Source organism: Vidua macroura, chromosome 10 (assembly GCF_024509145.1).
Source record: "Vidua macroura isolate BioBank_ID:100142 chromosome 10, ASM2450914v1, whole genome shotgun sequence".
NCBI lineage: Eukaryota > Metazoa > Chordata > Aves > Passeriformes > Viduidae > Vidua > Vidua macroura.
Genome location: NC_071580.1, coordinates 17,911,569 through 18,055,747, shown reverse-complemented (window position 1 = coordinate 18,055,747; position 144,179 = coordinate 17,911,569). Strand labels below are relative to the sequence as shown.

The following is a 144,179-nucleotide window of genomic DNA, read 5'->3' as shown; positions in this document are numbered from 1 at the left end:
GGACATAAGATTAGTATGTCAAGAGAATTTGTTCCTATTTTTAAATAAAATGAAGGTTTAATAATAGCTTTGCAGCAAATCATTTTCTCACAGATAAAACCAGGTGAAACCTAGATTTTTTTTTTTTTTTTTTTTTCCTGGGCTGTCACATTCATTTTTGGAAACAATCTGTTCAAAACTAGAGGACAAACCTAGACAACAAAGAGCTGAAGCTCAGAAACATCCCTGCCTGGATTACCTTTAAGCTGTCAGAGGTGCCCTTTCAGCACATAAACCCCCACAGAAGCTCACACAAACACACATTGCAGCCACTACAGTCAGAATGCTGAGCACACCCCTAGACCCTCCCTGCCCCAGCCAGCTCACCAGGAGCTGCACCCACCCAGCCCAGGTGTACCTGCCCCCCCAGGAGCTGCTGCTGTTGAGATTTCCCAGCCCTGCAGCCTTATTTCACTGACCATGGCCAGACTGCTGCTGTCACTCTTCTGCTCTGCTCCTCCAGCTCAGACCAGCAGTGAAGGTCCCAGTTTGAGCTCAAAAGGCTCCTGGATGCCCAAGGGAGGGGTGGAAGTCTCAGGCTACCTTGGTCTGGAGAATTAAGGCTTATTGGTACATTCAGGACATATAAAAACCTGTGAAGGTTAAAAAGGGAAAAAAAAAAAAAAACACAAGTAAACCAAATCCAGCCAAACAAACAACAATGTGACAGATATCACTTGCAGTCTTTCCAAAGAAGGTATTCCAAAATTCCAACCTCTAGTCCAGGGAAGATAGAAAACAGCAAAAAGACACTGTGTGGGAACCAGGAATTTACTATTCCTTTTGGAAAAAAAGAATTCTCATTTCCAACGACAGTCAGGTGAGACATGCTAGCACAATGCTTCTGACTCAGCAACAGGCAGACAACCTGACACATCCAAAGGATGTGCAATTATGCATTTCTCTGCAAAACTGGAGTTCTATTTACAGCCTACAGGTCACATCAAAGCAGACACTACTTCTTCCCAAAGTGGGAGGTGTGTGAAGGCCACCCCTTGCTGGCTGGACATAGACCTCCAAGAGATCTATCACATGGAAGAATCAAATGAAATTTAGGTTGACAGCTATGTTTTGTGGGATGAAAGCAATTCTGAAGGACAAGAATTGGTCACACCAAGATCTGGCATTTGGGATTAGTAAATGAAGAGAGATCATTTGAATAAACTACCAGATGGGAACCACACTTGTCGTGAAGGTCCCCTTAATTAGCTCCAGCTTGAGACTAATCTGGAAAAATGGGTTTGGACACAGCAGCAACCTGACCAACAAGAATCAATAGCAGAGACTCAGATAACAGCCCAGGAAACAGCTAAATTAATGTGATGCAGGATTATAAGGGTGTCTGATGTCATAAAATTATAATGGAGAAATTATTGACCTTGTATAATTTCTGCCTGAAGTGGTCATAAAATTCTTATCGTTTGTCACAGCACAGGAGCAAAATTAAAACAATGTGAGAATACAAGCTGTCTGAGAAGATTTGTGTTACTATGAAAGTGCATTGCCTTGCTATTAAAGACATCTACCTCCCACTGTAAATATTTTTACAGAATCATATTCTCCTTTATCAAGATACAAACTAGGAATGTGTCTTACCTCATTTTCAATATCCTTACACTGATGTCAATATTTTAACGTCAATGGAAATAGTTCTAATTCATTGCTTAACCACAAGAAAACCTGATGCTTTAACTCTCCAGGAATATTTAAACATTTCCAGCAGGGGCAAACAGGCAAGTTGTTTCCAGCATCACATGAACAAATAACCAATTTTATGTTCTTCTTCCAGCAGCCACAACTTACCCCCAAAAGACTGATGGACAAATTTCTTACACACTACCTGAAATTCTCTTGAGAGAACCACGTTTTTCAATCCTAACATCACATCACTGTGTTTCAAAGAGAACATTGTTTATAGAACACTCTTTTTCTGTTGGAAAAAAAAAAAAAAAACGCTCAAGAACCTGAAACCCCACCTTCTGCCTGAAATATTCCCCCAATATTTATAGTCCCTCCTGCATAATAGGTTTTCTATAAGAGACCCACGTTATGCACAAAAACCCCTACACTAATTGGTTTTTATTATCTTAATAATCTTAACATTTCCTCATCTAATAATGGTTAATTTTATGTGCTCCTGTAATGTACTCCTAAATTACTAGTTTATAAAACAAACAAACAAAAAAAACCAGTGCTGATTTCAGGTTTCCACACGTTGCATTAATTACCTGAAAATGTCTCCAGGACTTCCTAGGGCAGATTTTCACAATATCCTTATTATACCTGTACAGACATTTTAAACTTACTGTAGCTACTCTGAGTTCATCATGCTTGTAATTTACACAAACCTTGTAATTAATATTAGGAAGCAGAGTAAATCTGGAAGTGAAAATATTAGACTGCCTCCTGCTTTTAGCTCACAGGTCTTCCATGTGAACAGATGTTCTGAGAAGTGGTGCTACAAAGAGATGCAGACCTGCTCTAGCTTGAATCAGGAGAAGGAAATAAGTAAGCCCAATAATTTTCTTCTTTGTGCACAGGTTACCTTCAGGTTCTTGTTTGCTGGTTCGGCCAGATTTACTTGTGAGCTCAGCAGTGAGCAAAAATAAAGGAAAAATAAATAAATAAGATGGAAGAATAAAACAATCTTAAAAATGCCTTCCTGTCAGAGCAGAAAGATTATTGTAATCATTAGCAAGAAAGCATGCAAAGAAAATAGTAAACCACCACCCAAAAGGTATAACTAGAAAATTCAGATATTATAAATGAGTTCTTTCCTCTCTGTCCCACCACTAGGGAGACAGAAGAAGGCCAGAAACCTAATCTTGAGTTTTCTAAATAAAAGCACACAGAAAATTACATAGCTCAATCTAGTCTGGACATGGACAATATCTATTAGGAAGCAGAATATAATGGGCAGGGTAATTATAATATATCACAGTGCAGCAGGGGGCTGAGGCTCTTCCACAGCCCATTTCTCTAGTGGTGCCAGAGTCCGGTGTTCTCTGACCAGGTTCTTTTAGATATTCCATACCTAGAGGGTGGAATTTTTCATATCAAATTCACTTAATTCACTTATTTAAGGATAGCTGATGTTGCAGAGGATTTCTTATTCAGCACACTGGTCTGGTTAATACAGGGAGACATTCTTTTAAAGAAATTAGGGTATTTAGCCAAAACAGAGCCCACCCTCTGGACTCTGTGCTGAGGTAAACTCAGCTTATTGCAGCAGCTGGGGTTAGTCATGTCCTGTATTATTCCTGAGGCTCACATCACCCTGGCCACTCTCCTCTGAGCTTTCTTTCATTTCCAGGGTGTACCAGCAGTCCCACCAGGACACACACACACTACCACTGCCTTCTGGGCAAGTCAAAAAGGAGGCTGGACAGCTTTCACCCTCTCTCTCTCATAAAGGAACTAAATTCTCTTGCTTGAAAAGCCACCTGTATCTGCTTCACCAAAGACAGATCCACAATCTCCAACACTACTGAGAGTTTATCACCCATTACAGTGAATAGTTCCTACAATCAAAGCTCAGTGTGTGCCCACTGCAGACCCAGAAAGATGCTCCTGGACATCAGGTGTCCTTCAGTCACACTGTGGCTTGGGTCAGAAATATTTTTTCACAACCGTGAAGAATCCACCTTGGTAAAGTAACTTTTTCAGGGCTGTGACTTTCAGACTTTTTAAGGCTATGGCTAACAGTTAGGGTCCTAATCTAGCTGTGTTAGCTACAAAAATGTGGATCTGAGAGCAGCAGAAGTACAGACTGCTGAATGAACAGGTTATGCTCCACCAGAGAATGCAACCTGCAGTGACCAAAGTTTTTGTGCACACCTGACAGTCACGAGCAAAAACCTTCCAGCTGAAAGCACCTCTGTGCAACAGCAGAAATCTGCAGGGGCTGTCTCCACCACACCTTTCCCAATGTCTCTCCTGCTTGCCTCCAGTTGCCCCCAGAGGCTGCTGAGAACCACTCACTCTGTTCCAAGGTGAAAACACATTGATGAAGGCAGGCGAGGCTGCCAGATACCGCCAGCATTCCAACGGGGAATGCGATTCATGGCCCCGGCAGTATTAATGCAGGTGCTCTCTGAGGAGTGCTCCTGCAGACAACAGGTCTGCTCAAATGAGTAAGATACTCAGCTGCAAATTTCAACAAACATCTATTTACACTTGAAAGTCAGTAACAGAAGAGTTAAGAGAAAGCTCTGTAAACAATTTCTTTTGTAACTCAAACTAAAACACACAGCAGGTTGGGTTTACCAATGTCAAGGGCAGGGTCTGCCCTGTAGCAGCTCCAAGTCAGGTGGGAATGCTCTAATTGTCCTCACCCAAGTCTTGAGCAGTGCCAGGCTCTATGAAAGGCTTCTTTTTGTCATTAGCAGTCTCTTGGACTATGACCCCAGAAAAATCCTGACAAAGCTTAAATTGTACCACTTACAAGGTAGAATGCAAGACGTAGCTCCTTGTTTTCCCTAATTTTATTAGCTAGGACAATGTCATAGTCTCTTGGTTTAATGATCTCCCAGAAGAAGACTGATTGAGGAAACTGTACGGGTCTGCATAAAGGAAAATTATGTTTCTTCTTCTTAGAATATCTGCAGGGATCATAGGAAGAAAGAAAAAAAAAAGAAAAAAAATAAAGACAAAATATGTCAATTTAGAGCAGAATGAAATAAATGCATGCACATTAACATGGCCTGAACACAAATATTCTTGATCAGCAGCATACAAAGACTTGAGCACAGGGATGCTGTATTGCTAAAAATAAATACTGAAATTAAGTTCATTTCTATTTCTAGTATATTCCAATTCTTCAACGAACCACTTGTTTGAGGTTCTTTAACCCAGAATGAAAGAAAAATAAAATAATGAAGAAATTACTGAATCACAGGAGCCTTAGAAAGCAGCAACTGCATACTGGTGAGTCTGTGCCAGCCAAGGCACATAAATACTAACAGTTGTTCTTTTCCCATCCGTTGGATTGGTTTCCACATGCTGGATTTCCTTCTAATTCCCACCCTCCTTCATATTTCTTTATGCTATTATTATTCTCTTGACTGTTGAGGACTTTCCAACTTCTTTGAAAAAGTCACCTTTTTGTCTCTCCTCCCTTTGTTTTGGTCTCACTTTAATTCTTCCTACCTTTGTGACTTGCATGTACTTGGATTAATTCCTGTTTTTCAGAAAATTTGATTCCATAATCACTCTTTTCTGTGGAAAAGCTCCCTAGAGTTTATCAGCCATGACATTGCACCAAACCAGTTATCTGTAATTTAATAGGAGAAACTGAGTTCTGCTTTTTATATGGTTGGATTATTTGGGTACTGTCCTGTTGTTTTGTTCAGTTTTTTTAATTACAGCCTCACGAGGACACAGCAGCTTATTAAATGCTACCGAATGACATGGAAAACCTGTTAAAACATTCATACTGTCTACTAAATCATATAAAGCTGCTTATAGCACCTCCTTTCCTATAATATCTGAGCATCTTATGATCAATGGCTGTGCTTGCAGCATGGCATAGAGCAAGCAAACATCCCTGTTTACAGCTGCAGAGATACAGCTCTCTGTGTATTAAAGAGGATGCAGCTGCTCTTAGGAATGCAGGGCAGGCTCTTTGTTGCTCTGGGCTTTGTGGCAGTAGATCAGTGACCCTAATTCCGGGTCTGTGCCCCCCTGGCAGTCAGCCTCCTTTCTCCTGGGGCTCCCAAGGCACTGGCACAGCCCCCTGGAGAGCAGCACACAGGGAATGCTGCCCAGGAAAGCTGCCTCCCTGAGCAGCCCTCACCTGGTCTGCAGGGGAGAAAAGGCTACAGGAACCTGCTGGCTCTATTCTGTTCCCAGCTGTAACTTCTGATAAACATCTCATTTCAACTGCATTTGTCATCACAGAAACGGAACCACGAAGAGCATTTCCTGCAGATTTTGGTTGAGTTGAGAAAAGAAGGATGTCATGAGACCTGATTCTGAGAAGGGCTACATCACGGTATCTTCTTATGAGAAAACAGTGATTGCACAGGATCTTTATGAATGCCCAGCTATAAGAAGGATTCACACCCCTGAGACAATGATGGAACCCCGACATATTTGTGCAGGAAAATGTTGGCTCATACTCCATAAGGAATGAGGCTTTACTGATGTCAGTAGTCAAATAATTGCATGATTGCAATTGCTGTCTGCACAAACAAAGCCTAAAAAATATTAATTCAGAATAATTCAAAATTAAAATTTTAGCTCATGAGAATCTGACAAAATAAAGAGTTTTGTTTAGGGTCAAAGTATTTTGTGTCAAGCTGAAAAGAAATTTTCTTTTTTTTTAAGACATTTAAGAGAACACACTTTCTTGTTCACATCTAAATTCATAACAAAAGTGGCATTTCAAAATTGCCTGAAACCATTTGCCTATTTTGACCTCAACTTGGTAACTATTCTCCTTGAACTCCTTTTATCAGCAAAATCCCACTGGTCTTTATTTTTCATACAGCTCTATTTCATAGCATTTGAAAAACATCAGTTCTGAAAAGTGCATTCACTTGCACCTCACTGGTCATTTTATCCTATAGACTGAGACAAAAAATATTCCCAGAACAAAGTATGTGAGGGAAAAAACTTCCCAGTTCGACCTTCTCAATTACCAAACAGGAAAACAGAATGATCTCTTCGGATGAGCTTTTCAGTGTGCATTCTTCATCTAGCGCCACCAGTGAGGTTTTTGATCACACAGGCGGATGTTAAAGCCTGCAAAATCTCTCATCTTTATCTCCTGCCTTGTTTTTCTTCCCTCTGTTCACAATAGCAGCCTCCCCAGCGTGGGATAATTCCTCATAAAGATCTGTCCTGCTCTCTGTGTCCTGGGTTGTTTCTCTCTTTTTTCGCACCACAAGCATCCCTTGAGTGGAATAATGTCCTGTAAAAGCTTAATAGTGCCTGGGCTACATGTTGTCTGTTTGTGTTTTAAATGCCTTCCCTAGTGTGGTAAAATACCCAGTAAAAATCTGTCCTGACTTTATGTTCTGCGTTGTTGTTTTCTGAAGCCAGTGAATTCTGCCACTGAGCAGTGTCAGATCCTTGTAAATGTCGGTGTCACACAAACAGCTACTAATACCATGAAAACAGATTATATCCTGAAATGTTTCTCCTTAATTTCCAGGACAAGAATAGCTGGTATTCTGCATAAACTAGAATCACCATATTAGTGATAAGTACCTGAACTGGTAGGGGACTGGGAGACAGGTGCACAAATACTTTGGGGAAACACTTTGTAACAGTGTACATAGCCAAAGCTCATACCTACTCTCATCTCAGTTTCTGAAAATGATGATAAGCAAAAATTAAACACCCAGTTGTGCTTACTCCACCCAGGGAGCAGGGGACAAAAGCAGAGGGTTTGATCTGTGATTTCCATTGCTATCTCCCCCAGCCTGCTGTTCAGGGCACAGAAGCACTGAGTGCTAGGTCCATACACAGATGGCTCTCCCTAATCCAGAGCAGCAGGAAGCCTGGAAAAGGTAGATAATGCAAAAGCATGAACAACATCGGTGCTGCATTCTGCAGAACATGGTACTGAGACCCCAGACAAGCTCAGGTCCACCAAAGCTGCTTAGCCCCTGCTCAGCCAGTTCTCCTATCGTGTCCATTCTGCTTTGCCTTGCCCCGTTCTCCCTATCAGCACTATGCATGCTTATTTTCCTTTTAGCTAAAAACCTTTCATCACCCACAAGCATAAAAAACAAGTCCCAGCAACACTGGAGCTTGATGATCATTTTCAGTTACATGTTACTGCTTTATATATTTTCTGTGGCAAATCAGCATTTACTCAGAAGTAATTTTCTGGTCTAAACTAACAAGCAATGAGTGTGACAAATACTGCTGTTAGTGATTGTGCGTTTTAAGGTAATTTTAGAGTGCATGAGCTCTGTGGGAATTGCCAACCACATTTTGCTTTTCACATATATATAACTTCAAGTCTCAGTGATAAAGTCCCATTAAAGATATCCTACCCTCTTGACTGGGGTTTTTATCTTTGCTAATGGATTGCTAGTGGTTCTGATGCAATGTGGATGTCTTTGGATGGATTTAATTGGGTAGAAACCTTTGAAATATGCCACAGGCTAATTCACTTTGAGGGTTAAAACAATGAATCTGTGCAGAAAATAATGTTTCAGTGAGTAAAAAGATGAATTAATGGCAATACTGGAATACCATCTCTACAGCAACCAGAATGGCTGAATTAATGACATCCTGGGTTTTTTTATGGCTTGAGAATTACAGCTGTGATGACACCATAAGCAGCTCAGCCTCCTCTTTATTGTACCTTTGTAGACACGGTAATCCTTTGGCCCCTGGAGAATTTGTTCTCTCATGATGATCAGGCAAGGTTATTCCATTTCCATGATCATCTCCTCCCTTAACCCTTTCCCTCCTTCCTGTCTGTCTCTCAGGTTCACACACAGGTCATCCACCAAAGTTATACCTGGACACATGCAAATCAGGAGATTGGAATCAGGGCTAAAAAGCTCTCATGCTTGCGAAAAAAAAAAAAAAAAAAAAAAAAAAAAAAAAAAAAAAAAAAAAAAACTTCTAAGAAATGCTAAGAAATGAGGGACTGAACTCTCCTGTCATGAGCTTGGTAAAAAGCTGGAATGGCTCTCTTTTTAACCAAGTGAAGAATATCAGAATTACATTGGAGTAACAGTGGTAAGACAGCACCATGTGTTTTTATTTCTTTAATCTACTGACATTGTTCAACAGAGGCCTCCTTGTGTGTATCTGACACTGGGATATTTATCTTAATGTTCTTTTTTCTGCAGCAAGAATTTCAGGGAAAAAATCCTTCAGCTACAACATTATCTTCAGTTTCCTAAGTGCTTCCTTGATTGATACAAGTGCCATCTTATATCACAGAACCAGGGAGACATTTCTACCAATATGTCTAGTTCTTGAAAGTGCAGGATGAGGCTGTTGAAGACTATAGACATCTGCTAATGTTATCTGCCACTTCAGTGAGGAACTTTAGATTGTTTGTTCTATGAATATTGGTTCAAATGCTGCAAAAAACCCAAAAAAAAAAGCTCAGGAATCTAAAAGGATAAGATTACTTCGAGGGATCAAATGGGTAAAAGTTTTTTTTACCATACTTTTTAAATCTATTTTTTTCAGTCTGTTGGAGAAGGCAAGGGCTTTGCAAGGGGGTAACAGGACATGAGATTCTAAGCTAGTTTGGTTCTGGGGGGTATTCTTCCAATTAGAAAAGGAAATCCATAATGTACTCAGAAATTTGTGCAACTACTTTTGACCAGCACAGAATCACAATCTAAGCTGAACAGAGCTGTAGACAGAATCACCATTCAGCTTCCAGTCCCTGAAAGAAGCTAACAAGAAAGGAAGAAAAAGACATGAAAAAAGCATCAGAGGCAATGGTGAAAGGAAATGAAAATAGAGGCACCTTCACCTTTAAAGCTAAATTACTTTCTACTACATTCAAACCCTTTCTACTACACACATAATGATGACTTGGCTGTGGATATTTCTATTTCATACACATTTCCTGTAAATGAGAATTAGGCCATTTCAATCATAATCTGCTCACATAACAACTACTCAGGCAAAAGAGCTATTAAAATCAATGGGAGATTTTGGACCACTTAGAGAATGCAGAACAAAATCTATTATTGTTAGCATTTTCCTAAACTTATGTTGTTACCAGTACTGAAAGGAGTCTTTTACTGTGCAGGGTTTCACAGGAGATAATCTCACCTGTAAAGGGCTGCTGTGTTTGGAACAGAGCAAAATGAGAGGCAAAAGAAATAAATACCCAGATCTCTCAGGGTGGGAGCACTGGCTTGGTCTGGCTGCAGGGTTTTTCAGGTACATTTGTGCTGTCACCATCCTCTCTGCACCTGGATCCTCCTCTGCTTTAGGCTGGGTTTGCCTTCTTCAGAGTGGAAACAGTATTTGTCTACACTACAAACAGGCATGGGCTTGGATATACCCGAGGCAGCACGTACAGGAAGGGAAGATCTAGTGCTAATAACAACAGAAAGAGAGCCATAGAGAAATGCAGCATCTAGAAATTAGTAATTCACTTCAGATTAGAACTAAAATGCATTTTTTTTTTTAATAGAGAAGGTAATTAAGTCATTGCAAGACATTACCAGAGGCATGGTTTTGTTTCTCAGTCACTCAGGTCTTTGAACAGTTAAATTTGTTTCCAGGGCTTAGCCCCACGTACAAATCTTTTCAGATGCAATATCACTCAGACTGAAGTGGCAATCTTGATGCCAAAATTGCTAGTTCTGGTATCCTGACTTACATGTCACATTACTGGGTACACATTAAAGAAAATTTTCTCTTACTTCAGAAACTAGGAATTTCCTAATTAATTCCTGAGTGAAGTTCCAGAAACCAAGTAAATCAGCGTTGTGAATTGACAGTGCCTGACATTTTGTATAACTGTTTGAATTCAGGGTGTTTACACTGAAAAGCACCTTAGTAAATCCTCTCAGCAGTTACCTACACCCATACAAGGAAATATCTCATTTACCTTTGCAAATAGATATATGCAAGATTGAAAATCACATTAGAATTGAGAGCAACAAGGCTCAATAGAGAGAATATGAGAATTGTCACTCATTTGAGGCAGGGGAAAAAACCACCATCCCCTGCTATTATAAATCCTGCCTGTGTCAAAGCAATGAAATTATATACCCCGAGCAGAAATGTGAGTTGCTGTGGATGTGCCCCAGGTCAGCACTCGATGAACAGCTCATTGTCAGCACTGTGAGTGGGGCAGGAGCCGGTAATCTGCAGAGATTCCAGGTGAGGGGCAGCCCTGGCACCTCCAGCTAACAAGGTGTGTGCTGGCTTCAGCTCCCAGCCCCTCACAAAAAAAATGAATACCCCACATTCATTTTCCAGCCCTCGTAAATTGGACCCTCAAAACCAGGTTTTCTTTGAGGTTTAAAAGTTGAGTTATTGGTACTCCTTGGGGGAACAGGCTACTAAGCTTCTGCATCAGAGCAATCCAGAGTGTTTTGCATGCTGTTTTCAGAGCAGCCAGTTTGTCTAATGAATGAGATGTGACATGAGTTCCTGGGGCTCGGGAGAAAGCCCAGGGAGGATTTCTCCATCTCTCTGAAGCCTTAACCCTGCCCAGGCTATTGCACATCAGTGTGTAACAAACACCCAGACCCACCAATCCATCACCAAATCTTCTGCAAAGCATTAGGAGCCAAAAGCAAGGGAAAGGGCAGGATGACTCAATTTTGAATTCCAAGAATTTTTAAAGAAAATAAAGGTTTACACTCAAAGTTTTTGCCAGCACAACAGTGTCTGCTGGGGTTCCAAGTGTCTGTGCTGAGAAAAGCCCCATGCAAACACAATGTAAGATGTCCCCAGGGCTATGGCTTGTTTCAATTTCAGAACTATACACAAAATAAACTGGCAAATGCATTTTTTTACTGGTATAAAGAAAGACCAGACTATGTCTGTTTGCCTGTGCAGGCATGTCAGTATTGCTAAAAAACATTGAAGGTGCTTGAAACTATTTTCAAATACCACACTGTGAACCTTTGCCACAGCCAGATCATTGCAGGGACTGAATGAGGACTCAGATTAAAGAAAAAAAATAGGCTCTCTGTTGCAAACTGCTAATGCTTTGTCACTTATTTGCATACATAAACGTAGAGCAGAACATGTGGGTGCCACCCTAATATAAATGTTTCTTACAAGCTATAATAACATCATGATTTCCATATGTAATGCCCCATGCATAAGTACTGAAGAGTTTCTCCACAAATTCCCAGGCCTGCCCCTGCCAGCCAAGCCGGGCTCTTTCCTTCTCATGCAAATTCTGTACAGAAAGGGTGTGAGCAGAGCAGGGAGCTGCAGGAGAAAGATTCCCCAGGCCAAACTGGAGCTTCGAGAACATCTGTGACAAGCCTGGCTTTATGCCTGCAAAGTCATCCTCTTTGCTATTCAGCTGGAGGCACGCACTCTGCCAGAGAATGCAGGACCTGCTGTTGGGTCTCTCTCCGGAGCTATTACAATTGACAAGGATGAAGAGTCCCGAGAATTCACGGATAACTCAAATGAGGGAAGTCATCAGATGTAGGAAAAGGCTTATTTTTCTACTAGAACAGAGAGAAAGCAGGCTGTAAAAAAATCAGAGCAGTGTAAGCTTTTTGAAGAGAAAGGAGGGAGCCAAAGCTGGCATTGCTGCTGCCTCAGGTATTGAACTTCTCTCTAATTACCAGAGAAATTGTTGTAATCAAATGCCATCAGTCACATTCATGCATTAGATATTTCTAGAGGAGCGAGATGCCTCCCTTTCTGGACAGTATAAAAATCTTTATGATAACAGAAATCTCTAAGATCTCTCCCAAACAGCAGATGGACGACTAAAAACTAAGAAAATAATTTATTAAAACAAAGCCCATCAAAAGCAGAGTGTTCAGAGCCAAGAGTGATCAGCACTTTAAAAAACCATAAGCAACATTGACTGCATGTGCTCAGAAAGTTTCCAGTGCCTCAGATTCACTCAAGGTTCATGTTAGAGATTTTACTGTGGCTAATAGTTTTAGGATTTAGCAAGCTGCATTCTGGTATGGAGCTGAAAAAGAAACAAATCACATCACTGTGTGAACTACTCTGGAACCAAATCCTTTGAGTATTGACCATCATTTGAACTCACTCACCACATAGTTCTTCAGCATGTAGCCTTTGTTACTAAAGTCACAGTTAAATACTGTTCCTATTTGTCATTTACACTTCATAGATACAGAGGAGTATAGATAAAAATCTTTTAGTACTGTATGGCACCCAACCACCCTTCACTGGCAGTAATTAAATCCTTCTGTAAAAGTGCTACAAATATTTCCCAAAAGCAGGAACAGATGTTTTTTTGCAACCAAGCATGGACGAAAATCTAACAAGCTCCATAAACCAAAGGCATGGGCACTTCAGAGAAACCCTCTTCTATGATTTTGCTACCATGCTGTCTCAATTTGCCAGCAATATTACAGAGATAAAACACGACCATTTTCTAGTATTATTATTCTTGTCTTTTAGTAACACAATAAGTGTCAAGGGAACTGTGGATTAAAAAAAATAATAATCATAATAATGAGGCACAACACTTACAAATTTACAGTTCTATTTCCAAACCATAATAAATTAGCACAATCCCTGAGACTTAGTTACGATTCACAAATCACATCCTCATGTGGCTTTTATAAACTATGATTGTCTAATTAATATTGCTACTTATAAACATCTCCTGGTTAGTCAGTACCCTTTTTTTGTAGGTATTGAAATTCAATTACAGCACACGAGTTGCTCTAAGCAGGGCACAAGCTGTGCAACAACCTATTTGAGGGGGGACATTTTGCATTTTCCTGGATTGGGCCTGCTGCAAAGACAATCTTAACCTTTTCTTCAAAATGCCTCACTAAGCCACCCTGAAGAACTGCTTTGCAATGAAGTAAACTTCCTCTCCAGTTCCAGAGCGTGTATATCCACACAGGTGTCATGATAGGCTGTCAGTGGGGTCAGATGAAGAGAGCTGTTTGATCTGCAAGGATGTAAATTGATGGCAGAGATGATGTGCTCTATCAAGAGTCACGGCAGCACCTGGAGAGCAAGATCCTCAATGGAGCTGGCTTTAATCCAGTGAAATGCAGTTTAAACAAAAAGAGAGAATACAGAGACTGGATTTGTAAGAATGCTCAGCCCCCCACCCCTAACTGGAGCAATATTTTTAAAGAACAGCTCAGATCAAAGATAGGCACCTGTAAAAACAAAGGGTTCTGCCTGGTGTCAAGAATTTATGAAAACTGGGCCACTTGGACTAAGTGTCTTAACAGCAGCTAAACTGCCTCCAAAACCTGACACATAAATTACCCAGAAAATATAGTGCCTGCATAGGTCCTTTACTGAAAAGCATGATGACACCAGCTACCACTTATTTAAACTAGTGCATTTCATTATGTCAGGGCAATTGCCACCCTGGTACATATCTTATTAGTGCTTATTTATTATCAGTGTTAAGGAGGTTAACTGCGCTGTTATTTCCTCTGCTACTGGGCTTTATTGCATGTCTGAGGCACAGAGTTCTCACTAAGCTCAGGCAGCAAAAGGAAATAACAGAGGCTGTGGCTTAAAAACAAATATCCTCTAAAGACTATAGCAATCAGGTAGGGAAAAACAAAGCTAATTTCTTCTGAGGAGCATCAAGAGAGGAAACCTAGAGCACCCACTCTGACGGGACCTAGATGAATAACCTATAAAGGTCATTTATCTGAGAAATTGAATCTTTTTTCTGTGATTTTCACTTGCTTGGCAAATTGCCAGTATTCTTTGATTTAACATTATGGGTTGATTTCTGTCAGCTTCCATGGAAAGTCATTTCTCATTGTACAAGCAACATTAATTAGTTGCTGCCTGGTCAGAAAAGTTACCTTGTACTAGTGCTGATCTGTCATTGCATGACCTCAAAAGCACTTTCACTACTGGTACTCATAGGTAACTGGAACATACAACGTGTTTAAAAGCTTTCCCATCACACCTTCAAACAATTGCCAATGTGATTACAAGGAAAAGTGTTATCAATAGGAGGCCATCTTTCAAAAGAAAATCAGACAGAAAAAAAGTGTTGCACTAGTGTTAGCATTTTTGCATTATCCATCCACTTACAGGAACTCTGGTACAAGAAATCAGCATAGCAATTAAGTTACCTGCACACAAGTACAGATGCATTAAATAGACCAAAAACATTTGGAAAAGATGGAGAAGAACTACAATATTAATCAAGCAGCAAACTAACAGCTGCAATTTTCTTTGCATTTCCAAACAGTTAATGACAACAGTTAATGCTACATTTTAAATTCCTTTATATATTGTTGAAATTAGATTAAATCACATAGATTTTTTGCAAAAATACAGTCTTGAACAGATAACAGAGTCTCATCCTTTCAGAAAATAAACCACAAGTTCATGACACAAAATGACGCTTTACCCTCTCACACTCTGAAGCAATTCACCTAAGCAGGCCCATGTACACACAAAACCAAGAAATCCCTTCCCCAGGAGCTAGAGTTCCCTCAGTGTGTGAGAGAAGTCAAACATGGTATTTTTAAAGGAGAGAAAAACCCCAGTTCTAAACAGGAAAAAGCTTTGCTGGGTGTTATGAGACAGAGACCTTACGGATTTCTGGGTTTACTGAGACATGTGACACTGAAATGGGGAATAGCCACCTCAGCTGCTGCTTGTGGCTCCTGGCTACACAGACAATTGCCTTTACAGGGAGACTGGGAAGCCCAAGGTGCAGAACAGCCAGCAGCTGATACAATGACTACCTCAGCTGTTGATTTTCACCTAACCCAACATTTGGGAATATATTATTGGATTTACTACTACACACTCAGAAAATACTTTTTAGCTTCACCTCTCTCAGCTTGATTCCCTCAAATACATGGAAACATATATCCATGGATACATTTTGTATGCAGGTCAGTAAAACAGCTCTTCACTTTCAACAGTGCTCTCACCAAATCCTGGGAGGAATAAAAACAGGAGAAGGTCTCCCCAGGCTGAGGGAGAGGTACCCACTGCTGGGACAGACCCAGTGGAGGGGAGGCAGCTCCAGAGGTGTCAGGTGTCCTCCATGGCAGCCCATGGACCCACTTAGCAAAAAGAGCTGAAACAAGGGAAGGAAAGCACCCCCTTCACCTTCAGGCAGCACCCTAGCACTTTGCTGAACCATTTGACCCCAAGCACTGAGTGTTGGCCATTACATCTCTGGGTTCAGACATAGGAGCACACATTTGTACTCCAAGAAGGGTTTTGTTCCTTTTCCTCTCTAAAGCCCCTGTTGCTCTTTGCTTCCCCTTGCGTTTATGCAGCTCTCAGCAGGGCACTGCATTTGTGCCTTCTGCTCATCCCCCATCCAGGTGCCTCCTTTCTCTGCCCTTTTCCTGGTGGATTCAATGTTCCATCGACAGCCAGGTCACCACCTGTGCTGAAGACACCACTACTGCTTTTCTCTTTCATCTGCATAAGCCAGAGGAGATAGAGACAAAAAAATATTGCACAGATCATTTGGGCAATCCCTCCAGGAGAGATAAGATTGCTCTCGATTGCAGGTTTATCGGCTCTTTAATTAATACCTATAGGATCAATTTTCCAGAATCCCCCACAGCCTCACTTGGGATGTTATTTGAAAGGCTAAAGGCAGTTCAGAATATTTTTCTTAATATTCAAATTACTTTTTTCCTTTTTATGTTCATACTACTGCTCCTAATGATATTGTGGCTTCTATGGTGTGACTGAATCCTTGTTTTCCTTCTATATACATCAATTACATTATTTTGCATTAATTTGCTACTTAGCTGCTATCCTGCTAAGCATGTAATTTTACCAGAACACCTTATGTTTACCTCTATGCAGCAGTCCTTCCAGACCAATTTATTTCCCTGCAATCAGTATTTTTCGGGCCACTGATATCTTTGCAAGACATCCCAAACACAAGTACGTGAGGATGCATACAGAGTAATCGAGGCACCGGGATATCGCTGTGAAAAACTGAGAGCTGCTAGTCGAGGAAAAACCCACAGCATTAAAACCCCAAGGAGTTAAAACAAGACCCAGTCTCTGGTTTATTTGCTCCAGGACGTGTTCCAATCAATGCAGCCCCAAACTGTGCTAGCCTTTCTTCCGGTTATATCACGTTGCAGATCAAAGCTAATTTTATGGAAGCAATCAATCCCAAGTCTTTTTACTACATCATTTCTTGCTATATCCCTGCCAATTTGGAGCATGCTATAGAAAGGTTTTGTTCTCATTTATCTTAGTTTGCATTTTCCCATAGTAGATTACATTTTATTTTCAGCTCGAGAGTTACATCTACCTTTGGAAATAACAGCTTTATCTTGATAAATCAGATTTTGACCATAGACAAGAGTGAAATGGCTGAATTACACAAAACCACTCAAGAAATAAAGAAATCTCATAATAATATGAGACAAACACAAAGATGCTCCATGGATATGAGTATCTGTGATATCTTTGCTTTCTACAATTACTATGGAAATTGAGTTTTATAAGATTTTCTCTCAATGCTCGGGAAAGCAAATCTTAGCTTTCTATATGTGATAATTCCCACAGGAACGTGATTAGGAGGGTTATGTTCATCTAGTTAAGAAGCAAAAAACACTCTGTGGCAAACTGTGCCACAGACCCTTGCAGAGCAGTTGGGAGTCAATACCTTTGAATTCAGGACTGATTTTGAAGTGAACAAACAACTTAATAGAGACTGCTAGGGATGGCAATAGTTAACTAAAGTGTGAGCAAAATTAATGAAACATTTAATCAAATCATTATAAAAAATGAATGACATTTAAAAATCATCAGAGGCTATATATAAACACTGAAAAGCAAGAAAGTACATAGGAAATACACTTTTCCTGTAGTTTTACATATTTGATTTTGTGGGAGGTTTAGTTGGGTTGCACAGAGTCAAACAACAATCAAGTGAGAAGACTTGTGAGGTATGACAGGATAAGACTGGGGAATAATTATTTGATCTACTTGATTTGGATGAGAAGAACAAGGTGAAACAGATGAGGGGAAAACCCTGCTGAGAATTCTGGACAGCCCCACAGGGAGATTTCTAACCACAGGGGATGCCCAGACTGGTGCCCTCATGCCAAGGAGCACAGAGATGCTCAGCAGCTTGTGTCAGATTCCTGGCACTGCAGGAATCTTGCCACTCTCTCCCTTTGACTTTGACTCCTGCCTGGGATATAGGAGCAGGGCTGGACCCACCCTGTGTGAAGGAGCTCAAACTTATGTCACAGCACATGGGACAGCCACAACACACAGAACATCACCACGTAATTTCTGAAAGCTTCAACCCATACACAATAACACCATACCTCATCAGAAGGCTTCAGGTGTCTGCCCATACAGAGTAACTCCACTCCAGAAGGCTGCAATGCAGGCATCTGCTCCTCTTGTTCTTTAGCCCAGCCTTTTATCCCCTCATGTTCATGCAGTGCCCCTGTGTGCCCTCTGCTCCCTTTGGTGGTTGGTCAGTGCCCCTGGGCACTCCCTGGCTCATTGCTGTCAGTGCTGTTCACTGCTTCTCACAGCTGGGCCCACTGGGGATGGGGCCGATTACCACAGATTGTGTGCCTACAAATTTATATCTAAATACATGGCCCAGGGTCCCAGTATTTTTCTTTTCAGAGTGCCTATGCTCTGTTCACCTCAACAAGCAGGTGGACTTCATTGGTTGCTTGCTGCAGACAGCTGCTATGCAGCAGCTGAAATCCTCTTTCATACCATAAAACACCCCCACAAAAACCCCCTAACCAATCTGGAATAATGGAAATGGAAAAACAAATCTGGAAGCAAATTGTTCTGCTGTATTCAAGGCTTCTTTTTCAGCAGAAGCAGCCCAGCTGTATCCCAACTCCCAGCCTATGAACAGTGTGATCATGTTACCATTTTTCTCCTTCCCTGTTCAAAATGGACACTGGATACAGTGAAGGTATCTCTCAAGCCACTATGGATACTGTGTGCTGTAATGGAATACTATTCCCGTAGCATCTCAAAGGGAACATGAGATATCCCTTGCTTGCCATTCTTAGGTGACCACTGTTAAATAATGTATGGACAAATGGGTGGGTTACCACACAACAGGGAAAATATCTTTTTCTATGACTTCCAGTGTTACCTCAGTGAAATTCGCATAGACTTTGTTTATTCAAGTGCCTTTAGAAGGTGTCTGAACTCTCCTATCTAGAAAAGAATGCCCTGGTGTCCTCTGGAATAGAAGCTCCCAAACTGGGGTAATCTGGTCTTTAATGGACTTGTGCCTATGTTCAGGATGTACCCTGCAGGTTCGTGTCCTGCCAGCCTCACAGGAGCACTTTGCATTGCCATACTGGTGATTCCAGGTTTGATTTTCATTTCCCCTTCCCCATGTTAGATGAAGGTGCCAAATCTGCTTAGAGATAAGAATCAAAACCACATTCTCAGCTCATTCAGCCTTCAAAGACAAGTGTACCCCACTGTGAGGCCAAATTGGCAGGGGCTGTAGGAAAAGGCCTGGCAGGATGAGAAACACCCTGCTCATAACAATCCAGGCTCTGCCTGTTGCTGTAGCACAAAGAACAGCCCAGGAAAACTGAAGCAGCTCGCTCTCATTTCATGCCGTGCCTTGCTCTGTGCAATACAGAGCTGAGGAAATCATTGTTTGGGAGACCAGCTGATAGCACACAGATTAATCACATGGGTGTGCAAGAAAATAAATAGGTGCATAAATACTTCAGCTATGCTGTGCATTTCCCAATGCGGACTTCCCTCACTTTAATGCTGACAAGCTCCTGATTTTTTTTATTTTTAATTATGAACTGAAATCCCTTTTGCTATCAGTTATAAATATAACAAACAGTCTGCTGTTTAACTTCAAATTCCATATCACTCATGCAAGTTGTAACTTCAGTCAGCTTAGTATCTCTGAAATGAAATATTTGCCGGCAGGAAAATGAAAGGTTATATTAAATAAACACATAGTGATATGACTTGTTAGGGAAAATTCCAGCCAGATGACTAGTGTTAATCTTGTAATACCATTAAACAAATCTACAGGAAGAGCTTCTCAGCCTATTCCAAACAGTAAAAATGCAGAAGGAAAGATGTCCTTGCCATTAAAGAACAGGTTTGTAGTCCTGAAGATCTGACTTCAGTTCCTGACTTTGTCACATACTGTCTGGGTGACCTTTAACAAAATAAGTACCTCTCAGTGAGTCTCAATTCCTACTTTGCAAACTGGGAATAATGAAACATTCCCTTTTTTCTAAATAGATGAGGGTTTCTTTGGTAGACAATCTGTAACTGACATGTTTAATAACACAAGGGGAGCCTCAAAGAAATTCTGAGATCTTCTAACATCTTATCAGAACTAACCTATAAAAATAGTAAGAAAATTATCACTGTTTCCATCTGGGGTGGAGGGGTTGTTAATTGTGAAATTAGCTGCTAAATGACCCTTTTATCATTTGCTGCATCCCCAAATGTCAGTGTCCCAGACAGACCCATCCATTCAGCTGCTGAGGTATTTGCTTCTGCTCTGCTCTGAGAACCAGCCTTCCTTCTCCTTTCCCTGCCCTCCCCTCAGGTCTTTTACCTCTGTCTCCTTCACTCTGTTCTCAAGATTGTCAAGGCTACAAGAGATTCACCTTTGAGAACCTCTGACGCACTCAAGTCATGAAAAGAGGATGTCTGCCTTCTGCAGAGAAGCAGATAATCTATCATTTTTCTTAGGACAGCAGTTTTATAAGAACTTGCTTTAACACACCTTGTCAGCTACTGGGATCAACAAATCTGTGTGAGGGAAATTCTGTTACCAAAAATATCTTAGAAATTCTGACTGGCATCCTTTTTTTTTTTTTTTTTTTTTTTTTTTTTTTTTTTTTTTTAAGGAGGAGGAACAGAAAACCTAGCCAAACCCTTTGCTTACTTGACAGACATGCTGAAAGAAAGAAAAAATGTCTCCAAAAATGAAGTTCTGTTGAAAGGCAGTACAACACCTCACAGCTACAGCGAGTGGCAATAGGCAGTGAGCAGGAAAACAAGCTTGTCTTGAATTCATGAATTGACAAACTGGTTTCTTATAATAATTATGAATCATCATAAACTTTAAACTTCTAACTCATTATATGTTATTAACTGCTTATTCAGCTCTTCTCTTTCTTGTCTTTTGTCTCTTGGGAGAAATGGGAAGGTGTTTCAGAGTTTCCTTGGAATCTCTGCCTTATGGTTGATTACTCCAGTGCTATTCCCAGGAGCATCTAGTTACCATCTCAGGGCTATTACTCTAATTTAGAAGAGTATTAACAATTCTGGTAATCTGTCTATGCTGAAAAAAAAATATGTCCAGATAGCAACTGCACACACTGATAAGGAAGTTTCTATAGCAGAAATCTGCTTTCATATCTATTATTCTAGTCTCAGCTTTTGAGGGCAGGGCAAACCATGGCTTTGTTATAGTCTTGAAATAGGAAATGTAATATTTACTAAGCAAAGGTAAGCCTTCCTTGGACTACATATTGTTAATCATCAAACCTCACCCTTACTCCAGAGAACCAATGTCACAGAGCAGTTTAGGTTCTGGTTTAGTGACAGCAAGGCATGATCAGATCAGGAGGCCTCCCAGGCCCTCCAGCATCCATGATCTAAGCCCCACCAAAGTCAGTAAAGTGTACAAACACAAGAAACAAAAGCTATTATTTTTACTACAAGTGAATGTATTTTCTTTAGAGGATAACTACTTATAAGCTGAAGGTTAGAGAATAACTGCTTACAAGCTGAAGTTGGAGTCTGTAATTTTTGCATTTTAAAAAAACTTGTCACAACAGGTATGTTCACAAAAGAACATTTCCTGCCAGTGAAGTCAGGCAAGTAAAGAAATACTTTTCAGTAATTTCAGAGAAGACAAGCTAGTCCTGAGATCCTGATGTTACATAAGTTTAAGCATCTAACTCCAAAAGGGTTGAAATTTGAGTGAGGTTCCTAAAAAACATAGAGGCACCCAATGGAAAGGGTTCACACATCTAGAGAAAGATGTTTCTGATGAGAGAAACCAGTCAGGCTTTCACTACCAATATTGTCTTGTCATGTGTCAATAGCATTAATTGTTCTTGGTGGGAACCTGGTTGGAAGTCCCTTGGAGGATCTGGAAAGTTCATCAGCTTGATTTCTTTGGATCCTGATTGAAAGAATACAACCCTTGCAAACTGAGTATTTTTTAAAAGTTATAAAACCTGATTACAGGTGTTTGACTTGCGCTGTTAAAATGAGCAGCAGCATAAAGTGCTCAGTCCACCACCAAAAAAAACAAACAAACAAAAAACAAACAAACAAACAAAAACAAACAGAAAAAAAAACAAACCACCCACAAAACCTCTTCAGCTCCTGTAGGCCATTTTGCAAAGTAGCACACGAAAATGTAAAGATTTATTTGGAGTAGAGAATATAAACTTTTAAACTACAATTGGGGAAGTGTTGTCTGGGCCAATGGCATGAGCATGGCCACCTACCTACAGATCAAGGAATTAAAAGGTGTTTTAAAGGCCCCATGACAGGCACTTTCTATTATATCAAGATGAAGATCAATCTCTTTCATATTGTATTCATTAGTCTGTTCAAAATGTCCATAACAGCAAAAAGATTAGCTTCAAGAAAGCTTTAGTTTGAAAGTGCTAACACAATTAGTCAAACACTTTCATTTCAAGCCCTGTAAGTATTTATCTGAATCTAGATGTATCCCTGAGACAAGGTAGCTCCACTGCTATGCAACGACATGTGAAAGCCAGGTGAAACAGAGAGGACACAAAGCCCCTTTATCTCATTATCAGCATGTGCTTCAGCTGTATCCTCTCACAGCCTTGCCCACCTGTACCAACACTTCTGTAAGTGATTCCTAAAAGTCCTCCTGGGCTATGGCTTCCCCTTCCTTTTAAATATAGATGTAAACTAATGGAAGGGCTGCACATTTCTGAACCAAACTCAGGGAACATATTACTTGCCTATTCAGTGATTTGAAAGCTTTTATTCTTTTCCATAACAGCCTTTATTTTGTTGTGTGTATTTTTTTTTTAATTTAAACAACATGGGCTTTTTCCACACTCTGTTAAAAGAGGAAGGGGGAAAAGAGCTAATTATATCTGAAGTGTAACCATGGCCCTATTAAATAGGTAGCAGTTATGGGCTATTGATCGCAGTTCACAGGAAAAGCTTGTCATGTAGTGTCAAGAGGTTAATGTAATTACAAGAGTGGGCAGCAGGATCAGCTGTGTCCTCCAATAGGCGAATAACTAAAAGCTGCTTTAGAGACACATAATATTGTCAAAGCATAAATAATTCATCCCAGCATTCGAGAAGAAATTACTGCTCTGTTCCAGCATATTATTCAGCCATTAAAATCCTGCCCTTGTAAAGTCTTTTGATGTAGTCATATTTTCAGTTCTAAGAGCAGTTTTGGAGCATTCAGCTTTTATTAAGCCTTATATTGTGCAGTTTTCAAAGTAGTAAAAAGGATATGAAATAGACTTACAATTTGTTTAATAACTGCATTGCGATTCAGATAAGAGGGGACAGAGCTGTGTGGATTTATGGAGTGCCTGTGCAGCACGAAGAGGAAGCTGTGGTGTGATGTGATGGAATTTTTAACCCCCCTTAAGCTGGACAGAACTATAGGGCTTCAGCTGTTTACCAGCACTGATAGCTGCAGCAGTGTCCCAGAGTTTGGTGGCCCATTTCTCAAGAGCCAGCTCAGGAGGAGCCATGAGAAGGATCTGTGTGCCAGGCTATTCTTGACTCCAGCTCTTTGCTGGTCCTTGTTAAAGTCTTGGCAATTGGATGGTGAATGGCTTCCAGTCCACATCTGCATTCTGAACTTTTTGCTGGACTCAAGCTGCCCAGGTTGACTGTCAGGGTTATGGTGCTGATCTGTGCTGAATTACAAGACTATCCTAAGTAATGGCTTCTCCACCAGGTTCTAGGCAGCCCCCAAGCACAGGGGTAGCTGCTAGAACAACAGAAGAGACAGAGGAAGGGCAGGGTGTCACAAGGGCCTCTGCTCTCCTCAACTCTGCTGTCCTCATACAAAGTTAATCTGATGCCTGGAAAGTTCTGGTATGCAGGCAAACCCCCCAAAGTGCCCTTCACTAATAACTCCCAAATGAAATTCCTAGATACAATTTGCAAGTAAAACACCATTGGGGTCTCAGCCCATCTATTCACAAACTTAGGCTTGCTGTGACCATGCATGCAAAAGAAAAAAAAAAAAAGTGGAATCTGAATATATAATTCTGATCTCTCTGATTATTTTTTATTTTCCATTCAAACAGAAAATACAATTGCTTGTTTGAGAACAGGCTAAACAGCTAAGAGCTTTAAGGCAAAGGGATGTGACTTGGCAGAGAATACAGGCCATCATTTCAAGCTGGCCAAAAGGAAAGTTGCCCTTTCCACACCCTCAACCTAGCTCTCCCCACCATAATTATTTATCCTGCTCTCCTTGAGCTCAATACTCCTCCTATTCTTTCCCTGCCCACAAAGGTGTCTAGAGCTGGGAAGCTACAGCTGGAGGCAGGAGCCTTACCCTCACCTCTGCTAACAGAACTTCTGCAAGAATGCTGCCAATATCAGGAAGTCTACAGTGAGCTCTCGGGTAATGATGGCTGTGCACCACTGCTCACTTCTCATCAAACACAACAGCAGCCTGTATTTGCTACACAATTACAGAAAACAATCATGGGATAAAATATTGCAGCTCTCAGACACTACAGGGATCGGCAGCAATCTGACCAAGAAAGGAACTGAAAATCTGGCTACAAAGTCAGTACAGGAACAAGGGGAAAATAAAACAGAAACTAAAGGTAATGCTGAGAAGACCACAACTGCGTGGAGTAAAAGCTGAAAAACAATTTCAGGGGAAAGGTTCACCAGAAAAGAAAAAATACAAAGAAAACACCAGGAGGACACAAAAATTATCTCTTATCTTTTGCCTTATGAAAGCCCTTAAACCACCACTATTCTGGCATAGCAGTTACTATTCTGGCTTATTTTCAACACATAAAAACCAAGTGAATTCTTGCCAAAAACTTATATTCTAATTTTAATTCTACTTTTGACCAGAATATCCCCAAACAGTAGATATTTTGCCAATGCCACATTAAGAGACCACATTTCTATGATGAAGGGGAGTTTGCTTTTTACCCAGTCATTTCTTTGCAACAACAGAAAAAGAAACAAATTTTCAGGAAAAAGACTCAGATCAAGCAAGTTAGTCCTCCCCAGGAATATCCTCATCTTTGAGCCATGTGTAAAGTGCTTTTCTGTGCCTGTTTCCCATGCAGTCGTGTGCGGATGTGTGCTGGGCTCCGAGGGGAGTTTGTCTTGGCTTTGTGTGGATCTGTATGGTGTTGACAGTGGGATTTTGATGTTCCTTGCACTGTTTAAGCCAGAGCCTGAGGAACAGAGCCAAGTTTAATCCTAAGGGACGTTGAATTTAGTATCTTAAATTCATCATACATGAGTAAGAGAATTAGGAATGTGTCAATATTCTGTATACACAGGTTGCAACTCCACGTTAATTAGGAGGCTAAGCTTGAAACTGCCAAACCAAGTCTGAATAGCAACCTAAAAGCAGCTTTCTGATGGTTCAATAGACACAAGGCATGGGAAAAACCCCCACAAAATATGCAAAATAGGAGCTCTATGCTGTTTTTCTGTCCCTTAGGGTTTGTGTGGCCTGTGGCACCTCTGAAATCTCAACAGTGGTGCTTAGGGACAGCCAAAGGCCAATCCCACGCTGACTCCATCAGACAGAGATTTTGTCCAGCCAAGGACTGTACTTTTTGTCATTCCTGTCATTAAATCTCATCATCTCCCATCACCTGGCCTGGTTTGCACTTCACAGTAGCATTCGTATTCCTTGAATTTACCCTCTGATAAGCCAGGATCAACAACTGCTTCCCATGCACACCACGTAGTGAAAATGAGATCTGTGCCTGTGCTCCTGTGTCTGTGAGCAGGAGCTCAGCTGTCTGCCATGGCCCTGTGAAAACACAGCATTCATTGCTGGAGGTTGGACACAGACCCAAACTCGTCCTAGGAAATGAGCCAAGAGCTGAAGTTTTCACCTGGCTTGGATTTGAAAATTTTGCAGTTCAGCAGTTTTGAATGGTAGCTGTGAAAAAACATCAACTACTAAGATGAGACAAAGGCTTGTTTGGAAGGTTTTTGACAATTTTTCCAGAGAGCTAGTTCCACATTTCTGGTTCCTAAAGCAGTCTGACCCCCACTCCTCCCCCAGGGAAGAGCTGGCTGAGCCCAGTTCTTTTGCTGTTAAGAGATTCACTGGGTAACTGAATAAAATAACACACAGGTTACAATCTTTCTTCTTTTGAAGACTGATAAAACTCCCAGTGGGGCTGGGATTTAACTTGAGGATTACAACTGCTGTGAATCAATCCTCTACCAACTTTAGAGGAGTTTGACCAATTAACACCAGCCAAGGGCTCAATCCTTTCATTCTACCCATATCCATTATTGTTTTCCCCAGCCAGACTCTGTCTTTCTTTTTCATCACAATTTCCCCTCTATCTCCTACCTTTCCTCATTTGCCAGTTCTGATACTTGACTTGCAGAGCCCTCTGAACCCTTAAAAATACTTGTTCTCTAAAAAGCAAGAGAAAGAAAAATGTTTGGATTTTTGCTTTGTCAGGAATCTGCTTTACTTGTGTCCAATTAAAACAAATATAAAAAATAATCTCCTCATCTTCAGTGAGGAAGGAGCTTGGGCTTTTAAAATATACAAATCAAGTGAAATAACAGCACAGACTGCCAGCCCCAGATCAGATGTGCAGGGGGGGACATATGCAATGCATTACAAACATGCACTCCTCAGGCTGCATCCAGGGATGTCTTGGATCCATTGTCTTATTCTGAACTCCTTAACACACAACAAACTTTATGTTCTTAGATTATCTTTCCTTTTGGCACTTAGTAAACATAGTTATATGATTTTAATTCATCAGAGAAAAGCAAATACTGTTCATTTGTGCCTCCATTTCTCGTTGTGACAGCTCTAAAAATGAGCAAATTTTCCACTTTGAAAGAGTTTGTAACTTTTTTTTCCATGTTTTTGTGTTAGAAGTTTTTCCTCTGCCTTTTTTCTCCTCCTCTTTCTTGGCCTCCTTTTTGTTTCTCAGCCTGGCTGCAGCTCTGCCCCAGCTGCCTCCTCATTTCAGACCAACTTTTCACAGCCTGGAGACCAGACTGAAGCAGAGACAACCTCCTCACTCATCAGGGCTGCTCAGATTTATACCTGCTTACAATGCTGGGACTGAACTAAAGTGCTGTAAGACAAACTGCACTAACTCTGTGCTATTTCATGCCAGGAAAACTCCAGCTGACTTCTTAAGTCTTCTTTAATGCTGCTTCGCACTCCTAAAAAATCCAGGCCTTAGAATATAAACAGGGTTTTTCAGTTTTGTGTGTTTTTCTTTTAAATTACAGTTTCTCGCTGAGAAAGTTTGATTGATTCAGGCAACATGAAGAAAAAATTCTATGCAACCCAGTTGATCAGTCACACACTGAATTTCAAATAGCAATGCATCAAAGAGGACAGTTCATGGGCTGAATGCTTGGCTGTGCTCTTCAGCAAATCCATTAAAACAATACCATTTAGTTCACAAAAAGATACATAAACAGCAAGAGCAGCACCATCGATATCAGATATCATCTACAAACGAGCACACAGCTGAAAGGCAGCTGCTTTAGCTGGGTTCCACTTGAACCAAAGCCCCAGGACACAGCACTGATGCCAAAGAGGAGAGAACAAGCTGCAAAATGAAACAAATGAAGCAAGGCAGCTCCAATCCCACCAGTCTGATATTGCCCTTGGTAAATACTGCACTGCAAGTTGTTGCATCTACAGGATGAATGCAGTTCATGCAGTTACCTATGGGAGAGGCACGGGGAATTTTCTGCACAGATTCAGACTTTACAATGAACACAATTTGTTCACGACCAAGACCTTCAGTTGCTCAATTTAAGATTCCATATGCTGTTCCTGCTGGTAATGAGATATTAAAGATTATGAGATAAACCAAGATTATGGCACTCTGATTCAAAAAGGCAAGCTTATAAGTCCATGGAAATCCCTTTTTTAATACAAGCAGAAAGGGCTTAGCATTAGCACAAATTTGTTCAACAATCAATAAAATTAGACCCAATAAGGAAAAGGATGAGTGAACAAAAGATTTCTATTCCAGCAAGAAAATAAGAGTTAGAATTACAAAAATCATCTGGTGGCTTTTCTTGTGCTGGGGAGCTGTTTGGGTTATGTGAACACTTGGAAGTGCCTGGGCAGCCCTGTGTGCATTGACAACACCACATAATGCTCCTGAGTCACACACAGGGGGCAAATTCCTCCTCAGGACATGAACCACACACAGCAGAACTTGCCTGGCTTTGACAAATGCTTTGTTGGAGAGCAAAGGGAGGAAGCATTCCAGTGCCCAGCAGCACATTGTCCTTATTTCTCGGTAATTTAAGGAGAGCTGCTTTCCTTTTTTTCCTGAAATGTATCTGTATCTGCAGTAGGTGCTGCAGATGCCCTCTGCACATGTCATCACGACAATCACAAACCTCTGCAGTCCTGAGACTGCTGTGGTGGGGCCAGCCAGGAACTCACAGTGCTTTGGGAAAAGGGAAACTCCTCACCAGTGGAGATTCAAGAGTGAGGGATGAAGGAGGTTTAATGATGGAAAAGAAAAAAACTAGACATAAATGGGAGCTGAAGAACAGGAAATATGATTAATTTTGGATGAATGAAGGAAGGAAGCAATCAGAAAAACCAATAAACCAGGACTTCATCAGACAAAGCTTGACTTGAGGTTGTCTGCATGGAGGGACTGGAGACACAGGCACTGGTGAAGAAACTCAGCATTGGCACTGCTGGTAACAGTGTGGGGAGTAATTAACAGTTAATGCAATGAAATGCAGGTTTCTGGAGAGAGGAGAATGTCAGGTAAAACCTGCCAAGTGCATCTACTGCCTCTGCTGCAGCCCTGCCCAGGCTCTGGCTTTGTCTGTTGCTCTATCTGGTGTCTTTGATCAAGGCAACACAAACCAGAGCTCAGGCCCAGAACTGGCTCTGTCTGCTTCCAGAACATAAACAGATCCTGCTCAGCTTTTCTTCCTCCACTGCGAGAAACAAAAGCTTATTTCAGTTGGCTCAGGGTTTGACAACAATTAACTTTGCAAGGAGGGAATGGAGACCATGTAATTTTTCAACAAACTGCAAAACTGTAAGCCAAGAAAAAATTTGCCCCCACTTTCATTTAAAACACACACACAAGCCCTGCATCATTTTGCAGGTGTTTCTGATTTAAGCCACACTTGTTTGTTGCTTGCTGCTTTCCTCAAGCAAATGCCAGACTAAAGGCTTGCTGTGATACAAAACATACCTACCACAAAAGCACCAGGACTGCTGCTCCCCAACATCTGAGCTCAGGAACATCGTCCCTTGGGATGTCCCAGACACACAGGGCTCGGGTGCATCCCTGGCTGAGCCTGGCAGCACAGTGAGGCCAGCAGGGACTTGAGTCAGTTCCATATTCACATGGAAACAGCATTTGCATGTCCTGATACCATAACAACTCCCAGACCTGCTACCCAGCCCAAAAAGGGAAAAAATACCTTTTATGCTCAGGGAACTGCTCCTTGTGAATTCTTTCTCCCCTTCCAAGCAGCTGCTGGCTGGGGAACCAAGAGCAGGGGAGCAGTGTAATTGTGGCTTGCAATTAAAAGATGCCCAGCAGCTGTGATACACCTTGGATAATTTCCACAGCTGGCAAAGGTTAGATACACATTGACCACTGCTGATTTTATACACCTTGAAAAGGACATGTTGAAGAAAACCTGTTGTATTATCCACAGATGGAAACAAAAATAATGCAGCTGAAAGTCAGGGTAGAAAAAAGATGCAATGTCAGTAGTGTATTTGTCTTTTTCCTTAACCAAACTACCCCTATTCACAAGTAAAAATTGGCCCCAGAGACAGAATTTTGCCAACTGAATTTATTTCATTTTAATACATCAACAGTCTCACCTCAACTCTCAAGCCAAGCTCAGGAACAGATTGATGTGACTTGATTGTTTTATGACAAGTAGATATTATTTTTTTATTAAAATACTCCCAAGGAATTTTTTCCTGTTATTAGTAAAATGAGGTTGACCCAGGAATAAGTCTGTGCTCCATAGGGGAGGTGATTGCTCCAGGCACTCTGATTGTTAGACTCCGGGCTAGAATTCCCAGGTTCAAAAGCATTTTTAAAAAAGTTCTCAATCAACCCACAAGAGCCTTGGTCCCAACCCATCAGCAGACAGGTCTGAGAGCTGAGGGTGATGACTGAGCCCTGTTCAATGAGGGCTGGTACCTTTACTTGGATCTGAGTCACCTTCTGACAGGTTGCTCTGTATCATACCAAAGGCATCACTGTGTATTATGCACATTCATTGCCAGCTGGAGTTGTCTTACTGTGTTGAAAATAAAAGAATAATGGCATTAATGATTTGCCCTAGAACACATTGCTGGGAAAGTCATACTTCAGGACTTGACAGGCTCCTTTTCAGTTGTGCAAGTAAAAGTAGCTGTCAGTAAGGTAAAATACCGGGAAAAATCTGACATTGGTGTAGCAAAGCCTGCCTGAACTGTGTCCTAAGGGCAGCCCTGGGACAGATAAGCCCATGCAGCCTGAGCTCACACCCTCCAGAGCAGTGTGTCCACTCGCTGCAGGGTCCAGCGTGTCCTCAGCAGGGTTCTGCCACAGGGACACAGAGGAGCTGAGCAACAGTGCTCAGAGCTGCAGCACCACAGCCAGCCAGAACAAAGCTCTTTTCATGCACATGGGTGTGTAAAAGGCAATTTCATTTACACACAGACAGATGCAGGTAGATTTTGTGCTATTTTGTTGAGGTGAAAGGAACCTCTTTTTGAAAATTTCATTGCTAGATGCTACTAGGCATCTACTAGGAGCTTTTAACTGGGAAAAACTCCTCAAACCTTTTTTGAAAGGATCCATAAACCTATGCCTTCCACCATTTAACTTGTTACTAAGCAAGAGGAAAAACCCACCCATTATTCCAGCAGAGCTCTTGCACACCCATCTGTATATTTGGCTTATAACACACAGTACTGTTGAAGTCAAACAGGTTTAACACATCACCTACAAGCTATTCCGAGAACTGAAACACTGGTGTGGATTTCCTTGGGTTTCAGAATAGCTCCTTCAATGAAATGCCACAGTCAATCAATTAAGAAAGCTAAAAGTAATCAGTCACCCACAGTTGATTGGATTTAGTACTTGGTGAATGCTTTTTTGTTCTTGGATCAACTACACCCACTTTCAAAGCTGATTAAAAATTGTTGATGATGTCTTCCACCTGTTCAGGGTGATAAACTGGCTCTAAAACCAACAATTTCCAAATCTCTGCGTAAGTCAAAAGTGGCTCCTAACAGGGTGCAGCCTGGTCTGAAGACAAAAGCAGGTGAAATGTGAAGCAGCATCTGTGGAAGAAAAGCTTACAGACATCACTTTTTGAATCCACTAAAGAGAGCAGTGTCCCTGGGCACAGGAAAAGTGGAGTTGCTGCCTGCAAATGCTCAGCAGCTGCCACTGCTTGGGCTCTCCTGCCTGCCTTCCCCAGGGCCACCCTGCAGGTGCACAGTGTGGGACAGCATCAGCCTGGGTGAATCTCCAACTCTTGAGCCAGCCCTGCCCTGCTGGTGCTACTGAGAACTCAACAGGTAGCTCATTCAGGGCTGCTGATCCTGGCTCTGCCATTCCCAGGGCTCCTGCAGGCTCATAGATGTCCTGCCTCTTCAGCAGCCACAGTGGAACACTGGGACAGTCTGCAAAAATGACAAGAATGGTCTCTGAGGATGTCGTGCTGCAATCCAAACCATTTGGGCAAATAAAACCCCTCTGCCATCGAACCTGAAAACAGAAGCTGACAAAGCCAGGAGCTGAAGGGCTCCACGGAAACCCTCCTGTCTGTTGTTGGATACCATTATTTTGTATTGTTCAACAAGTACTTCAAATATTTGTATGAGTAATGGCCACATAAAAAAAAGCAACAGACAAAAAAACCAACCTAAATGTGCTATCACTGCTTGAGTCACTGCCAAACCACACTTGAAAATATATTTTCTGGTGAAATATACAAACAAAATTACCTAAGTTTCATGTGGCACGTAGATAAGGACTAGATCTTTAAGATGATGCAAGTCAGGGCACTCCCAGTGAAATCAGTTCATACCACCTGCAGGCTCAGATCAACTCATTTATCCTTATTTCCTTAATTGTCAGTGTCACCTTTCCTAGACCATTCATTTATGCTGCTTCAATCAACCCAGCAGCCTCTTTAATTGTGGAAGAATATCAACAGTCAATTTTAGCACTTTTTTTTTTAGAAGCACTTTTCTCAAACAGAATTTTAACAATTTTCAAAAAAAGGTGGAAGTAAATGGTCTTTTATACTTGTCACCCATTGTGAATCTGCTGGCTGGGTGAAGTCTCGGACACAGGTGAATGTGCTCAGCAGATGAACCAGGCTCTCCCTGGGGACTCCTGTGCTGAATTCTTACATGTTGAGTTTGCAGGTGATTCCACTGGCACGTGGCAATGAGAGGGCACAGGCCTCCACAGCATTCTGAAGACTTGAGGCCAGAATCCTTAAAGGGCTTTTGGATTTAAACCTGCTGAAAACTGGCACCTCCAATGCCCACTCCCCTCCTGCTATCTGCATTTCCAGAGCATGAAAGATTTGTCCAACCTCAGCTGCTGAACTGCCCAAACACTGATGATGCTCCTGAGTGAAGGATCTCATCCCAGCCCTCCAGGGAGCTCAGAGACATCTCCTGGGGTCCCTGTGACACCTTGGACCCTGCTCAGGCCCTGTCAGACCTCGGTGGCTGGAGGGGAGGAGGCAGGACACTGCTTCACCATCCCAGTGACATTGTCATGGTGAGCAAGGGCTGACACAGAGCAGGGGAGGCAGAAGGAAGAGGCAGCTCTCTCCAAGGCTGGCTCAGGGCATGGATTGCAGCAGGCTCCAGGGCAGCACAGCAAGTCCCCCCACACAGCTCTCCAGCCCCTCTGAGCTCACGGGGCTTCTTGCTGTAATGGTTGGCTTCTGAAAAGTCCCTCCCCAAGATTATTAGAGTGGAGTTCAGGTAATTTCATCAGCAGGATGCTTAGTGCAAGGCTGAAAACCCAAGTGGGAAGTGGGAGTTCATTACCTGAGCTGCTGCACCCCTTTGCCAAGCAGCATCATTAAAAATTGGCAGTAGGCACCTACCTGCACCTATAAATGCTTATTGACCCTGGGGGAGGCTGGTTACCTCATCAGAAATGGGAGGAGAGCTGGGTTCCTCATGATGGCTTTGTTCTGCTGACCAGTGGGTTTTTTTCATTTTAAAAATAGTCTTCAAAAAATGAATGTCTCAAAATGCCTCAGCCCATTTAATTAATTACAAGATTTTATAAAAGGGAGTAATGAGTAAGTTCAAGCGAACTATAAAAACAAGGATTTATATCATCTCTTGATGGTCTGGTTAAAGGCTAGTAATCCACAGCAGTTTACTGGGATGTAATTGACCCATACATACAGACATGTATATCTATGAAAGTAAGTTAACATAGCATATTCCTGTGGCTACTCTCTCCATTCAGCCATGGAGAATACATTTGACTAAACTGATTGGAATGAAATGCTTTAGGTTTTAATTTTACTTTTAAAAGTCTACATGTTCATATAACTTTCTCAGAGGCTCCTATAAACAAAGAATTATGTTCAGGGCCACTGCCAGAAATAAGGTATGTCAGGGGTCTGTAACCCATTCAATAGAGGATCAGTCAATGGCCCAAGGGTACTTCCCTGCAAGGGAAAGGGTAAAATAACTGAGGTCAAGGCCTCAAACCCAGCTCTAGTTTTAATCATGTTGCTGATTTAGAGCATAACAAGCTGGGTTTTTTTGGTGTGGTTGTTTTTTTTTGTTTGTTTGTTTGGGTTTTTTTTTGTTTTTTTTTTTTTTTTGCTTTGCAATTGTCAAAAAACATTTTGTTTTTCCTGACACGTCTACAGTGGCCCCCACATCTGTTTTTTGCACCACTTCTTGCTCAGCTCAAGAACAGGGACATTCACCATGAATGAAATGCAAATATATAGGCTTTATGTGGAAATAGATTCACTTGCCTCATGATGCTGTATAAATATGTGGAAAGAAGGAGGGGTAGGGAGAAAAAAAAAAATGTATTTTTTGGCCAGGAAATCTTTCAGTAAAATCCATATACTTGGAAGTAAATTAAACCATTGGAGTAAAAAGTTTCTAGAGGATGATTTCTTAGATTTGGGAGCTAAAAGGGGAAGAGAGCAGAGAATCAGCAGAAGGAGGGGAAGGACCCAAGTGTTCAACCCTCAAAGGACACTTTGAAACAGTTGTTTCTTAAAAAAAAGATGTAAAGGTTCTTCTTTCATTTCACAATGAAGCGAAACAATTTTTAGAACATCTTTGTGCATGTGAAATGAAATCTGTTTCTCCAGCCATGACACATTCTCCCTTAGTACCCGACTGGCTGGATCCGGGCACCTCAGAACCACCCAGCTGGCTGCCCTCCTCACCCAGCTACAGAAGGTGAACTTGCTTTTAAAACACAACCACCCAGTGCTAGCAGCAGGGCTTTTGGCCACCAGCACTGCACAGTACTGTTCTGCTGATATCACTGGAGTCTTTCCCAATCTGGTTCAAAATCTTTTTCAAATAGCTCAAAATCTTAAAGAAAATTCTACAAGAGCCACCGTTGTTTCTTTGCTTCCCACAAATGGCGTACATGTGTAATTTGGGTAATTAAAGTTCTGTGCATCCCAAACTAAGCAGCAGCCCTGCTGTAGAGGTGATGGCTGAGGCCACTGCACCCTTGGCTCCCACGCCCATGAGCCATCACACAGCAACATCCTTTCCACAGCATCCATGCTCTCAGGTCCTGGCGTGGAGGCCTCCTCAGGGAAACTGTCCCTCTCCATTTTCTGCTGCTCCTGACACCTTTCCACGAGTCTTCACCACGAGCCCACTGGCACAGGCAAAGGCAGCCCCTGAGCAGAGCAGTGTGGGCAGAAACTCAGCAGCAAGGCCATGGCTGCAAGGAGAGGCGACAGCCTGGCCAAAGGACACGGTGGTAAATGAGGGAGCTCTGCCAAGGACATCTGACCTCAGGCAAGGTCCAGCTGGGGAGCAGGGGAGGGACACTATCCCTAGCCAATCCCAGACATGAATATGAAAAATTATGGCCCTGTAGGTTTTTCTCAGGCACAGTGCCCATGGATAGCACCTGGTCTCCAAGGAAGGATCACTGATATTATTACCGAGCACCCTTCCCACATCACAGACACCACGGCTCAGGACAGCAGCAAGGAAATCTGAAATCTGCTGAAGAGAATAAATCCCTTTGGGGCAAACACCAGGACTGTTACTCTGAATTCTCTACCTGTATCTGTTGTGGATACACTCTAGATTAAAAACAACATGCAATAATTAGAAATAGTCAATTTCAGGTTTGTACAGCAACTACTTTATTATTTTCAAATGCAAATGTTTGCATTGTTTGCTATTTTACAATTTTACAAACTAGGTATAAAAGACCATAAATAAATGACATAAGTTATGTGTACCTAAAATTCACGGAGGGAGAAAAAAATTACAAATTAAAACAAAATAGAAAAATCTATATATCTAACCCAGAGATCGTTCAAATGCACGAACCAAGAAATGCTGTTAGAATTTTTCAGTATGAACTAAATTATAATATGCCTCATACATTCTAATTTACACAGTCCTTGCATATTCCAACATACTTGCAGTGATACAAAAAAATAAATGCACTCTCTTTTTATTTGTCTGATTAGTATTTCAGATTTTTTTTTTTCTGGTTATGAAAATGTCACATAAAAGAAAAATACTGCTTTTTAAGTCCCGTTTACTGGTTACTTACCAGCTTTTTTTTTTTTTTTTTTTTGTATTTTATACATATATATTTTTAATACATAAGATCCATCACAAAATTAGCACAGCAAGAAACCCGGACAAACATCAACCATTGGTGTGTGAGCAGGACAATTGAACACACTCGTCGTGGGGGACAAGCCGGCAGTGGCCTGTCCCCGAGGGCAGCAGTGTCTGGAGCAGCCTGTGGTGGCCCAGCCTGTGGCCACCTATGGCACAGCTGGCACGTCCTGGTGCCCTGCCATGCCCAGCTCCCCTCGCTTCCCTGCCAGCCCTGCTGCTTCTCCTCCTTCAGAGCAGGTGGAATTACCACAAAGGGGGGGAAACAGGGAACAGGAGCAACCTCGGGACACCAGGTCACAGCTCTGGGCAGGGCTGCACGTCCAGACTGCCCCACTTGTGCCCGAGAACCCCTGGGCCACGTGGGCAGCACGGCCACCTGCCCCCTGCCAGTTGCTCGTGGCCCTGTGTCCCCTGGGTGCAGGCACTCAGCTCCACTCCAGCTGCCCCATGCTACACCAGGGTGGATTCTCCAAACACAGCAAGCTCTCCTAGGTAGTGTCAGCATGCTGCAGCACTGCTCCCTGGGCCACGGAGCAAAGAGTGTCTTCTACTGCTCTTCTACTGCTCTTCAGCTGTACAAGGAACAGGACACACTGCACAACTCTTGCTAACTGTTAGCTTTACAGGTCTTGTTGCATTTTTGTTCCTTATCTGTGCTGGGAACCAGGGAAGTATTCTGATTATTACGTTGCACACAGAGCAAGGAGCTTCTGTGAATGGAAGAACTGCATATATTTGCTAGCATTCAACAAGTCTTTAAAATCCTATTTTTGTAGATAAAAAAGGCTACGTAAGAATTCAGTTCAGGATTACCAGTGGGTAGAGATGCAGGTGTTGCCTCCAGCACCCTGCCACTGAGAAACTGGTTGTTCTTGGTCATGAGCAGGGCACTAGTACAAATAAACACTTAACAAGAACCTTTAGCACCCTTTAGATCCTGCATTCATTACTCCAAAACTAACTTGAAATTGCCCCTGTTTCAGGCTGCAGAACTACTCAACAACGTTAGTGTGGCAGCTAAAAAATACACTTACAGATACAGAAATTGCAACACTTTCTTAATGTGTGTGTTCTCGCTATCATTTCAGACACGAGCTATCAGCCTGGTCTCACAGGACAGAGGTGTTTGGGGCACATTCACAGGCAGTTCTACACACGAGGTGACTTGCACGCCAACACACGCACACAAGCACACGTACGCACCTTTCGGAGGAGATAATAATCCATTCAAGGAAAAAAATATATTTATATCACTGCAATGGCACCTTTAGTGTAAATGTCACTTCAGCAATGTACACAGGCAGCTCACAGGAACTGGGTTCTTTGCTGTGGCACCTGGCCTGGCGTCCATGGTAAGATGTGTAGTGCTCTGTCACCTTCATTCATCCGGGATGCAGTGGTGACAGCCAGGGGAATGAGGAGAGACAACAACAAAATATATAAATAAAACCAAAGGTAAGCAGAGAAAGCAGAGGAGGAGGAAAAACAAAATCCAGAAGTCTGCAGGGCTTTGACACAGTACATTCCTCAAGTGACAACTGGGTGCTGAGTCTTAACGAGTTAGTTATCGCTCAGTGGAAAAAAACAACGGAGTGGGTGGCCCAGGAAAAAAAAAAAGAGACAGTAAAAGTCACACTCTCTTCGGGGACCGATGACTGTTCAGCACGTGTTTTCCAGAATCAGTGCTATGGAAGACGCAACTGTGGGTCCAGAAGGCTTCATGTTTAGTCTGTGTTCCTCCATGGTCAAATGTGATCAACAGGACGGGCTACGAGGCTGTGAAAGCAAAATCCACCTGCCTGCACAAAAAGAGAAACCAAATTAAATGTATTAAACCACATGCACCAAGACAGACAACCCAGACCTGCCCAAATGGCAGCGATCAAAGGGTGGGAACCCTTTGCCTTCCCTGTCCTTCTTCCTTCTATTTCAGAATCTTGCTTCCATGGCATACCTTACATACACATATGTAATCAACCAATCTATCTATCTGTACTTACTTGGGCCACCTTTTTTTCCCTCAGTCTGCTCTCTTCAAGCTAAAATCACTTTCCAGTGGATGCCCCTCATTGGCCATATTTTATCTCACAGGAAACACAACCACGAGTGGCAGTGCTGAAAACCCAGCATCTGGGCTGCCTTCACAGTTTTCATTCTATAGGGACACAGTTTTCCATTTTGTGTGGAAAATATTGCACTGTTTTGAATTACCACTACTACACTCCAAGACAGCAATTTAACAAACTGGCCAGAAAATTGGGTGTATTTTGGTTTTAGATAAAAAAGATGAACTCAACAGAATGCAACAGATTTACAGCAAGGAAACTTCAAGTATCTCTGCACTTGAGAGGCAGAAGAATTTTTCCTGCCGAAAGTACAAATGTCAGGTCTTTAAAATGAGTAACTACTTCTTATGTTGCCTAGCAAAGTGACATTAAAACATGCTGGTTTAAGTAGATTTTTTAAGGAAATCTTAAATTTCTTGAAATGGAAAAGCTTTTATAAGTAATACTGCAGAACAGTTTATACTGAGCTGTCATGACTTGACAGGATCCAAATTTAGCATCTCATATTCAGAACAAGTTGTTCTCTCAGAGAGTTGGAAGTGAGGGAAAGTCAGTGGTTAAAATCAGCAACTTATTGTTAAAAGTGACAAAAAAAGTGATGTGAGTGACAATACAGTATGTGTGATTTGTCCAACTGAGTGAACTGTTTTGGATTTAGAATAAACTCAATTATTAAGAAAGTTTGACCTATAAAGCCACTAAATCATTTCTGAATTTGCTGTCAGGTGTGGAGTAGGACCAAAATATTATAGACTAAAGAACCAGTCTTAGTGCCATTAAACGATAAATCTCACCTTTCTGACATTGTGCCTGGCACAGCTGAAATGCAATGTCAGTTCTAAAGGACATGTCATGAAAATCCTCCTCCTGCTCAGTACAGAGTAAGTGGCCCATCTTTTTTCTAAGGTCATCTCATCACTTTGGTCCTCAAAAGGACTTTAAAGGAATCTAACTTACATACTCTGTTCAAAAAGAGTAATAAAAGCTGCATGACAAATAAATTCAAGCCTCAGTTTGTTCAGAGCTTTACTGGATAAAGCTTTATCCTGTGTGACCTGCTGAGGACAACCACATTGCCATGGCAGTCTCCTCAACCTAGCAAGCCACTCAACTTCCATCTATTCCCTAGAGGAGGCAGCTTTTCCATGCTCCCTCTCCTTGGCCATAACTGCAGAGGGGTGCCAGGCCCCAGCTGTGCAGTCTGCACCTGGCTTTCACACACCCACAGCTGCCCTGATAATCCCAGATACTCACCCTACAGGGCCGGTTTTCAAAGTGGATTTTGGTTCCCACAACTGATCCAAAAGGATCACGGTGCACGAGCTGTTACCCTGCCTGACACCCATATTGCACAAAACCTGCAAGGCTGCATGCTCTATCCCATTTTTTTCTGCTCCCCTTCCCATAAAACCACTGACACCACAACTGAAACGCATCTTTCTAAAACCCAAATACTGCTTTTACTGCTGTTCATGAGAATGCAGGAAAAGTCTTTGGTTCTTCTTGGTGCATTTATGACTATTTGTACTTTGCACTGTGGCATCCGTTCATGTTGAGTTTCCCCATCCACAACATAAGGGCATCCCTACTGCTCTCAGTGTGAAATGAGGTCAAGCTCTGAGCACCGAGCTGAGCCCTAAGACGCTCCTACACCTTGTCTGCACACCCTACAGGCAACAGCTTGGGAGCAATTTGAGATAGTGCAATTTTCACTGCCATCAAATAGAGCAAACAATGGGAAAGGCTCAGCAATTAGTCTGGGAAACCAGCACAGATTCTTACAAACCAGTTAGAACCCTAAATCATACCACAGCAGTTTTTATTTTCCCCCAACAGTGATGAAATCCTGGCACAGCTTACAAAATAAAGCACCGTGAATATGTTGGACACAGTACTTCCACTGACCTTCCATGACATGGCAAAGGGAGTAAGTTTCTTGAAAGAGAAAAGAAGTCTGAAAGCTCCACAGCCACGATTGCAACAGCTGACTACTGGCAAGATGGTCACAAAAGTCTTTCAGTGGTAGGCTTCAGCATGGCACAACAGCCAAGAACCTCCCCAGAAGTCCAGTTTTGTCCAGTAATCCACAGGGTGGGTCACTTCACGTCTCAAGCCCATAAACGGGTAGATCACTAACTGGCAGGCACTGATTAGCCACATGATATTCTCACTGAGGTTTCTGCAAGGTGTTAGTGATGCATCAAGTCTGCAAAGAATATCCTAGGGCAGATTCTTCATTCCAGTGAAAGATACACAACGGTGGTTTCACCCACAAATAAAACACTATGGTTGTAATCCTACAGGTCACAGGGAGAAGAAAAGTAATGCTGTTGTTTTTCAAGCACAGTATCTGGCAGCAAACATAGCATCAAAACTTGAATGTGACTTTATATTTATATAGATACATGTATTTTACATATCATTGATCAACAGAGAAGTATGTTCCAAGAAACCATTTGTTCCAGGTCTGGTTTCAAATGACGGCTTGTCATTTCTGGAGGCCCCTCCCAACACACACGCTCGGGTTCCGCAATCTGTACATCAAGCAATGCTGCAGATCTTTATTTCGACGGGCGAGGAGACGAAGTAAAAAAAGTGCAGTTCTTCAATTAAAGTGCATGGATGAGGTAAACTAATTTCAAGAGTTTTGAGTTTATTCAGTGCTGGCTCAGACGGGAACCATCCTGCCGTGCATCTGTTGCATTTGGGTGCGCATCGCTTGGACGCTGCTCAGGATCTTGTTCTGGTGCGCCAGGGCCGTGATCCCGATCCTGGCCAGGTCCCTGTGGAAGGCAAGAGGAGAACAAGGGGCTGAGAATGGTGGCTCAGATGCTGGTGCAGAGAAGAATATTAGGAGTCAACCGCAAGCAGCATTAGCAAAAGCAGATGTACAGAAATGTTTAATTAAATAAGTGGAGGCATTGTGGAGGCATTTTAAAGTTATCCTCCATCCAAATGAAAGGCATTCCATTCCTTTAATGACTGTAATGATATGCAGCACAAAGCAAGAGAGGCTGATTAAATCCAGATTTACCAGTTTTTTTGTTATATCGCTGAGTACTTACTCCTGGTTCATATGCACCACAGCCTCTAGGGTGGTATAGCCAGCAGCTGTGAAGTTATCCTTGTATCGCTCCATTTTCATGGCTTGGAGCCAGTCACTGACAGAAACAACCGCCGAGAACTCAGGGGAGCTGGGATCCAGCAGGGCTGTGCTAGGTCTGGATGCCAAACAGTGAAAGGACAGAGAAATGGTGTCAGCTGGATCAAAAACCACAAACCCGAGTTTGGTCTCTGCAGCAATTAACCTCAATGATGAGGGAAAGCAAGGGCAAGAGGCTGTGCCCAAAGAAACTGGTGGTTCTGCACATCAACTCAGATCAATGCAAGAAACTGAACAAGATGCAAAGTAATGGGCCAATTTTTCCTAAGAATGAATTTGACCGGAGGTTCTATTTTTGGTTTGAGATCTAATTTGAACCACAGTACAGCTTATGATTTACATCTCAGATACAAGCAACTTCATAGAAAATGCTTTTACTCTCCAAAACAAAGAAAATGGCAATGCTAGAAGGCATTTGGCCTGCTGGGTCTGTGTCTCATGGGCAGCAGTGCCAGACCTTGCCAACCCTGCGTGCGTCAGACTTCAGCTCAGCAGTTACAGAAACACTGCTGAAGTATGTGCAAAGAACTGGGAGCTCACACCCTGCCAGACTGGTTTGGAGGGTTAAACTCTGGGCAGGTTCAGATAACTCCTGCTTCTAGCTAGGTCTGCTCAGTGCATTCAATCAAACTCAGGACAGCAGGGAGTTAATCCCCTCTTTAATCAATCCATTCCTGACCGAGTGTGTGCCAGGAGTGGCGGGAATCACACGAGCTTTGATCTTTGTTTGCGCTGTGGAATGTGCTTCTCATTTTGTCTTGCACAGTTTTGCCAATAATTATTTCTACAACATTTTCTTCTCTTATTAATATTGCATTTACTATTTCATGTATATCATAAGTCACAGTTTCATTAAAGCACTATAAATTACTGTTATCTATCTAATCAAAACAATTATCATTTAGCAATTCATTTGAAAATGCACATCATCAAAGACTAGGTGTGCAATAGCATGGTTAGGTCTTGCCTGAGGCATGGAGTACATGCTGGCAATAATTGGTTAAACTCTTTCACTGCATTATCTAACACAAGACCAATGATGATAACCTATTTATATATAATTATGCTTTAAGCATAAAGTCATATATTAATAATGTTATATGCATATTTGCAATTCCTATGCTGAAGAAAATAAAAATATTTATAAACAGCCATGAACGTGAAATGACCTTTCATAGGCTGTTAACTTACACACACACACAGAGAATGACCTTGAACAGGTTATTAACTATTGGAAAACCTCTATATTTTCAAAGAGCACCCGTAAATTGAAAAGAAAGCAAAATGGAGGAGTTCATACTGTGATTCTTCTACCAAATGATCACAGCAGATCATACTGTGATTCTCACCACGTAAATTATTTAAGCCTCGAGGGAGGATACATTTTTGCCAGGCTCCCAGTGCAATTAGGGCAATCTGGAAGAGGTGGCAATAGCGGCCTCACAGGGTTAATGATCCCTCTTCTGGTGACATACATTGTAAGCAAGACTCACAAAGGGACATACAAGCTTAAAAAAGGATGTTGTTCTGTTGGAGGCTGAGACAGAATCTCTGTTACTCCCCCACTGATTCAAGAAACTTAATTTTGCATTGTCTAATGCATATTTTTGTACCTTTTCTCCTACTAAAAAACATTGTTCTATTATCTTCCTTGTTTCTTTTAAACTTTTTTCCCATATTTGCTGTAAGCAAATCTACCTGACAAAGCAGAGACGTTTGGAAAAAATGGACCTGGTAGAGATCAGTAAAGCTCCTATTACTTCAGCAGGGTTTCACCAGCTTACACAAACTGTTGATCTGTCCCAACAAAGCTATTTTGGTTTTATCCTACAACTCTGGGAGTTTTCCTTCCTGCTGCACTTGTCTTGCACGTACCAAGTACACCATGCTTAGCAAACAAAACAAATGTAATGCGGGATCGGTGGAGACATGAAACTGGCTTTCCACAAAATTAAATTCAAATTCACATAAAAATTAATCCACACCTTCCCAATGCCCGCGAGGCGTTGGCTGTAATGCTGTAACGCTCATTTGCAAATCCTACACAAATCTAGGGTTTATAAAACTTGATGATGTGCTTTTCCTGCAGAAAACCACATCACTCCTGTTAGCTGCACTGATTGAGGTGACCCTACCCACTCAAGCCCTTTCACCAGGGGGAGAAGGGAAAAGAAGCAGCAAACTGCCTTTCAACAGAGCTTGCCTGCGTCAGGACCTGCTTCAGGCTGTGCTGGAAACTCAGCATTGGTGTGATCCAGCAGCAGCTCTGCTCACTCCCCTTTCCTCCTGGCAGGGCTGGCAAGCCTGGGTGCCCCAGGGGCCACACGGAGCCAGCAGAGCCCTGTGCTCACCCACGCAGAGCAGCGGCTGCTGTGCAGGCTGGCCCTGGGAGCTGCGTGCCACCTGCACCCCCTGTGCCACCTGCACTCCCTGTGCCACCTCCCCTGCACTCCCTGGTACGTCGCAGAGCACGGCTGACCTGGAGCTCTCGCTGCCTGTCCTCTTCAGGCTGTTGGGGTTGCGGATGAGCTTGTCCAGCATGTTGACGATCTGCCCAAATTTGGGCCGGTCGCTGCGCTCCTTCTGCCAGCAGTCCAGCATCAGCTGGTGGAGGGCGATGGGGCAGTCCATGGGCGGGGGCAGCCGGTACCCTTCCTCGATGGCTTTGATCACCTGCAAACGGCACAATTAGGAAGACATTGGAGAACATCAGACACGGCTCAGTCCACCAGCTGAGTACCGTTTACCCTAGGGCCATCCAGACTACGGTGACAAATCCCCAGTTAAGTGATACACCACGGAAAATTGCACTCGGACTCAGACAGCTGGTGGTCTCAGAACTGTCATTTCTCCTCAACAACTCAAAACTAAAAGTGTAGCCAGAGCAGACATCAGATGCAGCAGGGCAATTTGTCACAAAAAAAGCACATAGAATACAGGGATGACAGAAGAGCCCTGGTTAGAAATAAGCAACTAGCCTCATTGGACAGAGGGCTGGAGAAGCAACAGCTCTACAGCAACTCTTTACTATCAGTCAGTTTCGGGTACAGTATGTTGAGACTGTATTTTCCCCATCATTTTTAAGATACAGCAGATCTCTCCCTCCCCCTGTCCTCCCAGGCTAGCTCATCTCTGTCAGTAAGAGAGGCCTTGCAGAGAACCTGTTCTCTCACTGCTGTATGCTCTGAGCCAAGAAATGCAGAGATAGGAACCCTTTTGTGCAGCTTTACAGAAGTCCAACACATCTTAAGTATGTATTTCATATTTAACAGAACCCAGAGAAACTCAGACTGAAATCACTTCAAACCCTCTAAAAAGCACTCCAGAGGCTCTAATGGCTTCTTAGCTCTCTCAGGAGAATGGGACACAACCAGAACTCAATTCTGACATGACAGGGACATGACCCAGGAGCCTTCAGATCTGAATTAATCAATATGATACCGCTGGCAGGACTCACAATGAGACTAGACACCAGGAGTGCTCAGAGACTGAGTTGCACTGAATTCTCTCCTTCTGGACTTGTCCAATTAGTGGCTAAAATCCACTGGGAGGACAAGGTGAGGGATATGCTTGCATTATTAACAGCTATTCAGTGACCACAAATAAAGTGGCTCTCACTCCTCCAGAAAGTATGAAGAGCCTTTTGATTTCTCTTGGTTCAACAGACACTGAGTATAATTTGAAGTCCACTTCTGCTTTGTTGTGAGAAGCACTGCTCTTGCCATCATTAAGGAAGAAAAAAAAGTATGTCTATGCTATGGACTGTAAAGAGTGTGCACAGACAGTAATATTGGCTTTCCCTGTCTTGTTCAAGCCAGCTTTTCAACGTGGTTTAGCAGTGCACAGTCGTAGTGAACACCAGCCTAACATAAAGAGCTCTAATAAAAGCAGCTGTTTGTTGCAGTGAGCACCACTGCGCTGTGCAGACATGCCTGATATAACCGAGACACATCTGGTGTTTTATTTTCTTGCTAAGTCTTGATGACTTCCTGTTAGCAAAAGGAAGGCAAGATTGGGTGCCAGAAGAGACATTTCACATTAGAAGGAAATTAAAATTATATCCCCCATTTAGATTAAATGCCATCCACATCTAGACACTCTTTGAAAACGTTCAGATCTACAGAAGAAAGCAGATGACTTGTAAAATGCCTTAACCACTCCCATGACTGTATATTCAGATTACAATTTTCTTCTTCCCTTACTTGCTTGTAAATCCCCTGGGAAAAGAATTACGGATAATCTAAGACTCATTTTCATTGGGATTTTTTTTTTTTTTCATTTAATAAAAATTCTATTAGCAAAAGCTCTTATTAGCATTATTATTAAATACTCTTCTGGAACAGCAGCCATTGTGCACAGTCCCTCTTGGAACACACTGAAGTACTCCAGATGGTACGGTTAAACAGGACATGCATAATTTAAGAATGGTCATTTACAAAAGCTGCTTTTTAATGCCCTCAGGGGGCATCTATGCCATTGTCACAAGGATGCTCTGACTGATGATCAGAATTGGATTTTCTATGCATTGATTTAGATATCCTTCAAAAAGTAAAATCACCTGGAAGAGTTATAAGCACATTGGAGCTTCAAGAATTAACTACCAATAGGAAGCCCAATCAAATTCAAGTGTTTTTCTCTTGAAGACATTCAGTAAACTCAAGGTATAATATGAACATTCAAATCTTCCTTCTCTTGACAGTATTACGATTTGACAGTTTAAATATATTAGTTTCTCTTTCCTCCATTTTTCTTTAGTTGCTATGTTTTTTACATTTGAAAGACCAAACCAAATAAACCCCATGCACAAAGTATAAACCCTAACTTGAGAATCCCCTATTCTGTGAGCTTAGACAAAGCTTGAAGTACTCAAGGAACTTTAGTTCCAGAGAGGTTCCCTGAGAAAACAGGAGCCTACCATCCACGACATCCTTTTAAAAGCCTGGAATAAACATAGCTATATAGCAATTGCCACAGAAACACATCAGCAGACATCTAAGGACAAAGATGAAGCCATGGGGAGGGGAAAGGCAGGGGAAGCCCAGAAGGACACTCACATCTTGATTGGACATGTCCCAGTAAGGTCTTTCCCCGTAGGACATCACCTCCCACATGACGATGCCGTAGCTCCAGACGTCGCTGGCCGAGGTGAACTTGCGGTAGGCGATGGCCTCGGGAGCTGTCCACCTGATGGGGATCTTGCCACCCTGCCACCAAGGAAAGGAACCACAGGCTGGTGAGGCACTGATGCAGTGGTGTGTATGGTGACACTGTTCTACATATTCAAAGTACAACAAGGTTTTTTGTGTACAGCTCCAGATCCCTTCTGAAAATCTCATCCACTTTCTCTCCTGCTTGCCATAAAGCTGTCAGATCCAACCAGGAGGCAATGCTGCCCATCTGTTTGCTTTAGTCACGAGAAGGAGAACCAGTAAATTGCTAAATGTATTTTTATCAGCCCTCCAAGAGATCTCTGCTTAGGGCTATGCTGAAGCCTGAGAACAAGCCAGGGGTTTTACAAACTATATATTAGAGATTTCGTTGACAAAACAAATAAGTACATGCTGTTAATTACTATTTCCTTGCTTGCCTGTCTGACCTGTTCGGCCTGTTTCAGAAAAATGGGATTATAAACATTTTGCTTTTCAAAAAGGTAAAATAAAGAGAGGATAAACTGGGAAGAATTATGAATACACTGGTGTTTCCCATGGGCAATAGCCCAACTCCTGCCAGAGATGTGAGAAGGCAAGCAAACCTCTGGGCTCTCAGACCCTGGAGGAGGAGTTCAACACCAAACCAGGGTACAAGGCTGCTTTTGATACCTGTTGGAGAAATCTGCCTCTTCTTACAATACTTTTTTTTTTTAACAAATAAAAACACTTGGCCATCTGATTTGGGCCACTGAGGTCCCACACTGTTTAAAAAGGAACTCACTCCATCCTGTTTATCTGATTTTGCCTTAGCTGAGTGATCCCAGGCCAGAGATTTCTCCTTTTGTTTATGCTAATATGCAAGGTGTTTTTAATTGAGCTTTTGGTTTCCTGCAGTTCCATCTGGGGAATGACTTAAGCTGAACAAAAGTTTTTGGATTTTTTTTTCATTTGCTTTTATGCTTCTTTGATTAAGTTTATTTTGGTAGTTTTTTTCCCAGACATCTCCTAGATAGCTTTTATCCATAACTGAGTGCAGTGTGTGCATACTTAATAGTATATTGTTCTACTATATCTCTCAAGTGTTTAATATGGACTGGTTCCAAAGCCAAGGGAAATCAAAAGGGGTCCTTCCCCTGGCTGCTTCAGCCTTCGCATCAGGCCCTTTGTGAATCAGGTTGTGGCAATATGTGCCTTGGTGACTACAAGATGCTCTCTCACTTATATTGAGTTACTAACAGGAACAGAACACATAATTTTCTTAAAATTGTTGCTTTAAAAACTGCATTCTCTTGCAGCCTCTCTGGTTATGCAAAAGCTTTATTCCTCCTTTCAGACACAGATGCACTGACATTGTTTATACATGGTTGTCACTCTGAAAATTGTCAATAAGCTCTTTATATTTAGCTGCTTGAGCACAGTGGAGTTAATCCAAATATCCCTGATCCTTCATTACTGATACCAAATGAAGACAATGACTGCAAAGCAAATGTCATTGACTCTCTCTAGTTTACTCCTGAGAGTCAACAATACCATATCTTCACTTGCTGAATTCAAAGAGAAGCTTTTCAGCCATTTCTGTTTTGCCCTTGTGTGCTTGTCTAAACTCTGATTTCCCTGAATACAGCTTTTCAGACCTCTGCTTCTGCTTCTTCCACTTGCCACCCTTATGAGTGAGAGATATCAAGGCTGGCCAGCATTTAATACTATAGGAGTCTATCATTCCCTGTAATGAGCTGTGAATCCATTAAAGGATGAGTGTTGGGATTAAACAGTAAGATCTGAGTGCTGCAAACAAACTCAGCACTAGGGAGAACAGATGGAGAATGGCAGATATTTTAAAATGAAGAAAATAAGCAATTAAAAAAGGAGACTTAATAAACCGGCATTTTTCTCTTTACATGTATGTTGATATCAGAGGTATTGGTACAAAGGTTGGTAATGGCTGGGATGTTGTTTTGTGGCCAGAATACTTGCATTAGCCCTATTCCATGTGCAGCATATTAAAGTAGCTTTAGCAAAATTACCTAACAGTGGGATGCTGAAATATAGATAAAATGGGAAAGAAACAAAAAATGGAAATGCTGGCCTAACACTTTCCCCAGTCCAAATCATTTAGGTCAAATTTATGATTGGCTTTGTGATGGGCAAAAGTGGATGCATCTTTTTTATTTTTCTGTGGTGTGTCTACACGTGCTATATCAAACATGAGTATGAGCAGCCATGTGGAAACCATGTTTGTAGGTATCAGAAGGAACTGAAATCCAGGCTCTAATTTCTGGCATCAGATTCCTGTCACGTGCTGTATCATGATGAAGGAACAAGAGGAATACATGGGTCACATCCTCAGAAAAGAAATACTGCCGTGGCCACTGCTGTAGCAGCAACAGCATATCAATTTATAGGAGCTATGGAGCCTGGGCCAATGTTTACTTTTAGGTTGTGATTTAGGTTTTCACTTGTGACGGAGACTATTTTAAAACAAACCACTGACACCTCCCACGCAGTCAGACAAAACCAACATGCAGGCACGACAACATGGCCATTTTCCTTCCCTCCTTACCCGTGTGGTGTAAGCTGCCTCAGGGTCGTCCTCCAGCACCCGGGACATGCCAAAGTCAGACACTTTGCAGACCAGGTTGCTGTTGACCAGAATGTTGCGAGCAGCGAGATCCCGGTGCACGTAGCTCATGTCAGACAGGTACTTCATCCCTGAGCCAATGCCACGGAGCATCCCCACCAACTGGATGACTGTGAATCTGCCATCGTTCTTCTGCATATGGGGAAAAGAGCAAAATCACAGAGCATTAAGCTAAAAGCTACATTATTGCCACTGCTGAAATTGGCAAAGAGCAGAGCTGTGGATTCCCATCTTCTCGCAAATAAAATGCAATGTTATTTCCTCACTCTCCTCACCAGTGTCTATAATTCACCAGTAAAGCAAAAACCCAGAGGTTCTGTCACAGCTTTCAGTGATGCAGTATCCTGTTTGCAATGAATCTGGTTTTAATGAGTCTACAGCACTGCAATGCTTTCAAAAACAGAGCAAGTCAGAACTGTTCACATTAAACACATTAAACATTATTTAAGATCCTACTGTTTTAAAAATTAATTTATTTTATAGTCTTCCACTTTATATTTATTCTGGTTTTCGATAGAAGCAACACCAGAAAACAGAATTTCCCAAGTACAAACATAATTTCTTTAAAACTGTGCAAAGAGAAGGAAAAGGAAAGAAAAAGAAAAAGAAAAAGAAAAAGAAAAAGAAAAAGAAAAAGAAAAAGAAAAAGAAAAAGAAAAAGAAAAAGAAAAAGAAAAAGAAAAAGAAAAAGAAAAAGAAAAAGAAAAAGAAAAAGAAAAAGAAAAAGATGTTTCCCAGTATAAAATCTCCTTAGCTTTTGAAGAAATCACCTACCCTGAGGAAGGCATCCAAGGAGCCATTCTCCATGTACTCAGTTATGATCATTACTGGTTTACCTAGAGTGTGCAGAAAGAAAAACACAATTCCTTGATGAACACCAATGTTAATGGGATAAAAATGGCTTGCACATGATTTTACTGCCAAGACACCTGGCTTACACAATCTAATTTAATTTGAAATGCACCAAGCTTATGCCTCAGCTGTGGGGAGCAAGAGATGAAATATTACAGGACAGAAACATTTAATGGGCCCATTTGGAAGGTTAACCCTTGGGTTGACTCATTGACAAGGTCTTTAACTAAAGTGGCTCCTGTTCTCTAAGGAATATGTGAATTGATAATTGAGAACTAAGAAACAAAGATCTGTGCAAACCTGACAAAAATCTTGACTATAATAAATTGCTTGCAGAGCAGAAAATTATATTCGTGAATGCTTTGGTCTTTCTGTCTTTTTTGAAAGATCAGTGCTTTAGGCAAGTTGAAAGCTGCCAGGCGCTACAAGGTATTCCAAGACAACTGGATTCAAGAATGAAAAATGCAGGCTGTTCCTTTCAACCTTCTCTATTCTGAGTTTTTATTCTGTGTTTCCCTCATTATTTATAAATGAGCCAAAGCCATTTGCCTCGTGAAGTCAGCCAGGGGCAAAATGATTCAGTGCCCTGTGTCACACATGGGGCACAGAGCTCAGCAGCACCCAGCTCCCCATGCTGCACCAGGGGCCAAGCTGGGCAACCTGAGTAGAAATGCCATGTTACTGACAGGGGGATGCTTTCTAGGCACTCTCCTGCCTAAAACAACAGCAAATACACAAATAATGCTTGGTGTTGCCTTTAAGAGTTTCATAAAGATTATACATGCTAAAACTGAGAACACATAGGCGCATACAAGGAACACTAATTATTTCACTGAGTTAAATCCTACTGCATATTTGACATACAGGTATTTGTAGAAATAGGTCTGGTAAGATCTCAAAAGAGCGATGGCAGAAGTACAGAAGTAACTCATCAAAGGTCGAATGGCAAAAGCCCAAGCCCCAAGATGAGCACTGTTAAGATGAGCACCTGACAATCAGTGCTGTCTGGCATGTCAAACCTTCCTCTCTCTTATGCTTTACCTACAGGAACTATAGTTTTCTTCCTAAATAAAAGATGGTGTCCCAGAGAAACTCAGCTTTTACTTCCTGGAGCAGGTCTGAATAAGGGAACATTGTAGGGAAAGAAGGCTTCAAAGACCAGGTCACCCAGACTGTAAATAGCTCAATTGCATATTGGCATGGGAGGTACCAGAACTACTTAATTTTTCCTTGGTTCTGTCACCAGCAAGGATCTGCTCCAGAACAACCACCTCTAAAAATTACCCTACCATGAAATGTTACAGTATTTAAAGTTCCCCTAATAGTTTCTACCTCAGTGCATCTTTCACCAAGATTCTTTTCTCTTCATTTGTCAGGGATTTCTGGTTCTGAAGTAACCTTTTTAATTAGAAAACCATATGCAATAGGGACTGACTGTAGGAACATTTTACATTTCACTTAGTCCAACATCTATGTGCGATACGTAACTTATTTCACTCATCATTACTTATTTCACTTTTCCGGTCCCAACCTATCCTTTACAGGCCTTTTACTACTCCTGCTTTTACTTCCCTTCCCTGCTGGTATCCAAATTATTACTGGTTTGGTCCCATGCAAGCTAGCATGCCTGTGAAATGCCATTACGGAATGTTGCAGAGAAGCAATGGTATTGCATAAAGCAAACTGCTCTGGAAGAAGGGCTGAGTGACCTTGGCTGAGCATATCCTTAAGTAAAAGGATGTGCTAAAACATCATCCTCCCTCTAATACACCTTTGAAAGCATTCTTTGGTAGAAAGAGGAAAAACTTCAACCAGATCTGCATATGGCACTGTTTCATTTATGCTTTGCAACTGCAACAGCCACCCTTGCACTGAACAAATACAGCTAAATGAGTATTAATTAACCTTCTTCAATCAAAAGATACTATGTCAACGTAGAAGGGAAAAAAGGAAGACTCTTTCAGTGCATTAACATGTAATTTCATTACTCAGGCACTTCTTTAGCAGGGGAGGGGGGATAGAAAGAGGAGGGAGAAGTTACCATCAGCGAGTCAATTATTAAAGTACTTGACTAGCAGCCAATAATTTATTCATGGTTTTTTGCTGCCTCTCTCAACCCCCATCTATACCACTATTTATCTCACATTTTAATTTTCAGTTTATTAAATGCATCCATTTATCACAGCATTCAGAAAACCTATGGAGAAATGGAGATAAATGTGCTGTTAAGTAGCCCTGTTTCCCCAGGAGTGCAGCCTGCAGTAACAGAGCCGTGAGCATCACTTACTGGGAGCCGGGAACGGGGCACTGCCAGGTCACGCTGCCACCTCCTCGGTGAAAATTCCCAATCATTTCAATTCACTGACAACTGCATTATGCAAATACCTACAGTCATTTATAAGTGCTGGAGCTGTAGCAGCTCAGGGGCTTCCAGCCTCAGTGGGATTTCAACACAAAGATTCCCCTGTTGTCTTTCTTTTACTGAGGTGCTGAAAGAATCACTGTCTGAGGCCAACACCGTGCCTGATCACAGCCCTCCTTCCCCTTTGTTATTACAATCATGGAGAGAGACACTCAGACCTTCCAAATTTAAACAGAGTACTGTATTTTAATTTTAGTTTTGAAGGAGGCTCTCAGTAAAGGATGGCCAAAATTAGTCCCAACTGCTCTTTGCCTTTAAAAGCAAACTGCCACACACTGTATGAGCCATTTTCAACTGTTGAGAGAAGGTAGACCAGGAGACAGCAACAGAAATGAGCAGGGGTAATATTTCCAGAAACAAAAGTGGCAAAGTAAGTATCAGCTCTCACTGACATTCAAGAGGGACAGAGTTTTACAGTGGAACTGATGGTTTTGATAACCTTTTATGAGAGGTACTTTGTTCTTCTAGTGATATTTTACTTTTCAACTTTTCATCCATCTCAAATTTTAATTGCTCCCACTATTAATACCCTGCCATTCATGTTCCTCATGCTGCAGAAGGTGAGCTTCACAAAGTCCACTCTGACTGCAGCTCACAAGATCATTGCCTGCTTTCTATGCTACCCTGAGATGAGCCCCAACACCCAAAGAGTCTTTTAGGATTAGCAATCAGAGCCAGGCTTTGCCACCATGCTACCCAGGGCAGCCGGAGCAGAGACAATACCTACACCATGGCAGTGGCACCTTGTCAGGTGAGACCCAAGCACTGGTGGTCTCACAGATGCATTTTCAGCTCTAGCCTACAGACAGCACCCAGCAAGCACTGTCACTCTCGAAAGCAGAATCAGACTTAAAAAACCCCAAACAAAGCAAAAAGATCATCCAGGTAAATTCTGCAGAGTGAAATTAGCACACCTGTAAACCAGAGAAAACAAATAAGCAAGTTTTACACTAAAATAGCTTGCTTCATTTCAAAGGCTTGCTCCTTCTATCTGTGCTTTGTACTTTAAACATATGACTGTGTAGTTTTGTTTTGGTATTTTTCCCCCATCATTTTGAATTCTTCGCTCACCATCTGCTTTTGCCTATCCTGTAACAATCATCTCAGTCTAGCAAAGATGTGAAAGATGCCTGCTTGGCATAGCAAGAAGGGATAAAAAAAAAAAGCCAACCCCTGCAGTATTAATTCCCTCTACAAAATCTTGTACAAGCTGCCTACAGATAGAATATCAGTTGAAACCGTAAACCCATTTATAGCTGACAACAAGATTAATGACTTGTCCTGCACTGATTTCCTCCTATTAGCTATCAGTGGATCTGTTCCATCTGTCATTTTACAGGAAAGAGGGTAAGAAGGAGAAAAAAAAAAAAAAAGCCAACACACACCACACAGACTTAATTTCTCAGTGACTTCTAAATTGGACTTGTCATGAAAATGACCTACTTACATTTAGTAACTACACCTTCCAAGTGGATGATATTGGGGTGGTCAAATTGTCCCATGATACTGGCCTCACTCAGAAAGTCTCTCCTTTGTTTATCAGTGTAACCAGCTTTTAGAGTCTTGATAGCAACACAGATCTCTCTTTTTCCTGGCACTTTGAGACGTCCACTGCACACTTCACCAAACTCTCCTTAAAGAAAAAGGCACAAGAATCCATGGTCACGAGCCTGAAGCATGCACTTGTGTTGTCAAACTGTTATGTCAGTACATTTGGGAGAACTGTCATACAAAAATCATAGGATCACACATTCCCTAAAAGCAAACTGAAAAGTGTATTTACAGAAAAAAATGCAAAAGTTCTGGCACTTACCCACACCAATAACTTTTTCAATCTTTATGCAAGAGGCATCGATTTCTTTGGCAAATTCCCTCACAGCTTGGTTTGGATCCTCATATGTAAAAGGATCCACATATGTTCTAACACCTGCAAGGCAGAAATGTTTTATTTGAAGTCACTGATCTACATGCTGCTGAACACAGAACATATGAGACTGAAGCCTTAATGATATACAACAGCAAAGAGAGTGTACAATAAAAATGTACTGTAAGCCAGGAATGAGTGATAAGGAAAGAAGGACTTAAGTATTTTTTCCCCCCCAGTGCAATATTTTAAAGTGTAAACATTTAATATTTCCCAATATTGATGTAAGGAATCAGGCTTTTGCCAATTAATGAGCTTCACAAATCACTGCCATCACTAGCATAACCTGTCACGGACCTGTGAGAGTAAAACACATCCCTTTGTCCTGTGGGAGCCAGGTCCTGGGTTTGGCACATGGAAGTAACAGTAGGATTAAGTGCTGGAAAAAAGGCAGCAAAGTTCACATTCCCTTTCTTGCAGGATTGCCTCTGGCCCATTCAGCAACTGCTTTAGCAGAATGTTGTGGGGAAAAATCCTGCCTAGAAATCAAGTGGCTAAGAACAGCTATCTTTCAATGGCAAAAAACAATGGAAACACTTGATAAACCCTTCTTCTCTCTGTACTCTTAAAACATTTTACCCAGACACTTCTATTTTCCCTGTTACTGGAGTAAATTAATTTCAAAGCAGGATGTTTGCAAGAGAGGAAAACAGAAACCTGTTCACCTCAAGAGGAATGTAATCCCTTGTTTCCCGAGCACCAGAACATGAGCCATGTTTTACAACCCAAACCAAAACCCCCAAGCACCAGGGCCTTTTACCTTGGTTCAAGTGTTTCTCCTCATCTGCCTCTTGCTTTGCCTTGCTGTACTTACTGCGCCTGTCAGAACAAAACACAGCGTGTGAGTGCAAAATAAAGATCTCGCTCTGGAACAAGCTCAGTTGTCCTGACCTGCAGAGACTTGAGCTGCTGGCACCTGCCACAGCCATGACACAACACACAGCCAGGGCGGGAGGATCCTCACACTCTCCTACGTGTTATTGGCATCAACAGAGCATCAAAGGAAACACAAATCTATTTGTATCTCAGCATTTAAGAATGAAAAAAAAAGTTTGTGCTTTGGCTGCTTTTCCTTCAAACTTACTTTTGCAATTGAGGGGCCAAATTGCTTTTTCACCATACCACACAGGGATTGAAATGCTACAACAGAGATGTTTTGGTAGATTGACTTTCAAACATCATTAGGCAAATGCCAACATCAATACACTTATTTAACAGCAAATTTAAAACTGGAAACAAGTCTCTTAACACAGAAATCAGCATCTCAGCAGAAAAAAAAGAAAAATCACCAACCCTGACCATCAAAAATTAAGATCCCAAGGATGTTGCTTATTCTTGCTTAATTGAAGGGGCTGAAGAACTCCTGATGGCAGAACTCCTCTACTAACTCTCTGAGGTGGAGGCAATAACATGGAGTATGTTAATTCTATAGATTACTACTTCTACACCTACACCTGTGATATTGTAAGCTAGTTATGTATTTAATTAGTTCAGCTTTCAGCTCCAATGGACAAGGAGCACTACAAAAAGCTAATACAAGAAGCTAGTCCATTAGGGAGGATATTTAGGAGTCTGCTCAGCCAAATGTGTAGGAATTTGAAGTTGCCCAGCATCCAGTGGTATGTAGATGCAGAGAAATTATTTGGGGTTTTACCCACCCATCCTTGAGTGTTCAGAACAAAGCACAGAACAGACACTGATGGAGAGAAGGGCTTACTGTTGCTTACTCTCAGTTTGCCTGCTCCTGGGAAATCCAGGTTTCCCAGCCAGACCCAGGAGAGCTGACTGGCAAGAGGCTGGAGTGGAGAGAAGAGGGAAGGCAGAAGGAGAAACTGAGCTTGGAGAATGGGAGGGGAGAATGGCACAGCCAGAAATGTGCAGCAGCTCCCTGGAGTGGGGCAGGGGACAACCAGGCCTGCCAGGGACACCAGGGTGACACTGGGGTAATCAATAGGCTGAAAATAGTGAATAAGGAGAAGAGGAAAATGAGAGCAGGTACAACAAAGACCTAGAAGATGTGAGTTAAAAGGGGTCAAAAAACTCGCAGATAACAGGAAGAGAAGACATAACTGAGAGCCTCACTTGCAGCACATCTCCCTGAGTCTTACCATACCTCTCCAGTCAGCAAAACCCCTCAGCCCCTTAGCAAAAAACATCTCACTTCCCACTCTGCACCTGCCCTGTGGGGAATGGCAGCTTCCCACTGCTGTCAGCTGGGAGGCCATTCCCAGCCTTTCCCTTTGCAGTCTCGTGCTGGGTCATACAACACACTATGCCAAGAATAAAAAAATACAAATTAACCATTAAACAGAAGGAAGAAAGTCCTGTTTGATATGTGAAGACAACCTGATCTTTGAACCAAGGGTCACAGGTCCCAACATTGACAGGACTTGTGTCCAGACAGAAAAAGCAGGTACACATCCAACCACAAACCAGTGGGAGCTTCTTCTCTTGAAGCACAAATGGCTCCAATTACAGGAAGAGCATTATTAAAACCCACGCTGGATCCAAACATCCATTAAAACAGATTATTTGGCCCAGAACTTACAGCACTGGTATAACAGAGATGAGTAAAATAATGGGATTCTGCTCCCAGCTACTGAACTGTGTAAGAAGGAAGAGGCAGTACAAATCTCACCCAAGGCCACAAAAGACCAGGTCACCTAAGGGAACTGCAGAGATGGTTTCAGGTATTATACAACTTCTCTCAGAAGAAAGAAACAAAAAGGGAAAAAAGATTCTGCATTTTAATCAGGATCCTTCAAATTTATTTGAATAAATAAATTTCAGATGGGAAATACAAAATGCAAACAGACTTTGCATGAAAGCATTTTAAGTATGAAAACAATTCTCTTTACCTTATTTTTAAAAAAGTACAAGCACCCTCACAACAGATTAAAAAATAACCTTCCCTCCCTAAAACGCAAAGACAGCAAAAAGCAAAGGGAAACAAAGGGATTACTGTTCAAGCAATGTAATTGTAGCTTATTAAGTTTAAATAATACATTCTAAACTAACTACCTACTTCCACCTCTCACCGTGTCACCTGTTGACCTCTCTGCCTGGCTTTGGGCAGGACACTGCTGTGTGTCATTGTCCTGGAGAGCAGCCCAGGAGCCCCACGCCACAGGGCACAGGGCTGGGGCTGCCTCTGGGGCAGCTCACCTGAGTGGCAGAAGGGAGCCTTTGTCACAGATCTGAATCCCCTAATTACGGGATTTTGGCAGTGGTGATTAAGTAGCCGGCATTCAGGAAAAGAACACAGAAGCTTTCAGGAACTGCAGGGGTCAGAGACAGGCAGAGCTACAGGTGGGGCTGGTGATGAAGAGGAGTTAACAGCGGGGGGGAATTAGCAGGCACTGAGGTGAAACAGCAGGACCTGGTTGCCATGCCCCTGCTCCCACCTCCTCCTTCCCACACAAAGAGGGGATGGGGGGCTCAGGCACCAGGCTGGCAGAGCACCTGCTCCAACACCACCGGAAAAAGGTGGGCAAATGTGTCAGCAGAACCCAAGATAAACCAATCCATCAGCTGGAAGAATTTCAGACAGAAACTTTCAGGTGACCAGAGGACTTGGTCAGACCATCTTACAAGCCCTTTTAGAAGGTGTCTCTCTCTGTTTTACACTTCCCCGAATCCTTTACAACTCATTTTGAGATGCTGCAATTTCCCTCGGCATTCCTTCAGAGCAGGGTTTAGGAACACCCATGCCATGTCCTGCCTGCTGCTCCATGGCTGTCCCCATCCAAACCTCGGGAAGTTTAAAGGAACATTAGGCAGATGGTTCTCGCATAGCAGGACAGAGCCAAACAGCTTGAGCTGCCTGAAGGCAAAGTCCTTCGACCAATTCTGCTGCAAAGATGAATTTTGGGATTTGAACAATGTCTTGAAAAAAGCATGAGGCTAAATTACCAGTAATAACCCAGTGTTCAAAAGTGGGCACCCAGAGCATATGCCCTGTTCCCACATCGGCTCGTGGATGCAGAGAGGTCGTATCAGCAGGCCAAAGCACAGGTTTGATTGTACAAATATGACTTTTAGGTCATGATTAGATTACAAAACCTTCTCATGGGGACTCTCTGGACAGAAAAGCTTTTTCTCATCTGAAGTAATTTTGGAACAAAGTATAATTATTTTGCTATTAACTTCTGCTGGCGTAAGAACATCGTGAAATATCCCCAAAGTCCACACCTCTAAATGACATTGTGATAATGGTTAAAATCATTAGAGTTACAGTGAATGTTAAAGTAGATTCTGTTTATTGAGAGCTACTTCCAGCTACTGGAGAGCTGTGTATTAAGGGCTATTAATTAGCAAGGCACCATGCATTAGTATGCACAGAGTAGTTTCACTGTCCTAGTATTTCATTCATCTTGCTCTGTCTTTCCCCTTCCATGGCCTCTCTGAGAGAGACCAGTGCAGAGCCACGGAACATCCCCGAGCCCGTGGCCACCAGGATGCTTTTATCTCCATTGCCACCAGTGCCTGGGCCCAGCTTTTGTCCCTGCTGCCCACCTGCTCTGCGGTGCCTTTGTGTGACTGCACACTCGTGGGCAGAGATAAGTGAGCAGACAGCCCTGAGCAGACCTGTCTGAGCCCAGCAGGTCTGTCAGTACCTGGCTCCAGGCAGCCTCTCCTCTGACAGCTTTATGGCCGATCCTAACGAGAATCAATACGAGGGCAAGGGGTTGACAGTTCATTTTCTAAAGAGTGATCCATTGAGGGCCAATCACCAAGCAGTGTTTATCAGCCTTGGAAGAGACATTTTTTTATAGGGGGAGAAGGGGAAGGAATAATCTCAAAGCAGCTCGACAGGCTCAATTCTCCAAGGTGGCGACTCATAATTAGAAATCCAATGTATCCTGCTATCAATCCTATCTTAAATAATAAAGTGATCAATAAAAGCGGAGAGGAGATTAAGTCATCAAGCTCAGTGATGCTGTTTTCTGTTGCAATGGCTTTCAATAAACCTGTCTCTCCACACCACATTTTCATATGTTCTGCTCTTCTTTCCTCTTGCCAGCATGGAGGCTTTGAGTTTAATACCCACAGAAAGCGATCACAATGCACATCTACTTTCCAGATATCACAATCATAGTCACTTAACTGCTCCCCAGGACAATTTAAAGAGAGCAAATGAAGAGGAGTTTGAGTGCATTTACAGCTGATGCCATTAAACTGACCAACAGAGATTGACAAAACGTGCATCCCTCAGATCCCAGGCTGCAGATGCAGTAATGATACAGAGCAGTTTTATCTCAAAATTACACTGAAGCAAGATTATGCTGATCTTTTTAAACGAGATTGAACACAAACGTGAAGACAGAAACACTCACACTGTGTTTCTGCTACACTGTCCTCCCACTCACAGGATTCTTCCTGATGCCTGGGTTGAATCTGGGAGAATGAACAAGCACTTGGTGGAAGATTATGGTGCTGCATCGATGAAATACCCATCGATCCAGTTCTGCTGTGTTACTGCTTCTGATGCTGAATGACTGTGGCTGCCATTTTACAGTCATATCCCCTCACACCAGAAGGTCTAGTACAGACTCATAGACTAATACCAAAATCACCAGCATGGCAGTCTGATGGCTTAGTTAACAAAAGTGCCGTTGTTTATTCCCTGTCTGTCAGGAGTCAGTGCAAGAAAATCTACTGTACCCATACCATTAAACTTAACTTCAAATTACACTAACCACAAATCTCTAGCTGGCTTGCTTCTCAATGCCAGTTATTGGAATCAGCTTTGCATTTGAAGGGCAAATAGAGCTGGAACTATTGCCATTACATCACATGCTGCTTGGTACTAAAGTCGAGAAGATCAAAGCTACACGGGAGAAGGCTTGTAATGCAAATGTACTGTTTATGATGCTAATCAAAGAATTTAGCTTTGTTTGGAGGAGACAAAAAGCTCCCTGATGAAAGAGAGAGAGGGAGAGAGAAGCTTAAATTCTTACCTCCTGCTGATGACAAAGGCTGCAATGAGAATGACCACAAGAACAACACTGCCAGCCACTGAAACAAGAAGCACTGTGGGATTGGTACCATCGCCAATGATGGGGGAAGGAACTGAAAACAGAAAAGGGAGCATTTGTGTCAGACAACCTCAAAAAAATCAACCTAGGTAGCACTCAATGAGCTTTCTGGCTTATAAAGGCAGTTTAGAGTAGCACTCACATCTACTTTCAGGCCTTTATTATATAGTCATTTGACACAATTTTTCCAACTGTTAATGAGCTAAAGACATGATGTTTGATAATGATTTGGGGAGTTTCAGTTCACCAGGAACAAGGATTCCCTCTCCTTCTCCCCTCCAATGCTGCTCAGAGGGTATAATGACTAAGTTTTTTGCCTTTCTAATTGCTTTCCACACTTCTTTCCTCCTCCTTTTTCTTTCAAGGGGACCAGATGATCACTCCACAACTGACAGTAGGAGAGTAAGTAATTTTAAAATGTCTACTCTCCTCCTGATGGATTGTTTTCAGTTGTTAACATCCTGAATGATATTGCCACTAACTGGCATGACCTTAAATTGATTTAAGGAGACCTCTATGTCCAAAATAAAATAGGTTTGGTCACAGTGCCTTTCTGCCACTGAAAAGCAAACATTTTGGGGGCTAAATCTGCATGTTTCCTTAAGCAAAGTGAAAAGCCTTACTGACAACATAGTTTGAACATTCTTGTCTTTATCTAACTGTCTAAAGAAAAGTGCAAGTATGGGAGCTGATGTAGGACACCTAACTAATCTGTGTCAATAGCTTGTAAAGGGGAGTAACAGGGCTCTATTCTCCTTGAAATAATATATTCCAGAAACGTGCAAATGTCTACTTTTCCAAAAACAAAATCTCTCAAGCATCAGTGGCTTCCAAGAGTTTACAGGGTGCCCGTTTCCTTACGCCACAGTGAAGCACTGCTAGAATCTACAATACAGCATATCCAAATAGATGCCTCGGGCCAGCATCATGCCATCACCAAACAGCCATGTGGCCACAGAGGAACATTTTCTCAGAGCACACACAGCACAGTCCAAGCATCCATCGGGAAACTCCCACACACAGCCCAGTTATAGCTGCACTCTCTGCTGGAGGAGAAGCTGAACTGGGTGGGAATGCCATTACCTGTGTTAGTGGTGAACTCGAAGGGCCCGCTGAAGTCTCCGTAGCCTGCTGCTGTCCTGGCCCGCACGTGGAACACGTAGGAGGTCAGGGGGTTGAGGCCTTTGATGTCGGTGTTCCTGGAGGCCGTTTTCACGATGCGATAGCTGCGCTCGTTCTGGTCCTGCCAAGGCAGAGCACAGCGGTGCTGGAGTGAAACTGTGAACCTGGAACCCCAGTGCCTTGCCAAAACTGTCTCATGAAAGATGAGTAACAGCAATGGAATTCTCAAAGTACATCCTGAGGGCTCCTGCTGCTGGCCTTGCTCAATCCCCCTAGCACTGTGTGCTGCATGGGGCTCTGAGCAAGCCAAAAAAGGAGGATGAGGCAGTACGTGTGACGCTCATATATCACTGATTATTTAAGAAGTCACACAATGAAAACCTTTGGAAAACAGCCAAGCATTCAAATAGGATCCTCTTGATGAACAAGCACATTTTATTCACACATGCTAGCACTTTCTTTTTCTTCCTACCAGCTAGAAGCCATATAAAAAATGAAAAAAATATTTTTAAAAAGAAAAACTTAGAAAACGTCTTCCAGAAAGTCCATTATTAAAAATTGTTCTATTTTTGGCCAGAAAATCTATCAGAAAATGTAATAATCTAGCTTCCCGGCAAATCAGATGCCTTTTAATGTATGTGGAAAGCAAGTAAGTGATTTTTTTAATAAAAAAAATTAGAAGTATTCGTGTGCATGCAAGAGACAGCGCACAGAAGCAAGAGCAGGTAATTGTTCATTTTTGCAGAGAGCCTTCAAAGAAAATAGCTCTTTTCATAATTCCCTACTTGAGAAGTTATTTGAAGGAATAACATCTCCCTCTAACTTGGAAAGTATGAAGAATCTAATTTTCTCTCCTTATTCTCTATTAAAAGCCAGCCAGTCCACACTATCACTCTAAGCAGAAGCTGTCGGCAAACAGATCTTTTTATTATGACTCGGTTATATACTTCATTATTATACTTCTGTCTATGAAGTAAAGTTAATGTCTCACTTCTGCTGAACACTATTGACTCTCATTATAAATGTGATTGCTATAAAAGCTCAGTTTCTAGGTAGGAAAGAAATAACAAAATCATCTCATACTGTACAGCGGGAACAGCCTATGAGTGTTACTCTTTCAAGCAACTATTCAAGTGCATGAAATCCTTAACTGGATTTTATTAAACTGAATCTATTTGCTTTCAAATGATGGAATCCTATCTGGAAATAAACCACATTGGAATGAAGTAAAAAAGCTGTGCCCAAGCCCAAAGGGAACTCCTTGCTTGTCCGTTTTGAGCAGTACCTTTTCATAGTATTTGACCTCATACTCCAGGATGACTCCATTTGGCCTGTCAGGTTCCAGCCAAGCCAAGGCAACACTGTGCCTTGTTATCTCCTTAGCCTGGATCAATGCAATTTGGGACGGAGCTGCCAGGAGAAAAAACAAACAAACAAACAAACAAAACATTATAAGCAATCATTTTGTTTTAATGAGGAACATGTATTTTTAGTTGTAACTTTCACATCATGAGCACTTTCAGAAATCATGTTTTTCTTGGGGGTGGGGGTGAGGGGAAATCAGAAACATTAAAGATTTTTCCTGTTTTCTCTATCAAAATTGCATTTAATCATCTCTCAGAGAGATTGGGTTTGTATGCTGGACAGTACTAGATAGGTGGGTTTTGAAATAACAACACAGTTGTCTAAGCACTGCAATGTTCATGCTGCCCAGGTAAAAACCTTCATAAGAGATCAGGGTATTAAAAGGATCTCTTATTTTTGTCCTGTGTCATTTTGGTCCACAGCCCTCTCTTCTTCCATCTCTTAAAATTAACTGATGTTATTCCATTAGCTATTTACTTTAAATGATTTATGAAGTTCCTGAGATTCCTATCTTGTTTTCTCTAAAGCTGAGAAAATATTGCCACTGAATTTTGTAAGGCCAGAGTAAAGCTGAATACATATGAATTTGGGCCCTCCCACTAAAACCAGGAAACTTGTATTTCAACAGTCTGAGCCAATTTGTGCCTCACAACTTGCCCTGCTTACGCCCAAATCTATGAGCAGTCCCTGGAAAATGGCCAAGGGCCAGATTCTGGCTATGATAGCTCCTTCCCAGCCAAAAGATACCAGAGACTGATCCACTGTGTGCCAAAATGGCATCTCCTGACCCTGTCCCATGTGGTGCTGCACTGATGCCATGAATAGAAAGAGCAGGATTGCACCACCAAGGGTAAGGGCTGCAGCATTTTTGGAAAAACTCTACCTAGCAACAAGCTAAACTCCAAGACCCTTTAAACTGTATCTGTGTCAGTAATAAAGGCTGCAATGAAGAAGATAATGGAAAACATCTCTTTGTGCACCATGCACTGTCTAAAGAGCCCCTGCTAATGCTGAAGTTCAGGTTTCTGACTGGCTGGAGGACAATGCCTTCTCCCTTTGCCTGTGATAGCAGCAGATTCATGGCTGCGCTGGGGAACGGGTTTTCTGAAGATTTATGAACCCGGCTGCCCCTTTCTTGCTGTTGTGTTGCTGTGTGGTCACATCTCTAGCCAGCTGTTATCAAGCTCTTTTGATGCTGACAATAGCTGGTATAAATGGTGGAGTCTCCAGGGATAAAAAGGGACATTCATGAAATTTTTAATCTTATCTAACAAAGCTGTCCTGTATAACCAGAGATTAGAGGTCTTCCTAAATTGAATATATTTCTTCTTTTGTCCTCTGATGCTGTAGCTGCTCTTTTTCCCCCACTTCCCTTTCTTTTTGTTTCTTTTTCTACCTTAAACTTTGGGATGATGATCCCTGAAAATGTTATAAAGTTAAAGGTATCCTTGAAACAGATATCCTTGAAAACTACCAAGAAAGGCAAATAAATAAAACAGTCACTTTAAATGAAAGGAAAATTGAATGTTGAAAGCCTCAAACCTACTTGACCATATCAGACAGTTCTGATGGAAGTGAAAATAACCGGTAGATGCTGCAGTCACAAAAGGGTGTCTCCTCTTGATGTGAAACCATCAGGGAGCTGCTTCCCTATTTACTATTTGACAGTTTGGCATCTCTGTTAGAAATGCCTCCAAAACCTTTATCTCTTTTTTCTTTGTCTGTCTCTCACAGGCAAAGGCAAATACTGAATGACAGAGGAGACTATAAACACACAGCCAACAGGGAGGATCCAGGTGTGCTCCATCAAATTATATCTGTGGCACAACTGCAAACCTGCTTAATAACCTCACACTTCCTCAAGAGAGAATCAAACCTTTTTTTAATTCCCTCTGCAATAAGAATACTGCTCAGCTAATAAATTAGAAATCAGATTTGTTACCCTAAAACACACACGCACACGCCATTACTGATAAACCAAGCGGAGAGAAATCTGCTTAGTTAATCTCTGCCTCATGCAGGGCAGACAAGCAATTCTTTTTACTGAGAATCCATCACTTATGCTGGTCTGACCTCAAGAACTGTAGGGATAAAGTTCACTTTCTTTCCTTTATCCCCTCTTTAACTTCCTTGGTTTTCCATTTCATTTCAGCAGGCATCTATATTGGAATTTAGTGAGTCCTTCAATATTGGGCTGGTAAATGCTGTATGAAAACACATTTTCTCTCTGTTGTAAAATGGCTATTTGCAGCAGAAGAATTCATATTAACTAAGTCTTCTAGTGAAAGACTCTCAGCTTTATATAGCTTAACAAGTGCTTTCTCACTTCCCCCCAAAAATGGACAGCTGATCTTAGGCACTACACCATACTGGAATAAGCAACACGCTCCTGGCTTCCAGGACACAAAAAGGACTTGTACATCAATTCCTTTGTTACTCCTTACACTTTTAAGATTGGCCCTAATTTTTTCCTTCCTGTCCTTTATATGCAAATTCATCCTCCTTAACATTTAGTATCTTCTTTTGTCCTGGATTCTGCAGATGAGCCATTTGTTCCTGACTTTGTTCAGACTGCACATCCTGTCTCTCCATACGTTAAACAGAAATCCAAAGAATGCCAAAGTCCAACCACAGAATAGCAAGAAGTCTTCAAGAGTGACATCCCTGCAGCACAGACCTACAGTGGTCTATGCAACAGGATGGTGAGCTGAAACTCTGAGGTCCTACAGTTATCCCACTGCATGGATACAATCCTCAGTTACCAATTCCCTTTTATTTCTGCAAGTAGCCCTAAAAATCAGGTTTACTTTTTCCCCTTGCTTTTCTGGATCCATCATCTGACCTGAAAGACTGGACTCCTGGAAGAACAACAGTTTCTCCCTGCACATGTATCACCAAAGGGCCTAAGAGTCTGGTCAATACTGTCCAGGACAAAGAAGATGTCAGCACTGCCAGCTCAACATGGCACTCCAGGCAGCAGACACAGCCTTCTGAGTGAGCTTGTGCAAAATATTTACGTTCTTTGTTCTTCTGCCTTTTGCCTTTAAATTGCCTCTTAGGGATGATGTGAAGATAAACATGTAACAGGTTGTAAAATGATGCTTTGATCACAAGCAGAATAAAAGAGAGAATACTCTCTTGTATGTGCGTGGGCTAGCTGTTCATTAGATGCACACATTCCTACATAAAACACATTGAGGACAGCTTGACCAAAAAGAATAACGTTCACAATTAAGGTGTTCACAGTAAGATCCCATGAAACTTATGGAAGGGGGCGGGAGATCACTTTTTCTTTCACCTTTTGCACTTTCCTCCACCCTGCTCCTTTATGTTTGGAAAGGAACAGTAAGCAATGACTTGTTTCTCAATCATCACTGCTTACAACAGCCAGCTTTCTGCCACACGTGCACAGACTGCACATACCAAGCACCAATTCTACCAGAACAGCCCATTTCACAGAATGAGGTATTTTGGTGTCTAAAAAGGGGTCTCCCCTTGAACAAAAGCACCAAGTGTAACTTTCCTGAGTTCAAAGCTCAGCAGTTCCTCTCCCTTAAAAACCCCACTCCCTACTGATGTGAATGCTGCAATTTTCTTTCATCTACTTCCTCAATAACCTGCCATTAAACACCTACTAGTAGTTTTATTACCTCAGTTCTGAGCTTGCAGCCTACAGAGAGAGAAGGAGCACAGATGTACTACAAAAACTTCACCCAAATGCCATAAAGCCATGTCCCAAGGCTAGCAAGTGCTGAATTGTAGCAGTTTTGAGGCACTTTAAAGGATGGCAGAGGCAGAGTGTCAGTTTTTCATTACTGGTTCAAATTAGGAGGGGTGGGGGGGATGGAAAGAGGGAAAAAAACAGGAAATAAATAGATGCAATAAAGTCTCTGGCATGTAGGCATCCATGAGTGAAAACAGCCCTTTATAAAACTATGGCACATGAGTACTCAGATATCAAAGATACACAATGCCCAGTGCTTTATTGAAGATGCCTTCTTACCCACAGCGGGGTTTACTTTCCACTCCCCACGATTTGAATTTAAATGGACCATGTTTACTCAAGGGGTCTTTCACTGACTGAAAAATATACCCACAGTTTGTACATTATCTCAGCTAAATTCAAATAACATATTTAAATTTAATTACTTGAAGCTTAGGGGTTTTCATGCTTTTCTTTATTCCCTCAATTGCACACAACACTTATTTGTTCTTATCAATGGCTATGCGCTTTGTCAAGCATCAAAATTAAATGCTTGAAAGCACTAATGATGTTACTGTGATTAAGGGTTTTTACCTTCCAGGGTAGATACTAAAAGCCTGCTCCATTATTAATTACTAACAAAAACAAAAAAAAAAAAAAAAAAAGAAAAGAAATCTGAGACCCTAACACTGAAGAAAAGTCCACTTAGAAATCAAAGCAAGAAAATAAAAGGTCTTTCATTAAAAAATCTTCTCTTGATTAGGACACAACATATTTAAGGGAACCTGGCACATTTCAGGTTTTCCCTTTGACTATTTACCTTGTAACTCTGTGGGTGTTTACATGAGATTTTGTAAATTATATTAGTAAATAATCTCACAGCAGGAAAATTATATACAGCACAAAGAATCAAATACAGTTTTAATAATTTCTAAAGGTCCATACTCACACTGACTTCAAACTGAGGGAAGAGAGAAATGTCCAACCCTCTTTAGTTACATAAAACGAAAACATATTTACCAGAATAAATTAAGAAGAAGGCAGCACTCTTTCACAGAATCACAGAATTGTTAGGATTGAAAGGGACCTCTGGAGGTCATCCAGTCCAATCCCCTGCCAAGGCAGGGTCACCTGGGCAGGTTACACAGAAATTAATCCAAATGGGTTTGGAATGTCTCCAGAAGGGGAGACTCCATGACCTCCCTGGGCGGTTGTTCCAGTGCTGCTCTTCCTCATGCTGAGGAACTGCTTATGTTTCACTTCATGGCCTTTGCTCCTTGTCCCATCACTGGGCACACTGAAAAGAGCCTGGCACCATCCTCTTGGCACCCCTTTGAGATATTTGTGTGCATTAATGCGATCTCCCCAGTCTCCTCCAGGCTAACCAGGCCCAGATGCCGCAGTCTCTCCTCATAAGAGAGATGCTCCAGACCCTTCATCGCCTTTGTGGCATCCACTGGACTCTCTCCAGTGACTCCTTTTCATTTTTGTACTGAGGATTGCAGAACTGGACACAGCACTCCAGATGTGGCCTCACCAGGACCAGAAAACATTTTAGCATGACCACAGTTCCAAACATATGCAGAGCGTATGTACAAGGCATGTATGTCCATCAGGATAAGCACAGGAAAGGCTCCTGCACGTGTGTGAGGTGATGTGCACTCCCAGATTAGATGTCTGTGCACATCTGAAGAGCCAAGCTGGAGTCTGGCATTCCCATTCCTCACTGTCAGCATGACAGCTACGCCTTCTCCCAGGGACCTGCCAGAGTCTGTGGGCTGCCTCTGCACTTTAAAAACTAACCACATGCATATTTGGGGCTTTTTTCATTATTCCTTCTGTAAAAGTGGAGCAAACATTCGTACTAGTGATGATTGGACCAGGTTAGGACTTGGACAAGGATCTAGAGGCCTGATTGCTCAACCAAGCCATTGGAAGCTTCCCAAGACATTCCCGAGTCCTCTGTCTTCCCACCGTCTGCCTCTCCTTCCCCCAGGAATGACGACTGGCGAGGAACACCTCCCAGCCTGGAGAGTGAGACACACCAAGATTCAGGGCAGCATTTCCACGCTTTTAGCGTTTAAAGCAAAGTCTTGAAATCTCCGCCTGTGGAGTAAAGCGCCCGCGGTTATCCACCCACACACGAAAATCCCGGCCGGCGCAGGGAGAAGCAGTGTGACAGCTGAGCTTGGCCTCCTTCTCCCAATCCCTTTAACCAGCCCTAACGCTGCTGAGCTGAACTTTCCCTCCTTCCTGCTAGAAATTACACTGCTGAGGGAAAGCACCAGCTTGGCCACAGCATATTCTCACAGGACACCTTCACCCCAAAGTAACAGGCACGAGGGATCTTCCCTTGCTTTCCAGGCTCTGCAGCCCAGTCACAGACCTCTGGGAAAAACAAGTGACAGGCTCTCAAACCTAGGGACCAGCTCACATCAGTTGTTTGTAATGACATGCTCATAAAGAAAGGAGCTAGAAAATGAGATTTTAAAGACTGTTAACACAGTATTATTATGTTTTAAACATTTCCTCTGTTCTAAAGTTTTCATTTCTTGCCTCTCCCAAAAGAACCTTTACTGCAAATCTTGCCAAACCACAAAAGCTGGCTCTGACTTGCATCAAATCAAAAGCTTGAAGGAAAATCCAGGCTCTCAGCAGCAACAAATAGTAGTAGTTGAGGATTATTAGAGTGCTGTACTTTTACCACCTAAGTCCAGCTTCATTTCTTGGCGACTAGCAGTGTCTGCTAAGGATCCACAAAGAGCCTGTGTATTTTCTGGGCTGCACATCCAGTTGTGTGTCACTTTTAGCACAGACTACTTCAACATACCAGAACTACTCTAATTTAGATCAAAACTATTACAGGAATTGAGATGTGACCAGAGTTCCCTGTGGTTTACATCAGAAATGAGGGAAGGATGAAGAAGATTTTGCAAGCCCAGGAGATGGCTTGTTCTGGGGATCAAAGAGGGCCAGCTCTTGACAGCAATACATTATTTTCAGGTACTGGCTCCTCCAATTTTGAAGGCCAAATAATGATGTCAGCTTATGCAATGCAGGTCTGGAATTACTCCAAAGATCTGAATCTGCAACCTACAGTCTCAAAGATTGCCTTAAACCAAAAGATTATAGAATCTACATAGCATTTAGCAAGAGATTTGTATTACAACTCAAGCATGGGGTCTGTTTCATCTGAAAACTGCTTGTTTTCTTTCTGCTAGCTCGCTAAGAAATCCTGTTGGCATGTTCTGACAAGGATAACTTAATAGCTGCCAACAGCAACATGGCAGAATACTGTGTATTTCCTGTATGTACGAATGCCAGTTTAAAACAAACAGGAAAACAAGCCTTTCAGTTGGAAGGCAATTTATAAAAATCTATCTGAACATCACAACCACTTAAAAACCCCAGCACCGAAACACTTCTAAATGCTAGAATGATTAACATGGAAGGGTGAACATACTTTGAGCTGTGAGTTGCTCTAGAAACTCTAGAGCTATAAGTAAGTTGTTAAGATGGGGAATTAGTCAGCAGCTGTCTGACCCGAGCAGGTTTGGAACCGCTGGTCACAAAGCAAGTCACATTGCAGTTACTCTTCCCTCTAGTTGAGTTTGGAATCTGACCCAGTATAAACAGCAATAAATTCTGTAGCCTAAAGAAGCCAACGCTGATGTTCCACTGCATTATACTGGCTTGAGAGAAGCAGAAAAAATGGGCCAGGCAGTCCAGACAAAGAGAGACTGCTATGGGCCAGAGCTAAGACCCCAGGACCTGAATTTGGGTGGGACACTTGTGGGAAAGACGTGCTGTAATCATCCTCTTACTGCTCAGATGCTGGTCCAAGCAAGCACAGACCACCAAGAATCCCTGATGGTGTCACACAATGAACAGCACCCCTGAGGACAGTGGCTCTGGGGGAGCTGAAAGGAGGAATTAGAGACCATAACCCCTAGTTATTAAAGCAGATAATAATGTTGGAAATGGAGCATTCCCCTACAGTTCAAAATAAGTAGTCTGGAGCAAAATGCTCCCCTTAGCATCTTTCCCTCAGGGCAGCTCTGCCTCACCCACATACCCTGCTGTTCCTCCCAGGAAGCCAGAAGTAGCCACCAGAGTTAATTCCTGCCCAGAAATAGCCTGTCTTTCACCCTTGCACTGCTGCACAGGAGGAGAATCTGCTGAGCTGCCTTTTCTAAACAAACTCCACTCCTCCCCAGCCCCCTCCACCAGGAAATCAAAGCTACCCTTAAAGAAACACCCGTTACCCTCAAATGAGACCCTTATCCCATTCTCTAAGCCCTTCCTCAAGTCGCACAAACATCCAGCTACTCCTCCTTCATTTTGCCATCCTCCCGCCCACAGTTAAGACAGGTTTGCACACACATCGTAAGTCAACACACGAGAGGGGAAGAGCTGTTCCCAAATTGTACAGAAGCAATGAAATAACTTACTGTATCTGTGCCCTGCAAACCACTTGTTGTGCACAGCTTTCAAACCTCTTACAACAGTGTTTCAATAATCCATAAAACAACATAAAAAATGCTGACCCTGCTGTTGTAATAGCCCAAAGGGGCAACCCTTTGTCTCACAGGGCATAGGACAGCTCTCACCTGATGCCCCATGTCTGTATCTATTAAGAGAAAGCCTCATTTCTGCTCCCTGGTCCTTTCTTATACTTACCATCAAGTCACCTGAGCATGTGGTTACCCCAACAGTTATGGCATAAAGCTTAATCCATTATGGGGCAAATGTGTCATTTGGCACCCAAGGCAACACATCTCCTAAAACTGCTCTCCCTGGTTCTCACACAGTTACTTTTTATTTACTTGAAACATGGATGTCTAGATGATGTATATACATGTGCTAAATAACGTCCTTTGTCACTTAGCTTCAGCATTAAGAATATTAGATTTTGGAAAAAGTGCTGCTTAAAAGCCTTTTTAAAATCCAGACAAACAGAAGCCTCTGCCCTATTTGCCACTTAGATGCCTTGGAAATACTGAAGTATCTTCTAAACTAAATAAATAAATAAATAAATTGCATGACTCATTCTGCTAAAGCAGCATTCGCTATTTTAATAAATAGATTTGGCCACATTGCCTCATCCTGGCTTCTGAAGTGCTTCAGTAATAGCCGAAACTTAGACTTTGCCATTTGGGTTTCTCAGATCAATCATCTAAAGTCAGAAATGGCAAGATTCTTGGGGGAAGAAAAAGTAATACAATTATAAACATTTTACTTGCACTGTGATCCACAGCTCCAACAGCAACTGCAGGCTGGGTCTGAGCCATGCCCTCCTGAGCCTGCAGCACCCAACAGAATCCAAACCCAGGACTCACTCAACAATAAAAATCAAAATTCTCAACTTAACACTTGAGAGCATAAATTGTTTCAAAGCTACCAAAGGTAAGGAACTTCAGCCATATTTAGTTTCAGCTCCATCACACAGAAGAGGCTGGTGCAGAAGGTTTGCATTTATGTATTTACATTACAGCTGAACAAGCTATACATTTTAATTGTAGTTGATATTCAGAGCGTTGGAACTGCAGTGAAGTACCTTCTGTACAAAGGTTAGATGGATTTGACATGATAGCATCTCTGTCTCTGTGCTGTTGAGAAATGCTTGGGATTGAATCAAGGTTTGGGTTTTCTGGGCTCAAGTTAGGAGCACTTTGTGAAGGACACTGCTCTGACAGCACTTAGGAGATCCTCATTCTTGGAGGATGCTGCAAAACACTGCCATACTCCCCCATCAAAGTGTCTCTTCTCCAGGGAACAAAGATACTCTGTGCTTATGGAAAGTACCACAGAGAATCACCACAGCACACTTAACTCACACTTGGAGCTCTCCCACCAGGTCCTTTCACTGGAACTGAATTAAACCCCCTTTCCTTCACTCACAACGGGCAGATTTGTTCAGGAAATTAAAAATCATTAATAGACCCGATGAGAGAGAAAAAACTCTGCACACAGCATTGCTACAAAAAGCAAAATTACCTATGTTTGCTATTCATTAAAAAAAAAAAAAAAAGTGATGAGGTACAAACTGGGGAAGAGTCCTAAGCTTCCTGAAACACATAAACCTTAAAATTAAAATCTTAGTTCATGATGTCAGTAGCCAGTTACATCATAGGTGGCACATAATTAAACTTATAAAGGGGTTTCATTATTTTGGTTTTATGTTGGATACTGAAAACCAGTGCATTATTTGTTTTAAAATTGTGTCAGTTGGAAAAACCCCAAGTGGAATCAGCAATTAAATATTAAAGGTGATTGCCTCAGTGTAAAACACTCCAAAGAATAATTGGTTTCCTGTGCAATGCAAGTGCCATTATGAAGTCTGAAAGATTTCAATCCTAAAAATAAATAAAAAAAAAAAAATAACCTTGTGAGGTTATGAGGATGTTGACCTGTACAAAGACCAGTCAGATTTGCATCCTGGAAGAGTACTGAGCAAAAGTCTGAGCAAATGAAAGCCCATGAAAACAATACCTTGTGCAGCAGTCAAACAGACTGGTCTGTATTCTGAGTTTGGACCTTGGTTTCCAGTCCCATGTTCCAGCAGATAGGATGACACTCACTGACCTCTTGCAAAGGCACCACTGGGCCTGCACCCCCTATCTGCAGTGCCACGGAGAGCCCATAAACCCCTGCAGCTTCTCCAGGACTCCCCTGCGCTGCTCCATCCCTGAGTTTGAAAAACACGGGATTTAACACTCAGCCACTCACATATTCCAGTCACTTTGTGCCTTATTTATGTGCATGCACAATATCCTGATAAACTATAGGGGAGGCTGCGGCTACTCCATCTGCATTCCCTTTTATGCTGGAAAGATAAATTGGGGCTGATTCAGAGGACAGATTTAAAGAATGCAGTCTGTTACTGAGACAAGCACAATCTTCCCAGGGAGCCCGTGTAGCGGGTTGTCTCCAGATCATGCCTTGATTTGTTTGCTAAAATAAATGGGACAGCACACAAAACTCAATTCATATACAAGAAACCTCTTCCAGCCCACTATACTTTCCTATTTTGTTCAGTCAAATCTGTCTTGTTCTATGATCTCTATACGACCACTTAACAGCAACATAGAAAATTAAAAATAATAAAAAGCTAATTAAAAATTTCAGTGCTTTCTTTTTAGCCTTTGGTAATCTGTGGGATTGGAAGACATTTATATCCAAAGCACATTACAGTTTAAGGGTTTTTCTGACTGTAATAATCCATGGACACTTTAAATGGATTTTAATACAGACAAAATCAAAGATATTTTATGGAGCAGTAGAAGAATTTAATAAAAAAATCAGAATCAGTCAATTGTCTTTTTAAGACTAGGTGATAGAATTCTATAGCAGGGATAAAAGTCCTAATAAACTCTGCAGGAACAGTTCAGGAGGCTGAGACAAAAGCTATCATTTCCTTTTAAATTAACAGTAGGATTTTTCCATAAGGGATGGTTTGAAATACAAATGACCACAGGAATAAAATACAAACGCTTGAGCTTCCTACACCTCTTTTGACTGCATTTAAAAAGTAAATACAAAACCACCGTCAACTTTTGTTATCACCAGTTTCCAAATCACAGAGACCCTGAATCCATTCTCAGAGTGCACTCGAAGTTCTGGGGCTCTGGCTCTTGAATTTAGTAATGAAGACAGATTACCTTAATCTAAGGAGAAGCCATGAAATCCTTCAAGGGGATGCAGAGAGAGGCTACGCATTTGCCCACTTTGTTTGGGTGGGGAAGCCCACTGGAGCCCTGCCATGATAATAAAGCACTCCCTGCACACCAGTTCACACGTGGGGCTAAATCTGAAGTGACATTTCTCAATGAAAGAAGCAGTATTCACTCGTGTGCTCAGCATTTTGATGTCCACCAGAAGCTGGCAAACATGATTATAGGGAGCCAGCAGGCATGCCACAGCTCTATTTAGCCCTCACGGTTTAGCGCAGTGCTATGCAAAGCATAAATAAAATATAACGGGCTGCCTTGGGATGGCATTCTGGGAGTGGGATTTCATGCATATGGATGGACTTGACACACATTTCACAAGGACAGAATATCTGAACCAGAATGGGCTGCTTCACCCACCCTTTGGGGTCAGTTCAGCATCCTGCCCTCCAAACTATGAGCCAATGCAGAAACTTTTGGGCTTCAGGGACTAGTGATGTTTATTTGTGGTACTCTGCATGGCATTTTAATTAGTAACTGTGTGGATTTAAAAACTGTGAATGGACACACAGGGGCAGTTGTGCAGCCTAGCTTTTGTGTTTCTACTCTCTCAAAAAAATCCTGTTTGAGGACATCAGCGGGGGGTTAATGGAAGCTTTGATAAAGTTCTCTGAAGCCTTTTATTGTTGCTGAACTACCGACTGGACTCTGCTGTCTCTCTGGCTGCTTTCCAATTTATTTAGTCAGCTGCAAAAACAACTAGACATTTTAGAAGCCCATCTAAACATTTAGTAGCCACAAACATTCTTGGGCAAATTCTCCTTCCACATGAAAATATTTCTGTGCCAGTTGTTTAAGGGAAGTGCTCACACCGATCGTCAAGCTCCATGAATGGGAAATGTCAGTTTGCTGCCAGGGAAAGTGAGCACACAGTTAAATAGTCCAGGGCAAATAAAAGCTGCAGGACCGCATCTCCATCTCTGTCAGTTTGGTAACTATTCATCTGTACCAACATCACTGAGACCAGAATTTTATGCCTCCTTGAAGTAAATTTATACGACTTAAATATGATCAACACTACCCAATGCTGAAATTAAGTATCTCTTTCCTAGGAGGATGTGTAACTAAATTCCATTTTCCACAGCAAACCACGAGATCTTTTAAAAAATGTGACCAAACTTTTATTTAAATGCTGCAATTACATCTTGGCTCTATCTGACATGCAGCTTGTCTAAGCTGTTCACTGAACCCTGAAGCTTGTTATTTACTAAGGATCTTTAGAAAGCACTTTTTTTTTTCCTTCCAACTAAGACTTGTATCCCTCACCTTGAATACAAATTCATGGAAATGGGTGGTGCAGACAGCTTTGCCAGAAAGCAGGCAGTTGTTATTTTAATTATTATTTCTTTGTGGAATGCTGCAGTTACCTTAAAATAATAATTTAATCCTTCTCAACAATAGTTTTCCCAGTTTTGTTTTTAAGACAGGAGCACGTATGCCTCTAACTACACATTTATTACAGACCATCAGCTAAAGCCTCTGCAAGAACATGGAGTTGTTAAGAAGAAACTCCCACTTGCATCTGCCAGCTTGGAGAAGCTCCTTACTCAGACACTTAAACTTACACACGTAATTAAACGTGCAGAAAAAACCTGAAGCAGTCAACACATGACATCTTCAAGTCTCTGAGAAATCTCATGTTCAGTGCTGAAATTTGCCCATTCAAAAATATTCCCCATTGTTCAGTTCCACACAATTCCCAAATTTCTAGCGCTAGGATCACTTTTCTTTCTGGATCTCCCACTGCATTGAAGATCTGTAGTTTCCCAAAATACACCATTTGGTTTGCTTCAGAAATTTTTGCAGAAACTCATTCAGTGTAAATCTTCAGATGTCCAAAGCCAAAATACAAGACCTTTTGAAAGCCCAAGCAGGGGAAGAAAAAGCAGGTGAAGAAAAGGCTGTCCTGCACATCCTGGCAGGTCACCTCACTGATCAGGGCAGATAAAACCCAACAACAGCAGGCAGCTTGTCCCAACCCTCCTGCTTGAACAATGTGCCGAGGGGTTTGCTGCTCACAACTAGCAGAAAAACGTGAAGCCTTAGAAACCCCACTGATTTAGATTTGAAATGAGAAAGCTGCATATAATTACCCTAGAATTCTGCAAGATGCCGTAAGAAATCAGTCAGAGTGTCATGCTCATGGATCACCCCTTTTCCATGTCCTTGCTTACTAGTTTTGATTTTCTTTCCTACTGAATTCAGGCTTGACACAGCTCCATTTGGGGAATAAGGAGACTGCTGGTCTATCATCCTTAGTACAAACACCTTAAAGCAAAGTAAGAACACCCCTTTGCAGCTCCCTTTTCCCACTACCCTGACATTGTACAGAAAAAAGAATGCAGCCGCTAGCATCACACACACTTCCCATGCTCTGGACAGCTGGCACACATCCAGATGTTTGCAAAGAGATTATTTTAAATCAGGCTTGTTGGGAACTGGGTGGCCAGGGTGCTGTGACTGTTTATACACACCCAGATACATGCATGAGTTTCCTCACGGGTTTCTGTGCCTGAAAAAGGACTGCTGGAACATGCTATTTGTATCCTTTGGCTGCAGGGAACAAGTAACTGGAAAGGGTGGAAGGGTGGGACTGTGCTGGTAGCAAGCACTTAGAATAAAAATAAAAAACTAAATTGACTCTTGGATGTCTGTGAAGGCTACAGGCAGACCAGCTGTGCCCAGCATCTGGGGTCCCACTCGCTCCTCTGCTTGGGCAGTGACATGCAGTGACATGAACTCACTCACCCTCCAGCACCTCTTCCAGGTGGGCCATCGAGCTGGATATCACCTCAACATCCTCCAAAGGTCCAGACACTCCTGAGGAACAGCCTGGCCCAGCACCTCAATCCTTCTCTCCACAAAACCCATCCCCACATCCCCCCTGGGAACCCGGCAGGGGCCAGGCTGGAGAGCCCAGCTGCCGTGAAGGGGGAGCTGATGAGTGTGAGCATCCCCACAGCCTCACTAGGGAAGGGGAATGCCAGCACAGAAAATGACTTATTTTGCCAACTTCCACTATTTCATAGGGTCTGTGAAACTGTGACACGAGTGCATGATGAATTCTGTCTTCACATTCACAGAGCTCCTTTGCTGGCTATTTGAAGATGAAGTCTTCCTTGGGGTTATACAGCCCTTCAAAAATTATGTTTCAACACAACAATAAACAGCTATTCACCAGGACTGCATTAAAAAAGGAACATTTTTTGCAAGCGCTGAGCACAAAACTAGCAGTCTGAATAACTACAGACATCGCAATTTTTAAAATCAAAATTAGCTTCCTTCAGCACCTCCCTATCGATAAGATTCTTAATATGCACATAAATATCACAACTCACAAAATTAAAAATGTTATGTTCACTCCCAGCAAACAGAAATTATTTACTATCACTTGTATTGAAACCAGGATTATACTCAGAGAACACGAGGGAGCTCAGAGAATCAGATGGATTGATCAACCTTCAGAGTAACAGTTAATTTTATTTTCCAGTAGTAGTTTAAGGGTGTTTATGCTGTCATCTAAAGAAAGCTCTGTGACTGAAATCTACTTAACAATGTCTTTTGATGTTTCACTACAGAGCAATTCTTTATAGGTAAGTTATAAATATCCAGCAAAATAGTGCATTAAAAAGAAAATACTAAAATCCTTAGCTTTCCTGGCCTTGGCATGCATTGCTTTTGATCTGCCTGAGCAACTATTATTTTTTTGACACGAGGAGTGCACACTGACCAAGGGCAATGTATGTCCATGAATTTTTACTGACTCCAAATGTAGCTCAGCACAGGCTAAACCACACTGGCATAATGTAAGACCTTATATGCATTTTCTGTGCTGTTCTGTACAACACGTGAGGAATGCTAATCAGCATTTGAAAGGAAATGTGGGCTTTCAAAGAAGACCCACCAAAATGCAAAATGGGAATATCTATTCCCCTAGCAAAAAGTCCAGTAGAACTTACAAGTCATAACTCCTAATTCTTTCCCTCTACCCTTGCCATTTCTGACTTAAAATACCATCATCCTCAAGGGATTGGGATCTTTCAGATTTGTTTTTTTTTTTTTTTTCCTTTTAGTAAAGGAATTAAGAACGTTAACAACAAACAAACCTAAAGGCTGAATAAAACTGAGTAACAGCTGACATTTCCCTTCCCTGCTCTGAAAGTCATTATTTTGGGTTCACCACAACTGCAGCCTGTCCCAGAAGAATACTCAATTCCCGTGGATCTTCTTGGGGGTGCTGAAATCCTGGTGGCACTGTGACCCATTTTAGCTCCTGCCTGGAAAGGACACTGAAGCACTGCAGGGCTCTGAGCTCCAGTGCAGGACTGGGGGAGCACACAGGAGAGGGGCAAGGACTGCAGCACCACCAGCTCCCCGCTCTGCCAGGGATGGGGCAGCTCTGGGACAGTGAACACTCAGCTGCACAGGCCAGGAGAGGGGCACTGCACACACAGAGGGGCTGGGCAGAGCAGGGACAGCAGGAGCAGGAATAACCAGGACAGAGAGCCTGAGGTATTCTCCAGAAAGATCATTTCTTGGTCCTGAGCACAGGCAGCTTGAAAAATCCAGGGTGATGCAACAGGAGAAGAAGTAAGTTTATTTATATATATGCTATTTTCATCCTAATTGGCACATCCTGCATCCATCTAGCTCTGCCAATCCACTTAAGGAAACACAGAGCCCAAGGTAACCTAACAAGGTAACAAATCACCAGGCAGTTTGTTTATTCAGAAATATCAACTGCTTTAACTCCAACAAGCAAAAGAGCGAGCAGGACACCCATCCCTCATAAAATGCAAACAAAACAAAGGGAGCCAAGCAAGTAGGAAAATAAGTTTGGATTTTAAATCTCATTTAAGCCTGTGTAGACTCTGCCCCCCACACCACTCCCTGCCTTAGGAATGCCTTCAGCATCCACGCAAAAACCTTGTCCCTGTGGCAGTGCCCCCTCAGACACAGGGGGACGGAGCAGGGAGCTCTGCCTCTCAGGCTGGAGACACAAACAGCTCAACTGTTTCATCCTTAATATAAACTGTTCAGCACATCTTCAAAAGAAAACCACACAAGCTTCCTGCATGCTGTGAACAAGATTTCTTTATTAAGAGCTTTACTTTTAATTTTGAACAGCTTCACAGCATTAACCTTAGCAAAAAAAAAAAACAAAACCAAGAAGCCCAGAGATTTCTGAGCCACTCAGTCAACAGCCTGATAGAGTTCTTAATTGAAATTAGTTTCTCCTAGCAGCATCACATGAGAATTGCTGATCTGCACCTCTTCCACAAGTCATTTCACAATTTTTTAAAGATGGACAAAGTGCTGATTTAATTTCACAGAAAAGTGAAAGCCCAAAAGCTACCACTGCCAGTGGTGAGACCCCCAATATCAGCACTTGCAGTACTCATTGTTCTAAGGAGATTGGCTCCAAGTTTCAGCAGCTCAGTGTTCCATCCTCGAATTTTCTAATTTTTTAATCTCATATGGGAAAAGAGTAATAGTTCCCAACTCAAAAAAAAAAAAAAAAACAAGCTAAACATGCAGAACAATGAGCTGAATTAATTCAAAATTCTTAAAATGTCGCAATACTGAAGTGTTTCACTAGAAGATAGAAATTTTTACTTGCTTCAAAGCCTGAAATTTAGTTTTTGCAAAAAAAAAAAAAAAAAAGCAAGCTATAAAAACCAATACCTTTTCCAAAGAAGCAGAAAAAATACTTTTTCAAACAATTTTTGAGCCTACTTTGAATGGCAAATCTTATTCTCATTTAAACACTTTTCTATAGTATTGGAAACTGAAAAGAGTTTCTAAACGAAGAGTGGAAAGTAAACTGCCTCATTTCATTATCTCAGGAGTAGAACGACAAAAGCAAACAAAAACCCACCTGTGCTTTTCAACTGCACCTTTTATGTCACTGCAATGCATTCCATCAACTTTGTGCTGAATATACCACAAGTGATTTCTCATTGCTTTCTGCCTCTCTCCAAATGCACACCTTCCACAGGGGCTGGCACCACGGCAAGCAAACACACAGACACCCGGATTCCTGAGCCTCACATCAAAAACCGCTTGGAAACTTTCCGACTATTTTCTTCCGATTTTACAGGTGCATATTTGGAAGGTCAAGTTGTTATGAGGAAGAATTCCCTGGCCTCTTGCGTACTTATCATTTTTACTGAATTTAACTCAGAGATGCACCTCTTGCAAAGAGTTCTAGCAAATTCTCCAGAAGACAACCCAAAAGCACTGCTCATATGTAAAGAACTAAAAAAAAAAAAAATCCCCATATTGACAACATTTTTTTTTCCTATCAAGTGTTGGGAAGCACAAGCATAGAGAATACAACCAATGATGTAATTTACAGATTTTTGGTGTTGGTGGCTTCATTTTTATCAGTAAAACAGAGAAGAAGTGCTATTAAGGGAGGAGCTTGGCTCTAATCTGAATTTAGACTTGCCTTAAAGAAAACAAGGCAGCTTTACATTAGTGTAGAAAAGGTGCACGATGAAAACCAAGCCTGTGGCAGTGCACCATGATGACATGATTTCTTTATAATGAAATATAGTGAAAGAAAATTAGTGGCACAAGGATTTTAATGCACCCCAGACACACATTTACAATGATTAAACAGATGAGTACTTGTAAAACCCAAGGGTCTAACGTTACAAACCTTTACTCAAGCAAGCAGTTTCACCAAAATCAATGGGACAATTTGCATATGTAAGGCTATTTATCTTAGCTGGGATCTGTAGGTTTAGGCCACACATTTCTGTTTAGATCGTCTATGCAGCAGAAACCACAAAGTTGTATGAAGAACAGGAGAACACTGCACCTTGGAGTTAATTTTCATTTATACCAGTATAATTTTCTCCGTCCCTCTGACGCATTTGATAAACCGGGCACGTTTTGAAATTGGAAATGTTGGCAAAACTACAAATTTCCTCATGGGAAGAATACTACTCATGGATAATAAACAAAATCAATTCTTATTTGCATATTCAATCAGATTTTGGTTTGCATATAAAAGCATAAGATGGTAGAATTTTCACACGGTAGATGGATCCTGCTCGCTTATTCATGCATATATGCATCCACTAATCCTTACACATGCCAAAATCAGTCAGAAATACTCTTTGCTAGGCATTCACAGCACAAAAACACTGTCCCTGCTGCTGTTCTCAACCTTCTCTTTTCCTATAGTGTATGACAGCACTCTCCCACGGCTTTCTCCCAAGACTCCCTAATAGCCCCTGCTCTCTATTAGTCTTCTTTTCACTAGGCAAAGTGGTGGTTTGAATTTTTGAGTCATAATTTAAAAGGGATGCTGTCAACTGTATATGAAGAACAAAATACACTGGACCAGATTTTCAAAGGCGCTTCAGCACGGACTTGACAATTTCACTTGTAACTGTCACTGCAAAATTGAATGTATCTCCCACTGGTAATACTGACATGTCCTGGACTACAGCTAAAATTTTCAGATTTAGACTATGCCTACCTATTTTTCACACGCACCTACTAGGAAACAGAATTCAAAATATTTATATGGTCTGGTCCTATCAAAATATGCAATATTAATATTGCCTCATACACAGTAAGCCTGGCAATAAATGATACCCTGTAAGCTACGCTCCGAGGTGCTGAATGCCTGCAACATCTGTGGGACCTGAAGGCAATCAGCACTCTGAGCCATCAGATAACAGGTTTGACTATCTTGTAGCCAGTCTGACAGTCTGGATATCTCATTTGCATTTAGAAGAGTGTCATATTCAAATGTATATAATTTTGCGCATTAAATTAAAAATTCAACTGGAACCCTGTGTGTTAAACCCGAGCTGGCTTTTCTTTTTCATTTCTGAAAAAGAAATGTTTTCACGGAATTAAAGAAAAAGATCAAACAAATTAGCATCAAAACGGCAATCTGCAGCTGCAGCCTTTGCCCTTACTAGGTCAAGCATGGGGTACCAAAAAAGCAGAGCTACCCAGGGTATCTGAAATAATCTCGTATACACAGAAATAGTATTTCACTCTCCCAGATGAATGGAACGCAAAAATCAGTCAGCATGAAGTTGAAAGCTCATATAGGATTTCCACAGCAATGCCAGCTCTGATCAATTGAAACATTGTCAGCAGCAGGTTAAGGAGGTATTTATTTAACAAGGGGACAGAATCTAATTGACTTTCCAGGAGAGGAGAGCGAGCAGGCAGGCGAGCGGGCGCCCACTCGTTCCGCTCGTTGAATCTTACACAGCCCTTTTTCAAGGGGGCCAGGAGCACATCCTTGCGCTCCCCAGGCACGTATTTTGCCCTCTGCAAACACCAAGGACATCCTTGTGTCCCTGTACAGCGTGTCCCCTGCAAGGAGCAGAGCTGCTGGTGGGCCAGGGGAGGATCAGGGCAGCCGTGCTGCTGTGCTTCTGCAGAATGCCTCCCAGCGTCCTGCCCGCGTGCTGCAGCACAGCCTGCTCCCAGGCACAGCACCCAAACCCTCCTCTCTCTCCCTGCCTCTGAAGCATTTAAAGTATCCATATAAATCACCAGAAAATAAGGGTTTGACCCAGTTACACATCTTAGGGCTCCTCGCATTCATTTGCTAATGCTAAATGTAATGGAAATCACAGCTTTCCTACAAAACAGGCAGCAGAGATGGGAAGGGAATTGCTGTTTATGTTCCTACCTGCTTGGTTAGTTGTCACAGTGACTGACACCGCCTGGTCCTGGCTGGGGTTTTGCTTGGACACTCCATTCACCGCCCAGACTTCAAAGGTGTAGTTGGTGTGTGCCAGGAGGTCGGTGATGGAGACTTTGGTGGTTTTCAGGCCGTTCTGCTGGGGGCTGAAGTGCACCCCGCTGCCACAGGAGCGGCAGCGGCTGAGCTCGCCGGCCCCGCACCTCTTGCACACCACGTTGTAGGAGATGTCCTCCCGGCCACCTTTGTTCTGGGGGGGGCTCCACTCCAGGTTCACCGAGGTCTCGTTGACATTGGAAATCAGGTGCTGGGGAGCAGATGGAGGGCCTAAAAAGACAAAGTCCATGTGTTTTTAGTTAAGGGAAAAAAAACCAAGCTTACAGAGTGACATCAGAGTTAAGGGTCCCAGATGCTGTGCAACTCCCATTTAAGTTAAGGACAGCAGAGACCAAGCAGAATTTTACCTCTCTATGTTCATAATGAAGGCAAAGAAATTAACTGGTAAGTCACCTCTGATCTCTTTATCTGATGAACTAACAGTATTTTCCAGCTCTAAATGAGCCTGAAAGCTCAGTATTGCAATTAAACAGGAGTGGGACTTTTTCACTTGTTATGAAAAATGTTAAATTTATATATCTTATACTCATTTTTTTTCCCCATGATTTCCTAAGCAAAGCATCAAATGCACAAACTTCTGCTTCACTTGAGATTTTCAAAGTCCCCCATTACCTACAGGCAGGCTCTCACTGAAATTATTATAGAAATATCTCATGGTATCTTTTTCTGAAAAATATAAGTGCAATATTTTCCAGACAAGTTGATGTCAAATCACATTCAGTGAACACTGAAACCCATCAAGCAGGGACTTGAACATGACACTTCAGCATGCAGGATGGAGATTTGAGTAGGAAGCCAGACACAGAACTAAGGCTTTGAAGGATGGAAAATAAAGTTTACAACAGGGGAGTGCTGGAGAAAGTGAAATAATTGAAGAGGAAAATATGGCGAGCATCTGAAGGAAGGGCTGATAAAAGAAACCTGGTTAGAAACAAGAGACCAGACGGAAAGCTTGGCAATAAGGCTGGATTTGAGATACAAGGTCAGTTTTTCCACCACAGGGGTGGGAGACTTCATAAACACGCTGCCAGAGAGCTCCCAGCTGGTTCCAACACAGGGACCATGGGATCAGAGCACAGAGCCCTAGGCAGGCTGGGCAGGAGCTCCCTGGGCAGGCTGGGCAGAGCCCAGAGGCAGAGCCCCTCCTGCACCTCTCCAGAGGTGCCGTGGCCAGCCCTGCCCTGCGCCGACCAACGCACGGGCACAAATCCTATTTATGTGATAAAATCCCCACAGGCCCCAAACCCACAGGCACATTGAAATTGCAGAAGAGCTAATCCTGCAACTCTTAATCTAATTTCAATACAGTTGAGACACGTGTTTTGTACCCTTAAATTTAAGGTAGATGATTCAGAGCGAAGCCATGAAAGAGATGGCTATTTTATTCTTCCCAAAAAGCTTCCCTGACCATCACCAGGCAGCCTGCTCTGGGACAGAGCACACAGGTATTCTGACATACACAGTGCTTTGGGATAGGGCTGCAGGTAAGCACTGCACCAAACAGAAGAGAAACAGAATGAGAATGAAGATTGCAAAATGTATCAATCCAGACCAGAACACAGTAAAAACAGCTGTGCTTACTGTTAGTCAGAGCTTTACATACAAATATTATTAGCAGAAAAATACTGGAAATAATTTTGTAAAGTCACAAATTCAAGACACAGGAAAGCTCATGAAAGCTTCTTAGATTTCATCAAAATACATTTGATGGTTGCAATTCTAAAGAAGTTCAACTAGATCTCCTTGCAGAAAAGGAAGGAAAGGAGAAAGTTCTGGCAAATTTGTCAAACATTATGAAACTATGAACCTGGCAAAAAAGAATCAGCCAGCACCAACAGTTCCATTAAGTGCATAAATAAATAAGTCATAATCTCTCATATGCCAAAGGTACAAAAACAGTCATCATGGTAAGACAGGAACCAAATGCATTGAAAATGTGAAATTCTACTGAAATTACAAAGTGACTCATCAAGTGTAACATCAAAAAGGTTAAGCTGTTAAGGGATGACTATGAGGAAGATTAATTGTGGCTCCCTCCTCAATTTATCAGGTTCATCTCGCAGGAAGCCTGAGGCCTGACCAGGCTGCCTAGGACAAGGTTTTGAGGGCTACATCACTTCTTCGGGTCTGTGCTGGAAGCCACCAGGATGTAACACATGCTCAACAGGAGACAGGACTTTTATTTTGAGAGAGGTAGGTAAGTTAGGAAAAGAGTCTTAAATGACACATAGGTCAAATGGGTCTTCAGTACCTAAATGAAAGGTCTCTGTTGCAGGAGTAGCTAAGCAAGGATTGTTTGTCCGTGTTTACTTCAAAAATACAAAATTAATATATTTCTTTTGAAAGGAGGGAAGTCCTCCCTTCTTGCCAAACCTTTGAAATAGTCTCTGAGTTAATCGGGGTTGACAGGTAGAATTACTGCAAGAAGAGAGAGCTGAGTCCAGCCCCTGAGCCAGGGAGCCCTCCTGCCTGCTGCACCACCAGGCTGCCATTCATGGCTTTTATTTATGCACTGGCAGCATTTCGGAGTCCTAAGGACAAAACCCTTTTACTCAAAGATCAGTTACTGAACACAGTAAGAGATGTTTCCTGATCCAAAAACCAGACATGAAAAAAAAAGGAAAGAAACTCGTTTTAATCTCTATTCATCATGTGGAAATGGAGGCAGAGAGAGATGTGGTGAGACAAGGGCACAAAAGACATGCTTTGCACATCTGGGCAGTGGTCAAAACTTTCTCAAGTCCCAGCCCAATGCCTCTGTCCCATAATCAGCTCTCCTTCCCCCAAAAGCTGGCTTTGCTAAATCCCCTGGGTACGAAAAAGTGGTCTCTGCTTAGCCTGCAAATACACAAGCTTCCTTTTCAAAAATAAACTCTGAGTGCAATGAGGTGGAAGACAATCCTGAAATGGTGAACTCAAGTGGCAGCACAGGAACTGCTGAGCAGGGACTGAACCAGACTCTCTCCACCCTGGACTTCCCCAAACTGCCTCACACCTGGGCTCTCTTCAGGGCAGACAGGTGCACACGGTAACACCTGTCCCTCTGCACTGTCAAGGGAATGGGAAAACCAACACAAGCCTCGGGGAGGAAGAGCAGCCTCAGCAGGCTGCGAGCCCAGGTGCTCATTGCACAGTGACAGTCTGCCCTGGCCAGAGCAGCAGCCAGAGACTCTGGAAGCTGAGGCTGTGTGTCCTCCCAGAGACTGGTCAGGACCTGGCAGCAGCAAGCCCTGAACAGAAACTGCTCCTGTGGGAAACATCAAGAGCCTGATAGCGAGGAAAAGCAAAAGGTGTTTTCTTACAGAGCATTCACTCGCTGCAGCCACACACAGGAGAGCATCCACTCGGAGCGCAGCCAGGAGAGCCGAGATGGGGTGGTGCCAGTGCAAACACCTCCTTCCCCAGGCAGCACCAGCTCTGCCAGGGCAAGAATATCCCCATTTCACAGGGGTATTCCTGAAGCAAAGACCTCCATGGGGAGAGGGTTCATACTACCACAGCTGCTGTCTGAAAGATGTCCCTCTTAGCTCAGACACAGCAGCCAGTTTGGGGTTAAACTCAGACTTAGTCTGATGTCCATTAAGATATTTTCCAAGGCTCTAAGTCCAGTTTCACATGGGAAAATGTGCCAGAATGAATCAAGCTCCTCAGAAGCAAAAAGTCAGTAATTAGTATGTGGGACAGGGCACCGCAGTGTCTAAACAGAGATGCGACCAAGCGGAAAACCAGGGAAGCAGATGCTTGCAGGTCACAGAGATGAGTGCACCACCTCCAGCATGAAAAGGAAGATGCGGGGGAGTCTCCAAATGGTGGGCTGACATTACAGTGAGGGGAAAAGCAATTTGTTTTCTTCCTGGAGTATAGTCATCAATGGAGCTGTTGGCACAGGGAGCGGGGAATAGCTTCAGATTGATGGGCCTGGTTTCAGATGTTGAAACACAGGGCGTATCCGCTCCTTCAATGGTGATCAGGATTTGCTTTGTTTCTGACAACAGAGCCGCTGCCCATAGATGAGACAAACCCTTTCAGGGCCAGAGCAGGCTGCAAGGGCCAGGATAGTAGCAGGGTGAACCCAGCTAGCAGGATCCCACAGGGAACAGCATCCTGACAGCCAGACCATCACCCTCACATAAACCTGTGTCCTCTGGCAGAAAAATCTAGCTACGGGGCAGATGAGAGAGGAGACAAGGACCTGTGCTTAAATCACCATCACCATCTGTAATTTTGTCACAAATCCCACTATCTACAGCATTTTTCATCAATCTCCTGCCAATGGAAGCTTGCTATTGCATGGGCTATTTGGCACTGTGGAAGAATGGAGCTGATACTGCCACACTGCCTGGAACAGTTTGAAAATGTGACAGCTCCTACAGGAAATCAAAATTAAATCTAAACATTTTAATTTTGAAAACAAATTAATTTTAAAATTCATTTTATGATGTTAGGAAGGCAGGTGCTGTTGTTTTCTCTGCACAGGGCAACAGAATCTGAGAGATAGATCTGCAGAGCCACTCAGTCTTCTCCAGTCAGTGACTGCAAAGGGAACACAGTTTGATCATGGGACCTGAAAGCCGGATCCCTCTCCAGCCCCTTTAACCAGCACCCTGAACGGACAGGGGGGCTCCTCTGTGGGAACACAGGGAACGGAAGTTTTCAATTTTATTCCTTCCTGGGGCTCCATAAATCTTGCTCCACAATAAACCCATCAAAATCAAGTGAGCCATGAAGCAAATGGGAAGGCCCTGGGTGGAGCAGTTCATTGTGTGTGTCAGGGCTGAGGGAAACACTGAAGAGTCTGTTTAGCAACAAATAATCTTCACCAAGCTAATCTTGCTATCTTCCTCAACCCTCCTATTAGATTTCCTTAAATATATTGGGCAATGCAGACTGTTTGGCTTTCTCTTGCTGCAATAGGCTACAGCCATAACAGCTATCTGTCTTTCATCCACAGGTAGAGAGATCTGTCTGTCTTAAGGACAATGCACCCTATGTCAAACAAACATTCACAGAAACAAGAGGTTTTAAGGCAGCAAAAGCATAAGCACTACTTTTATTGAAAGGACTCATGTATTTTAGCACTCTTTCTACAACTTCAGGCAGTATTTTAACTTTTCCTTTATCAACACTTCTCTCCCTCCCTTCCTACACTCAAGTCTCTCTCCAATCAGAAGCCTCCCACACACGCCTGTACAGCTGACAAGAACCTGGTGAAAACCATGACAAGGGCACATACCAACACCTGACTGTCTCCTTCCTTCCTTTCAGACCACAGGAGATCCCTGTGTGCCAGCTGTCTGTGGGTCACAGGTCCCTGTGGGCACACTTAAGGAGCTTTGATGATGCACACCAGGGATCAAGCCTGGTCCAAGCGCTGCAGTGACTCACAGGCAACTTCCACAGTGAAGACCCGGTAATGAACTTGCTCTCCAGGACTGAAGTAGCACCTGTGGGTGCAGATGGCAAGGGGACACAGCTGGGAAGCAAACCAGGCTGCAGACTAACACTGGGCATAATAACACCTCAGTTAAACTGTTTATTTGCAAGGAGTACAGTATTTTCCGCTTAAATCAGCTGCTCTAAAGACTAAGGGGCATCAGACATAGTTGAGTCAAACATCAACAGGTTGTTTGTTGTTTGGATGCCATCCAGCTGAGAACGTTATCCCAAAGCCCCTTTCTTCCTGTCCCCAAAGGATAGCAGCACAAATGCAGGAGGCTCAGCCTCACAAATCTGGCAAAGTCATTCTGCCAAGGAGAAAGAATGTCTACCCCAGTGTAATGAATGATTTCAAAGAAAGATAGCAAAAGGGGATTAGCTACAACTGAGTGAATATTCCTGCTGCCCTGAGGGATCAGCATGCCCAGCCCTTCAGGCACACCACAGGGAAAGCACAGACCCCAGGACTGCAGCATGCCCAAAGGACAGGATCTAAGCAGGACTGCAAGTGCAGCACCACCACAAAGGCACAAGTGGGGAGGAGAGAGCCCTTCCCCTGACAAATGCAATACACCACAAACCCACACAAAGCCATGGCAGAGGACATGCTGCAGCTGGGCTCCTGAAGCTGGAGGGGCTCCAGGGAGACAGGCAGGCAGGGTTGGTTGGTTGGTTGGTTGTGCAGGGAGACTCCAACCAAGTCAGTCTTCTCTTCCTCCCTACAGCTGCAAACCCAAAAGATCTACGTAACCAAAAAATATCCCTGAAAACTAACCCTGGGATTTGAAGGCAGACTTGTAAGTGCACTGTGCTGGGGAACTGCATTTAAATGGTTATGACAGAGGTTTTAATATCCCTGGTTTTACATCTTCCTTTTTTATTACTGATCTGCCCAGCAAGGTGTTTCTCTAAAAGTCTCTGTGGGTGTATGCGGTAAATTCAATTACAGTTTTCTACAAGGAGACCAGACAGACTTGTTTGACATCAAGAATACTGTCTTCACTAAACCAGTTAATTTAGTTCAGCAACAGTGTATGGTTAGGAGGCGTGGATTAAAGCACAGAGAACGGAGATGAGAAAGAAATGATTCCCAGCAAAACAGCTCCCAAGTGACCTTGTTGTCCCATAAAATGAGAAGAATAAGAATGACCTTGCAGCTTGGTTCTCTGCTGCCCCAGGTTGACAGGACTCAAGAATCCCACTTCAAGACAACTAGCAGCTCCAAATTTTGGGCAAACAACTTTCGTTCACCAAAGGTAGACATGAGTAAAAAAATTCCTCTTTCCTTTTCTCAGAGGTCTCATGGCCACAGGATTAAAGATAAAGTTTCGGGCTTTGGTTTGGCCAATTTTATCAGATACAAGTAGCCTTTATATACTGTTTTCTTATGTTGAAAAACAAAATCATCGCAAAACAACCCAAAAAGCATTTCAGCACAGGGTTCTGACATTTAATTCCTTTAAAGTGAATCTAGCACTTCCAAGAAACCCACTCTGGTGGCACCCAAAATAAAGCTCTCTTAGCCACAAATAGCTGCCTGTCTGCACGTTTCTGTCACAGCCTGGCAGAGAGCTCCTTCAGGAGCTCCTTTTTTTATGCCAGCTTAGTCTTCAGCCATCAGCAGTGGTAGTGAATTATTCTGGCAGCAACATTACCCACTAAGGACTGAACTGATATTATCAGTATTAGGACTGTAACCACATCTATTTACTACTAGCCTCTGTTATAGTTAAGATTTATTACCTTGAAAGATCTGTCTGTAGGAGGAGATCTATTAAAAATGCAAACTGAAACACACACTCTCCATGGAAGTGCTAATGGAGATAATTCAAACATATACCCTCAAGAAGGCAAGCCTTTGTTAGGAGCATCCTGTCAGTCACCAAATCAGTGCATTTAAAATGTACCTCCTTTAAAAGAAAAATGCTTTCTAAAGGTATGTATGTGACTAAGTAACTAGGAGGATGAAACTTTTGAAACCTGGAAGAAGAAAATTATTAAAAAAAATAATTTAGTCCTTCTGCTTGGGCACGTGTGTAAAAGCACATTTCTCCAGCAGGTAACGGATGTCTCTGCAGCCAGGGCAGTGGATAATTATTTTCAAGTGGGTTGTCACACTGCATTCAGCCTGCGTTTGCCTGACAGTGTGAAATCAGAAGGAAGCTTCATTGGCAATTCCCACCAGACATCAGAAAACCTCAAGCATGTAGAAAAGACTTTAATCTTCTTTAACCATTCCCGTACTCTCCTTGAAGAAAATATCACTACTTTTTTAAGGCAGCAAAAGCAGACCGTAGCTTGATAAAGATTCAAAATTATTTTAACAAACAAAAAAATATTAAAATACTGTATTCAAAATAATACAATAACCTGCTACAGTTCGAAGCTTTCTAACTTCACCCTAAAACTGTGAAAGCCCTGCAAAAATACTGTGTGTCAGCTATGGGTGTTTGCTAATCAAAGTCAATCAGGCAGACCAGCAGGCCTCAATGGGCTTTGGACCAGGACTGACAAAAGGATCGTCTTTATGAGCCTGCTCTAGAGACGCTGACCCTCTTCATCTGCCCTGATTTCAAAGGGAACTCAGGGTATTCAGAAATCTTGAGCTAATTTGCTACATAATAAACAAGGTTCATACAACAGGGAAGGTTGCTATGATGCAATGTGGTTTAAAAGGAGCCCAGGATGAACTGGCCTGTTTTGAATCGGCAGCTTGGCCTTGGCTGCACTACAGAGGAGCAGCAAAGTCTTTGATAAGTTAAAGGAGCAGCAGGCACCTGGGAGCAAGCATCCGACTGCCTAATAGCAAGAAAACCTGACTAGAAATGCTCTGTCAGAAGCAGGGAAAAGTTTAGCACATCTGCTGTACAAGATCTGAGAGCCAGCTTTTGTGTGTAACACAGCAAAGAATAAAGAGACCAAATAAAGAGGTGTAAAAAAAAAAAAAAAAAAGGATCCATACAATGAACACTTCCAAAGATCTTTGGAGCCTATCTGCAGAGAGCAGTGAAATGCCAGTGGAAGTACACCAGGTGCCTTTGAAAGGGCTGGCTCAGGCACAGAGGCAGCACCAGGGCTCTGCTAGGCTGTTGGTCGTGTTGCCAGCCTCACCCACAGAGTCACACTGCTGCTCTCTCCCAGCAAGGCCTCACCATGATGGTACTGTATGGATGGCCTTTAACAACTCTAATCAATGCTCTTTAATTTCATCATGACCCTAGAATCATCTCCCTGGGGGCAGGGCTGAGCGTGAAATAGAGAGTTTACTATTTTTTAAATAATCAATGTCTTTAAACACCTTAAGTTCACTGACAAAAAACGTCTGGCAAAGCTGTGCCAGGCACAGTGTTCAAAAGGAAGCACTATGGCCTCCTTTTTCCAACTCATAAGGTTTTATTGAACCTGTACAGCAGTGGAGCTGTCGATGCTTCAGCATGTGAGCTCTGATGCCCTTCAGATACGCCTTTGTTGTTGATCTCTAACCATCTGAAAGAAAAGTTCTAACACACAGTAAATACCTGGGTCCTGTACATTTAAGCTTGCAAATAAAGCCCCCACTTTCCCGAGACAGCTGTGCATATTGCTGCCACTAATTGCTTCTTTCACCAGTTGTGGACAGGTCCCCTGTTGTTGTGGGCTAATTTACACATGCAAAGGCAGCTCGGACAGCACTCACTTCTTGCCTGCCTGGCTATTCCTGACCATTTATCATCACAGATTATGTGTTTTACAACTGGCGAGACCAAAGCCAACAGACCACAAGATGCAGCAGTCACTTAAAATACCAGTAATCTGCTCCATTTCCACCCTCTCGCCTCTCTGTGCATAGTTAGCTTTACAACTGGGTTATAATAAGGCAAATGATTTGGTAAACAATTCTTCATTTATTTACTTGGGCAAGATTCCTTTGACTTCAGCAGGAGTTCTGCCAAGCCAGGGATGCTGGACCAGTGCCAGTGACAAAATGCCCATTTCACTGGAATGTATGATTTCCTATTTACTTGCCAGAAGTAACCCAGTTACCAGCTTCACAATAGGCTTTGTTCCTTTCACCCACAGAACAATCCAACTAATAGCTCCTCTCCTAAAGAGGCTAAAGAAGTTAAGCAAAGAGGTCCAGTTACCACTGGCAGAGGTGTGGGAAAACTGATGCTCACAGGTACCACTCCTTTGGAGTCTAGGCTTCTCTTCCAAGAACTGCCATATAAGAACATTTTGCATTGTCATGTATGCTGAGCCATGTTATCACATCTACTCTACTGCAGACAATACCACCCGTGTTCACTCACTCTTTCGAGATAAAAAGAATTCCACTGCGGAAACCAGAAAGTTATCTGACAGCCTGACAGGAAAGAAATCCAACCAGAAAAATGAGCTGTTCTGTAATTGGCCCATCTGCTGAATTTCTTATGCTGTTTGCCCTCTAATTTACTTCAACAACTCTACAGAACTGGGTCCTGACTAACCAAATCAAAGCCCCCTTTTAATTGAGTAAATGTCTCTGTTAATTTAAGGTTCTGGCCAGAAAATCAGAAGACAGCTAATAAACAGTTGCTGTATTTAAAGGAGTGATGATTTCAAGTCTACTGATTATAAACACACACTGTCAAATTACTCCCGTCTCTTCTCTTCAAGCCATAACCACTCCCCTTTTTATTCAATTCCTTCAGCCTGTCACCACACACAAGGAGAGACAGCTTTCTCCTTTGAGATTCCCATCACTCACAATCCCTTTCTCTCAGCCTGGCAGCGATGCAGCGATGGATGGTCCATTTTCCCAGCCTACGTGGAGAAGAAAAATCATTCTCTCCTTACAGCCTACCCACTGTTCCCTCTGCTCTTGTAACTGCTGTACTACAGCTTAAAAGGCATTCTGAGGTACTATTTACATAATGAACAATATCATAGGATGTTTTGAGAACAAAATCATTTATTGAAGTTGCAGATATATATATATATATATATATATAAAGATGTGGAAGAGTTATTATGTCATAAATTTAAATTCTGAAGATCAGAGGCTCTACTGGCATATACCTCATACTACAGAGAACAGGCTTCAACAGCAGAGGACTGCAGTAATGCCAGCACAAGTGTGGAAGTGTGGCAAAGCCAGTGCAAAGCCACCTACAATGCAGTAGCCAGCACGACTGTGTGGTGTGCTTTCCTTTTTCCTAGCAGCCACAATGGCGATAATCCACATCTGACTGGAAACTTAGAAAAGGAACAAGTTCAGTTGAAGGAAAAAGCACATTTGCTTATTTATATTGTTTATAGTCTAAGCAATCATTATAAACATGTGCTCAAATAATCAGCTCCTACGTAATTACTCATTTGCAGCCACAGTTATTAGGTAGGTAAATTCACTCTTTTTTGAAAATGCAGGTCAAATATTTATCTCTGAGATACGTTAAAAGTAACACAAGATTGAGTTAAGGGTATATATTAGACTGCAACATTAACAAAATTGAAGTGTTTAGACCTTTCAAACCTTTTTTAAAGCCTTGACCTTGGAAACAAATAAGGACAGTGTTATTTTAATGTGCATTCAAATTTTAACAACACAGTCACAGAGCTCTAGTGGAATTCACATTGAGTTTCCACTGTAGATTGCTCATCATTTCATTATGGTTCATTATGCTGATAACTGTCAGAAAGCATTAGAAGCAGGAGCCTTGAGTAATAGCACTGAAATGGTAATTTAAAAACAATATACTTTCTGAAGGAAATACAGCACTGCACTAAATTCAATTAGAGGAGGGGAATGTAAAGACAAGTAAGTGATGTTTGCTGTTTGAAGTCAGGCTATTCAGTTTCTTGATAACCTAGACTGGAGAAAGTCCTTTTAAAGCAGGCACTCTTCTCTTGCATCTCACTACATCTGCTCTTATTATCTCCAAGCTTCTCTGGTAAAAACTGTCTTAAATGCAACTCTTTTTGAAATATTTCAGGCCATGACAAAATATCAATCAATCCATCAGTCCCTGTTTGGGTGACACAACTGACTAAATTATTCAGGGTCATTTAATGAGGCAGATTTCAAGCTGGACAGTCCATGATGGTAATCTCTCTTTTGTAAAGGGCTCCCAATTAAAAATCATTAATAATTTGAATTGAACAGACAACATAAACAATACAAAACCGTCCCCTTCTTGGTCATAATGTGAGCATTGTTTGTTAAGAGTTAGAGAACCCAACTCATTAATGGTGGGGACACAGGAACAACACACATTAATTTGGGTGGGAGCTGCACCTGCCTGCACCAGGCTGCAATTCACAGGATATCTCCTTACACAGAAGAGAATTCAGGGACAAGGGCCATGATTGAGACTGATTTGTTTTCCTGCCTCATGGATTCATGTGTGGGTAAGGCAATTTATTCTCCATTACATTGCTAACCTTATGAAAGACCCTTCCTCTCTGCAAGTACTGAAATATAATGAAGGCCTGTAGAGTTGCCTTGACATTACTTTTGCCATGCTTCCGAAAGGGAAAGGTGGTTTGGGCTCAGGTGTATTACAAGTCAATCATCCCATCTCCATGCCCAAGCACACAGCTGACAAATCCACTGTGCTTCAGAGCTCAAAGTCTGAATTCGCAAGTTTGGCCAAAGCGGCAGATCCAGGCTGGCTCTGCCCCTTGGTGGTGACAGACACATTGACGATTACCCCCAGGAGGCAGGTTTGAGGGGAAGGATGCACCAGTAAACACGTGTATGTCAGGGTCTCTGCCTGGCCTTTGACACAGCCCACTCCTCTACCTCTACACCCACACTGCCACATTGTGCTCTTCCTTGCACAAACATTACACCAGACGTAATCACTCACTCTAGCAGAGCTGAAATGCTGAAATAGAGCAGACTACGAAAACCAGAGTTTGAGTAACTTGTTTAGGAGCCTGATGCCTGTCTTACCTGAGGTTAGACACAGTTTTTACAGCTCAGCAAGGGATGGCAATGTCAGAGAGTAGTGTTATGGAAGGATAAAACTTTGGAGCACCTCTCCTGGCCAGCACAACAGGAAGTAGATACTGCTTTTGTTACTTAATTGCAAGAAAGGAAAGGAAGGGGAATTCTCTTATTCCCTTTCATGCACTAGCACAATCAGGCTAATGGAAAGTCCTAACAGTCTTCCTCCCCCAGCCTAGAAGGCAAGATAAATGACAAGGCCAGCCAGTTTACTACTAAAGGAAATCAATAGCCAAGGGTCAAAGCTTTACAAAAACACATCTTAAGAAGGCTGAAGTTCTTCATCTTAAAAAGTGGTTAGGAATAATAAAGAAGGGATCAATCCACAGTCCATTCCAGCTGTTCTTTCCAAATTATCCAATGTTACTTTTATTCACCTGGTCTAATAGTTCTCCAAGTGAACAGAAACCTGATTTTACAAGCCAGTGGAGCAGAGTCTATCTTTTTGCTAGAAGAATGGATCTCAGATACTGTTTTATTTCTTCATTAGTGTGCCGTCACACTGAGCGATTACTAAATGTAGGCCTGAATGAGAATACCAGAGTTAAAGAGAGCATAATGAACAAAGAAGGTGCCTGATTATTATGGCTGTCAGCACAAGGGAATTGGGTTTGTCACCTGGTTTAACCAACTGGTAAGAACTGATTACAGTCAGAATCCACCTGAAAGCACCTTTGATGTTTACGCTCCCTTCTGTCTACACCTCTTGTCAGGAAAGTCAGACAAACGGGGACCTTCTTCTGAAGGGTCCTCCTTCAGCAGGGGCCCTCTGAACGCTGTCACTTGCCTCAGATATAGGGGCCCAGGGCACTGGGAGGGGGAGCGTGGCCAAGGAGGAGCCCGCGGGCCCGCGCACGGCTCGGCGGGCAGGGCTGCGCTCGCGCCCGGGCGGGCAGCACCCTCCCAGCACAGCCGAGGCCGGGCTCAGAGACGGGCACAGCAGGGCTGGGGGAGCACAGCTGCCCACAGGCCAGCGCAGGAACAACTCCTGTGTCATCCTTCACCTTGCATCACAGCAAAAGAAGCCCTTCAGCTACAGGAAAATTCAAAGCTATGAAACAGGGCCTCCAGAGACAGGCCTGTTTTCCAAGAGCAAGGATTGTGCTGCTGGCTTGCCTCTGCCTGCAGAGCCCTCCTGGGCCGCTGCGGAGATGAAGACTGAGGCCAGCACCACAGCCTTTGCCTTTTCTTCTTTCCTCTCTGTATTTTTGGGGTAAAAGACCAAGATCGGGAACTTCAGCTTTGTCTGACCTGCCAAGACAGGAATGGGGAAGAGTGCCTGCAGCAGTCCCAAGACTTGACAAAAAGGGCTAAGCTTGCAGGGGTACATTTTGCAATACCAGCAAACATACATATCATTTGCTTACAATTTCCCCATCTGGAAATGTTTTGCTCTCTCCTCATACTTCCCTAACTGCATGTGCCCATTTAAATTCAACCAGTTGATTACTAATTTGATTTCAATTTGGTCAAGATATCATTCACAAGGACCAGGGCTTTGAAACTCTTTTGTTGGTATAATGTTATTTAGGGTGAACATTCCAAACAATAGTTTTGTTGTTGCAGAAAGACATTTTTCCTATCAAACTGGTCACGTTTTAGATCTGGTAGTGTGAATTATATTATAGAAAGCATGTTCTTGCCCATTTAGACAAGGTTTCACAATACAGTTAGACTCCATTCCCAGTCAATACTTGGCAAGGGATATATGCACCACTCTGCTTCCTACTAAGCAAAAGCAGCTGCTCTTGGCTATGTCCTGGCCTCCTCAACCACCACCCAGCAAAACTCACTGCTGAAAAGAAGGAAATCGCTGGAGAACAGCTGGAATCAAGGGGGTGTGGGGAAGGGATGAGTGCTAACTTAGTTACGGACATGCTCTGTTTCTGCCTTGTAAGGGAGAAATTAAGGTTTAAATAAATGTGAGTCATCTCTCACAAAATTAATTCTCTATATATTAAAACGTTACAAAATAAATATCTCGGCCTTTCCTCACTCACCCACACATACACACTCTCTACATAAATATACAGCTGAACTCCAAAAATCTGGAAACACTTCCAATAGCTTTCAGGGAATGCCACACATGGATATCCCCCTGGTAAAATACAGCCCTTTCACTTACTGTTTGAAACTGCTCTGCTCCTAAGAAAGTGAAAACCAAAGAACTAGATGATCACAATTTAACACCAGGACATGACTAGAATCCCAGGTCTTCGACTGCATGAGCCATTAACCAAAACAGGACAAGGAGTTTATCTAGCAACCCTGTGACTGTGCTCAGTGCATCTCTCCTTCTCCCTGATGAAGGCATTTTGGTGGAACTAAAGCAAATTCCATTTGCTGCACATGATGTATTTACCTACACGGGATAAAATAAACCATGCATTGAGTGGCTGTTTGATTAAAGTTTAAGATTTATTATTACCACCCCTTTTAGATGAACACTTAGGTTCCAAAGGATCACCAGCTATATTTCAACCAAATTAGAAATATAATGAGATTATAAATATTGCCTGTTTACCTGAGGTCATACAATTACAAGGAAAGCTTTCACAATTTCTACGAATATTCATATTTAAAGATATGAAAGGTGATGTGCTGTATTAGCCAGGTGCTCAGACTGGAACTGAGGCCTGTATTTTACTTCTACCCATGTTACTAAGGTGTGCAAGTCCCTCTTTTGTGACTGTGTCTCCTGATTTATTTATACTGCAAATTCACAAGGGTCAGCACAACCATGCCACCATTAGGAACTGAGAGCTGAGAACTAACACTGTCACTCAGAAGTGTGACCACAATGCAAACTGCATCTGCACAGGGCCAGAAGAGCTACTGAATGCTGCTGTCAGAAGCAGAACGCTTTTTAGAGACACAGAGAAGAAATGGGTGATAAAAGGGGCAGGAGATTGTTCAAAGACCAACTTACGCGTGCAGGGCATGGAGGCAGCATCGTTTTCGGCTCGGAAAAAGCCGCGATCGCAGGTGCAGGACGTGGAGCCTTCCCAGATGGAGTAGCTGTGGGGCGGGCATTTGGCACAAGCAGCATCTGTCGAGAGAGCCTTGTAGTATCCGATTTTGCAAGCTAGATGGAGGAACAGGAAGGGAGAGTGTTACTGGCCCGGGCTGTGATCATAAATTGCTAGCTTACTCATTCAAAATCAAGGCAGGAGACATTTCAAAGAGATCTAATGATGTCCTCTTAGCCCCAGGTGAAGAATTAACAATCATCACACTCTTAATGAGTAGTCCTACATCAGGGGATACTGATTTCTAATTCCAACAAGAAGCCATTTTAAAAGCTGGCTTCGAGATGGCAAAAAAAAAATATATACTCTTCTGTTGACACTGCCAGAAAATCAGCTGCCTCTTTGAGCTAACTGTGGAGTTGCATGTGGCTTAACCCATGTCCACCTGCACCCCACACACACAGAACATGACAAAAGGAGTGCAATTGGTTTATTCTATGACCACTTAAGGAATGGCAGCTGACAGTCAGACACTGCCAATTTTTAAGAGGGAGTGGGACAGGAACCCAACATGCCCGGAAATGGCACGTCTCCCTCCTGGCAAGGCAGAATTCATTTGGCTCTTTCTCCCCAAGGGAGGAGATCAGCAATGCTCTCCCCTGCTCAAAGCTGGGGCACAGCAGTAACTGCACCACTGCCACCCGGGCCCACGTGCAGTTGGCAAGCTTTCGGTGACATCAGCTTCATAAAAGCAGGACTTACACAAAAGGCTACTTTTACATCACTTGGAAAAAACTCATTAGCATCATTAATAACACATTTTCATGGTGGCTAACAGGTATGTCATCCTAGAAATTTCTCCCTTGGCTAGAGAAAAAAGCCCACCATCACCAGCACTGGCTTTTAGCACTGCAGAGAAGAGAGAAAATTCCCAGGCACGCAAATCAGTAAAAAAGAAAGGCTGTTCCAAGTATTTACTGTGTGACTCACTCCCACATCTTGTCATTTATCACCTACACTACCTTTAGGGTTCCCCTGCTACACACAGGCTCCTGTTGGGAGGGCAAAAACCCCTGCACAGCCAGGGCTCGCTCTTGCTGTTTCAACCTTCCCTCACTCTTTCCCTGCTTCTCTTATGAAGCCCTCCAGTGGGAAATGGAGAGGGATATTAGTAACAGGTTTATAAAAGAGCAAGTTACTTCATTCTTATTAGCCAAAGCCATTTATGAAATGCCCTTAACAAGTCCTGACTTTACGATGTGCCACAAGCCATCTGTGAGAGCACTGGGAGATCAGCCCAGTGTCACTTGCTGGGGCTGTCACAGGACCAGAGGACCTTGGGAAAACACATTGCTCAAGTGACTGAGATTTACGCTTCCAGAGCTCACATGCATCGTGGTTTTAGATAAGGTTTGACTTGCAAGGTGTGTTTTGGCCATGTTTCAAAAAGCCTTGGGGTTTCCATTAAAATCAGCAGCTACAGCTCTGGTAGGGAGAACTACAGGGGTTAAACCCAGCCTGCCCACATCAGGAACAACTTTTTTTTTGTTGTTTTTTTTTTTTTTGTCCCTGAACACAAATTCAAACCCACCACATCTAGCCCATCAGCTAGGCACTGGCGGAATGCAAAGGCAACACCTGGAAAACTGTTTATTCTTCCTGGGATGAGAACTGCCCAGCAAAACAAACAAACAAGGAAAATAATCCTTCTTTCTTTATATATATTATTTGCACTATCAGGTGAGCAAGTTGCTGTATCACTATGTGTCCTGAGTTTAACAACAGCAGCAGTCAAGTGGCAGATGCTGGTCTTAGATATTACTCCTGGTTTGCACTGCCACAGCACAGATGAGAAATATGCCTAAGCCTGTGTACGACCAGGAGAGACACCCACGGGAAGGATTTTGCTGCCACATATATAAAGACAAGGCATTGAAAAACAGAATACAAAAGAAACCAAGCTGACTGCTTTTATCCACAAAATTCTTTCTATTATTCACCATTTTAACACTAAACATGTAAAGTCTAATATTACTCTTAATATGAACATCACAACCCACATTAAACAGTGAGCTGTTTAATGATTATCTTTAGCATATTTGGGGTATTAAAATACTTATCTATTCAACAATCTAGCTCAAGGCTGAAAATCCTATTTGGGCTATAGCTTCTAGACAGACAAGAAAATGTCGTAGGTAAAGATTTTTGTGACCATTCCTCCCTGTCTTTTCATACTCCATGGTTTAAAAGGGAATAGATGTATTCAGTGGGTACTGCAAGGTCAACACTCTAACTCAAGGATTTTTTCCCCCTCGTTTCATGCACTGTATTTTGTTTTCTACTATATTAAGCCAAGATCATTAATATTTCAAGACCTGAAGAAAGCTCTCCAAACACACTGGCTGCTCCTAAAGCACACACAGCCATTTTGCTTCAAAAATCAACTACTCCTGAAGACCGTTTTCTTCATTTTTGTGTGCTCAGAGATTCACTACATTTCATAACAGACATAAAAGGGCATTAGAGAATGTGCTGCATTAAACCAGGAGTTCTTTGCCCCCAAGAGCTCCATGGTAGCGCCACTTAAAAACTCAAACCTAATCCTGTAAAAGCTGTTCTTAGCATGAAGTGCTGCTGACACACCTATTACAACTACAGATGGACTTTTTTTTGAAGGGTAATGATTTAGTAGGCAAACAAGAAGCCTGTACAGAACTCATTCCCTGGAAGTCTTTATTGCTTGCTCATGACAAATCTTCACGCAGCTGCTTTTCTAGGAAGGATTTGCTGGGTGAGACCCAGCATGAATGGAGTTCTTACACAGTTTTCGAAAGATGCCTTTGTAAAAAGATTAGTTCACATGTGCAATGCAAACTTTGAGTTCAGTTTCTTAGCTTTGCCTTAATTAGTTCTTTCTGTGAGGTTTCTTTTTGTTTTTTAAAGGAGCAAAAAGTTTTTCTCACATTCAGGTCACCCCCAAGTGTAACACGGTTACAATCGGCTGCACCACATTCAAAGGAAATTCTAAAACAAAAATATTTTCAGTTCACAGTTTTTCCTCAGAACAAATCACATTAATTTAAATAGGCATCAGCTTGAAATAATCATGCTGATGTCTTTGAGTCGTAATATTAAAATCTATTTGATTTCTATTTCTCTTAAAGCAAGACAAGATCTGGCAAACATTGCTGGTCATTATTACATGCTTTTTCCTTCTTTTTTCCAAATATATCAGAGTGATGCATGTCAAAACTGCAAAAATTACTCTGAAGAATTATGGAACTTCAGTCAAATCTAGATGTAAATTTTCTCAAGCTGTTTTTCCTACTCTGTTTTCACATTAAAACCTGATTTTCAGACTTAAAGATTCTTCAAAAAAAAAGAGAAAGAACACGTGTGTGGGCTGCAAAGTCTGCTTGCTTGGTCTCTCCAAATGCTGAATTTTCTACTAGAAAATTTCAGACAACAATTTCAGAATTTAAAAACTCATCTCATAGTGGATGGGGCTCTAATCACATTCTTTTTAAACACTGCTACAACAAAATACATGTATTAAATTGGTTTTAACTATTTTTAAACAAGCTATGTTCTTGGGGTTTTTTACTGGGGGAAGGGGAAATATTTAGGGAAATTATTCTTTCAAATTTAGAGTTGCTTTTAAAAAAAAATCCCCCAGTACGTGCTCTTAAATTGTTCCTTTATCCTTGTGGAAATGGCAATAATTCCTTCCGAGTTCGGAAAAGGCTTGGCACACCTAATACTCCTTTAAAAATAAATTAAAAATCGCGTGATGTTTGCAAAGGGGTGGATAACGAAATAATCCCAACCTCTTTTCTGACAAGTTCCTAAACCATTAAAAATGCAGTGCACATCTTAAAAACATCTCAGGGAGCTCCAGGCAGAGGCTCTGGCAGTGCCTGGAGGCTGAGATGGGAGACACGCCTGAGCCTGGCAGGGAACTGAGCAGTGATGGGATGGGGAAAGCCCAAGAGGGCCAGCCCCGAGCTGAAAACTGCTGGGCAGGAGCTCTGGCAGCAGCCCTGGACACCAGGGACCAAGGCCAGGAGAAATCCTGCTTGAAGCCTCAGCCTCTGCTGAAGAGGATTGTAACCAAGAAAATACTGATTTCTGATTAGGGCCTCATAAAGTGACTAGAGAGAAAAACAAGCACAGAAACGTGGTTTTTTTCAAGTAAATCTAGTTAAGTCAATAAACTGATATTAGAAGCAAATGTGACAGATGTTGTGAAGTGCTCATTCACAGAAGCCCCATGGGATGCAAACCTGCACAGGCCAGCAGCACTGGCTGCAGAGCCCTGAGCCAAAGGTTGAGCTCTCCCCACAAGGAAAGGGCCCTCAAACAGAACAGGACCACAACCAAACCATGCTCCTGCTGCACCCTCCTGCCCAAAAGGAATCCTCTGTACCCCCAAGAACATTTATTATCACAGGCAAGCGAGCAATGCTGGTAAAACTTGTGCAATCAGTGCAATTGTCAGAAGCTATGCATTCCAGCTCCCTTTCTTGAAGCAGAAAAATATGTTAGCTACATACTCAAGAAAACTTCAAAATTCCTTGAGAAGCAATTTTGAATCAAATCTCTCTCTGCACACAACAGAAGAGGGAAAACTACTTTTAAGTCAATGATTGTAGCCAACTTTAAAGAAAGACTCCAAAATAGTACTCTTGAAATGAAGGACAAGGCAAATAACTTAGTAAGAGATATTTCAATGTCACGTTTATACTTTTCAGTGAGAAAGAAATTTGTGTTTAAAGAGTTGAACAATACTTTGATAGCACATTTGATGTGTTTCATCACTGGTTGCTTTTTCTACAGCTCTTCTCCCTGGAAATATTTTGAGCTCACATTTTAACTGCACCCTTAGGAACAAAAAGTTACTTTTCCCCTTCAATGTTGTTCTTAGACTTCAAGAGGATGGATTTTCTCTCTCACATCATAACAAAACTACATCTGCCACATAAGAAGGCAGCATCTTCTTATCTTACTTTTACTGTTATTACCATTTCTGAACAGATTTTTGTGTGTTAATTATAGAACTCAATTGTTTGGATAGTCTCTTTTGATGAGCTTTCTGCCCTGCACCATGAACCCCTCCGTTATTGTACAGCTGTTTTACTTCCAAATGCTCATCAGGGTTTTCTAATTGTCAAGCTGTCCCAGCAACCAGGTCTTTTGACCTAAAAGTCAAAGAAAGGGAGTCACCCTTGTCTCCCCGACATGAATACCCCAGCAGTCCCAGTGGCCCCCCTGATACCTACAAGACAATGCCTTTCCAGATCATTGCCACTACAAGCATAATTGAGTTTGGGGTGAAATGAGAAGATTTAAAATAGGATGAATTAATGAGTTTCTTGTAAAATTAAGTCATTCTCCTGGTCCAATCTAATTACTCACTGTAATACCCCTGAGGGTGATAAATAAAGATCCTTAGAAGACAAGCAGGAGGGGAAAAAAAAAAGCTTTCTCTTGAGCATTTCTTAAAAGTCAAGTTGTAGAATGTGATGTGATATACCAAATGTTCTTTCCAAATAACGTCAGATTCCTTTGATGTTCACATTGTAAGATCTTTGCCTCCTGTTCATAATGACTGTACTATTGCTACACATAAAAAGGAGCTCCCCATCTTTAGCTCATATCTCTGATGAGAAAACCAGTATTTCTACGCACTAAGCATGTATTTTCGATGCATGAGTGGCACAAGGAAACACAAAAATCCCACTGGGGAAGAGTCTAGACTGTTTGACTGCAGAACACTTTTACTCCATGATTGGGTAAAAACTCAGGAAGCTCAAAACAGAAATAAAGGGACCCTGGAACATTAATGTAGTATGATTTGAAATCCAAACTCTGAGCATCCAAGCCACTGGACCTGTATATGCTTAACCCTAGTAGGTTAAGCACTCAGACCTCCTTTGCAAAGCTGCAGCATAAACCAAGTGGAGGAACTTTTCACTCACCCAATCTGAACAATCATAAAAAAAATATTAAATATCTTTGGATGTTTTTTCCCCAGTATAGCTTCCTTGGCTACAGGTCTGCTGCTAGTGCTGTGGTTTGCTGATTTAAGGCTAGGGACTGATCCCATGATGCCAGTCACAGCAGGACTCAAACGAACACCTTTGGTAAATCTAAGAGTACCTTGCCTGACTGTGCATCCATGGAGACATTGAACACTGGCAGATTTTTATTTGGCTCATGGGCGACTAGAAAGTCAGTTGCCTACTTCAGTTCAAGAAGTGAGGAGCAAGATCGATCTCTGGTGTGGAAACAAACCACCATCACCATCCAAGGTCTCTCACTGAATCCTCAGGAGGGAAAGGGATGAGGCACTCACTGCAAGGTACCCATTAAAGACAGCAGGGAATGGCAGGGCACTGACATCAGCCAAATCCTGCTGCACCATCAGGCACATCCCATCAGGTCCACTTCACTTAAGTTCCTCTGTACTCAGTCCTCTCCTGTAACACTTCACTTTGACAGACTCTGGTGGACCTGGAGGGCCAGCAGTCAACAGTGCCGGTGAAAGCCAAGACAAAAAGGCATTCAGTACCTCTGCCATGTCCTTGGTCACTAGGTCTCCTCCCCAGCTGAGTACTGGGACTGTGTTTTCCTCAGCCTTCCTCACTGTGCCTGCAGGAGCAGGTGTCCTTGGTGTCCTTCATGTCCCACACCAGACAAACTCCAGCCAAGCTTTGGCTTTCCCAACACCTCCTCTGCATCCTCAGGCAATGGCTAGACTCCAGAATCCTCCTGGGTGCTTCTCTTGTGTGTCTGAGCTGTGCCAAGGGCTCCCTGCCCAATCCACCTTGGCCTTCTGCAACACCCCCTTTACCTTCTGCAGCTGCTGTGCATGTGCTTGCAGCAGCTCGTCCTTTAAAACCCACCAGCCCATATGAGCTTCTTCACTGCCCTGCTGATAAAATTCCTGAACAAGCCAAAATCTTCTGACCTGAATTCCAGAGCTTTCAATTTTTTTTTTTTTTTAATATACATGAAATACAGGGAATCAAACCATGAAAAATGAAGTCTCCAGCTCAGCAAAGGGCACAAGCACAACAGGACTGGACATCTGACACGGCAATCTGTTCAAGAGAGAGCTACAGGCACTAACAAAACTCCCAGGTGTATGATACAAGAACCAGAATGGCCTATTAATCCCAGCCAAGGAGGTCCTGTTCACCTGGGTATCATTTTCTTTGCACAGCCTTCAGAGCCAATTGCCAGATGTTTTTGCTGTGCACTTGGGCACTGCACACCATGGGCACAGACCCATGGCACCGCTGGCATGGCCACAGTGCCAAATCCTCTCTGCAGAGATAGAGCTTGTGGGTTTGGAGTGCCACTCCTCAGCAGCATCAGTTCTCCTGTGTTTTACACAGAGAAGCACTTTGCTTGTGTTCTACAGAAATATTACAAATCAACTTGTACTTCGTGCAAAAGAAATATAATTATGCTGATAACACAATCATTTCAAAAGCTTAAATCTGCTTCATCAGTCTCCTTTTTCTAAAGAAACTAGATAGTCAAATTCATAAACTAAAAAATTAAACATATGCAATTAATATATTAGGTTTAATAAGTACATACATAGAAAAGTCAAAGATGGAAAATTAGCTTTTATTCTTAAAAATTATTAGGAATTATTCTTATCTTTGCTACATAGCTGATAGATCACAACTGCTAAAAAAACCTCTTCTTAGAAATATACAAATTTGAAAAGCTCACATTTCTATGTATTAAATAGTAACAATAGCTTATCTATGCAACCCTCTTCTCTGCTACAGCTGTGGAAGTTGGAGGGAATAGCTGGGGATAAGACTGACATTTCCCACATCATGCTCACTCCTGGTCTTTGACAGCGCCCTGATCTCACATCAGCTCTGTCAACCCCGCCAGCACACAAAGCTTCCAGCCCTGCACCAGAGGGGGGAACAGCTGAAAAATCTCACCAAGGAAAATCAGCCCCTGGACAGAACACTTGCTGCATTGGGTTTTTGTCTGAAATTAATATAAAAATAGAAAGCTAAAAATTCAAGGACTAGGTGAAAAAAATTGTGACTGAAAGTAACCACAAAAAAAAAAAAAAAAAGCCAAAAAAAAAGAAAAAAAAACCAAAAAAAAACCCAAAAAAAACCCCAAAAACCAAAACAAAACGTACACCCTTTCTCAGTGAGAAGTCAGCACTTTCCACGAGGAAAGAAAATCCCAACCTGCTCTGCTCTCTACAGGAAGATATTTGCTAGGACTGGCAGCGGCAGCGAAGCTGCTGACGGCCACCAGCAGGAAGCATTGGGGACACTGTGCCTGCACAGTGGCACAGGGACCTGCCCCTTCCTTCCAGGCAGCAGAGCACTAAAAGCACACACAACTTCACATTAAGTGCTTTGAGGAGGAGAAATGTGTTGCTGAACTGGGGACTTGGCAGGTCACTGTTTGCATTTTTACTTTTAGAAAGTATTTCAACAACGAACAGATGCCCTGGTATGATAAAGCGCCTCTGCTCGGAAACAGCGCTGCAGCAGCCCTGTCCTTTTTGGGAGCAGAGCAGCAACACTGCCAGCACACTGACCCGAGTGCTAAGGGCATCTTTAAAACACTGCTCTGAGCCAAGAGTTCAGGTGTTCTGCTCTTCAGAGTGCTCAGGCTGTCACTTTGCTCTATCACATTCTTCATCTAACTTTGAAAGTTTAATCACCTTTATACAAGCTGTGAGATTTAAGGGATGTCAACTAATCAGTTTCAAATAATTACTCAATTAGAAAAACAAGTTGATGGATTCCCTTGAACAGAAGCAGCACAAGGAGAATCACAAAACTGACAGATTTTCAAGCCAACCTAAGATAATAAGGTGGGTTTTTTTTATAAAAAAACAAAACAGAAAATCGTGATTTTTCTTCTTTAGCAACTACATTTTACAGGGAGAAAGAAAATCCCTACTGAAATTTTATTATATACTCCAGTGAAAGCTGATTAATTGGCCTGAATCTCCACATTAACAAGCCCTAATCCTCTTGTCAGGAGACCTGCTTACAAGCTTCTCTCCCCAGTGGTGTAAAAGCACTGATGAGAACAGAGATCTGTATCTCAAAAGCACTGTCCAGCCAGCCTGGGATTATCTCTCATCTCCTAAATCTTAACAGCTCTGTAGAAAGGCAATTAAACCTCCAAAGTTAGATAAGCCTGTGCTAGAGCACAGCATCAGCTTGAGCACTTTAAGACAGAAAGGCCCACCACAGAGCTCTAACATTACTGTTTAAAATGTCTATTTGGTCCTAACACAAGCATCAGCTCAGGGTCCTGGACTTTGCAAAGATTGTACTCATAATGTAAGCACCTAATATATTATACCCCGTTATTTTAAAGGTGCTTGTATTTTATACAGGCTATTGAGACATTGCAAGTTGGCTGAAATAATTATTACATTAATACCCCTTAACAAATTGTCTATTGTGAAGAATTTGAGGATTGATCCTGCCCTTAAATCCCTTAATGCTGTCTCTTTTGTGCAAGTGGAATTTCACTCCACAGCAGAACCCGGCATAGCTGTAATGTTTTCTGCTACTGTTTGAATTTGTATCATGAGTGTGATGGAGCCACATCATGCCAGCAAACTAACAACTACAGTGTTTTTCTGGGCTTTTTTATTCTTGCTTTAACTGTGAGCAGCCTGGTACACAATTAAGCCTCCTATCTCCAGAGCTATAGCAAGATGTCTTAATATGGTTTAATCATCACATCCTCTCTAGATGGCTGTACAACATTATATATAAACAACGAGGAAAAAAAAAAACTATTTTGGTCTCCCCAGAGAATTGCTTGACACAAAGGTTTTGGAAGATGCCTAAATATAGACAGTTCTGGTGAGATCCGGGTCTATGCAAGATAACAACTCTGTACTATTTTTGACTGTTTAACAAAGATGCATGGAACACAATGACTTCAAAAAACCACTGCTTTGGCTCTCCCCAGCACTAAAGAAAATAGACAAGGTGCTTACAGAGTCATTTAGTTTGGGAAAAAACCGAGTCCAACTGCTAACTCTGCACTGCCAAGTCCAGCACCAAGCCATGTCCCTAGGTGCCACATCTACACATCTTTTAAATACCTTTGCTTCTGAGAGACTCCCATCAACCCCACTGTAAAAAACTATCAAACCTCTACTAAGTAGTACATCAATCAAAATAGTGGCATGCAAATCATGATCCATTAAGTACTTCACACTTGATTACCCTCAACACTTTAGAGAGGGTCATACATTGATGAGTTGCTTCTCTCTTCTTTGCCCTTTGCTATTTGGAGCACATGACCACTTTTAGTTCATTACCAATGCAAAATTTAGCACAAAGCTCAACTTCAGCAAGAGGAAAGCAGCAGCTCAATTGTTTGTCCTTTTCTCCCTAAGTCTGCTCAAGCTGCATGTTTCTCTGTTCTACACAGATCCCACCTTTTCAGAAGTGTTGGAATTGAGGCACATGCAGCTCCACTCTTGTTTAAACATGGCATTCACTACAAAGAGGTTCTGAAAGAGGAAGAGGAAGACTCAAACCACCCAGGATTTCCCTACATGCCTTTTGTCTCCCCCAACTCTCTCCTACATGTGAAAATCAAGCCAAAGTTTCACAGGGTGGGTAAGGTTGGAAGGGACCACTGGAGGTTCTCCAACATCTCTGCTCAAGCAGGGCTCTGTAGAGCACATTACTCAGGACTGTGTCCAGACCACTTCTGAGTATCTCCAGGGAAGGAGATTTGCCTCTCACTGGGCTAACCTACAAACCCCCAAACATGCCAGGAGCTATCTGGAAGCTATTCACCCACACTTGTTCTCCCTTACAGCCTGAAGCTTCTCAATGAGAGGCAATCTCAAAGCTACACGGGAGACCAAGACAGGTGCAACTCCTGGCTCTGCCACAGAGGCTGAGAACAGCTTGCCTGACATGCCTCTGGCATTCATGGACACAGCAGTGTGTATCACTGTCTTAGAGAGGAAATATCATTCATTTTCCTCCCAGCTGGTCTGGTCTCACCGTCTGCTCGCTAACTTCCAGCTCATCTCTCTACAGATCATGGCAGATTCCTGTGTTATGGAAAACCCTCTCACAGGAGTTAATGGAATGAAAGAAGCAGGGAGCAGAGGAAGAGAAAGCAGGGCTGCTCCTTTGGGTCCCCTAAATTGAAAAGGGTAACTACACAAACATCCAAAGTGTGTGCTTCAATGTCCCTGCCTCAGTTTATCCATTTAGGAAGTGGCAATAAGATTCACAATACGTACACCTAAAAGCTGTTGTGAGGTTTAATTAAGCAATAGAGCACTTGGAGATCTCCAGATAACAAGATGCCTATAAAACAAGAGGAGGTGATTATTTCTGATGAAACAAATCATGGCAACAGCCTTGCTCAGCAGGGAATACCCAGGGCTGTCTCAACTCTCCTTTTACAGCCTTGATGGAGGAAGCTTGTAGAGATTGTTCACCCGCTCTTTTGCATCTCAGGTTTTGGTAGGACATTCAAGAGGATGCAGCAAAATGCCTGCATGGGCTGCAGTCTCAGAGATGTGAAATACAGCCCCGATTTAAAAATCAAAGAGCTGGGAATCTTCTCCTGTCAACAAGCCTTCCAATAGAAAAGAATAATTTAGCAAGAATAGCTGAAATCTCCCATCTTAGGGTGATTGGGTGGCTGTGAGGAGAAACGCGTTTTGGCAGTTCCCACATTCTTTTGTCAAACTTCTGTTGTCTGGGAAAGAGCAGAGTGCCAGAAGCCCTTGCAGGTGAATACCTTGGCTGTTTCATGCTCATTTGATTCAGAGCAATAGCGTGTTTATCTAGATGTTTGGAAAGTTATTAATGAGATCAGCAAATCCTTTCCATGTATAAATTGTAAATCACCTTCAGCAATGCCATGTAAGTTATCAAGTCAAGTGAGAACATGCCTATTTATCTGTGATAGTCTTTTATCACCAATAAATAAAAGCAAGACAGGGAATTACCTCAGGAGAAAATAGCTCTGAAGCAGAGTCTGTTAGGTCACCAACAGAAACACCAGCACAGCAGAACCCCTGTGAGGTTGTTTATCATGACATTCTGAAGGATATGCCCAGGAGTGGCACTGCAGCAATCCAGAAGGAGAAGGAAAGCAGCTCTCACTGCTGACCCCATTCAGGTGCATTCAGAATGCTTCCCACCACTGTGGTTCACCAGCACTTGCTCTGCACAGAGCAGATGTCTCCCCCAAGCCTGCACAGCGTGCCTCTTTTCATCCTCGCACATCCCTGCAGAGTGAGGGAAAGGCACTTGATGTGCAGAGGCTGGTTTGGAGGACCTGCTGTCACAGCCCCAGCAAGCAAGAGGTTCAGAAAAAGAACAGCCAAAGAGAGACCAGTTTTATGAGTGGCTGCTGGGGGTTCTGGACAAGAAGAATTACAATTTGAGCTGGACTCAGCTTTTAAATCCTCTACTATTCTGAATTCATAAGATCTTTGGTATCTTTAAATCAGAGCTCTGCCCATCCATCTTCCAGGTCCAGGCAACCCAGAGATTTACAGCACAGCTGCTGCTCCAGTACAGGATTTGGCCCAGTTGTGCAATGGACACATCACCTGGTAAAACTTTAACGTAGGGGTTTTTACAGAGGCAGACATTTAATGAATGCTTTAAGAACTCTTCAAGGGTCCTGCAGAAAGTCTCCCTTTTTATGAGAAGGTAAATTAAATAAAGTCCTGGGGGAAAGAAGCCAATGTCAGGCATGACCAAAAATAGCTGTGCTAGGTCTCTTCTGTCCCAGCTTAGTACTTGCCAGGCAGCTCCAGGGAGGCTCTCAGTAGACACACCAGTGAGCAGGAGAAATGATGAATTACAAGAGGATGGCAGGGCCCTCTGACTTGCTCCAGGGGAAGCATCTGGAGTGTGAATCCACCTGTACCAGAGCAAAGCCACAGTGGCTGAAAGCCTACATGGTGGAGGTGCCTGCTGCTCCTGTGGGAGATGGAGCTCACGCTCTGGGCACCGCAGGAGGCATCAACCATGGCATGATAACACAGTTTCAAGACCAGCTCCAGCATGAGGAATGAACCCACAGCTGAGCCAGCTGCTAAAGCAAATGAAGACTTCTCAGGTGACTGGGTTAATGTCAGCTAGTGCTCATGAGGAGTTTTCTTCCCTCTCTCCATACAGGTCCCAGGATGCCAACCCCATCGCCAGCGGGGCTTTGTCACATTGCCCCAAACCTCCTGCAGCCCTGGTCACCACAGCAGGTACCCAGAGGGCACACACAGTCCCCAGGCTGGGATACAGGTCAGGACACAGCCCAGTCCACAGAGCCTTCACTCCAGCAACGGTGACACACAAGAAGGAAAGCTTCCCTTAGAATTCCTGCTGGATGTCGTACAGCTGCTAATTAGGAGAAAGTGACAAAACAGTTTTGCTTCTTAATCTGGAAAAGCATCTGTCTCTAACAAAACTACTGGCAAATAAACTCAACAATAAAATTCCATTTTGGCTCAGAGGCCCCCTTGGTTGACACGATAGAGCTATTTATTCAAATATCTACACAATATGTAAATTAGTGCAAGATAATAAAGAAATTAATTGTGGTAACCATGGAGCTATTTAGAAATGGCCAAAAGCACCACTGACTTCAGTCCAGGCCACAGAAATTTACTCCAGCAAAGAAATGTGGTGGCAACGCTGGAGCTGGCGCGTGACTCACGTCTGCCCCGATCACCTCGCACTCTTCCTGATATGATAAGCTATCAGCTCAGAGCTCTTATGAGCACTACTTTATCTACTCTCACTAAACTATATCAAGACTTAATTTTGCCTCAACAATTAACAAAATGCTATCACCAACATCCCAATTGTATCTAAGATAGCTTAGGAGAGTGAGGTTTTAAAATGCTTTTGACATGGTGATCTTACAGAAGTTAAACAAATTTGCTTGGGTATGCAGGACAATCTGTTTTCAGTACACATTTCTCATTTTTCAAGAGATCTCAAAGTCACACAGAGTAACCTCCACTCCCGCCTTCAGCCAAGACAGAAGAGCTGAGGCAGAAACGGATTTTTTTTTTTCCCCCTTTTTCTCTCTGCCTCTGTCAGCTACCAGTAGGGTCTTCCGGAAATAGAAACACCTTGCAAAATTTCATTGGCTTCCTGGTGTTCCTCTGACTGTCGAGTTTTATACAGTGAGGCACCTTACAGACGGATAATCCTCTAGAGCAGCCCTACTGTCCACCTGTGGCCACCCCACAGAAGGGTTATTGCACTCTGCCTTTAACCACCAAAACTGAGTTCCCAGAGGATTTGTTAGGTTGCTCCAGCAAGGAGTCCTTCAGGGACCACCATCTGCTTGAATTTGCAAGCACTTTGTCACTCGTTTACCAAAATTTTTATTAGACTATTAAAAAAACATAGGAGAGCCTGTACTTTCCAAAACTAATGTTCAGCTCAGCATAGCAGTTTTCCATGTTCCTCACTTGTAATTACTTAGCACTTTCTCTTGCATGCATTCATTAAGAAATATAAATTTAAATAAACAAACCCCAGATTTTCTAGCAGAACCAAACCATTAAATTTGTACATAATCAAAACTTGAGGCAGTTAAGCAGAACAGGAGGAAATGTGCTGGCTGCAATGATTTAGTTATGGCGTGTCTGATGTGCCAAGTTTATTTTCTAGACATAATTTTCCTATGTGGAGGTGCAGCCAAACAGCAGCCACTAATGGATTAGTAAATCTGCACTGTGCCAGGCAGAGCCCCAAATACATGAGATCAGCAACCAACTGGGGGAAGAGAGGAGAATGGGATTTTTCCTATATTTTATTCTTATGCATTTGCTTAGGTTTTGCGAGTGAGACACTTCGGGCTATTTTGGCAGTTGTACCCAACCCATCATGGGAAATAAGCAATCTTTTATAAGACCCATATGAATCACTTTTGCCAACATTAAGTGGATTTTGGTATTGCAAACATTTAGTGACTTTATTCAGGTATGCACCAAAGAACCCAAGGCCAAAAGACAGAGCAGCTGCTCTGGGATATTAAAAGTTTTCCCAGAAATACTGTCAAGGAGCAGTGTCAGCATCCAGACAGCTCAGTGGTTACCTGAACACTCACAGAGAGCTGTGCTGACTCATAAGCCAATTGCACTGGAAATTCTGCAACTGGGGAGCACAGGGCTGCCTCAGAGCTCCTCCACCTCGTTACGCACACAGAGCCCATGACAAAGAGCATTTGCAATTCAGAGCACACACAGATTCAAGGTCAAAGTTTCCAAGTTTCAAGAATTCTCCATAAGTGCAAAGTTTAAAGCACAGGTACCAACAGATTGATTTTTTAGCGTCTACCTGAAGAAAGCAAAGATGAAGGCTATCATTAGTTCAGCTTCTTGAGGGGGACTTCCCTGTCAATGTGTGTTAGAGACTGGTTAAACAAAATGTTCTGCAGTAAATCACATGGAAACGTGAACTCAGCAAATGCCAGAGGCAATGGCAGGCGGATATGAATGACAATCAGAAAGGCGTGTCAGGATGCTTGAGGTATGAGCCATGATGAAGTGCTCCTGAAATTTCACCTGCCCGGAGTGGGACAAGAGGTTGTGGCCTTCAAAAAAAGAAAAGAAAAAAAAGAAAAAACAAGGAAAATAAAGCACTTGATGTGCTAATTAGAAAGTAAACTCTGTGTCTGAACAGACATCCAAATATTCCAGTTTCAGCAGGGAATAAAACCTAGAGATTGTAGGAATTAGTCTGAATCAGACATCACTAAATGGTCATGGCAAGGTTGAAGGAAGACAGTGCAAGCCAACAGTTACTGCAAGCACCTCTTTAGTCAGAGGGAAGACTGAATTTTTTTCACATAATCATTCATTTGTACTCATGGGCTTCTAAAATGGATTTAGCAGACCTCTGTTCTTCTCTGAGCTGCTTTTGACTTCTTAGAAAACACACGGAGCTGATAACAAACCTTGCAAATTTCGAGAAAGAAAAGCAGACAGACACATACCTTAGCTGATTAAATGTTGAACATTAACATCCATTACCATCACCAGCAGCTAGAGATAACTAACAAAGAGGAACACGAAATCACATTACTGCATTCAACAAACCTTCAGAAAATGCTACTTTTCACAGTCAAAAATAGCATACCTTACCAGCCCAGATTTCATCAGCCCATTCTGTCAGCATAAAAGCTGTTTTCTAGGCCACGGCATTTTCCATTAATGCAATGTGATTTGCCATTGCATTTTGAGAAAGCTAAGGTGATTGTGTGATACTGAGAGAGGATGGTCAGTAATCCAGAAATGAAAGCCTGAAACTCCTCGTGTAGGGCAAGGTCAAAGAACAGCTGCCCATGGAAACCCCTGCACACAGAGACTTGCTTACCACATTCTAACTGGTATTCCCAGGAGCTTTGTACTAAGGGTATTTTAAATAAACAGCACCATCCATCTCAACAAATGATTTAAAAAATGTGGAGATAATGACTTCTCATATGGCTTTACTACTGCTTGCACTTACAAATATGTCACCTGGGTAGTTTTATCTCCCACATTAGCTGATATTTAAGAAGTTCTTATTATTAGTCACACTGTTCTGAGTGTTATATCTGTTCCTAGCAACTGAGAGAGGAAAACAAGCCAAAATAAAACACAATGGTATTTCTGAAACCACAATGTAATATCCACGTGGGATAAAATCCTGCCTGTGAGTTTCTAAGAACAGTGGTACCACAGAGAATTAGTGATGAAAGAGCTGGTGGAAGTTTTTGATAAAGACAACTACCTCTCTTAAGTTACAAGCAAACTAAACAAAAATTAACAAGCTCCATAAAGCAATTAAAATCCAAAGTGTAAAGTAGATGTAATGACTCAACAGCCTGATCACTGCTCTCGTAAAACCGCCCTAATAATGCATGGTCTGAGTCTCCTCACCCTGATATCACCATAAAATTAAACAGCAAATTGAAATTCTCATCCTCTATCGGTGGGGTTTCACTGATGAAAAGTTTTAAGGCAGGAGAAGCAGAGCCAAGGGCTATGCACTGAGAAGCCTCACAAGAAGCCAGATCAGTGCACCACAGGCTGCCCGAGCTTGGCTCGCCAGAGGCCAGCTATCAGCACTGCACTGTCTGCACGCTGTGTGCTGCTTTATCAGTCCCACCCTTTAAAGACAATGAAGTGGGCACTGTCACTCACATCCTAGAGGCAAAGCACATCCCTCCTGGCAGTAAAAACAAGCCTGGAATGATTCTACAGTGGGCTTAAAAAAAGAAAAAATGAACTAACCAAACAATCCTCATCCCAAACTGTAGAAGGGAACACAGACCATGTAAACCCCTAATTTCTGCATTTTAAACTTGTCTCATTACTGGGTGGACAACCCTCCTCTTTCCATCCTGCCCTTTGCCCTGCCAATAAAATACTGCTTACAACTTGATGTGATTCAGCCTTAAGAGAACATTCTCATTCTAGACTAGCACCCAGCTTAAAAGTTTCAAAGATGTTCTAAGACTCAATATAATAAAACAACTTGGTCTCCCAAATAACAAAGCTTTTTTAGTGTTTCAAATAACCAATATGCATTCCATGCATATTTAAACACATCTTTGTATTACTTCTTTATAAAGACAACTTTGGTCCTCACAAAAGAGGCTGTTCATGGTCTTAGGTAATGCAGAGTATATTAATTGGGCAATACCTCACACTTATTTTGGAATGCTAATTTGGACAGAGCCCAGCTCTCACTGCACCCACTGTCACTTGCTGACTCTTTAGAGGGGTGGCAGTGAATCAGGAACACAACAGCACATTTGTGAGGTGAATTTCAAGCATGCTTGGGTGTCACAGTACGGCTTGAGCAGTGCCCCTGAACCACCAAAGCCGATGGGTTGAGATTTAACCACCTAGTTTTAGATGGTAGATGTCATCAGCAGTTTGGGATCAGCTTTTAACTTTGGATGGGGTAAGAGAGTTCAAAAATTAACTAGATTTAACCCTGCCAGTATCACCAAGCCTCTGCCAGGAATGAAGCAACTTTTAGTCTCAGCTTATGCAGCTCGTATCAAAATTAACCCTCAAATTCATTATATTAAGGAGTCCATACTACATAATAATTTGGGGCACCGCCTGCCTGCAGAAAATACAAGCAGCATGTTTAAACAAATGGAACGGCCCATGCAGCACAAACCTCCCCAGCCTGGCTTGGAGCAGAGGAGCTCAAAGCAACGAGGATTTGAATAGATGCCACTGCACCCCTCCCTCCTGCTCTCCCGAAGCCATTCCTGAGGCTGTGCCCTGAGGAAAGCTGAGGAGGGAAAGTGGAGCCTGGCCCAGGCACCACCCTGCACTACAGGGAACTGGAGGCATCAGAGCGGTGCCCTCTGAAGCTGCAGATTGCTCAAGGAGCTCCAGGATTGAACGGGGCAGCCTCGGGCTGCTTCTGCTGTGTGCTGGCTGGCACTGGCTCCCCAGGGCCACAGAGCCTGCTGAGCCCTCTGCACCTGCCCTTGGGACTGCAGGGGCTGGCTCAGCAAGGCTCTGGGTGCCTCAGGCTGAGAGCAGCCCCGTGGGAAGGCTTGGCTCTACAGCACCTCCAGATCTACTCTTTAGCAAAGCCTGGTCCACAGCCCCACTCCTTCCCTTCCCATCAGTAACACCCGGACCAGAACTAGTGTTAGCCAAACCCCTGCTATCCTTTGCAGTTTAAGTACATCAGTTTGCCATAGTTACTCTGTCCCAGTAAAGCCACCAGCAACATACTGTGACTTGCAATGCTACCACCTTTTATGCTTCCTTACGGCATCCTTACATTGCCTTTCCTCTTTCTCAAAATGAAACTTGGTTAAATCAATGCAAAATTAAACACAGAGGACCAGAAAGACCTTTCTTTCCTTTAAAGACTTTCCACTGAAAAGGATTTTTGGTGACTGGTGTTTTTTGTGAGCTGGGTAATCACCTACAATTCTACAAAATACCTCATTCAGGTTTTGATTATTTATGTGCTTCTTTCTTACACAAAAAGATGCAGTGAAACAGACAGAAGCTCCCACAGCCAAGCCCTGCTGTGAGCACCATCTCTGCAGCTCAGGTGAGGACTCTGGGCATTGCCAGCTGACACATCCTTTCTCTCTGCTTGGGAAACACCACTGCTGACCCCAGCCCTTAATTTCCTGCTACTCTCTCCCTGTTGCAATGGCATTCCCAGCAAAAGCTTTAAATAACAGCCTGGGGTACAAGAAGAGTGACTAACTCTTCACATTTCCAGTCATACACGGTAATCTCCCAACAGCAACAGCACTGACAAGCCCTTCCTGCAATACTCTATTTAGCAGACATTTTTTTTCTGTGGACAGATGCTCGTAATGATATCTCAGAGCAATTAGAAACACAAATTGTTTTTCCCCTTTCTCCTCGCAGGCAGTGGCTGGCGGTGCCCTTGAAGTGCAGCCAGCCCAGCCAGGACAGGTAGGGCCAGCTGCTGCAGGGAGCAGGAAGGGCTGAGGCCCCAGGGCCAGACCTCAGCTCAGCCTGCTGCGATTCAGCAGGACTGCTCTGCAAACGAGGGCTCAGGCAGAAACGGCTGGGTCAGGACCAGATGAAACCAAGCAGATGAGCCAGAAAGGATGACTTTTAAATGGGGAAGAGCATCGCAGTGGGCAGGGCAGGTGACAACCCACGACGAGAAGATGCCACCCTCATTAGGGCTCAGTGTTTTTCAGACAAGGTTTACTCGACAGGTACTGGGGAGCAAAGCACCCACCTCACATGAGAAAGTGAGCTCCTAATATAAGGTAAACAGGGGCACTGTAAACTTGTCATATTTTATTGCATTGGTACTGCAGTCACCCATGAGAACACTACAATGGTCTTTATGACTCTAAGAAGCTTCAGAATGTTTATACTAAAATCAGCATGAGCCCTCAGCTAAAATATTCATTTCCAATTTTATTCAAAACTAGAAACCCAGTGATTTGCTCACATTCACATAATTCAAAGGAATAGTCCTTCTCTGGCACTTCCCTAAGCTCAGGAGTTTATACTAGCAAACAAAATTAGTGTTGTAGGTTGAAGCTACTCTTTGATCTGCTAAATAAATCCATAGTAAATTCAGGTTCAATTACAGTATTCAAATTTATGACATCCACAGTGCTTTATGAAGTTAGTGACAAATGCCAGTTTCATATAGAAAACATGTATTAGCCTGCACAAGCCACAAAAAGAAAAGGAAAAATCAATTTGCTCTATACAGATGTATGAAAATGCACTTTGACAGTTTTATACAGTCTTTTACATGCATTTGTCAATACATTTGATTGCAGCTGTAGATACTGTGAATAACTCATTGATACAAAGAAATTTTTAGTTTGATACACTGAAAAGTGAAATTTGCTTTACTGATACACCTACATGCATATTCACCAATGCAGTCATTGTTACTGCCAAAATTTCATTTGCATGCAAAATACCTCTGGTGCAAATTACCAATAACATAAGGGAGCCCATGAAATGTTAAAGACTTCAAAGGATGAGAGAAAAACTATTTGCATTTTGGGCCTGATCCAAAGCACATTAAAGTCAAGAGGAATCTTTCCATTGGCCGCAACAGATGTTCTGACTTGAGGAAGTTTTGATGCAAGTCATTGACATAACAGCAGACCAGCAAGACCACAAAATCCACTTTCTAAAGAAACCGAAAGTTAACTTTGCTAAACACTGGTTTACTGTGTGGCAGTTGTCTCTCAGTTTCTCCCAGGACAATCTCTGCTGCCTCTCCTGCTGTCCACAGCACATCTTTCTGTTTGATAGCCCGCATTCATTCAGCTTTTACACCTACACTTCCTTCTTTCTTGTTCATGGCTTTTAATTTCTTTCTTGCTCTGCAGATACATAACTTCATAATAGTGTTGTATAATTCCACAAAAGTGACTTATGAGACAAGTATCTAGGCAGGACAATACAAAAACTGTCAAAATATGTTTTGATAGATCACTACCTATAGAGCATCAACTGCTTTCAGTCCTTGAAAAACAGCTAGTGGGTCTCATAAAAGATGTAAGCTGCTAAGTGCTCCCATCTTTTTGGGGATAATCAGCTTAATCAATGTTGCTTCAGCAACCTCTGTTCTATTCCCTCAAAGTTTTAGGAGCAACTATTCATATGGCATGAATGTAATAATGGCTCCTACTCCAGGGCATTAAACCTGTTCACAGAAAGGACAGGAAACACAGCATGGAAAATGAAAACAAGTGATTGGACTTGCAACAGTGAAGGTACCAGGTAGATAAATAATAGCATGTTTATTTACATAAACTTGAATAATTTCTTCCTTTTAGGAAGAAACATTTTTCCTAGTGTGACCTAAAAAAGAAATTAACTAGTAAAAAGAGCATTTCTCTTCCACAAACATTAGCAAATGCTGTATCTACTCTTTGTGTGTCACCAGTCAACAAAAACAAACCCCTGCAATAAAACAAACAAGAAAACCAAACCAAAACAAACAAAACCAAAACAACCACTAAAAAAAACCCAAACAAACAAAAAAAGCTACTAGGCCATAATGCACATTTTTCTGCCTCTCTATACTTCAAAATCATAAGCACTCCTCACATTTCACTGTAAAAGGTTTTATTTCTTGGTTCCTGCAGCTCAGGTAATGATATCATAACTCAAAGGTGGTGCAAGGCTCACTATAGCTCTGACCTCATAAACAATTTTAATATCCCTTCTCCACATCCTAACAGATACAGGACTGCACCTGAGCAGACAATATCTCCTCAGGAGTTACTTGTTTATTCAACTTGTAAGTGAGCACAAGTGCTCCACATTAAAACCAACCTGGATGCAAAGAGAAGGCTTCCTTTGGCATAAGGGGAGCATCTTTCAATAGGCTGAGATACATCTGCCAAGTATCTCAGGTGCACAGGAGGGAATGCAAAATTCAGCCAATGTCCAGCACAGACCCACAAAGCAAGGAGTGCAGCAGCACTTCTGCTGCACACATCTCCTCTGGGCTGTCCCGAGTGCCCAGGAGGCTCCAGAGCAAGGAGAGCAGTGCTGCTGCAGCAGGGCCAGGGCAAAGAGCCAGGCAGCAGCAGCACTTCTGCTCCTCTTTCCAGGTGAGCCAGGCAGAGCTCTTCATGGCTGCTCCACAGCATCCCTGACATTCTCTATCATTGCCATGGCTCAGATGCTCGGGGGGATACTAAGGCCAGGAAAATGAAGCTAGGAATCTCATATGTAGGGCCATGATTCACTGGAAAAGCCAGGGCCTGTCCAGGATAGGATCCCTCTGGCTCCATGAAGGACTGGAACAAACAGAGAGGGTTATCCAAGACACTTCAAGAAGGTTCTGTTTAGCTGGAAGTAGCCAGTTAAACTGGAAAGCTGAACAGCACAGCAAGAGCTCTAGCAGCCAAGAGACCTCTTCAGACTGAAAAAGTTTCTCTTGAGGGAAAGGAGCCAGGAGACAGTATGATCAAATCTCATCAAATCTCTCTTTCTAGGTCAGACCTCAAGAGCTGCTTTTCACCTATAAGACAACAGTGATCCCATAAGAAGTGTACAAGAGCACTTACCACAAGAGACATGGGTAGGGACGATCCCAGTCAGCCTATTCCCAGCCCCACAGAGGATAACATGTAGTTAAACCATGCTACTGGATGTCTAACTTATTCTGAAAATCCTCTGATACTGAGATTCCCTCACATTCCTGGGCAACCTGTGCTGGCACTACAAATCTCAGTAATTTTTTTTTTTCCCTTGGGTCTAGCCTAATCTTTTGGTTTTGCAATTTAAACCCATCTTTTCTTGCCCTGTTTATCAGCTCCATCTTTATAGCCAAATTCTGTGCAGCTCTGGTTAAAGAATAAAGGTGAGAGACATTTCAAGATATCTTCAATTTTAAGCAATTCCAACCTTTGAACTACTAAAAGTGAACTGGACAGTAAGCCCTAACATAGACAGAAGAGATGCTTTAGTCTCTTAAGCCTGCTTAAGGGCTACAAATACATCAATCAAGCTCTGGACTACTCAGAAAGCCAATGTGTAGTGTTTCAATTATTTCCTTCTGGAGCAAGGCCAAAATAAGCTTGTTGATGTGAATAGGTAAAACAGAATCTACTACTTTCTGAAAAATCTCTTTGAGAAGTGCTCTCAAAAATTTATCTCCCCTTACCTTACCAGGAGGACTTATTTGTTATTGAAAGCCTGCCTGCAAGCCTCACGATGCTAAACTCAGGGCAATAAACAATTTATTTTGAGAAATCACAGACAGACTGAAGACATAGAAATTAGAACCTAATACAGAAAGAAGACACAGGTCAAATCAGCACTGGGGCATCTCAATAGTACCTCTAAAAGGCATCAGTAATGATTAATAAGCTTGAATTTATGCCATATTTATGGCTCTTCTGAAGGTTTTTACATAAAAAAACAGCAAGAAGAAAAAACCTGGCAGAGGACAGGGGCTATTTTCCAAAAATAGTAAGGAGGTCTAATTTTCTCTCATTGGCACAACTCATCCATAGTCTCACTATCTGGCTGACAACTTCCCTGGACAAAATCAATCAGAGCAGTGGCACCAAACAGGGCCAAGTCTCCAGACTGTGGAAATAATCCTTGGAAACATTAGGAGTCTTTTTCCAATTCCTGCCAACACTCTGGCAGGGGAGAGGAGGAGCCCTCATCCTTTTAATCAAAAAGAGTTGTAGGTAAATTGTCAGAGTATCACACTCCATATACACTCCATATTTTTTTATAATGGGCAAGTTCTGCCCTCTTCTATACTCTGACAACCTCTACTAGTCCTGAGTGACATAAATATAGTATTTGACCTAATTGCATTTTAAAGCCCGACTAAGGTTCTTGCACTCTAAGCTGAGACAGACAACTTTTTTCCTACCCACAAGTCCCTGTGACACAATACTTCTGACACATTGCAAATTTCTGAAGCATTATTCCTTCCAAACAAGTATCTTCCTTGTTATTTAGCCAGGCTGAAGGGCAGTTCACTGTCATTTATGGCACAGGCACAGAAAGCAGTGAATAGCAATTACTCAGCATTTGTTAAAGGGAAGGCCTCACCTTTAATAATTGCACAGTCACATTTCTTTCCACAGGGTCAACCAGAACTCCGGAAAGGAGACTTGCTGATTGACACAAATATGTTTGTATTTCAAAGGGCAAACTACAAAGTCAAATAAAAGGCAGTGTTTGCACAAGAGTTAACTTTGTCATTCGGCATTCTCAAAGAGCTCAACAATCCCACGGAAAAATGTCTCTCCTTTGCTACACTACATTTTTGACTCAAACTTTAATACAGGTGTATAGAGAGGTCAAATTAGCATTACTCCAAAAGGCTAGCTAAACACACAGCCACAAGAAAGAGGAGTTAGTGGCAACCTTTAAAAAAGCAGAGGAATATAGTAGGCAGAACTACTGTCCCTCATATCCCCACAGTGAGCTGGGAACTGCTAAAAACTCAGTACAAGTTAGAACAGCAGGGTCCTCTGATTGCACAGACAGACAAACCAATGCCCAACCAAACAGGAAAGAGGGTGGAGATTGCCTTTTGCACGCTCTCATACCCCAATTATCGTGAATAAAAGCACAGTCACCGCCTCAGCACAGCCTGATGGGAAGGAGATGAGATAATAAGGCCACATACTGCTCTTGGGACTGCTCCACTCCTGTTAAGACAAGGGCAGGTCCCTGCAGTGCTGGACCAACCCACAGGGCACCTCCACCAGCCTCTGTCACAGCCAGTGCTGCTCCTCCACAGTGGACAAGGGCTCCTGCCCCTTTCTGGAGCTGGCCAGCCTCCCTCCTTGGCAAAGCTGTGGCTGTGCTCCTTTCCCTTCTGCTGCTGTGACTCTAGGTGGATTTTGTTCTCTTTTCTCTCCCAAATTAAAGAATCCTAAAGCTACAAATGGGTGCTTTCACAGTGCCCACAACCCTTTGAGCTCACTTTCCCAAGCTATTGGGTGTGTTGAATTCAAGGTTACCAAGTGCATTAATTCTGGGCACATTAAAACTGGGCACCAAGAGCATGTCTTCAAAGAACCACTGAGAACTTTAAGGTGAATCAACTAAATGGATAAAGGATCTGCACAGGGGTAGATTCAGATGAAAAGGATGGAAACAGTCTTGCAGGTAATTAGTGATGCACCTTCAGTTATATACACTGACTTCACCCCTTTAGCTGATTGCTTTCAACTTTCTTCCCCACGTAGAGAGGCCTTTGAACCTCAAAGCTTGACAAAACTCTACATTATCAGCCACGTCCGTAGGCACGTGTGTTGCACTCAGCACCCACTGAGATGTCATGTCCAGCCTAAATACTTAGATCCAGTATTTTCACCTTGTATGCATTCTTGGCAGTAGTCCAAATTTGGGCCAGCCTGACAGAACTGCACCTGGGAGTAGCAGAGGTTTCTAACGTGCCATGGGAATGACTTCAGCAACAAACCACAGAAGAAATTCTTTCACATTAAATGTAACTATTGCTACTCTAAGATTAAATATTACCTGGAAATTACACTCATTAACTGCAGAGTCCTTGATTAATGAGCAGGTGGAGTGCACACAGGGACCTGGTCCTGATTTCAGCTGTCTTATTAGCTCTACCCTGGACACTACTGATCACCACAAAAATAAACGAGGACATCCAAGAACTAATTACAAGTGGACAAAATGTGTCAACCTAATAACTGTGTGAGGGTACTTCAGAGATTAAGGGAAGGCTGGCAGATGTGCAAGATGCAAATACTGAAGCCACTAAAAAGAAACAGCAACAGAACTCTGCTATCTTCTGGTATCGCTGGTGAGTGAGACCACAGGATGCCTCTCAAGAAATAGTCTCCATTTCAGAACAGCTCCAGAGCCATTTTGATTACTGCCATCATCTGTGTGTTGTTTTAACAGTGGTGGACAGAGGAAGAACCTCTAGTGCTCCCCCACTCCCAAGGCAGGGGCTGTCTCTCCTCAGGGAACAGACCCTGGGCTCTGCCAAGGCCAGGGAGGGAGGTCTGTATCGGTGAGCAGGAATCTGGCAAAGAAAGCCAAGGCCAGGAGAGAGCAGCCCACGCCAGCCCCCGGAGGGTGCCCTGCAGGTGTGCGGGCACACGGGCTGGGGCTCACACGGGGAAGCCAGAACCACCTTCTGCAGTTTGTTGGCAAACACAGCTGCATCTGAGCATCTCCTGCTACACTTATCCAGCAGCCACTGCCTCCAAGCACTTCTGTGAAACACTAGGGACTGCCCACACTCCCTCTTTTTAATTGGTGTTTACTTGTCTCTTCAAAAAGCCCAAAGAAATCTTCTACACACAGCAGCTAAGTACAACAAAACTCAAGCATCAGAAGAGGAGTTCAGCCAACTTGTGCCCCACGATTGATCTCCTATTTCTCCCTCCACTTTCCTTCTAATCCTGTTTATAATTACACAAGCTGTCTGATCTTCCCAAAGCTATCAATTCCCTCAAATCCATTTTCAAATCACCATCCTTGAAAGAGCCTGGGCACCAGATCAAGCAGTCTCAGCTTGACACAACCCACACCACTATTAATGGCTCCCCTGAAATGCTGGGGTGCAGCTGGCCAGACCCCGAGCAAGGGCTGCCAAGACCCAGCCCCAGCAGAGATCAGGGGAAGAGAAAGTATTGATCCGCTCCTTTTAACATGCTAATTTGCCCAGTGGCTGCTTAGTCACTGCCAGGCTGGACACTTCAAAAGGAAACTATTTTCAAAGCAGCGATGTCTTTTTCAGCAGCAGAAAAGCTTAAACTGAAAACAAATGAATTCAAGCCCCAAATTCACAGAAGTACTCGCAGGTATTCTTCAGCTCCCCAGACAGAGATCTTTGATGTATGGAAAGACAGACTTACTAATTAGGGTTATTAAAATATGGCCTGGCAAAAACCTTCTGGGATTTAAAATAAGAAAATCCACACCCTCTAAGTGCACACTTTAATATAAAGATAGCCTGTATTTGTATCAAAAAATATTCAGCCATAACCTCTGGAAGTGTTCCATTGATTCCCCCACACACGCACTTCTTAGGAGAAGAATAAAATGTATTTAAAATTAAATTTCTGTAATTCAATTTTTGTAATTCAGCATCAACACTGGAGAACATTTTGGCCTTTCTTAGCATGGATAATGGGGAAAATAAAGGCAATTGTTCAATCCCTTCAGGCCGCCGAGAACACACAGCGAAGGCCAGACAAAACCCTCGGTGTGACAGAGACGTTATTGAAGTATTTCGGGAAGCAGCAGAGTTATTGACTGACGCCTTTGCTACCAACACTCGCCTTTCAGTCACGGGCTAAACACAAAGTGAGGAATGGATAAAATGGCAGGGTTTAATTAACGATCTGGGCAAGTACTGAAATGCATTACATTGCACAAGTTTTGCAGGCAGAACAGAAATCAATTCAGTGTTTTGCATCAGTGTTTGTGGCTTGCATCATGCTCCTAGGAAAACCTGATATGAACTATGAAAACTGGGAGCGCTCTCCAAGCTAAGGGGGATAATGAGCTGAAGTTCTGACCCACAGCATACTACTCTGTTTGCAAAGATTGAAGAGCCAAAAACTTGAATTTCCCTTGAAATATGTCTTAATTTCCAAATGCAGAAAGAGCTGAAGTCACCAATCTCAGCCTGCTCCCTGGCCTGGGAGAGCCCCAACCCACTGAGCCCAGTGCCAGCTATACCAGCAGCACCAGCTGTGCCCCTCCACACTCACATGCCCTGGAAAGGAGGGAATTTGGGATGCTGCTGACCTCTAACCCCTGGCTGCAGGGGACAAAAAGCTGCAAGACAGAACAGACAAACAGGGAGAGCTGACTATCAGCCTGACCATTACTCTGGAGCAGGCAGCAGCATCACAGCAAACTCATTCACAGAAACAAGGCATGAGGAGATAACAGCAGAAAATACAAGCAAAATGGAACTTGCTTCCTTGCCACTAAATTGTCAGCTTTATGGGACTTCATGCTGAACGGTATGAAAAAAAATCCAATTTGCTTTGAAGCACATTAGTCTAACATCCTAATTATTGTTTACATTGCCATTTGCCTTCTATTAAGAATTGAATAATTACTCAGCGCTCCATAGTTTAAAAATACAAGCAAACAGGATTATCTGGGTAATTAAGACACTGTACTGCAGCTTTGTAGTGTGGCTGTACAAAGCTTTCACATATACAAGCAGAAGCAATAGGTATTGATTGCCTTGGCTCAGATGATGTTTTAAGGATGTGTAAGATGGGTCCCTCATTAGGAAAAGGTGAACAAAAACTTTTGACAAGTGAGGAAGGGCAGAAGCTATCTGTAGCTAGGACACTACATTCAGCCATTCACTCTGGTCTTCTCTCAGTCACAGACATCCTGTGTGCCTGTAGGAAAGTGACCCAGGCTCATCCCTCCATCCTCTGGCTGCTGCAGCTCAGGAGCATCCTTCCTCCTCCTCCTGCCCAGGACCCGCCTTTGCCCAGGTGCTGAAACTGCTGCCTCTCCCAGCCTGAGCAGTGCAGCACCAGCCCCGCCGTGAATACAACGCCTGTTTCCCAGCACAGCTCTTTCAGTGGGTTTGTACAGATCGACTCAACGTTGGTGAGATTTAAACCCACCCATCCAAGGGAAGTATAAAAAGCAGACCAGCAAATGTTTTTTTTTTTCTAGGCATCCATGACTAAATGAGCCAAAGCAAATACCAACTGTATAGTATAGCTTTTTTTTTTGCTTCTTTTTCCTTCAAACCTTAATAGCTCATCCATACTGTACTTTGAACAGCATGACCTCCCCTTCTGGGTGACTATTAGGACAAAAGAAAAGTTTTTGCACGTTCCTTTGTTGTTTTAAAGAGCCTTTCCTCCATTTAATTATGCCACCAGGTTTCACACTGCGCAGTTTACTACCCCTGTGAAATTACCTTCAAGTTAAACACTAATTGGACATCCAACAAAAATGAAAACCCCCCACAACCATGTTTTTCCTTCTGGTTTCTTATAGGATGTAGCTCCAACACGATCAGGGTCCCAGTTTCATACCACTGATTTATAAAGACACAAAATGAAAACCAGTCCTTTAAAGAAATACAGTACATTCATGCAGCATGTGTTCTAACTTATATCAATAAACCTTTCAACAAATCCATTCTGAACAAGCCTGTGTTTGGGGAGCATTTAATGAGCCTCAGCTTTATTTCAAGCCAAAGGCAATTTTGAGTAAAGTTGAAATAAAGAAAAGTTAAAAAGAAAAGAAAGCCACTAAAACCAAAAATAAAATAAAATATGGGTTCTCATATAATCATGAGGCTTAAGAAAGCAGAACTTTTCTCACAGATTATTTTCATTCAATAAATAAAGACAGCAGAGCATTTCTGCATGTTTACTTACCCGAGTGCTGGGAGCCCCCTTTCACCATGCTATAACCATGGGCCAAGGCCAGCTCAGACAGCAAAGAGAAGAGCACTAGCCCAGGCCTGAGCAGGTACTTGGCCCAAAGCATAGGAAATGTCAAAATGTAATGCTGCTTTTTCATGCCTTAAGTGCACACTTACAGCCCAGAGGGGATCCCACCTCTGGAACCTCATCACCCCCCCAGTGGAGGCTGCAGCTGCAGAAGAGCTTGGTGATCACTGGTGAACATCTGGAGGAGATGACACCCAAGGGCTTGCAGCCCCTCCAGGCATGAGGAGTGGCATTTCCACACCCAGCCATGGTTTTAGAGGTGGCCAGCATGTGAGCACAGCACTGTCCCGCACACCAGCTGGAAGGGAGCTGCACATGGGAGCGAGAGCAACAACCAGCCATGGTCAAGACATGAGGAGCACACTGAGCAAATATCACACTGTCTCTTAAACAAAGAGATCAAAAAAATCAAACCAGAATTCATTTGCATAAAATCCAAATCTTTTGAGCTCTGCATAAACAGAAGACGATTCTGGCTGTGGTTTCCAAAGGAAGCTCTTATCTCCTTTGTGAAATGGGGAAATGGGTGTGCTACTTTGCATGAGGGTGTATACAAATGATGTAAATGAGGAATTTGCTGCATGCAAAAGGCAAAGCGGCCGACAGCTGCCAATCCCCATTCACAGGGACAGATTCCCCAGTCTCTAGCAGGAGGAAGGAGAAGGGAACCAACGTGTTTGCTTCCCAGGGAGGTGAAGCAGGCTCTGAATATTCATAAAATGGCCGTTTAGTCATGGGAGTGTTAATTGTCTCTGATTCACAAAACTGTGTGACCTCACCTGCTCCCTGCAACATATGAAAAGGATGTCACATAATGGGAGGAAACCAGATAAGATATTTATCTCACAAGTTTGGGGGGCTTTTTGATGCAGTCTCAAAAGACCTTAGAGTACTGCTGAGCATTTCTTTAATCACTACTCACAAGCACAATAAAGACCAAGCTCAGTGGAGCATATTATTAGACAGATAATAACCCTTACCCAGCCAAGATTTAAATACAGAACTCATCACACACAGGATGAGCTGTCTGGAAAGTTTTGGGTTGCCTTTTTTTTTTTAATCCTAAAAGAACACACAAACCAGAATATGGGCTGGAAGTCCCACAAAAGACTACCCAGACCTACCATGAAATTCATTACCACCACAAACTCATCTGGCTTTGATTCTGAGGACTGTGTTTTGCACCAGTAACACAGAGGATAAGGACCAGATATTGCTCCCGTGTGCAATAGTAGCAGAAGTCTTGTCAGAAATTCAAAAGGAAGCAATCACAGCCTTTCTCCAAGCAATACATGAACGGACAATTGTTTGACAACTGTAACTTGACTTCTGAGGAGGCCAGGCAGGAGAAAAGCAATAGAGTTCCTGCAATGACATTTAAATGCAGATTTTGAAATGCACCAGGTGGTACAAGAAAATCACAGAGGGAGTAACCCTTGGAAGATCTATTGAGCTACATGAGAACATAACATAACCAAATCAGCAGAGAAGAGAACCAACTAAATTTGGTTCAGACAGACTGTGTTTCAGTATCGCTCCCAGGCCCCGCCTGTAGCTTCCGTCTTCTCAGCTCCTTTTAAAACGTAGCATGTTGAGTCTGTGCATTTTTTCCCCTGCCAAAAATAATCAACCTGAAAAAAATCCTCCTGAAATCTCAAATCTGCACAGTCTTAGTCACCCTTCTGATCACCCTTTTGTGCAGACAGACTGTACATCAGTGCTATTTTGACAAAAAAGAAGTTACTACTAAAATGGGAAAGTACACACAAATTACATTACTTCCCCACCCTTGAAAACCCACCATCCAAGAATCTTATCACAGAAAAACATATAATTAGACTGTACACTTCTGATGTAAACTGAACTGCTGCTTTCAATGATCACAGCCACTCTTCAAAGCCTCCAAGATTAAAAGAATCTTATCATTCAAATTATTACTTCTTAGGGATGCTCTTATCAAAGTTCCAAGGAAAATTCTAAAAACAGCAGTGATATGAAACCAGGACTGAGCCATATTTTAAATGACACTGGATTTTCTGCCAATTGGCCAATTCACAACTCAGAAAAAGCAAGTGTAGATGAAGACAAAGCTGTTGGCTCTCCTAACCTTTACAATATCACAGTAAAAATCTCAACTGTCACATATTTATACTAAATGGCAGGTCTAAAATTGAGATTTGTAATTTCACAGCATCAAAATCATCACAGATGGCTACAGTCTATTGCTTCTTTAATCTGTCTTTTCTCCCTTCCTGCTTGTTTTCCCCCCTCCTCCTTTGAGTTAGAAAGATACGTGTTTTATCATAAGGAAATCGTAACTAAATCCAAACCACATTTTATTAATGTGTAACAAAACAATTTACATAACAATGACATGTACAAGTGAAGTTTAAAATTACTTTATATCTCAGCTTCGCCCTAAAGCACTAATTGCCTTAGCCTTGAGATGTGCCACTATTTGGGATAGTCATCTTCCATCAACAATATTCCACATTCATATTCTCCTAAATGGATAGCCACCAACACAGAATATTTGAGGGAGAATAAACAGTAGTAGTAACAGCAAATTTGAATTTTTTTGGCATCTAATTCACAGCTACAAGTTCATTTGCAATCAAAGAATCAGAGCTCACCTAAAATTTTTACACATCAGGACCAATTTTGCAGAACTACTGCTATGACACACCTGTGAAGCTTCCCAAATAAATATGGATTTAGTACTTAGCTCCTTTTCCTTCCTGTCCCAGGTTTTTGCATATACACACACACACTTATGGATGTTCAGTGAGACAATCATCATCAATAAAGTCAACTGGGAAAAAAAAAAAAAGCAGTCGGAGAGGACAGCTTTTTGTCATCATATTCAAACACCTCCATACCACCGACACAATTTTTTAAAAATCCCATTTGAGGTCAGAAAGTCATTAACTCCCACTACAAGAACTTTAGATGTGAAAAGGCTTTCCATTATGCTTCCCACACACACATCAGAAATTAAGCAAAAGAATCTCAAGGAAAAGGTATTATTTAAAAATTGGGAGGGTGAGTGAACTTGAAGCAGCTTGCAGGACAACGCAAAGGCCAGCTGGTCTGTCCCAGCACTGTGTGGCAGGGAGCAGGTCCCAGGAGAGGACAAGGAGCTCAAACCCAGACTGGGGATCTCCCAACAAGTGCAAAGCCCCAGTCCACTGGTCCAAACCATTCCTGCCCACTGAGCTTTTGTTAAACATTTAAGATCTTAATCAATCCTCACTCTGACCCTAGGATCACAGGGGAAGATGGATGAGGAAATGGACAACCTCTGACCTTTCGTTGTATTTGTCCTGCCACAGTCAACCTATTGAAAACCAATCGAGGTGGAACCTGCTCACCAGCTCCAGTCCCAGACCAGCGCCCTTTCACAGCTTTTCCCAAACTCAAAGTCTCTTCCCCTGCCCCCAGTCCTCTGTATCAAAAACACAGGAATCCTCCTCCCCTCCAAAAACCTGTCAGAGCAGAACATTAGCTAAACGATTAAGTTAAGAGGGGAAAGAAAAGGGGAAACCTCATTCAGTAGTGTCAAAGGCCAAACTGCTTTAACAGCCTCACTGGAAACTGGAGAGAAGCTGCACAGTTCTGGTGAGCTTCACGAATTCATCAGGAGAAGCTTCTCAGTTAACTGTTCTGGCTGGAGAATGGCAAATGTGAGAAAAGGAAACCACAAGTAACAGCTGATGAAATGAGTTTAGCACTTTCAATTATGTGCTGGCTCAAACACTCTCAAAATGACTAGCACAGGCCAACTTCACTCTGGAGAGCCCAAGAGACAGAACATTTCTAACACCTTTGGTAATATGGCATCACCTGATCTCCCTTTTAACTGGGAAATGGAGAATTGGGTTTCCTGAGCCCAAACGTCCCCAGATGCAGCTGAGAGCCCTTAGGTAAGCTGACAGTCATCCCCAAGGTCTAGTCCAACACTACAAAAATGAATTTAAAAAGCATGCCACTATAACCACTGCTCACCAGCAAAACCTCAAGATATTTCCCCCCAAGCAGATTTGTTGGACAATCTGCTCACCACATCTGGGCCACTGACACTTAAAAACAGATGATCTGTGTCAGAGCGACCCCAGTATTGACCTAATAGGCTTTGGGAGAAGGTGGAATCATCTCTGTGCAATAAACCAATAAATGCTTCCTCACTTCACTTCCTCCTCTCACAACCCAGCCTGATAAGGTGTCAGGAAGCTTTGCTCAGCAGTGAGAGACTAACAGCATCTCCCCAGCCACCAAAGGCTCCCCAAGCAGCACCCAGGCAGTGCCACAGCCACAGGTTCACACACTTGGTAACAAACAGGCTTTTGAGTTTCCATCTCACAGGACGAAAAACCAACCAGAAAAAACAGTATTTTACCCCAGACAGGATGCCCTGTTATTGTGCAGCTCATCTTTCAGTCCTCTGTAATTTCAGCCCATGGCAGTTTTGTTGCCACTATGCCACATTAGGCTTCTGTCATAGAGCAAAAACTCAGGAAATTAAGGCTGAAGTTCACACATAGCAGCTCTTTCCTATTAAAATATAATTTTAATGCATAATAGCAAACTTCATATTGACTGTAAATTACCATTTAAAAGAAATCAAGTAGGACATTCAAAAGACACCTTTGTCTCAGGAGTCCATCACAAAAGCAGCTGGTTACTTGCTTTGCTAACTTGCTCTCAGTCTCAAGAGGATAAAAATGCTCTAGTAAAAAACACACCAAGAAGATGAGGTAACTGACTCCAAAGAACCTTTTCTAAAAACATGGCTCCAAATCCCTGAAGGAGCTAAGTACCTTCAATTCAGCACCCAGCAAAATTAAGCTCACTGACCTGTGCAAGAAACCATTTAAGTTTGATCTTAATTTATGCTTACATGAGCAAGACTTTCAAAGCAGAGGCTATAGATATTTTATTTATAAACTGTCTTGTCTCCTTCCCTAACCTTCTACAGCTTCTCTATCCAGAAAAAGGAGGCGAAGAGAATATAGGTATTGGTTTTTTTTTCTTTTAGGCGAATCTGTCTTCTATACAAACTTTAATCCCTAATTCTGCAGCACACAGGATGGTATGGTGGGAGGGGGTGGGGGTGGAGACTTTTAGCATTTCTAAGAGTATCCTAGCACCTCTATTATTTAACTGACAATAGAGACTCTCTGAGAAATGAAAATATTTAACAAAGGCAGCAGTGTCAAATATCAAAGGGTATTTAGTGCTAAAAATTTGTGACAAGTAAAACACCAAAGATTTCCACTTCCTAAAGTGGGAAAGTAATCCAGCTAAAACTCCTGTCCTGCCTCCCAGACTGGTTCTTAACCGACTGCATTATCCAAAGTCAACTTTGCCAGAATTTCCTGTGTTTAACAAAGTTCCCTTGAAAGATTTGTCTCTTCAAACAATGGTAGCTCAACTGCACTGCTTTGCAGTCATCCATATTTTGGTGACTATCACGAGCCAAATCAAATTTAGGCATCTGCTAGAAAACGTGTTTCACCTTCTGCCTATTACAACAGTATCATTTGTTTTGCATTATAGAATTCTTAGTCTTGCCACCTGGAGCTATTGGACTTCTTCATTAAACCCCTCTGTCCCACCACATCCCACAGGGCTGCTAATCACTGGCTTTAGTCCATTTACTCTCATCTCTGATTCAATTATGCGTTCCACTAAGCCCTAATGAACAGTACAATATGGCTCATCCTACCTTGGCATTCTCCGTTGCGCTCCTCATAGCCAGCATTGCACAAGCAGTTGCCAATGGGCACCAGCCATTCGCCATCTGCCCCACAGTACATTTTTGGCACATCCTTCTCTTCCGAGTTGTTGACACAGGAGCCACGAACCTCCACCAGAGAGGAGGTGTCAGCCCCAGTAATGGTGTCTGGAAACTGCGCCAGGTTCCGAACCGTCAGCGGGCACTTCTTATAGAACACACGGACAGAGACCAAAGCAATGCAGGCACCGACGTCCTGGAAAGCCAAATAAAACCCCTTCTTGCTGAGTGGTCCCACGTCCCGGATCTCTGTATTCAGCTTCATGATCCTGTCACCAATGTCCACCTGGGTGAAGCTCTCATCAGCAGCAATGGTGTCAATCTTGGCAAACTGGCTCTCGCGAATAAAACGCTCTTTATCGTTGTTTGATTCGTAGTAATAAAGGTTGAAAGTCTCTTTGCAAGTTCCCATGACACCCGGCAGGCTGTTGCAGTCTCTTAGTGTGAACTTGATTTCAATATAAACCCTCTGAGCCCCCTCTCGGGGAATCCAATCAGTTCGTAACCAATTATTCTGACTGGGCTCCATCACGTTGCAGACTTGATAGGTGCGGATAGGAGTGTTCTTCTCATCCATGATGCTCACTTCCTCCCACTGCAGGGAGGAAAAGGGGAAGAAAAATACGTCAATATTAAAAGGAACAACAGAGCTTCACAACAAACAATATGCACTTGTTCCATTACAGGGAAACAAACAAACAGACCAAAAAACAACCCAACAGACCAAGCCATAGCCAGGATTTCAACTACTTGGACATTAAAGGAAGCATCTGTTCAGGAGAAACAAATTCCAAATCCCTCATGCCTCGAGGAACAAGCATGTGTTTTAAGGGCCCCCTGAACCAACCCAAGAATGTTACCTCGGCTGACTAGGTTTACTTGCAGTACAGTTCAGCCTACAGACCACTGCCTGGAGCAGGGCTACACACAGAACTTTACTGACCCACAGAGCAGCACTGACCTGCAGTGCTCTCTCTGCAGCAGACATCTCATGGACTCTGCCTTGCACCTGGGAATATCCAACAGGTGACACAGCATGACTTAGTCACACAGAGTGACATCCACATTTCAGGCATCACTACCACTTATTTTCAAGACTCTTGAGCCATCCCTTATTATTTCTCTAAGCTGCCAACTACTTTCCTGGGCTACCAGTGTCCCAGACAGACTCAGTAAATTCTGCTTTGGAGCTGGGCAGAAATAGCTGTCTACAAAGAACTTAGGTAGTTCTTAGAGAAGGAAAAACAGGTAAAGAGACAACATCATCAGTCTACCAGGAACATCACCATAACTTTGTTATCCAAACAGAGTTTCTTACTAGTGGGAAGGTAAAAAAAGAAATACTACACATATTTTTTCTGGAGGAAATGTCAGGGAACAGCTAAATTGATATTATCAAAATCCCAAAAGGGTTAGCAGGGAAAGTGCTGAAAGATCAGGATAGCAGCATTCTTCAGAATTGTTACACCCCTCAAATCAAGTTTGGGCATCTTCAGAAGTGCCAACCAGGCAACATGATTATGAAACAACAACAACAAGTGTAATCCAAGGTGGGTATGGAAGGAGGAGAGGCAGGAGTTCAGAACAATGAATTCAGAAAAGGAAAGCATACATACTCAACAGTTCTGAAAAAAAATGGTCAAAGTATCATCACAGACAGAAGAAAGTTTATCACAGTGCTCTACTGGTGGGGAGAGAAGGGAAAGTAGGGGCATTAAGAGAAGAAATTTCTCCAGGAAATAAAACCAGCAAAACCATAGCACTTCAATTTATATTATTCAATTTATCCTTCCCTATAACAATATTAGATAATGATATGCTGACTAGGTTTGCAAGCAATACAATGAAGCATATAAAAGTATCCTTAGAAAACAGTAATAACTTTAAAGAGACTTTTCAGAAGTGCTTTTCAGAACTACTGAAGCCATAGCTTTGATAAACAGAAGCCTTCTTAAGATGAAGGGGCTTCTTGTATAATATCCTGCATTCTTCTCACAAGGATTCCTCTTATGCAAGTGATTTTTACTTAAAAAGCTTCCAGCTTAGCTGAATCCGTTTATAGAATGACAGCAGTTAGCACCATGAGTCACTAGGAGCAGAAAGAATAATATTTTATTTGCTGCCTAGAGATAACTGCAAATTAAAATGAAGGAGGGGGGAAATCAATACTCAGCATGTCACTCCTTTCCAGAGAAAAGGAAGAAATAAATCTTAAAAAGTAATCTATCAATGTAAAGTGTAACATGTTATTAGAAAGACAGACTTGTTTAATTTAGAGCACCACAGAGCTAGTGTACTGTTACAATGTTGTCTTTATGATCCATCACTCTCCATTCGCTTATCTTCAGATTGACTATGCTACCAATATTGTGTGTGGTACAAGAGAAAGGAAGAAGCAGAGGGAAATAATACTTGTTGATGGGATTTCCTTTAGTGCATTTACACAATGGAGGATGCTGCTAGAGGATTCAATAGCGAGACCGCTGAGGTCAACAGACACACAGCAACTGAATTCAGCAAGTTTTGGATCGCGTTCTCAACACACCCATCTGCTGACCAACACACAAATGTACAGAGCTGGGCTTCTTATTCCATTAACACACAAATACAAAACAAACCCAAGTGCATCTTTCTGACAGAGTTCAAAATAACTACAGCTCAAAATATCCAGCCACTGTAAATTTCTTGTGACTCTAAGTATGCGGTCAAAGCTGTAACTTTTTGCTTTCAAGCTGAAATTAAATTTAATAATTCAGCTCTTCCCACAGTTTAATGATGCAGATTAAAATATTCTGGGCACAAAACCTGCTTTTCAACTGTGAAATGCAAGAATAAATCATTAATTACATTTATAATGCAATTCATTAATTCTTTTGGGGCTACTATACAGCCAGTCACTGCTAAATGACTAAATCTTTATCTCCAGCCCTTCTTATCCACACAACCCTCACACCCCAGGAACAGTGTGGTTCAGATCTAGAAAAATACCTTTTTTTAATAGACAATAAAGTATATACAGTTAAAGAAAAACACTGAAGGACAAATTCTTCCCAGGAAGAAAAAGGAATTTGTTTCTGCTGCTTGAAATAAGTCTGCAGCATACAAAGTAAAGTAAATGCTTTCCAAGCACTGTATCTCAGAAACAGACCATGTACTCTTAAATTTTTCACTACAGGCTTAAAAATAGAACACACATATGTAGGTTTAGTGAAACGAGTCACGTCCACAATAAGAGCACACATTTTTCCTTCTCAAGCTTGCATGGCGCTTTCAGAAAAAGCATGTGGAGAAAGGGGCAATCCAACAGCCGTTAATAATACACAGCTGTCCTCTGATCATTGATTCCACTGCCGACTTATTAAAACTTGTATTTTAGGTTCTGTTTTAATATACAGTGTAGATATTCCTTGGAGAGCCGTCCAAAAGACCCCATCTCATTAACCAACATTTCCAGGGTGTAGGATTAACAAGGAAGCCCAACTCTCCCTGAGATAGAGCTGTACCTTTCCACGCTGTCAAAAGATGAGGGCAATTGCCTGCAATCAGCGCTGAATGTGCACCGTGGGCGCTGCCAGAGGCCTGCCAATCACATCCTCACTCTCTGGAAAACCAAGTTTCAGGGACAGCACAGTGTGCTCAGGCGGAGCACAAGCCAGGACTGTCGTCAAGTTCACCCAGAACAACAATGGGGGAGAAAAACAATCCCCCATTCTCCCATGTTATGGTTATTCAGAGCTTATGCATAATGCATCACCAGCCAACGCAGCCTCGGATTCCTTCCGCTCACTGCTGTTTCCTTAGCTCTGCTTCTTCTAATTACAAGCGGGAACACACACACAAAAAAAAAGTAAATTTGTAGGTTCCTGAAGAATCCAGTGCTTTGTTGTGCACAGGTCCTGATCTTTCAGCATTTTCCTTTTTCAGACACTTTGACTTAGTTACTTCTGCTTAAGGATTCCAAGCTGCTTTTACTCCTTTAATATTAAAAGGATTTGGGATTTTTTTTTTTACATTCATGCTTAGTGTGCATTGTTGGCATTTTTGCTTAAATTGTTCATATGAAGAAAGAAAAAGCCTTTCTAATTGCTTATTAAGAGAAAGTCCCATGAAGTACAGTCTCCTTCAGATCCCAGCAATTCCAGAGTCCAACATATGAAGGAGTTTCCCAGAGAGGCACTGGGTACCCTGTAGGTCGGGGCACAGATGAGGGAGCAGCAAGGAGCATCCAATAATACAAAGCTAAACCAGAAATTAAAGCTACCTCGTGTGCAATTCTCTAAGCAAAGGGACGCTAAGCCCAGCAATGAACCTCTTAACGTCATCACATCAGCACTGGGCAGTGCATTCGAGCAGCCTTCTGTTCAATACGATAATTGTAAAAGTACATGAAAAAGAAACTCGAAGGAATCACAGTCAAGCACTGGGTGCTGCAGTTTATCTGTTCAGAAACCAAAACATACGATGTTTACACCCTGAAACAGGACAACTGTCCCATCACAACAAAAGGTCTATCGTGTATATTGATCCATACTCCTTCATCCAGAAATAGAACAGCAATTGCGTTGAATATCTCCCAGCCGAGACAGTCCACAGATAAAATAATAGCAGTCAAGAATGCCAATTCAGTCAGCAGATCATATTTCTTGTTGGTATTTCAGTTTTAAATAGGCATCTAAGCCCATGCCTCAACCAATCTCTTAATTCTGAAATCTCTTTTCTGCCCTTTTGGTTTCCACTTATTCCATGACAGAACTATCCAAAGGGAGTATAGAGTTTCTCCAACAAAGAGTAATTCACTTGGTAAGCCGGGGAAGAAATATGACCTCCTCACCGCAATCAACAATAATCGAGCCATTAGGACTCTCTGAAAGTTACTAATCACCCCCTTTACCCTTTTGATCAGATAGCGGTTTAAAACTTACCCCTCCTTCCAGGGGACTTGCTATCCACCCCAGTTCTCCCTGAACCGATCTGGAATCCAGCAAGGTAACTGCAGAAAGGTACAAATAAAAGAGATTAAATTCCAGCTGCCAAAAGGCAATACTAAAATAAATGGTTTACCTGAACGTTTCCATATGTGCGGCGCACATCGCATCCACCTTCCACTTGAAATGAAATGTTATTTCCGAACGCGCCAATATCTTAGAAACACTTCGAAACTGTCACTGAGGAATCGCGTGTTTGCTTCCCGGCGCACTGGAGCCGCTCAGGGGCGCGGAGGAGTCCCGGCACACCTGCGAGAGACGCCGGAGCGCCTCTCGGAGCGCTGCCCCGGCGCTGGGCACCGCACCTCCCGCCGCCCGGGACAGCGCGCCCGCACGCCAGCCGTGGGCTCAAAGTCGGTACTTTCCGAGACCCCGGCAGCACGGCAAGGCACCGAGAGATCGGGTCGGGCTCCCGAGGCGCCCGGCGCCGCACGCCCACAGCGCGGGACGGCAGCGCGCTTCTCCCGCGGAGCCGCCGCCGGACCGTCCCGCAGAACGGGCTGAACCGGGACCCCGGGGAACGGCGCGGAGCCGCCGAGCGCTCCCGGGAGAATCGGTTCCATGAGCCGCCCTCCGACCCGGGGCCGCTCCGGCGCCGCTCGCGGGAGCGCGGCACCTCGGCGGCCCGGCCCGGCCGGGGCAGCGGCGGCGCGGGGGGACGCGCGGGGCAGGCGGCGGCCGCTCCGCTCCGCCCCGCGACACCTGTGCCGGCACCGCGGGCGGCCCCGGCAGCGCCGCTCGGGCAGGTCCGCGGCCGCCGGACGGGCAGCGAGCGGCCGGGGCGGCGCGGGGCAAGCGCCGTCCCGGCGGCGAGCGGAGCGGCGAGGCGGGGAAGGGACGGGACAGCACCGCTGCCCGCCCGAGGACACCGAACTTCGCCCCTGACGCCCCGCCGGGAGAACGCGCAGCCCGGCCGCCGGCAAGCCTCACCTTCGTTGGCGGGATAGACCCGAGAGCCGGTGACGGCGCCGCAGACGCCGACGAGGAGCGGGAGGAGGGCGCAGATCGGGACCCCGGCCATGCCGCCGCCGCCGCGCTCCGGCCGCGCTATCCCAGCGGAATAACTGCCTACATGGGGCGCGCGGCGCGCGCTAGACATTGCCAAGGGGGCGGGGCCTGCCCGTCCGTCAGCCGCCGCCGCCAATCGCCGCCCGCTCCGCGCCGCGCGCCCCGCCCCGCCCCGCCCCGCGCGCGGGGAGCGGGGCCGGGCGCTGCGGGCGCTCCGGCGGGGCCGTGTGGGGAGCGCTGCCCCGAGCGGGCGGCGACAGCGGGCGGCTTGCGGCCGGCGGGCGCTCCGCGGGGCTCTCCGACCGTAACAGTGTCCGAACTCCGAAAGATGATGGAAAAGGCGAAAAGACAAAGTTAGGAGAGGCAGAGCGGCGGGGGAGCCGCGGCCGCGGAGCGCACACGGACCTGCCCCGCGCCGAGTCCGCCGCGGCCCCGCGTCCCGGGAGCGTCCCGGGAGCGTCCCGGGAGCTGCCGCCGCCCCGGCCGGCCCTGCCCGGCTCGGCGCTACCGTTGAGCAACAGCGCCACCTGGCGGGAGCAGCGGCTCCCGCGGCAGCTCTCCGGGGCCGGGCACAGACGGACCGGGAGGGACCGGGACGGGCAGAGATGGACAGGGATGTGCAGGGATGGGTAGGGACGGACAGGGATGTGCAGGGATGGGCAGTGCGGGCGGCTGCTCTCAGCGGCGCGTCCCTTGTGAGCGGCAGAGGCCGGGCCCCGGCGCTCACCGCGAAGGTGCCAGTCGTTCACGCTTTTATGCGCCGGGGCAGCGGCTGGGCGGGGCGGGCTGGTGGGAAAGCCGGGTTCGGAGCGGTTCCCTCTGAGCGCTAAGATCCACCGGGACGCAGAAGCTCGTGCACATCCCCCTCGTCCACAGCCGTACACGGGACGCGTCCCCCCGAGCCGCGCCCGGACACCTGTGTTGGCTGATGCCCTTAGGCTGTCCCCGCGAACCTGCGCTGTGCAGCCACAGCCGCGCTTTGCTTTGAACGCTCCGAACACCTGGCTTCTTAAAAAATACTCCCTAAATGCGCCTTGACAAAAAAATCCTAGTTTTTAGAAGCCCGCTAAGCCTTGGGTGGGTCAGGCAGCGTCAGTGGGCTGAGCACCGTCCTTGAACAGACCGTACTCACAGAGCAGCCCCCGGAGCTGTCTGTCTGTCCGGCCGTCCCAGCCGCCTGCCGGGACAGCGCTGCGGGACCGGGGGAAACCGAGCAGCTCCGCCCCGTGATGCTCCGTCCGTCGGCCGCTATCGGTGCCGCTGCCTGAGCCTCGGGGAGCTCCAGAAGCGGCGGCTCCCGCAGCGCCTCCCTCTTCGGGCGCCGCGTCCTCCGCGCTCCCATCCGCGGCTCTCGCCGGCAGCGCTGCCTCAGTTTCCCGCAGATTCGGAGGCGGTAGCAGCCCGCCTTGTCCCGCGGGGGCAGCTCCCTCGCTCCCGCGGCGCCCTCTCGGCACTCCCCTCGCTCCGTGCGGGACACAGCTCCTTCCCCCGGCTGCGTGCCAGCACCCCGGACTCGAGGAATCGCGCCCACACTCTCCGAGGATTTTTCCTCCGTCTAGGCAAAAACGAATCCTTGCCAGAGTTAGCTGTAGCTGCCGCACAGAAGCCCTTTGCAGGCTCGATTAGCTAAAAAAAATATTTTGAATGCGACTTAAAGTTTGACTAACAATTCTGTGCATCAGGAAACACGCCTGCTCAGAATCTGCTGTTTTCTCTTTAAATCACTCTACTTTTCCCCAAATCCAAATATCTCTGAAATATAATACAAACACGGCCTTACTGACACTTTTTGCTTAAAACATAGAGTGTCTTTCACCTGGTTTAATTTCAGGTCAATATCTTGGGAGGATGCATTTTTTTGGCTCTTAAAACTGCTGTTAAGAAGGTTTGGTAACACAGTATTTACAATGTGGTTCCTATTTCTGAGGCTCAGATTGTTTTCCTTAGCCTTGAACATTTCTTTTGGAGCTCCCACTGGCAGAACCTTAAAGATAACCCTCCAAAGATAGCTGGTGTGTTTTTCTCTTTCCCTACAAAATAAATCTTTTAAGCGGCTGCTTGGATAATGGGAGTTAGAAAACAGTGTAGCACAGTCAATGCAACTGTTGAAACTTGTACTTCCTGACTTTAATTATCTTCAAGAATTCTTGGCCTAATGAGAAGGAAGAAAAGGTTTAGTGCCGTTTTTATTATTTACACAGAAATATAGGCAGTCCTCAATTAAAACTATCTGAATGTTCTTTTCACATCTTTGATGCCTCTGACAGATCTACTACTAGTCAGGATAAACTTTATGGGAATGGTGAAGCATCAAAATGTCTTCTTTTTTTAATTAAAGTTATTTTTGTGGCAATGCCAGAAGACTCAGTCGTCATTAAAAATATATAAAATGCTTTGAAACCTTAAAATTTTTTCTGAATTTTAATGCAACTTTAATTTGTTAAAAAATTCAAATAAAATGAACCCAGACAATGTAAAAAAGGCCTGCAAATGTCATAAAATAAAATGTTTGCAATCCTACCAAAGCTACTATATTTTGGCTCCAGTATGTGGGGTTTTTTTAAGAAGTCTTGCCAAAATAATCACAATTTCCTTACTTTGTGTCATTTCAACGAATCCTAAAAGCCCAGCTTGGTTTTAACAGATGTCATTGATACTTGGACTAAATCCTGTTCTCGGCTTCAGCCAATAACTCCACCCTTCAACAAAGTATCTGACATCAAAATTTATTCCTTAAAATTTTGTTACAGCTGTTGGAGCTGTTATATTTGTCTTAAACGCCTATTACCTGAGCAGCCTGTGCTGCTGCCAACCTGACAACTTACGTTATTGTAACTCACTATCAGGAGTGATTTGGCTTTGATGGGAACTAATCATGTTTGCACCATCATCAAGTTTACACCATTTAAACGGTCAATTTAATGCAGCTCAATAAAGCACAGCCAGCGTCTCTGGTATTTGTCTCAGAGCTTGTATTTGTCTCAGTTCCTCGGTGAAATTGTATTCACTTGCAGCAGACGTTGTAATAATTATGACAGCGTGTTAAATATTTGATCCTGTCTGCTTCAGAGAGGTCAGCCCCAGCCGAATTATTTAGAGATCAGGACTTGAGCAGTACAGACAAACAGGCACATGAACACACAAACACAGACCCTCTGAGAAACTGTAAATCATCTTGAAATGTAAGGACTGAAATATTGTTGTATTTCTTACTCAGTCACAATTTGTTCTCCTCGTATTTTAAAGCACTGAGGGAATATATTAGTGTATAAATAATTGGGCACTGACACAAGGGCGTTGTCTTGGATGTATCTCTGTAGTTAATATAATTTCTAGCAGAACACTGAATGGATATCAAATGTCTCACACACATGTATGCTTATACATACAGAGTTGCTTTATGTTTTTTCCAATCACAAACACAACATTTGTAAGTTACTTTAAGCCCCTGAAAGGGCTGTGGTTTTGGATGAACAGTCGGTTCTATTTTTACTTTATCTTTTCATTCTCCATTTTTCTATGTCCACCTACTCATGCTCGTCCATCTCCCCAGAAGCTTTTTGCTGTCAGTCAAGTGACAACCTCAGTAGGAAGCGCTGTGTGTTCATGGGCCTCCTGAGGCCCAGCACTACATTTAGAAGGGGGAAAAGGAAAAAAAAAAAAAAAGGAAAAATAAGAAAGCAGGGGGAGAAAGCACAAGCTCTTCCTTTAATATGCAATTCCACAGCCTGCAGGAAAAATTCATCCGTCTCCTCTGAAAAGCCTTTTCCTACAAAAATGCAATCCTCTTTACTCCACTCCCACACAACTTCCACACTGCTTGGGTATTTGCAAAAGAGTGTAAAATAACCCCAGGAAGTGTAAGACTCACACACAGAGTCTCATTGTCAAAGGAAATAATGCCCCAAAGGTGCACCTTTATCAGGCTTGGCACCAGTCAGTCACTGCCAGCTCCCTCCCAGTACAAGTGCTCAGATGTGCCCAGCCTTTCCCTCCCTGGATTTACTGATTCTTTTGGATCTGTGAGTATTAAACATTTGCCAGTAGATTACTTGACAAAATTTATTGCTAGCTATTTCAGAATAACAGCTTTTATTTGATATGTGTAAGATTTCATTCCTCAGGTCATGTTTGCTTTAGATGAAGTTGCAGGCTGTAATACAAAAAAGCTGTAGCAGGAGAACATCTCCATGAAGGTAATATGCATTTCTATAAACATCAAGTTGGCAGAATGATTTTGTTTCAGCTGGGATTAGCAGGAGTTTTGCTGTTGACCTCAATAAGAAAAGGATCAGGTTTATAGCTCACTTGCAAATCCACTCTGCAAAAAAAAGTGAGCTTTAGGCACTGTAGATTATTTACATTTCCTATTGTTAATCGTGATCATCACCACAAGATTTTCCTATTCATTACTGCCTCGATGCTGATTACAGGACCTGTGACAGTGTCTTTATTCAGAGCAGGCACACGGCGTGACTTGACAATATACAGACAGACAGATGCATAGATTTTTTGCCTTTTCTAAGCAGCAGTGCTAAGGGAAAGTAGAGAAGTGTAAGTGAAATGTAACAGGATTTTAATCACAATTGAAAGAGTATCTTTTATATACATTGGTCCTGGCAACACAACTCAAATCTCATAGTTAGTCTAAAATGGATAATATGCCATTACCAGGTATGTGAAAAGAAATCCTATCAGCAAAGCTATTTACAAATCCAGAAGTGTTTACAATGCAGATTATGTTTCCTAAAACAAATAAACCTAAAAGGGCACTGGCAAAAGGTAAAATCAGTATGGATGAAGCAGAGAAATAA

The 144,179-nt window shown here is 42.9% G+C and overlaps 1 protein-coding gene across 1 annotated transcript; it reads right to left on the bottom strand.

Moving 5' to 3' along the window:
- Nucleotides 1–35,229: 35,229 nt before the first annotated feature.
- EPHA4 (EPH receptor A4) lies at nucleotides 35,230–139,378 on the bottom strand. The gene is made up of 18 exons (XM_053986106.1): nucleotides 139,288–139,378; nucleotides 138,295–138,362; nucleotides 133,304–133,967; nucleotides 98,052–98,207; nucleotides 82,591–82,929; nucleotides 62,407–62,531; nucleotides 61,083–61,242; nucleotides 59,922–60,033; nucleotides 54,722–54,780; nucleotides 53,851–53,964; nucleotides 53,485–53,670; nucleotides 49,538–49,599; nucleotides 48,686–48,895; nucleotides 46,030–46,179; nucleotides 43,455–43,648; nucleotides 40,878–41,033; nucleotides 39,718–40,595; nucleotides 35,230–37,545 (listed from the first exon to the last, which is right to left on the bottom strand). Exons 1-17 carry the CDS (start codon nucleotides 139,376–139,378, stop codon nucleotides 40,481–40,483), a joined length of 2,961 nt encoding a protein of 986 aa, XP_053842081.1. The 3' UTR covers nucleotides 35,230–37,545; nucleotides 39,718–40,480.
- Nucleotides 139,379–144,179: the final 4,801 nt, after the last annotated feature.

Coding starts and splice junctions, on each gene's coding strand:
- EPHA4 (XM_053986106.1), bottom strand. CDS start 139,378: ATGGCCGGGGTCCCGATCTGCGCCCTCCTCCCGCTCCTCGTCGGCGTC. Junction 133,968..138,294: donor CAAGTCCCCTGGAAGGAGGG/GTAAGTTTTAAA, acceptor TCCTCCCTGCAG/TGGGAGGAAGTGAGCATCAT. Junction 60,034..61,082: donor CGAGTTCACCACTAACACAG/GTAATGGCATTC, acceptor TTCTGTTTTCAG/TTCCTTCCCCCATCATTGGC.